The sequence below is a fragment of the Anopheles nili genome, chromosome 2, assembly GCF_943737925.1.
Source record: "Anopheles nili chromosome 2, idAnoNiliSN_F5_01, whole genome shotgun sequence".
Classification (NCBI taxonomy): domain Eukaryota; kingdom Metazoa; phylum Arthropoda; class Insecta; order Diptera; family Culicidae; genus Anopheles; species Anopheles nili.
Window position 1 is genome coordinate 76,601,280 of NC_071291.1, and position 143,106 is coordinate 76,744,385.

At 43.8% G+C, this 143,106-nt stretch overlaps 12 protein-coding genes across 13 annotated transcripts in view; 7 read left to right on the forward strand and 5 right to left on the reverse strand.

Annotated features, from left to right (window-relative positions):
• LOC128720426 (plasma membrane calcium-transporting ATPase 1) overlaps positions 1 to 3,983 on the forward strand; it is a 13,980-nt gene extending 9,997 nt beyond the window's left edge. For both annotated transcript variants that reach the window (XM_053814095.1, XM_053814096.1), the window contains exon 2: positions 2,891 to 3,983. In XM_053814095.1, the coding sequence (XP_053670070.1) occupies positions 2,891 to 2,928 (38 nt within the window). In that variant the 3' untranslated portion in view covers positions 2,929 to 3,983. The remainder of the gene's footprint in view (positions 1 to 2,890) is intronic.
• Positions 3,984 to 11,440: 7,457 nt separating this feature from the next.
• On the reverse strand, positions 11,441 to 22,926 carry LOC128730193 (uncharacterized). The gene is given in 7 exon segments (XM_053823225.1): positions 11,441 to 13,772; positions 15,584 to 16,005; positions 16,067 to 16,219; positions 16,284 to 16,625; positions 16,698 to 16,901; positions 18,259 to 18,349; positions 22,742 to 22,926. Coding segments are annotated over 7 exon segments (3,108 nt in total). The 5' UTR covers positions 22,776 to 22,926; the 3' UTR covers positions 11,441 to 11,910.
• Positions 22,927 to 28,836: 5,910 nt separating this feature from the next.
• LOC128721408 (transient-receptor-potential-like protein) lies at positions 28,837 to 33,562 on the forward strand. The gene is made up of 6 exons (XM_053815160.1): positions 28,837 to 29,518; positions 29,591 to 30,198; positions 30,282 to 30,948; positions 31,040 to 31,403; positions 31,464 to 31,686; positions 31,754 to 33,562. Exons 1-6 carry the CDS (start codon positions 28,884 to 28,886, stop codon positions 33,319 to 33,321), a joined length of 4,065 nt encoding a protein of 1,354 aa, XP_053671135.1. The 5' UTR covers positions 28,837 to 28,883; the 3' UTR covers positions 33,322 to 33,562.
• Positions 33,563 to 36,495: 2,933 nt separating this feature from the next.
• LOC128730194 (cyclin-dependent kinase inhibitor 1-like) lies at positions 36,496 to 43,364 on the reverse strand. The gene is made up of 3 exons (XM_053823226.1): positions 43,219 to 43,364; positions 42,864 to 43,138; positions 36,496 to 36,545 (listed from the first exon to the last, which is right to left on the reverse strand). The coding sequence occupies exons 1-3, from the start codon at positions 43,362 to 43,364 to the stop codon at positions 36,496 to 36,498; spliced, it is 471 nt and encodes a 156-aa protein (XP_053679201.1).
• Positions 43,365 to 64,357: 20,993 nt separating this feature from the next.
• Positions 64,358 to 68,762, forward strand: LOC128731937 (PAN2-PAN3 deadenylation complex catalytic subunit PAN2). Its single transcript, XM_053825095.1, has 4 exons — positions 64,358 to 64,586; positions 64,651 to 67,147; positions 67,237 to 67,469; positions 67,536 to 68,762. Exons 1-4 carry the CDS (start codon positions 64,517 to 64,519, stop codon positions 68,672 to 68,674), a joined length of 3,939 nt encoding a protein of 1,312 aa, XP_053681070.1. The 5' UTR covers positions 64,358 to 64,516; the 3' UTR covers positions 68,675 to 68,762.
• A 33-nt stretch (positions 68,763 to 68,795) lies between these two features.
• Positions 68,796 to 71,275, reverse strand: LOC128730195 (uncharacterized). Its single transcript, XM_053823227.1, has 3 exons — positions 71,264 to 71,275; positions 71,053 to 71,121; positions 68,796 to 70,965 (listed from the first exon to the last, which is right to left on the reverse strand). Exons 1-3 carry the CDS (start codon positions 71,273 to 71,275, stop codon positions 69,985 to 69,987), a joined length of 1,062 nt encoding a protein of 353 aa, XP_053679202.1. The 3' UTR covers positions 68,796 to 69,984.
• Positions 71,276 to 71,933: 658 nt separating this feature from the next.
• LOC128730196 (uncharacterized) lies at positions 71,934 to 73,641 on the forward strand. The gene is made up of 3 exons (XM_053823228.1): positions 71,934 to 72,243; positions 72,647 to 72,911; positions 72,997 to 73,641. The coding sequence occupies exons 1-3, from the start codon at positions 71,934 to 71,936 to the stop codon at positions 73,103 to 73,105; spliced, it is 684 nt and encodes a 227-aa protein (XP_053679203.1). The 3' UTR covers positions 73,106 to 73,641.
• Positions 73,595 to 74,598, reverse strand: LOC128730198 (spermatogenesis-associated protein 22-like). The gene is made up of 2 exons (XM_053823229.1): positions 74,583 to 74,598; positions 73,595 to 74,526 (listed from the first exon to the last, which is right to left on the reverse strand). The coding sequence occupies exons 1-2, from the start codon at positions 74,596 to 74,598 to the stop codon at positions 73,595 to 73,597; spliced, it is 948 nt and encodes a 315-aa protein (XP_053679204.1).
• A 376-nt stretch (positions 74,599 to 74,974) lies between these two features.
• On the forward strand, positions 74,975 to 76,662 carry LOC128730994 (GTP-binding protein 128up). The gene is made up of 4 exons (XM_053824088.1): positions 74,975 to 75,081; positions 75,185 to 76,020; positions 76,096 to 76,218; positions 76,277 to 76,662. Exons 1-4 carry the CDS (start codon positions 75,040 to 75,042, stop codon positions 76,377 to 76,379), a joined length of 1,104 nt encoding a protein of 367 aa, XP_053680063.1. The 5' UTR covers positions 74,975 to 75,039; the 3' UTR covers positions 76,380 to 76,662.
• Positions 76,663 to 77,915: 1,253 nt separating this feature from the next.
• LOC128721835 (uncharacterized) lies at positions 77,916 to 80,394 on the reverse strand. The gene is given in 3 exon segments (XM_053815631.1): positions 77,916 to 79,229; positions 79,232 to 79,643; positions 79,720 to 80,394. Coding segments are annotated over 3 exon segments (1,518 nt in total). The 5' UTR covers positions 79,965 to 80,394; the 3' UTR covers positions 77,916 to 78,368.
• Positions 80,395 to 80,955: 561 nt separating this feature from the next.
• On the forward strand, positions 80,956 to 82,345 carry LOC128731664 (GTPase Era, mitochondrial). Its single transcript, XM_053824796.1, has 2 exons — positions 80,956 to 81,237; positions 81,316 to 82,345. Exons 1-2 carry the CDS (start codon positions 81,013 to 81,015, stop codon positions 82,240 to 82,242), a joined length of 1,152 nt encoding a protein of 383 aa, XP_053680771.1. The 5' UTR covers positions 80,956 to 81,012; the 3' UTR covers positions 82,243 to 82,345.
• A 10,844-nt stretch (positions 82,346 to 93,189) lies between these two features.
• LOC128720705 (sodium-dependent serotonin transporter) lies at positions 93,190 to 103,025 on the forward strand. Its single transcript, XM_053814397.1, has 7 exons — positions 93,190 to 93,730; positions 99,109 to 99,583; positions 99,822 to 100,095; positions 100,165 to 100,638; positions 102,406 to 102,606; positions 102,679 to 102,846; positions 102,945 to 103,025. The coding sequence occupies exons 1-7, from the start codon at positions 93,190 to 93,192 to the stop codon at positions 103,023 to 103,025; spliced, it is 2,214 nt and encodes a 737-aa protein (XP_053670372.1).
• The last annotated feature ends 40,081 nt before the right edge of the window (positions 103,026 to 143,106 follow it).

The window sequence follows — 143,106 nt, forward strand, 5'->3', positions numbered from 1 at the left end:
GAAAAGAAATCAAATTCAAAAGTTGCGTAGAACTCCATTTCCAACGTGCCATGCAAAGAGAGTGATGACTTTGTTGCGATGAGGTTTTTCTGACTTTGAATGACGATCGAGTTGGCTACATGATTCAAATATTCCCTACATTTGGCAACGTTTGTGCCGGAAAGGTTCCAGAAAAAATTCCATATTTAAAATTTGTGATATACTTTGGGAAGTCTTTGGACGAACCCCATGTCCGTAATTTAGAAAATTTATGTATCAAGTACTTTGTGCCTGGTATCTGGTATGATAATCAGATCATTGGAAATATTGTAAAACCTAAGAAAGAAGCGTAACTCGAATACAGTAAATTTTTTTACAAAACGAACATTGGGCGATAAAAATATCTCTATAGTCAATACGTTTGGCTAAGATTTTTCTGTTGTTCTGATTGTTTTCTCTCTGTCTCCTGCCAACTGAACATACACACAGACAGACACACATACACAGACGAACACGTTACCCTCACATAAGTGTTTTTACAAAACAACATTTCAATGTACGTTAATCAGTTTCTATCCTCTGTAAATGTGTCTCTCTCTCTTCTAAGTGTCACTCTATAATCTGGTATCTTTATTCTTGTCATCGGTTCACTTCTTTTCCAATTATTCTTTTTTTTCTTCTAAATTTTATTGCGTTCTCAGTACTGCTATTTGTTATACCATATGTTTTTACATTGATTGCCAATTGGTTTTACTTTATAGTATGTCGCTTGTTTAATTCAAAATGACACTTATGATTTTTATTCTATCTTTTCCTGTACGTGACATTCTGTAAAAGTTATTGCAACGTTCTACGTTGTTTTATCTTCCTACTATTCCTACATTGATTTCCTCTAACTTTGCTATCGGGACGATCCTTACTATCGGATCTTCCATCTCTCTGTTCTCGTTAAATGGGCTGTATAGTCTGTCACTCTATTCTCTGTCGAATAATTGGTTTCTCCTTTTTTGACTCAACAAAACACTGATTATTTACTTATTTTGAATCAAGATTTCAAGTAAACACTTCCTTTTATACTACTACTTGATAGATTTTGATTTTCAAACTACCACTTGAATGCACAACAGAATTGGTTGTTTTGTTTAGAGAATTCCGAATTTGAAATATACATAGCGTTTCAAACAACGACATTGTGGCAAGGTGTACTCCGGTACCCCATTCCGATCTCTTCTGTTGATCTTTAGCCATACCAGATGATCACCGGAACCGTTGTTCGATGGCATGTTTGTGATTGAAACCGGCACTAAAGAGTCACCAGCCGAGTCGGAACACGTGTACCAAAAGCACGCGGAACGTTAGAAGAAAGTCGAGCCGAAAACTCAACTTGCTCGTCCGCTGTGAAGAAACATTTTCACCACAAATCGTAACGCTAGAAAATAAATCTGTTTCTACTTTATTTTGTTAAACCTGTTATTTCGCTGTCTTATTTTCTCTCCCTTACCATCCTTCCTAAGGTCCTGTGCCTAATGCTTCCACCTTGATCTATATTTTGTCCCCGTTAATCTCTCTACTGCTTTATTATCTCTTTGTACCTCTTAAACGCTTGGCCATTTTCATGAAATTTTAAACGAAAATAAGCACTCTATTCTTTGGCTTGGTGTAATCTTCGCTTGGAACAAAATTCTATCGATCGTTGATAACGCATAAAATAATGGGCAGCATAGGGGATGTGAGCAGGAGTAACTTGAATGAATGAGTCGTTGATCTTGGAACCGCATTGTGAATGCTTTGTACGTTGTGTGCGTAATGGTAAAAATGAGAGAAATATGCAGTTTGAGGGTTGACTAGTTAAAAGGATAGAAAACCCGCTTTTTGACAAGAATGAAATCATCCCATTTCTCTATTAAGAAAAGTATCACATGCTTTACTTTCTTTCTATTGTTTACCTTCGGATCTGGGTAGAGTACAATTTAAAGGAATGACGTTGCCTAATTGAGAATATTCCTCGATATGCTGTTCAGTATTACTTCGTGCCCACTAGTCGGTAGTCTCTGAATCCTTTGTAGAATCCTTTCAATTGCGCTAGGAGCATTGTTGTATCAAAGACTGGCTGTCCAATGAAACGAGATGCATTGTGCATAGAAGCAATTTGAATTCATATTATCTAAATGGACCTACACTGATCATCCCGTGTACAGCACACAGTATCAACCGTTGCATTTTGAAAATGTTAAATATGCACCAAATGGGCTGCACCTACCACGGTGTTCTGTTTTCGTTTGTTTTCCTATCGTTAAGCGGATCCGCTTTGGCCGCTTTTTCTTTTTGTAAACATTTTGAGCCAGTGTTTTTCACGTTCCAAACGAGATTGCAAAATATGTTACTTTCCTCTTTGACTTTCCCTACCTTTATCGATGCAATTACTGCCTTTTCTTTTCCTGTTCCTTACGTTGCCACTTTGGTGACGGGTATTCTTTCCCATCATTTTGCATTTTCTGCGCCGTTTCGGTTCGTTTTTCCAACTCTGTTTTTCTTCTTTCTTCTCATCTTCTACTCTATTCTGCTGGCTCTATTTCTGCGCACGCTGGAAGGAGAAGGAAAGGGGCATGCTCATTCGACCGTTGCCACTCGTTCTCCTTCTGTTCTGATTTCCTATATAAATACACATAAATAATACCCTCTGTCTTGCTATCAACTACCAAAACTATCCAACCCTATCTCTTCTGCATATACAACTGTTCTGAATAACAGTTTCCTTCGTTTTCCCTTGTTTTCCTTGCCCTGTCCTCCACCTAACAGCAAACCTAACCCATACCACCTCTCTCAAAACCTTATGACAAAAAAAGCAAATCGACAGCCAATTTATACTGAAATCTCTCTCTCAACTTTCCTTTCTTTTAATTTCTTACAGAGAAATTCGCGGTTTGGACAAAATCGACAACAGTCTAAAATGAGATTCCTTCCTTTGCTCTTGAATGTAACAGATGAGGAAATGCAACATACTGAATGCGTTAAATGAGAGGCAGTTTATGTACCCGTGCCGTGCGAGTTATGCGAGGAATGAGAAATCGTACCAATTTTTCGAACAGTGTGACCGATCTTAGCGTGAGAAAACCAGTATAACAAGCAGGCTTCAGCAGTAGAAACGCGCGCATAGTAATAGACAACCGGAGGGGTATAGAAGCTCTACTATATAGAAGAGGAAGATGAAAAAACCAAGCAACTAAAATTTAGTCGAGAAGGGTGACAACCGTAGCAGGCAAAGGAACATACCCAACAGCAGCAGTAGGACGATGATTTCAATAAGACAAAATTAGCGCCATCAAAATCGATTTCAAGCGTCCACCTTTCGATAGGCTACGGCGGTACAGGTGTAGCTGGCAGAAGCGAGCTGTCTATAGAACCGCCACCGGTGCGCTTGCGCATTGATCGGGTGCCCGTTTATTTGTTGGCCGTTGAGTCGTTTTCCACTTCCAATGGATTTATTGTTATTTAACCCGACCGTTCGTATGACGGACTGGCAAAAGCGGCATGCAGCCCAGTGCGCCTGCCCGGGGCCGATATTTCCCGTGGTAGCAAACGCACGTCTGGCAGCACTTAGACGGCGCCGTATAGAGCAGAAATATTTTCCAATGGACGGGATCATGGGACGCAATTGATTACGACTCCCTTACTCCCGCCGGGAATGAAGAAGGTAATAAAACTGCCCGGCGGGAACTGTCGGTGGCAGTTAATGTGAGCAATAGAAAAAAATATCTTGTTCAAATCGTACTTTCGTAGACGCGCAACAAAGAAGAGAGAAAATTAAGAAAAACAAAAACACTCATGAGGCCAGGCAGATAAAGCGATACTTCGTCGCCTAGCTGCGATAGATCGTGTGATCGACAAACAAACCGAACAAAGAAACAGCATAACCTAGTATGAAAATCAACAAAAAAAAAAGAACGGAAGAAAAACAGTCGTTTATTGAGAGTATTATTGTACCATTTGGTGTTTTTGACACGTGTAGGCTAAAGGGAAATTAATTTAAACTTATCTAAACCTATCACACGCCACAGAATGCAGGACGAACCGCTAGTATTTCGTAACCGCGATCAAAGGAGCAGGGAATGTACGCGGATACACACATTCACACGTACACACACTCGTACACATAATCAGTCACACACACAACAGGATGCACACATATAGTGCAGTGAAGGGCACAGGTTAATCAAAATCGAATCGATTGTTAGTTAAGGCTACACTACCTACCTAGAGATAACGCGAGAAGTACTAAGTCCCAGCAGTTGGCAGCTGGACAAGGCGGTCGAAAACCATGGGAAACAAAAGAAGCAATCAAAGTATAGACAATTGTTTTTGAGACACGAGTTGTGCGAACACCATCGTTCGCCACCCGCAGCCCGCTAATAACGGACGGGGAAAACTGCCGTCAAAGTGGTCACAAGTCCTCCTTCGTCGGAAAAGAGGTCTAAGTACGATCGCAACCCACCACAGACGGTGTGTGCGTGTGCTAGAAGGCTGGAATTCGCCTCCAGCCGTCACATACGGGTGAGACATTATTTCGTTCGGTGTTTCGTTTCGTTGTTGAAAGTTACTCCAGAAGCCAGCTGGTAGAGTCAGTGTTTCAGTTCCGATGCTTACCAGCACTGTAGAGTAAAGCCTACAAAAACGAGCGGCGTTTCAAAGAGACGACTAGTGCTGCAGGCCCATGATAGGGAACCGCAGGTATTCGAGAAGTCGCGCGCGCGAGAAAGCTAAGTAGGATGTTGTACACCAAGAGCAACGGTAGGAGGACGGCTCCCCGTGGATCGGGCAGAGGTTGTCGAAGGAGTGCAAATTGCAAACAATTGGAACAACGTCCCGGTCCCGGTACCAAGCGAAATCCGGCGAGAGATAAGGTTGGATAGCGCGTTGGAATGGTAGCAAGATCTGTGATAGTTCGGCGTGGTCACCGGTCGTAGCGGAACGCCCGTCCGATGCCGAGGTGCGCCTTGCAGTGCTGGTCGTCCCTTTCGAAAGGGCCTTTCGCTCATCCCCGATGCCTTTGATGATGGCGACGCAATCTCGTCCACTTCGCGTGTATTGATCTGTTCGTTCAAATCCTTTTCGATCATCTCCCCTGATCGTATCCTTCATGCATCATGAGTGCATGTATGAATGAATGTGTGTGAGTGTGCGTGTGTATGTGTGAAAGAGAGAGAGAGAGAGAGAGAGAGAGAAAAGAAATAATACGCGCAAGCGTCCAGGTCGCTCGGACGTCCGGAATTACTCTTGGCCATCGTTCGTTTCTTTTCGTAAGGATACGGGAGCGTTAGGGTTATTTTTCTGTTTCGTTACTAAGCATAAGATACAGTAGCATGTAAGAAGAAAATGAGGGGAGGAGAGAGAGAGAGCGCGCGTATGCACTGCACCCCCTTGGGAAAGGAGGAACGCCAGAAGCAACACTACCAGTTACACTTGAAGTGACAAATTTCTATTTATGTAAGAGATATAGCACTTTACTTAGTAATAGATCTAATACACAACTTCTAGCAAATTACGAAATAACCTATCAACATAAACCGTATGTTAACGTTGGACATGGGCAGAAGTTTTGTTAAAATCAATCGCATTAGGAATACTGGTTTGATGGAATACAAGATTTGCGATCCACGAGTTGATACACCTGAATTCTAGTAAGTCCACAAATCATAAGCTGCTGGTTATCTTTTTTCATCTTAAAATTACGCATGGCGTTTTGCTGCAAGGAAGAGAGGAGTTGTAAAATAGAGACGTGATAGGCGTGGAAACTCACATAAACCAGGGGGAAGTACATGAAAACTCATACCACTCCCACAACAGGTACGATCTTAAAGGCATTCATACCAAGCATTCAGGTCCAGACAATGCCCGACATAAAAAGAAATTGTGGAATAATGGATTCAACACTTTTCTCACCTTTAAACCCCCTAACAGTGCTCCGTTGAATGAAGTCAATAGCAGTTTAAAGAAGCATTTTTAATGGAAAAAAATCTCGATTTGCTGACTCACACAAACGCCACGGCAACAATAGAGCCAGCATGAAGATACAAAATATATTTAAAAAAAACACTCTCTTACAAATGGAATCCTTTTCGGAAGTTGCAGAAGTAGTGAAGCGTAAATTAAATAGGCAAGGTATGCAGGTGACGATCGAGCAGCAGAAAAACACACTAGCAACTGTGTGAGCTAAAGATGAAGCGCACTTCCGCAAATGGATTGCAGCATTCAACTTATTATAATAGCACGACAATGTAGCAAAGGTAAAACAAAGCGAGACGTGTTCGAAAAAGCACGTACTTAAAATACTCTCTAAACGAGTATGAAGATAATGCTGTAAGTAAAGCGTAACACCAAAGTCGAAAAACTAAAGGAACATTAATCGATAGCCCTCTTTCCTTCGAATCTGGAAGCGTTGAGCACATAGTAAAGACAGGGCCGCTTTCTAGACAGCAGCGGAGAGCAGCTGCAATCAGTGCAGCTTCCGGCACGCATGTGGCTATCCTTTTTCGCATACGAAAGCGTGCTGCGGAACCGAGGGGACGAGAAAACAATTGACCTCATTTTGGCAGCGTTTTCTCCATCTTCTCGATGGCACGTGTTCTGTCATATGTTTTCTCCCTCATAATGGCGTAAGGATGCTTATAAAATATTTTACACAAACATCCACACATACCCGCCCAACCGTACACATACAACACATGGTTGGTGTGCATTGCGTGCCCACTGGTTGGACATCTCTGTGGGGGGCCTGAATATGGAGGTCGAGAGAGATGTAAAATAAAATATTCACACTCACGGTTAGGCAACGCAATGACAGCAAACGATGCAAGTAATTTTCTAGATCGAACAAAATAAAGACGAACGGGTCGGGGTAAAGCATTAGGAGCAAGATAATTATAGATAAACGAATTCAATCTCGATAATGAGCAACAGCTAAGTAAAAGTAAGGCGCCATAAGCCACCGCTAGAAAGTATTCAATCCGAGCAGGCGAAGGGTGTAGAGCTGTCATAATCGCTTGCGAAAGCAAATGACGAAAATAGTAGCGATTCTTATTCTCGAGATACTTATTCGACTGGATTGTTTGTGTCTGTATTCAAACTCGCTCCGCGTCCTAGCTGGATGTGTCACCCATCCAGAGAGTAGGAGAGTATTTAACTAGAACAGTTCGTTGTACGTTTATTCGTTACTGCGTTACCACACCGTTGGAACCGTTGGATAGATTTGTTTAGTACTATCGATTACCCGAATTCCGTTGGCGCCGATATCGCTCAATCATTTCGAAGAGAAAAACAGACCGCCATTTGGGTTACATTTCTGCTTGCAATCGTCCGCGAGAACGACTACGAGCGGAACAAATCACTGACCACTATTTGCGTGTCAGCGTTACTGTTACACATAACACTATATATTTGGAGCAATAGGTCCTCCGCGAGGTGCGGTTCGCGAACTAGGACAGCTAGATTATCGGGGATTAGTAACCCACAGCGCAAAGAAATATTGGTAGAGTTTTATCTAAAATGAATCAAAACGACACACCGTCGTTGTGTGCGGCGGAAAACCCGGAGGCAAAGCATCCATTAGTGCATTCTTACTAGATAGTTTGTCCAGCGCTGTGCTCGTCACTGTATCTGATATCGGTTAGTAGTGTTTCGAATATTCCCTTTTCCAAGTGAAATAAAAAACACACACACGCACCCGCTAGCAAACTTAAATGTAGCAAATATAGTCTCCTGCGTGTGGTGCAAAAATTACAGATGACACTTGTCATCGTTAGGTTACTAGGTTTACCTATTTGCATTTGATCTCCGGCTTCATCCGGGATTGTTGGATGTTGGTTGATCCTTTCCACGATTTGACTAAGCGGTAACAGTAGAAGCCTTTTTCCTGGCGCTTGCGCTTAGAGCCCGCCTATTCTCTTCAATTATCCTAACCCCAGAGACCACCACCCGTTGTCACGTGGTGAAGTCGGACGAGGATGGAGAGCGTAGCTTCTTTATCCATTTCATAGTATTTCAAGACCGCAATCCTATCCCAAGGTGCAGTTTGGATCGCTCAATCTACGAATCTTTAATTCCATTCTATTTCATCCATTACCTTGTACTGTCTGAAAACCCTAACCGTGCCTAGCTGTGTTGATTACCCTGCTCCAACTGTCTTCTAGTTGTGTTCTCTACATCTTTTCCACCCTTTGCTTTATCGCTTTCAGCAAGAAGTGCTTTCGTACACAACAAAAAGAATTCCAAATCGATCGGAAGTCCACCCGGGCTTCCCGGCTCTCTGTTGCCTTCTGGTTCTTCGATACACCCTTCCACCCTGGCTGCATGTCTGCTTCCCATCCTTTTAGAGATAATGTCGATATATAGTTAAAAGAAAAAGCTTTAAGAGAAGAGATCATGTATCCGGATTTTCCCTTGAACTCGAAACTGTAAATCTCGTGTACGTTAGTGTATTATCCTAGTCAACAGGCGCGTTCAGCAGGCGAAATAGGTTTCCCTTCCACCTGGTGAGCCTGGCTGTTACTTAAAAAGGAAAAGCCTTCGAAAGACTACCCGGCAAACTCATTCGCTGGAAAAGAGACTCTTTCGCTGGCGAATTAAAGTGCTAAACTACAGTCACGAATGTGCGCGCGCGGGGCGAAATATTCACGGTACTTTTTTAGTTTGTATGATAGGCAATTTACATTCGACGTCTGTATATCTTTAAACTGAGACGATGAAGATGAGAGCTGGCTTGAGGTCAAACAGCATCGGAAAATCACCATCGGGTTGCATACGAATGTGCATTTTCGCGCGTGTATCAGTTGATGTGTATGTACGCATTAGAGAGTTTACTTCTAAATCTGGTTCAGATCTGCACCATCTCCAAGTAAAAGCAAAGGAAGAGCGCAGGTTTCTACCATCCGTACTACCGTACAGCAAGATATATGTTCATTTTAAACACAATGACACACACGCACGTGCGGAAGCACCTAAATTCTTGATCTTCACGGACAAAATCTAAAAACATGAACGCCAAAGCGAAAGCCCTACCCAACCAAGTTAAATGTAAAGAACGAGTCTTATTAGGAAATAATCGCGATGGGAATCCCTAACGTAAGCATATACTAAGCATCCACAACATGCAGTACGTTGCAGCCCGGTCAGATGCATTCTACCTTAGCACATACACATACACACACATGCCCACACTTACGGAACATTACACAGCCTGTCACAGAATAGAAATATCCTCATTATCGTCCTCCTAGGCAAAGGATCTTATCATCGCGCACGATATATAAACCAAGGTAAAAAAAAACTATTACACACAAAGAACAAAGAGGAAAATAAATCACATGAATCCCAGGGAAGGAAACCCAAGAGACGAGGGCAAAACGGGCAAACCGAAAGCAGTACAGGAAGAATGTAAGAGATACCCACCCATATGTAACGTTTTAAAACACGTTTTGTTCCTAGAGAAAGTTGCAGCGAGAGACAGTAAAGCGGCAAGAGACAAGGAGCTAGAGAACAAAGCAAGGCAACCTGGCAAACCAGAATAGTAGACACATGACCACTGATAGTTTGGCAGTTCATTCGTTCATTCGCACGTTCGCTCGTTCGTTGCCAGCAGACAGCTGCCCACGAAGGAGCGCAAAAGAAAGAATAGTCGGAAAGCACCACTCCTTCTCCATCGCCACTAAACTATGTCCTTTTCTGCCTTAACCACCCTCTTTCCTATTCCTTACTCCCACATCCAGCGATGGTGTTTGCTAGTGGATGGGCCACTCGAATCTTCACCCAAAGAATCCTTTGGGGCCATGCTCTTGTCCTCGTGTGGTGGAAATGTGCTTTCCCCTTTTGGTGTGCGCGTATGCTACTGTGTTTTTTTTTCTGTCGGGATCCTTCCCTACATTGCGAGCAGTAGAAGGGAGGAAGCTTAGGAATTCCGTTTTTACAATTAATAACTTATGAGCACTTCACACGAAGGAACCAAGAAAACAAAAGATAAAAGAAAAACAAAAACAAATGAAATAAACAAAATGTAACCAAGCGATGAGTTGCAGCGAGCGGCAGCGAAAGTACGATGAGGGAAGTGAACCCGAGAGAAGACAAGCAGAAGAAATTAAACAAGCGAAGAGGAGGCTAGTGTTAATTTGAAATGCTAGAGTTAATGTTAAGGACCCGATAGCAAAATGCATCTGGCAAATGAGAACAAAGAAAAGAAAACATAAAACAGAAGCAAATAACAACTTAAAAGTTAATGAAACACAAGTAAAAGAAGGGAAAACCCCCGAACGATAGATTCGTGTTAATAAAGAGAGGAAAGTCTTTAAAAAATAACCAATCAAACCGATTTGCAACAGAACAACAAAACGGAATGCCCATGCAATCGTGAAGGTAGAAACTGGTGGGGTATCTGGGCGTTTGGGGTTTGCACACAGCTCCTTCGGTATAATAGAAGGGACGGCAGCGTCAAGATCCCATGCAGGATCACTACCCTTGTCACGGCACTACTCCTCGCGGTTGGGGTTGTTTGATTTGTCGGTTCATTCCTTCGTATTTACCTGCCACGAGTAGTAGTGCGATCCCGCCCCGATCGGCAAGGATCACGTGATCCCGAAAGAACCCTCGGAACGTTTCTGGGACCGATACACGACGATGGAAATCTCAAGATCGAAGAAAAACCCATGCTCGGTTCGACTACTCCGGAGTGTACTTCGTCTAAAAGGACGAAGGAGATCAAGTCGTGAGGATGCACCGAAAGAATGCTGTACTAAAGGAAATGTATACCAAACGATAAATCAAACTAGCTACCCAACCGTGAGTGGGCCCGGGGATAAAGTATGGAAAAGGAGAAAGAGCGAGAAAACCCACGTGAGGAAGAGTTACTGGTCTACGAAGAGACACGAGAGCAAGTAAATGAAACTTAACGTCGAACAACTCGAGATAAAATGATATGAAATTATTGATTTTACTGTACATTGTTATTAATTATTAATAATTAAAATCATAGATATATTACATTGAAAAAGAAAGGAACACAACCAAAAAATAAAAAGCATAAAAGTGGTTTAAAAATACATCCCAAAAAAATGGAGCACATGGTGTTGGTGCGTTTTTCTTTTCTGAGGTTCACCAAAAATTATCCTCTCCGCAAACAAAGTCCCTTTATGCTGCTATAACTCATGTCATTGCAAACATTAGAGACATTTTAGATGTGTGATGTTGAATAGTTTATCACGCCTTTTGATGGCTGGCTCAATCTACGTCCGCCATTTTGTCGTCAAAGTGTTATACCTACCCGCTGTTATACACAATGGAAGCTCAATTTGAGCTTATTTGTAGATGGCGCTACCGGAAAAAGTGAGTCAAACATACGTTTACCTAGCAAAAGAAATCGTGAATGAATCGAATTTCTCACATTATTTAATAAGCATCCACCTTTTCTACTTGTACGTATTTTCTTTATTTCGCTATAATTTTCCGTAATAAATAAGAGAACGTATTATACACTCGAAGAAACAAGACACCCCGTCCCGAGATGTTCTTTTTTGCTTCGCTTTAGGTTTTCCCCAAGCTTAAGGGGCCCTCTCGATTCCTTATCCTTTTGGGAAGGGTTACATGTAGAAGACCTTCCAGTGTCTATTCACGTAAACGCTAGAATACGACTGTGCGCCCGCGGTTCTAACATAAAACCACTCTTTCCATTCGTTCACCTGTCTCAGTACAGCTAGATCGCTAAATTCTACGTATAAATACACATGGCGTATAAAGAGTCGCGAATTGTATGTACAATCGTGTTCGCGAAGTGACCGATCGATCCGAGGGCGAGGATTAATAAGGAAAGATGCGCGAAGTACCTCAGTCAAAAGTGAGGTGCACTTTCCGCGCCAGTTCCGGGCAGTTATCCTAGAGCCTCATCCTACTCTACTTGTGCGTCGTAATGCTTGCCTCCAGCTGGGCCTGTATCTGTCGCACAGCGGAGCTCGCAACAGCATGACGCTTTAGGAAGGTGTTAATCGTCTTCATCGATCGGTTCTCGACCGCATCCATCGCGTCCCAGTCGGCGGAAACCGAGCTGCGAAGTCGTAGAGCACTGTTGCGCAGATTGTTCGCCGTCACCGTGTCGTCGAGGCTGGCCTGCACTCCGTTGACCATCTGTGGTAGCCTCGCACTAGGCGCAGTAGTCGACAGATCGTCCTGAACACCGCTCCGTTCGAGGTATCGTCGGGCTACTGAGTTGATGGCCACCGGCACGTCTCGACTGCTCATCTGGTTGACTCGGAATTTCGTGCGCTTGACCGAAGCAGAACGAGCCAACGTCGCGTCAGTCGTACCATCGAGACTCTTCGTCGGTGCGATCACACGTCGGTTGTCAGAGGACGCGGTGTTGCTAGCTGGGGAGACTCCATCGTCCAACACCACCTTCTGCTGTTTGACAATCGTTTTGCGAACTGTTGTCGTGGACGCGATACGACCCGAGGCCGTGCTGGCGAAGGTGGTGGTGGTAGTCGTAGTTGATGTTGTCGACGTCCCTTCCGTGTCCTTTTTCTTCTTCGTTCCGGAAGACGTGGAAGATTTCTTGCGAACAACCGTCACTGCGGTGGATTCTACCTTCTCCGGGACTGTTTCTTGGCGGGTAGTCGCGTTCCGGTCGCAGAACTTTGTGTAGTTCTCCTTGAACACCGAGTCCTCGTTGCACAGGCTGATCGATTTCGGCAGGAATCGGAACGTGGGTAGTTTGAACGTATCGTTGGCCAAGAAATCGGGCCGTTGCGCCAGTTCGTTTAGCTTGTTTTGGGCACGAGATGTGCGGATCGTGTTCACCTTCGATTTCAGGCTCTCCAGCTCGCTGTCCAGCTCGAGCGGTCCGGGAGACGTGGGCATGGTAACAGCCTCCGATCCGTCCTCCAAGCCCGCTGCTCCATCTACCGCCTTCACGTTCGTGAGGGAAAGCTTTAGTAAGTCGGATAGTTTACGCAAATCGTCACGTACCTTGTCCCGGTGCGTCGAACCACCCGGACTCGACACCTGCGACTGGTCGGGCTGACTGACCAGATCCGTGCCAACACTCGCCGTAGTGTCAGACGACGCGACGGAGTCGCTATCTGCGGAAAGGCAGAGCAAATCGGGCGTTTCGGACGTACGGTGTACAGGTACGTCAGATGCGCTCGAATCAGTGTGCGTGTCAGAGACCGGAAGTTCAGGGAATGGATTGCAAGTGCGCTCGATGATGACGACGATGGCCGTCGATGCCGGTTCGAAACCACCGTCGAGATTGCAAGCTGCCAGTCGGTTAGTGGCAAGGACAGGCTCCTGCTTCGCTACGCTACTATAGCTACTAATACTGCCATTACTATCACTACTGCTAATACTATTGCTGCCAAACCCATTCAAGCACACGATTGCCTCGTTGTTAGCACAATCAGCCTCTGGCAAGGCACAATCAGCGCATCCCAAGGTGTTAAGCGTTAGGTGCTCCCTGTCACTATCGCATGTAGTAGTTACTGCTGCAGACGCCGAGGTGTTCAAAACGTTGCGCATGTTCTGAAAGGAACATCCGGAAATATCAGGTTCCCTCAATTCAGCCTCCTTCTGTTGTTTAAGCTCGAGCACTATTGGTTGGACGTCGTTGTCATTGCTAGTATGCTCGTTGCCATAGCGATACAGGTGTTGCTTTTGTTCGTCCTTCATTGTTATATTGATTTGGAGCAGTTTGTGTGTTGGATCGCCGCCGTTTGGTGCCTCATTCTCGACGTTGTCCTCCTCGTTTTCGGTCGGGTCAGTTTCTACGCTGACGTGAAGTTAGCGAAGCATTGGCCAAACCAGGCGGCAGGCCCGCGTGTAGGTCGAAAAGCGAAACGATGCGAACGGTTAAGATTAGTAGGCGAAAATTTGGCTTATATTTACAGGAGCGATTTTCTACGACATGCATGCAACATCGGGCATCTATTGCTCGAAACAGTTTGAAACCACACAGAAATAGAGCTCGCACCGTTTTCTTTACGCTGGAATACACGTGCCCGCTGTTAAGCGGGGCACTAACTCTCGTTCAACATCACCGGCGACGCCGCCTGGAGATCCGTGCGTTTGCGACATGCTGAATCAAGATTCGCATGAGCCATCATCCGTCCATCACCATTATCATCATCGTCATTGGTTACGGGGAATGGAGTCCGCAGCCAGAACGAAAGCAAAAGCGCATCCACACGCGGAAGCCGGTTTAAGTGAAGGGCGAAGCAAAATCGGATCATTTCGAAGGAAGAAAGCAAGAACGCATAAAGACAATCGGATCGATCAGATAATCAGTGAGCTGAGCCGATGATTTTGATGTGGGGTGAGATGGAAGGAGAGCTTTGTTCCGCATCTTTGCACTCCTGCAGCCTAATCACGCTCGACTTTTGCCACAACCATTTCCAACAGTGAGATGGGATGGGAATTTAGAAATGTCGCGCTAATCGCGATTTCATAAGGATGACTAGATTATTCAAACTTCTGGTCGATCATACGATCAGTTAGTGCCACAACCAAAACACGGCAAACTTCTGTTACCGGCAGTAAGGGAAAGGAAGGCAAACCCGGCAGGCACGCAATGGGTGGAAGGGGTAAAATATTTCTATCTTTACATTGTGTTCCTTCCAGGCTGTCCAGGTCTTCGTCGAGGCTGTCATGCGTGGAGTGCGTCGTCCTACGTCGTACTGCGTTGCGATTGAAAGCTTGCGTCTCGGCTGGTGTCGGTAAGAGCTTTTAGGGAACTTTTGTTTTTTTTTCTATTTACACAATTCGAATCCGAAACATACACTACACTAATCAACTGGTCCGAAGTAAACCATCTTAGCTAGAATTTGGCTTATTAACTATAGAACCTAAAGACAATTCTACAGAGGGAACAATATACTCAGTTTACTATCGCGATCTGCGAAGGCAGTTAGAGCCAGCAAATAATATACAACAACCAATCAAAACCAACCAGAAAACATATATTACAACCAACCGACACCATTGGACGAAACCAAGAGCGAAAGAGAAGGGAAAGAAAGATGGTAGACACGTTAGACCTCCAAGGGTGGCACTAAACAAAGGAAAAGCAAGCAAAATTCTACCTAATGAAATCCGGCGTAGGTCATGAATTCGACATGAGTTTCTCGAATAAAATAGTGGAATGATTCCCAAATTGTCATATCTCATAATCTCGCCTTTAGCTGAAAGACTCTCTGTCATTGCAAATGCTCATGCTTTGCGTTCGATGGAGTGTCTCACAAAATGCTCGAACCTGAAGCTAATGACCAGGATGATGGGGATGATGGCGAGCGAAATGAAAGACGAGGAATTGAAAAATGCAGCGTACGATACCAAAGGGCATGATACATCGAATAAAACGCTTTAAAGAACAGAACTAACCGGCACCATTTCACCAACGAAGTGTTAAAAGCGAAATCTTACAAATATGTACAATGTTTTGCAGCTTTTTTGCATGCTGTTTGTTTTAGCTAACTCCGAATCAACACAAACTTCACACCGCATGGACTTCAGGTGCCGGCTAGCCAAAATGCTAACGTAAAATGAGCAAGATCGAACAAGACGTTGTTCATTGACTTACCCCGAGCGATGCTACCTCTTCGACTACCGGACGTATTGCTTCCATTTGGCAGGCCGGCCAACTCCGGAAGCGTGGGTCTCCGAAGTTGCACCGTTTCTCCGGAGGGCGCAATAATGTTCTCTGTGTCCTGTTCAAACGCGTACCGGTTGTTGGGCGTTTCGTCCCACTTGTTGACTAGTTCCTTCAAGTTATCTTTAGCAATTTCGGGACTCTACAACGAAAATGAAGCAGTTCCTGTGAGAAAAGGGCAAGCCGTCTTGGCTCGCGTTTTCAAGCCTACCGTTACATTGCTGTTGTTGTTGTTGCTTTCAAGCAAGATCGGCTTGAAGCTGGTGAGCGAGGGTCGCCGATTCGTTGGATGGTACTGTGGTTTTCGTTTGATCCACTTGTGTTTGAGTGCATCCTCGGCAGTGAGACGTTCCCTACAATTATACGGTAGACATAAGCGCTAACAAAATGGAAATTCTCCATGCCAATACATACTTTTGCTCCTTAACCAGACACCGGTTGATGAAGTCGATCGCCTCTTCGGACACGTTGTCAAACGCTTCATCAAGAAAGTCGTACCGCCCAATCGTAATGTTGCCCATCGTTTGGATGTCATCCTCACCGGCAAATGGAGACAGTCCGGAAACGCTAGAATAACCAAAAACAAGCACTTGGAGGATACGAACATAGGACAGAAAGGATAGCAGCTTACAGCACATAGGCGATCACACCAACGCTCCACATGTCGGTCGCAAACGAAATTGCTTCGAAGTTGACCACCTCTGGAGCGACGAACTCGGGTGTACCGAACAGGACCTGAAGCTTGTTGTCCGGATCGTACTCACGCGCCAGCCCAAAATCGATGATTTTGATCCGATTACCGCTCTCCGTGAGGCAGAGGATGTTCTCCGGCTTCATATCGAGGTGGATGATGTTGTTCCCGTGGATGTACGCGACAGCGTCACAGATCTGACGCATGAAGATCGCGCATGCCTTCTCCGTGAGGACGAACTTTTCGTCCAGCACCCGGTCAAACAGTTCACCGCCTTCCACGCTGCAAAGCAATTAAAGGCAATTAGCGCTGGTTCACAAATCCAAACACACCACGCCCGGGGCTTGCACTCACAGCTCCATCATGACGCAAAAGGTACGATCAAACTCGTACGCCGCATATAGCTGAGCGATCTTCGAGTGGTGTAGGACGTTCATCATGTGCACCTCGCGTTCGATGTTGCGCCGGTCACCCTTTTTCACGATCTGAATGAATTTGGCCGCCAGTCGGACGCCGGTCGACTTTTCCTTGCATTTGTACACGACACCAAACTTTCCCCTGTGGTACGTCCGAAACAGAAAATAGCAAAGCAAAAATATAGGTGTATTGGACAGTCATGTAACCTTTCGCTCAAGCTTTTGAACCGGTATTTTTCATGATGTGCAGAAATATAAATAACAACCTTAAATTACATCTTTATTAATTCGCTCCAGTTAAACACCCCAAGAGCTGTCTGGACAGAAATAACGCTCTGTCGAATGAAGTGGTCCTTTTTGCGTCTCCTTCTTCAATGCCTCGACAAGTATCTATGCCAGTTTTAGGGGACATTTGTCGAGCTGTCATATCGATTCGCTCGAATACCAAAATTCGTCTAAAAATGCTACCGCAGCGAAGATACAAGGTGGATTCCATTCATTGAACATAGAAACATATGTAACTTTAATCGAATCATGGTAGTTTCTTCTATAAAAACCAATATATGATCTGCTATTGCCATTTATAGCATCAGACTATATCATCGAACCTAAACTGCATCACGTCTGGAATGCCAACGGCCAGACTACCAAGACTGCGATTGATTTGCCACGAACCAACAGACTGCCCTATCTTAACATGCTGCTGCTGGTCTGTGCCGAAATGCACGAAGCCAGCTCAATTCCGATACACGTGCGACATTCCGAAGGTTAACAGAAATGGCAGTGAAGCAGGAAAAGACCATGTCACTTTGTTCCGGTCGTCTTTGGGCGGTGGCGTTCTGTCGATCGATAAAAGTGACTTGACATGTCGGCATAGGGCTCGAAGTGGTGGTGTGGCCTGTTCGAACGCTGAATACATCGCCCTACCACGTGAGAGCAGCACTGTTGGTAGCACATCCCTCCACATACATGACCCACGAGTTAGCACGCCACAAATGGCGACTCACGACAAAACCATTCGAGGGGGGATTAAGTGGCTACAAATACCGGACCAGTCTGCGAGACTAACAGGTGCTTCGCCATCGACTGACATCGACTTTAACTCCCGTGCACGCATTCCCCTCAGCACCCAACAACCGTCACAGTCGGTTTCGAATGGAAAAACATTTTCCTTTCCTCGTTGGTTGATTCTCAAGCGTTTTCCGCCAGTCCACCTCGTGCTCCCGGCAATGGAATCTGGCTGACCTGGGGAGGGCACACGGCTCGGCGAACACCGGGTCCCGAAAGGGTGGGAAAAGCGCAAGGCGAACCGTGTCAACGGATGATGAAAGATGGACAATCGCCGTTGGGCCACACCGACCCGTCGAAAAACGACGGGCAAATAGGTAAAACGACGACGACCAGGACGACAGCGATAGTTCTGATGCGTTCTAATTTTAGGAGCCAACGACCACCGTCGAGCATCTCTCTGTGGACGGTTTTTGGGTGTAGTTACTGACCTGCCGAGCTCCGAGCTGAGTTCGTATATCTGTTTTGGATCGACGCCGCGCTTAATTTCCACCTCTCTGTACGGGAACGCTGGCGGCACATCTGCAAGAAAGGATGGAACAGAAAATTTAATAAACGGTAACAGACGAGTCCCTCCAAGCGGATCTGAGAGGAATAGAAGCACGATGATGTGTTTAACTCGCAGGAAAACACTGTAACGAGCGAAAAACACAAACCATTAGCAATGTGTGGTAGGCGTTAAGACATTCCCCAATGTGTGTTAAAATGGCTGCAAAAAACTCCTGACAGAATCTCAAACCATGCGCGATCGAGATCGATCTCCATCGCCTTAACCCGAGACACTCCAATTAACTTGCGACAGTGACCGTTTGTCGACCGTCAAAACTATGCCAGTTAACGTACCGAATGTCACTCGAAAATCGATGCACATGGATGTTCAACGCGATGCCTTTTGCACCGCGTTCTTGGCACTAGCTGGTGAGATATCAGTCAACATTACGAGCGGATGTGTTTGATTTTGTCTAACAGCTCGAAGGTTCGGTTGCCCTAGCATCGCGCATTTAAAAGCGAACGGGATCGGTAACGATACTAGTGAATAGATCGGATGTTTACAAGGCTTCTCACATTTCTCTCCTGTCAGGTCCTGTAGCGGAGCCAGTTTGGTTCGTGCGAGTGTCAATTGAATTAGACCCTTCACCGTCTAGAGGACCAGATTAAACTAATTAATCCTGGCCAGCTAGGCTAAAAGAGTGAAATTTAATGAAACTCCGATCTCACGATTCCTCCCGCCAGTCGGTTAAAGCTGAAGCATCTAAGCGATAAAAGCTAGACAGGCTGGTACTCTGTTGCTCTAAATTAAATCCTATTAGTGCCCCAGCCACACTGGCAAAAGGGATAGTAAATTCAAAAGATTGAGCAAAAATGTTGGCAACGAATCGTGATCGTTATGCGACAGAAACGAAGAGAAAAGAGCTCGCATGTTGGGAGGTGGATCATTTAAACAGGAAGCAGTCTTTATGTCATATACTTAGGTTCCAATCAGTGACTCAGAAGTCCAATTGATCGTCGCAAATGTATTCTAAGATTAATGTTAGTTGCAGACACGACCCTAAAAGGATAAGCGTCCACCAATGCTTTCGCAATACTTTTGAGCTTTTGCCGTCGTTACGTGTACTACAGCGAACGGCTTAGAAATACAAGCAGAAAAAACGTTTGCAATGCTTCCCTGTTGCCAGGTAGCAATGCTACTCGCTACTATTTTAGTCCTAATTACACAACCATCCTTGCTCGGTGTCATCAAATCTGCATCGGTTATTGCTTCAATTGACCAAGTTATCCTCATGTGGGAGGACATCTTGTTTTTTTTTCTCTCCCATGTTCCACCCTCTTTCACCCGGGCATGTACATTTATATTATAATTATTATTAGCCACGGTCAAACTAGCGCCAATTCAACGCAAATGCACCCTAGCGTGACTTTGAGCCCCTGGCTATCTTTTCTCATCAGAACTAACCATTACCGGTAAACACCGCTGAACTCGTGTTGAGCTCGGTTTGATTAACCCACAGCGTTTCCTGTGTTCTTACTTGGTTATCCTACAATTCAAGAAGCAACGAGCAGAGAGGAAGAAATAGAGTAGGATGTTAATTTATCGTCTTCCGGGGCCAACAAACGTTCCCTCCCCCGGGACGACTTTATTTCGGGAAATTGCAATCATCGTCCGGCCAAATGTTCCGCAGCTTCGCTCAATGAACTTTTCCTCACCGGCCGTTGGCTTTCCTTCGGAGATATTTTTTATCGCTTCCTAACCTCACTAGCCAAACAAACACGCCACTCTCAGGTTCATCTGCTGCACCTTGACTTGGGCGAGGCCAATGCCATGTAGCCATGTTCCGATACCATTAGTTCTGCTCAATCCAACCCACCCCTCGATATATGCGTCTGCCACGTTGCGCCGGTTTGGTCGACCTTCATTCGCCGAAAGTAAAGCTTGTACGTTTGGCTTGTTTGATGCATTAATCGTGTTCCAATTCCTGAGTGTTGATTCCCATATTCGTCCCACCAACTCCTGGTTCTCGTTTGCGTACATCACTCATCGGGCTGTGTTTCCCTAGCACCTCGAGCGCATGAGGTTGTAAAAAATAGAAGCAGAACGGAGGCAGACATCGGAAAAATATAAATCGACCGATCATCTGCCTCGATCGATACACATTCATGTTGCTCCGGTCGTGGTGGTGGAAATAAGCAAACCTGTTGGACATGTTGACGTAACGCTCGGAATAGGCGTGCCACAAGGCACGCAAACAACACGCAAAATAAAGTGTACGTACGAAGATGCGACGCATGAAGAAAGAAAACGTGCGAAAATGAAAAGCACATAACGACAAAAACAGCCGCAAGGCGCCATGTTTTGCACTTTCACGTCACATTCTGTATGCGGCTAGGATATTTCAGTTATTTTTAGTTACTTTTACCGTTGCGTTTCACTTCCAACTGAAATGTAGCACCAACAATAGGAGGAGTAATTTGAGTTGACCTTGCACTTTATCAATATGATTGCAATAGTTTACTCCCTTATCGCGTTTGTACTTTTGTAAATTTGGGATATGATAGCTTGGGATGCTACTTCATACTTATGAGTGAAAATTACATTACAAAATTTGATTCTTCTACAAAGGCATCGAAAATTGTTCCAGTGTTCTATTTATTCTCGAGAAAAAGCTATTCACTCGCTTTGAGAAAAAAGAATCCTCCGCATTTTTGCGTAGGTTGAAAATATTTTCACCCCTACGCAACCGAAAAATTTCACTTTCAGCACAAGCTCAAGAGAAAGATCATCCTTCTTTTGGCGGTGGGAAAAAGAAGAACAAAAGAATGGTAGCATCTCTTTCGGTCGTACTCCAAACGCGCCGTGTTATGAATTGTCAGTGGTCAGTTTGTTGAAAGATTACAGTGCAAAATAGCAAGCAGCGTGTTGTTTCATTATTACCACGTAAATTCACATTGCGCTTGGAGATCGGGAGTAGTTGTCTCGAAATCGGTAGCATATGCTTAATTTTAACACCCGAGTAAATACAAGTGGAATGTTACAACAGGAGGCAGTTGTTTGCCTTGGCCTTTCAGCGCACAAATTCGACGATCCCAACATCCGGCCAGATGGACGTTGCAACACGATCGTATGTACGGCGTAAATTGTCGCAGATGATTCGTCTCTCGCCCACCATTTGAGATCACCAAGCTGAGAGATGATGCGAGAATTGGTTGTACCGTCTAAAAGAGACGCGCTAAACGATAACAATTAAAGGTGTTAATATACTGCTCCGCGTGGTTCAAGTTTAAGAGAATGGTATATTTTTAACAGCAAGCTACCTTCTTAGCTAGGATAATTAACGATTCGAATACGGTTTGAAAAACGAGAAAATACACGGTATAAAAACCGTTTGTTGTGGCTGAGTATTATTCAAATGAAGGTGACTGGAGATTAGATGATGGAGACGCCCGGTGTTTGGTACAATTTCGACACTCAAGAATAAATAAATGTAGCATACACCAGGAGAATGAAAGGTATATTTTTTAGCAACAAACCACCTTCCTAGCAAGAATAACTAACGATTCGAATACAGCTTGAATTAAACGATGGAGACGCCCGGTGTTTGCTACAAATTCGACAATTAAGAATAAATAAAAGTACCATACACCAGCAGAAACAAAGGTTTACTTTTTAGCAATAAACTACCTTCCTAGCAAGGATAACTAACGATTTGAATTCAGCTTGCAAAACCAATAAAAAACTAGGCATAAAACCGTTTGTAGAGGCTAAGTATAATTCAAATGAATAAATAACGTCTGGTGATAACATGATGGAGACGCCCGGTGTAAATAAATGTACCATAAAGCAGGCAAAAGAAAGGTATATTTTTTAAAAACTAACCACCAACCGTGGACAACTAATGAATCAAATACAGCTTGCAAAACGAGAAAAAAAACAAGGTTTAAAAACGGTAATTAGTAGCCGCGCTTAGTTCGAAATTACATGATTACATGATGGAGGCGCCTGGTGTTTGGTACACTTTCGGAACTCAGTATAAATAAGTGTACCATACACCAGGTACCATAGTCTGAACATTACAATTGTTATTCTCGCCTCAAAAATGAGGGAGTATACATTCATTCATAAATGGCTTAATATGAGGCTATATATATATATTCAACTAGTTTGGAATATGTAAAAATCGTTGTGCACCATAAATCTAAGCGTCCATTAGCTATGCCTCTTGAAGACAAACGTTATTGCAGCCTGTTCCACTAACGTCCCTACAACAAGTCGTGACTAAATTAGAAAACTCTGCTGCAACAACTTGCAGCGCTCGTTCACCCTAGATTTCCCGCGGCGGGAAACATAGCAGAGCACGCACACTAGCACGTTCAAGCACGTACACATACGTTATCAATTGATGGCGAGGTTTCACTTACCACCCAGAGGATCTGTTTCGTCCACGTGGATCATGATTGGTACTTCCGGTATTGTAAAAAGTTGTTACAGAATTGTTACAGAAAACCAATCCCTCAACGAGCCGAGTTATTAAGTCCTTGTTATGATATTTATATGCGCTTTTTGTTGATTCTCCTAGCTGCGATCGTGCAAAAAAAACCGTGTGGAACCTAGAATCGATAATAGATAAACATTGATTGAAACTTTTATCAAATAATTTGTCATAATGAAATCGTATAATAATGAAGGAGCTCAAATTATATATAATTTCTAATTCAAGCCATTGGCAAAACCTTATCAAATAATAAAACGTTTACATTATGATTATACAAATCTAGTTCTTTACAATCACAAACTAAGAAGTTGTCTGATTGCTAAAGAAAATCTAGTCTAAAAGCTGAAAGAAAATAAACACAGCCCTTTTTATCACATAAAAATCTTTTGTTCTTAATACATTGGGTACAGGGAAATGTTAATATATCGCTATACGTAATTGGTGTTTAATTGCTGCACTTGAAATTCAACCCGTTGTACTACTGCTTTATCTTGAAGCGCCACCCATCTTCTCCCCAATGCAACTCCACCTTCTCGCCCTACCAAAATGAAAAACAATACGCTGGTACCTTCTAGTTGTGGTGATCACAAGCTTCTGCCCTTCTTCGTGTGGGGTACGCCTTGTCGTCCTGAATGAACCGCACCCATCGATCGATAATACTTCAATGAGTTCACATTCTTCGCATCGCTCAATTAGCCTCCCCCAAGCCGCCCATTTTTCCTCGCCAATAATCCCTTTCGCTTTCGCCTTACTTTCGCCGCACATGTTCATGCGAGCAAATCCGATCCGATCCGATCTCTACCGGTTTCAGAAGTGGCGTGCCAACTTTTACAACCATGGCTCTGGTTATACCCCCGCGGAAAACTGCCCACTTCTTTCGGTGCTTGTGGGTTAATTTCCACCTCTACCCCCAAGCAAAGGACACGCATTGCAGGGTGGACGATGCGAGGTTGGGGTCAAGCTAAACAGGGTTAGTACTCGCTTCCCACTTCCGGCTGTTGGCAATGTGGCATTGCTGCACGTTTTATTTACCATTCATTCACCTTTGGCCGCGTGACTATGTGTGTTTCGTTGTTCGGTTACCGAATATCCCGTTGGGAACGACATGCGGAAGTCAATTTTCTGGTCCTATGTCAATGACTTGCTCGTAATGGCGGGGATTTGAAAAACAAGCGATAGATTTTCCGTATATGGTCCATCGTGCGTGTGGGGACGCGACGAACACACCGGAAGGAAACGATTCCATGATGTAAACACGCAAAACCACGTGAATCATAGGGAGGAAATCGCTATCCAAAACAGTTCGCATACCAAGCGTCAATCGCACCGCCAGCATCTGCGTATTTGTTCGTGACGAACGGCAAATGATAGCGCGTATAAATGTGTAGGTGCGCCGTTGTGGGAATGTTGTTTTTTTTTTGCGATGTATTTTCTGAGCACCACGCTTAAAATCGACAAAATGGATGGTCGTACCGCTGTGGGTTGAATCCTCTCACGGTCGTCGCTGGAGTGGGAAAACGATATCTTCTCTTCTCATCTGACCGAACATACCCACCGACGCTTCTTCGTCCTCCCCCAACCTGCCTGCAATGGCGTCCGTGGGCCCGCTCCGGTTAGCGCTGGTTGTGCTCGGCAGATGGGTGATGATTATTTTTGGAAATTGCCGTCGACGATGGGTTCGACGCATACTTTTGCTCGAACCACTCGCGTTGCCAATCACGCTATCTGACGGTCCGACCGACGGCAAAACCCTACGAGCATCGGCCCAGGGCGCGTGCAATACCTAATACTACCAAATCGAACACTACATAATGGCGAGGATGATGATGACGGCGAAGACGACACTGACTCCCAGAATCAGACCACCATCTCTGTTTGTCGCTTCTCCACCTGGATGCCGTCGTCCCTACAGAACAGACACCCCTAGAAATAGACATCTTACCAAGCCCTTCTCAAGGTTAGATCGCTTCATTTCGCTTTCCTCGCAAGCGCGCTCGCTCGCTCTTTCGAGGATGATCGGTTTTCCATTCGCCAAGCGCCCCACCAAGGGTTTCTCTGCTTTTACCATCAGCAGACGGCATCCGCCACCCGACATCCGACATCCGGACGGACGTAATGAGGTTTTTGCGCATTCCAAGCCGGCCACTCAGGCATCGTGTGCGCGTCGGGCGTATATTTACCAACACAATCGTGATCCCCGTTTCTTCGCCCCACCGATCTAGCACGGACCTTGGTCCCTTTTGCGTTCCACCCTCTTTCTCTAGCTCAGTTTCCCACCTTTCTCGTGTCGGATCCCTCATGGACACCTACGGAAACGCACCTCCGACCGCGGGAGAGCGTCGGGAATCAACGAAAAGTGCATTCCTTTCGCCTCGCCGCCGTTATGTCGCCAGCGAAAGGGGATCCTGCTTATTTTGTTCTGTTTGACTGTCGCCGCAAGAGCCTCTCTTACACGTTTTTCCCGGCAGAGCTTTTCTGCTTGTTTCCTCTTTTACTGAGATTAATTTCCAATTCAAACGGGCGGGATCTATCTATCTTACCGAGGGACGATTGAGTACGTGAGAATGTTTACCCTACAATGTCCCCATTCACCACGATTCACAGTTTGACGGGGGGTTTGCTTGCAGAAGAAAAATGTTAAAAAATGCTTTGTCTCTTTTGAAACAATCGCCCCACCATATATTTGGGTATAATCCCCTAGAGAGGGTGTATTTTTTTATTTTCAACATGTGAATCCGTCCCCACTACTATGACCTGAAAACAGCAACCTTTGTTTATATACTATTGGATTAGCTGATCCGTAGCATCTACACGATATTATTGTACAGCAAAATGTCTTTCTATATCATGAGCACGAATAACCTACCATTTTCTCTCGAATGGGTGTACATTTTTTTGCCCATTACGATATTTCTTTTATTACCTTTAGTAATTCAAAATCCTGCCTTTACACCAGCCAGCAGCGGCTAATGAACAAGTCGTCGATCGATGATTCTCCCGAATTCCAATACACCTTCACTCGTACACGCTAGTTCAGCATAATCACATTCGAAACGGGCAAACACCGAACCACAGTAAGCACTGTACAATTTTCCTTCTTCGCTATGTTTGGTGCTTCTGAGTTTTCTTTCTTTTTTTTTTGCTTCTTCGAGAACACAGCAGACAAATTTTTGCTCCCGGATTATTTTGTTCCTCTCTTTGCTCACCGTCTCGTACAGCGCAGTACTAAAACGCACTTGACGTGTTTCTGAACGTCGGGCTGGTGGGAATCGTTCAACTTTCTAGTGGTTGCGTGAGCACGAAAACATAAACAACGAGCAGACAATTCACTAACGAACGCAACAAGCAATAGCGGGCCTTTCCTGATATCAAAATCAAGCAGAACCACTCGATTTCTTCTTCAACGGTGCGTCACGTCACTAAGTTTCCATACACGTTTGCTTTGACACGGCTGTGACTGGCGCCCGCAGGGTTTATTTTGTTGCTCCTCTCCGTTAGGGATTTTCCTCCTTTGCGCATTCGTCAGAATGCCCCCGGGAATGGAAATGGAATTCTTTGGGTGACGAATTTTCCACCAGACAATCGCACCAACCGATAGGGAGCTGGGAAATTTGCTTCGTTTCTCGACCAGGCGCGCGCCACTAGCCTTCGCTCGCACGTCGTATCGCACCGAGAGCAGCACTGAGAATCACTCACTAATCCACGCCCGGTCCCGAAAAATGCGTTCTCTTGATGCAAAATCCGCTATCGGTCGCAGCTGGCGTGAATGCGAGTTGCGCAGACCGACTTGCGCCCTCGGCTCAGCTTCCTACAGCTGCCTGGCGTATCGTGAGTGACCAAGAAAACTCTAACGTTAGAGGGAGACAGAGAGAAAAACAGAATCTTCGGAAATTTTCCTGCGCGTGTGAGTTAGCATCCCAAGCATCCGACACCCCGCTCCAAGGTGCACTATGGCGCGATGTCTCGATCGATTTTCCACTCACCCAGACACATTTACACTCCTTCTATGTGAAGCTCTCGGTGAGAATCACGCCGGATAGTGAATTAGTTGAAGGACACGCGGACATAAGGCGCAACGAACGGAACAAAACGGCAAGAAACGCCGCAGGAATGTTGCGTCCGCTGCCATCGCTAGCTATCGATCTTGAACCTTGTTTTTATTTCTGGCACCAAGCTGGTGCTTCCCCTGCCGCATAGAGGAAGTTTCCTGTCGGTCCTTGGGCAACCTGTTCGAGCGATTAGCATGGCTTGCTAGGTAAGCTTTGTTGCTGTAACAATTCGTCATAGCGAACGGACCACTCGATTGCGATCGTTTCCCTGCGAATGTTAGCACAAGGAGGCGCCCGATGCTTCACTGACGACACTGTAACAGCAAAGGCTCTTACGCTAGTGCACATCTACCACCATTTTTCTTTTGTAATCGCTTCTCAAACGGTTGTCTAAGAGCCGCAGGTTGCACGGCAACATGTGGCAGAACGGAGAATAATATTTGCGCTAAATGCAAATTTCACCTGCACAGAAAGGAAATCAAAAACATGCAAAACAACACACGAAGAAATGAGCTCCCGGCCGTGTGTGTTGGCCAATGTTGCTGACCTATCGGCACTAATAGCGCTAACAGGATTAGAGCTGAGGAAGACCGCTCCAGCCCATGCCCTCGAACGTACGGTGTAGATTCTAGTGTGGACCCAAGTCTATAAAACCACGGACAACAGTGACCGACGTTTTTGATGGCTTCGGTCTGTCACACCGCGAGCACAGAGTAGTTTGGCAGGAACGTCTCTAGTGAGGAGAGTGCCCTTCCTCTCTTTCACACGTATCGGTCCGTTTGTTTCCCTGGCATCCAAATTTCTGGTGCAACTCGGTTGTGGCAGCACCAACAGGAGTTAACGAAGTGATCATCCCACGACCTGCGGTTGGATAGATATCGAGCAAGTGCCAAAGACGGACACGATCACGTGAAGTTTCTCAGTGGAAAAGGTGATTCATAGTGATTCCGGCTCATGTTGACTGGAGCGAAAGCCTAATCAGTGATTTGCAATCATCTCGTTTACGCAAACGACTGTTCTTGGGCTATTGCACATTGCACTACTCATTTAATAAATAGAACTTTGGGAATACATCAAAACATTCTTTTTTAAGATTCGTTGCCCATTTCTCCTCTCTCTCTCTCTAAGGCAGAATAATGTGCCATAATTTCATACACTTTTTTAAATTAAATTAAAGTGATTTGAAAAACGTTAAATTTAACAAACCGTATGCTAGTGCGCATTTGTTAGTGAAATGGCGCTCAGCCAATTCAACAAACCTTGATACATGTTTCAGTGCAGTGCCTTTTTTGTTGTTTCTCGTTTGCTCGACATTTCATTTCACGAGTGTCAATATTGTGTTGTATATTTCTCATAAATTACATTCAAATCATTGTACAATTCCATACGGTTGGTTCCAAACCTAAACAAAACCGCCATTTGAAAAGCAGAGTGAAAATGCATGAAGGTATAATTGTTAAAAGGAACCGTATGATATCATCTCTAAGTTTTTCATTGTTATAATCTCAATAAGAATTTATAAATTGTTTTATGAGATGTAACCCCCTTAATATTTGATGGGTTATTTTTTTAAACTACAAAATTGAATCATGTTCACACAAAATGTGCCACATACGTTTATTTGAAACAGCCGCATACAAATATAACAAAAAATACCCCTGACAAGGAAACTCACTGTTTGACTATCACTCTGTCATGTTACGCCGGCGTATTTTTACATTATGTCTAACGATGTTTTGTTGAATTTTAATTATATAGTATTAATTATATAGTTATTCGCTCATATCACTCACTAGATCGCCAGTTAAACTCCTACGACTCACACATTTGTGACATTTGAAGCACTACCATCGAAGGAAAGGTAAAATGCCTCTTCATCTTGTAGTTTTCTGCAGCTCACAATAAATAGTCTATTCATGGAAAAAATATTACTCTCTTTCTCCATAGCGAGATTTCACAAATGTGTATTTGAGTTGGTGGATACTTACTACCGCCTGCCATAGTACACGTTAACTGAAGATGGGAAACGAAAAGAAGGACCCCGGCGGGGTCGGAGTACAGATCGAGTCACCGTCCCCGGTGCCATCCAACACCTCGGCCGCATTTAATATGATCACCAACATCAATCTACCCGTGCCATTGTCACTCGAGGAGAAAAAGTATCTCCTGGCAGTGGAACGGGGTGACCTGGCAAGCGTCAAGCGAATCCTCCAGCGGGCCCACCGGCGACGCAACGTGAACGTCAATTGTGTAGATTCGTTGGGGAGAGGAGCGCTGACGCTGGCCATCGAGAATGAAAATCTCGAAATGGTCGAATTGCTGGTGGTCATGAACGTCGAGACGAAGGATGCGCTGCTATTGGCCATCAATGCGGAGTTTGTTGAAGCCGTCGAGCTTCTGCTGGAGCATGAAGAGCTCATCCACAAGGAGGGCGAACCCTACGTAAGTCGTACGAAGTTAGCATGTTCGACCAAAATGCGGTTGTCTCTCACTTTTGAAAATCTTTCACAGAGCTGGCAACGAGTGGATATCAACACGGCCATGTTTACACCTGATGTAACGCCGCTCATGCTGGCTGCTCATAAGAACAACTACGAAATCTTGAAGATTCTCCTTGACCGTGGTGCAACCCTACCAATGCCTCACGACGTCAAGTAACCATAAGACTTGCGCTCAATCACACGTTCCTCTTTTAACGATACCGCAAACATTTTCCTTTTCTCTAGATGCGGTTGCGATGATTGTATTCGTCGTTCTTCGGAGGACTCTCTGCGGCATTCGTTGGCTCGTGTCAATGAATACCGAGCCCTAGCAAGTCCGTCGCTGATCGCGCTTAGCTCGCAAGATCCTTTACTGACGGCGTTTCAGCTTTCCTGGGAGCTTCGCAATCTTGCCTTTGCAGAGCAGGAATGCAAATCGCAGTACCTCGAGTTACGCCATCAATGTCAAAATTTTGCCGTCGAGCTGCTGGACCAATCACGTAGCTCTCAAGAGCTGGCTATCATCCTAAACTACGATCCCGATTCGCCACCCTACATGGACGGCGATCACATGAAGCTTACTCGGCTCGAGCTCGCGATTGACTACAAGCAGAAGAAGTTTGTGGCTCATCCAAACATCCAACAGTTACTGGCGGCTATGTGGTACGAAGGCGTTCCTGGTTTCCGGCGGAAGTCTGCCTCAGAGAAAATTTTTATCATTGTTCGCACGGCTGTACTTTTCCCGATCTATTGCATGATGTATATGGTTGCTCCGTCCTGTGAAACGTCTAAGTTTATGCGAAAACCATTCATGAAGTTTTTGATCCATGCGTCATCATATCTCTTCTTTCTGTGTAAGTTCTTCCTCTCACATATCCTTGTCTGTTTCTATGGCTAACGATTACTAAAATTCATTCTTATTTATTCATACATTTAGTTCTTCTAATTTTGGTGTCACAACGGGCAGAAGTACAAGTCGTGCTTCTGTTTGGTACCGAGAGTATGAAGAGAGCACTACAAGAAGAGTTGGCCCGTCAACGAGGCAACGGTCCAACGTATCTTGAGTGCCTCGTCGTCATTTACGTCATGGGCTTCATATGGGAAGAAACCCAAGAAATCTTCATCGAGGGTATTCGCAGCTACCTCCGGAACATGTGGAATTTCATCGATTTTTCACGGAACTTCCTCTACTGTTGCGTGGCGCTACTACGTGTAATCGCTTACATTCAACAAACCTCCCAGATCGCGAATGATCCCAGCACAGCGTATATCGCCCGTGAACACTGGGATGACTTTGATCCACAGCTAATCGCAGAAGGTCTGTTTGCGGCAGCCAACATATTTTCTGCCCTCAAGCTGGTGCATCTGTTTTCGATCAATCCGCATCTCGGACCACTGCAGATCTCGTTGGGACGAATGGTGATCGATATCGTGAAATTTTTCTTCATTTATTCACTCGTGCTCTTTGCCTTCGCTTGCGGTTTGAATCAGCTGTTATGGTACTTTGCCGATCTGGAAAAATCAAAGTGCTATAGTCTGAAGGGAGGATTGCCGGACTGGGACAACCAAGGCGATGCTTGCATGAAGTGGAGACGATTTGGAAAGTACGTATCAGATAAGCTGACGTAGCCTTTTCCTTCGGTAACATATTCCCAAAGAAGCTGATACTAATGTTCTTTTCCTCGCACTTTACAGTCTGTTCGAATCCTCACAATCTCTCTTTTGGGCCAGTTTCGGTATGGTAGGACTGGAAAATTTCGAGCTTCAGGGAATCAAATCGTACACGCGTTTCTGGGGCCTGCTTATGTTTGGTTCGTACAGTGTGATCAACGTGATCGTGCTTTTGAACCTGCTTATCGCTATGATGTCCAACTCGTATGCCATGATCGACGAACACTCGGATACTGAATGGAAATTCGCAAGGACGCGTCTCTGGATGAGCTACTTCGAGGAAAGTTCCACTTTGCCACCGCCATTCAACATCTTCCCGAATATGAAACACCTGATGCGTCTCTTCGGCAAAAAGAAGAAGCGCGATCTAAAGCGTGAATCTACAATTGTACGTTTTGCCGTTTATTACTGATATTACAACGTCTAATGTCCACTAACTTATTCACAGCGTCGTAAGGAGGATAAAGAAAGGGCCGAACGCTATACCAACGTGATGCGAGCCCTCGTCTGGCGGTACGTTTCAGCTATGCATCGACGTATGGAACAGGATGCCGTAACCGAGGATGACATCAACGAGGTCAAGACAGAGATCTCCGCCATGCGATACGAGCTCTTAGACATTTTCGAGAAGAACGGCATGGATGTATCTGCTGTTGACCGCAAGGAGAAGGGTAAGCAGCGGTTTCTTGTCATTGTTTCTCTGTCATTTGTGCTTTTTAACACTTATATTTTACTCAGCTGTCTTGGCTAAGCGAATGAAGATCTGGGAACGGCGTCTCATGAAGGACTTCCACGTTGCACCGGTGGAGATCGCCGAACAGGAAGAAGAAGAGGAAGAGGAAGATGCCAATCCGCTGGCACGCTTCCGACGCGTCGCCAAGAAGGTTGCCAATAATACGACCTCCGCCAAATGGGGACAGGTAATGACAGGGGTTGGTGTAGAAATCAACACACAAATCGGTCGTTGCCGCAACCGGGACAGCTTCCGGCAGCAACAGCAACTCCAGAAGGCCATGGCGGAAGCTCGTCGTCTGGTGGAACGCAGCCCGCTTCCGCACTCGAGAAGCGCATCCCCATCAATCGATGGCTATACCGACGAGACAACGAACACACTGCTGCATCTGCTAAGCCAGTTGGCCGAGGATGGTGATGCATCACCCGGAAACACACTGAACATGCATGATGCGAAGAGTGGAGCGACAACTCCACTCAACATGCTCACGGCACAGCTTCAGGCTGCACTAAGCAAAACACCTTCTCCACGCATGATGAAATCGTCTAAATCGTGCTCTGACGGTGGGTTGAAGTCTCCCGCAGGTACGCTCGGCTCCGTCGGACGGTCTCGATCTCCAGGAGGCGGTTCTCGGCTCGAAGGATCCGCCTTAGCGAAATCGCCGCTAGCTTCCATCGCTGGCAGCAAATCACCTTCTCCGGACGGAACTCCGGCCCCGGAGAAGAAGGGTAGTCTCACGGTAAAATCACCACCACCTCCTTCCATCAAATCTCCACCTCCCTGCAAGTCTCTTCCCACATCCACGGTGCTGTCGCCTCCACCACCAACAGTTCAGTCACCTCCACCTACGATCCACATCACTCGCACTGAGTCACAGCTGGTTAAGAAATCGGATCTCAAGGACAGTTGCGAGGAAGCGGAAGAGTCCAAAGCTGCTCCACCACTTCCAACCTCTCCGCCGCCGACCGAATCTTTGAAACAGTCGGTGGTTCACAGTGATGATCCTGAGCCACTAGTTTCCGGTGTTAATTCACCCCCGAAGGTCGTCAAACGCAAAGCTCCAGCTCCCATGCCTGCGTCGACCGGTGAGGATATTTCAGTAGCACGTCCCGTCGCTGTAAAACCGCAGCCTGGTCAAGGCATGCTTCCTCCACCACCATCGAAAGAGGATCTCGCAGCCGGTCCACAACCCTCACCAGCGGTTCCGGCAATCATTCCTACATTTAGTACTACTCCAGCCACTCCTCTTCCTACTCAGAAGGTCTTAGCCACCCAGCCAACACCTTCGCCGGTTGTTGCAAAATCGAGGGTTACATCGCCACCACCAACCGTAGCCAGCCCGCCGTTGGTTCCATTAATAAAAACCGAGCTAATGGAAGACCTCGAACCATCAGCAACTTCAACTTCCAAGGGTTCATCGTCAAACGGTGCCAAGGAGAGCTTGATTGTTGGCAGCGGAGATGCCTCTGCAGACGCAGCCCGAGCAGCCTCTTCGCCACCTTGTTTGCGTCCGTACCGCAAGGTCGATGACGTAACCACCATCAAACGGCAGCCCAAGAGTGGTTGGTTGTAAACGGTCATCGTCATCGGATTCGGAGCTATGAACGGTAATATAATGTTCTATCAGTTATTGACCCAATGTGATGGTGAAGCCAATCTAAAACAGATTCATGCAAAAAATGCATAAGTCATTGAAGGAAAACAATTCGTTTGCATTTCTGTCACGTTTTCAAGCTTACCTTATCTTTGTTGTATTTGATATTAACAAAATGAATAAAAACACATCTATTGGACCCCTGCTCCAAGGGCCAACCAAAGGGTTCTGTCTTTTGTTTGCTAAATATTAACAATTAAATATAAACAATGTCATTCATCGGAACAATCCGAAAAAATAATCAAAGCCGTTCTTTTCGTACATGTTTAATGTTTATTTTTTCTGCAATATATATCTACAATCTACTAGACTACATAGAATTGTGTGTATTTACCCCATTCAATATCTTTGAAAGGACCACCAACTGAACCAAGATTACAATAAGTTCGGTCGGCGAAGAAACATCTTTATTCGCTGAGCCATCATATTGCACATAGCTTGGTTGCGGATCGTGGTTCGATCGGTTTGCCCGGTTAACTAAATTTTTATTGCGTGTGTCCATTGTTACTTCTGTTGTTCTGTACCTCAATTTATACCCAGTGATAATTGTTCTATTATTCGTTCAAATATTGCTTTATATTGATTGTATTTTCTTAAAAAAAACTATTTCTATTGTTTGTGGGAATCGCTTTGTCGCACGTGTTGATATGTGTTTACATTTACTTGTTCTTCTGTGGCTGCTTCTCTATCCCGACCGCATTTATATCTCACAGTCCGACTCTATCTCCTGGGGTTAGATACTATCAATTGAACTACCTAGAGCCCTAACAGTACTAAGCACATATCTAACGAGAGATCCAACGATTGCGATTTCATACATAAAAACATTACACGAGCACTTCATGTATCGGCATTTTAATACTACGGACGAAACTTAGAACTTATTCTTAAATATTCAAGGGTGGGTGCTTTTAACCAATCAGGATAATGGCAATAAGATTTGCGCATGAATATTTTGCCGAACTATGACTTAATAGCTACGTTTAACCCTTCATATATCGTTAGTTTTATGTTCAATTGCTGTTTCAATGTTTCCCGTGATCGCTGGATTCATTAATAAAAGTTAATTTCTTTAAGAAAAAATTTGTAGTATAAATTATTTTATGCGTATGATCACATAAGTGATAGAGAAATACGAGATAATGCAAAATATAGGCTATAAATTTATTTATATACACATGGGAAAGGGAAAACTTGAGGAAAGGCTCAACACTTTCTGACTTTCTGACACTAACCTTTAAATCCGAAATAAACCTTTTCGCTATAATTTCTTTACACTGTTTCCAAAGTATGCCTTTGGACTTCTCTTTTTTTTTCAAATATTATGATGAAATACACTTTTGTCATATACCTTCTTTGTTTTTCATTGCTCGACATTACACCTATTGCTATTTATCTATGGTAACAATATAATATGTTCATAGTTAAAAATAATTATGCTTTAAAAGAATGATCTGTTGGAAATTGCAGAAACACTAGCAAGAGAGCTCATAGTTCTAAGGACTGAGTGACCTCATTGCTTTTAATGATTCTTTTGTTGGACAAATTTCTCCATTTTGATACATATTTTTTTAGTATCTAATTTTTTTTCAATTTGGCACCAAAACACAATTGCGTCATTTATTGAGCTATATATCGTGTTCAAACAATCCTCGATAGGCATACTTCCATTACAATCTCATACGAGCCTTCCTAGAAAAAGCATGTTACCAAAACTGGAATATTTGAGCACCGCACATACAAAAGAACATTTAAATACTGTAAAAATAACAGATTAAAATGAATAGTAATGAAGAGGTCGTATTTATTTTAGAAGTCTTCATAATTTTGGCCTAAGGGTGGCATTGTTGACAAAACATATTGCCTCAAAGGGCCGTATCACACACAAATCCCTTTAGATAAAATACCGATGAACGTTAAAAATTTATCGTTTGATAAACAAATAACAAACCGTAGGTTGGAGTCCCTTTTTCAATCAAAGTTAGACATATGGATTCAAAAAAATACAAGCGATGGAACTATATAAATACTATCCATCATCAAACCGAAAAGAAATTGGTCAAGCCATTAGACAATTTCTGACATTAAAACATTCAGTTTTCGAAATCCAAATCGTTTCGTTCAAACCAAATATTAAGAGCATGATGTACTAATATGATTTGCAATCGAAACGGTTTGCCAAAAACTCGAGAAGGTTTTAGTTTGCTACAACTTAAATATTAACAGCAACTTAACATAACACAGATTTGCTTTTCTACGTTTTCGACAAAAGAGCTTTCAATGAAATAGAATTTATTATTTTTTTTTTCTTGAAAAGGTATACGATATAAATGTTACGCAGCTTTTCACAAGCGATAAGTCCAAAACAAAGAATTACAAACGCTTCAGTGAAACGTTTGATTTTTGATTTTTTTATCGGTTATTAAAAGCTGCTACTTATTTTTAACTTAAGATTTGACGTGTAACAATTCATGTTTTTTCGTCCTATTTCGTAAGCATGGTTAAATGTGTTTATGATAACGCCACAGAACAGTGATGCTCTTTATCGAACGAAACGTTATACAAAGTACATCACTAGTATATACAATATCATATGTACATAAATATATATGTAGAAAATCATTCATTAAAAAAATATACTTTAGAACAAAAGATCAAAAAATATGATAATATAAAATACATAAAAGCAGCCGTTCATGTCAATGTGAAGCCTAACCTCCTGAATATATCACCAAGTGCGATGCAATGAAAAAAATTAACATTGTGTAGTAAAAACTATAGAAAAAAATCTATACATCTTTTACATAACAAATGTAATTTTAGAACGATTGCCATCAATTGATGCATTCTTAACTTTCATCAAACTGAACTTCTTGTAATATGTAAACATCGCATCTTCTTTGACGGTGAAGGACATTTACATACAAACTCGGCTACCTTCGGAGGAATCGAAATAGTTTTTACGATTACCGAAGTGCGTCGTGAAATGAAGTTCTATGAAGGGAGCTGATATTGTAAAGAAGTTAATTTGTTGGCCTACAATCGGAATAAAATGGCACGACGACTTGAAACGTTTGCTGATCGGTTGGATTTTTACTGCTCTTTAAGCCGTCCATGAGTACGCTTGCGTGGTTTCATGTAGTCTGAAAAAAAAAACAAAAACAAAACGAATGTTAAAATAGATCTAAATAGCGACACTACAAAGAATGAACAATTTATGTTTGTTTTACCCAGTGAATTGCCAAACAGAAAAGCATAACATAACGATTCATTGAAATAGGTCAAATACGGTTCCTAGCAACGATTGTAATAGCTTAATGTTGGAGTTATACCACACATAAATGCGGCATTCAGAACAGAACAAAGGAAAAATAAACCGCCACTCGCCTATAAAGTACGAAGCAGCGCGGTAGTAGCTTTCAGGTCAGTAGCAAAGAGCTAACCAAAGATAATTCACATTCGATCACAGAGAACGGTAAAGATCGCAGCTGAGAGATCGATGTATTCAGGCTATATACGATTCGCATCGGTCAACGCTAAAATGTATTGCATTTGTGTCTACTCATTTGCTCGTATCTCTCCAATTAAATATACAGCCGAAACGAGAAATTCTACCATGCAACAAACGTATAACTTACTCCTCCGGCTACCTTTTCCGACAAATTATTTACGCTTTTCAAATTTCTTTGTATGTAAACCGAATCTTGATCACCTTCGCTTTGTACACCTCACAGCAGCTTTCCCAAATCCAACTGAAACACCGTTGATCCTATGGTGCTCTGTTCGTTACAGGTAACGTAATAGATCGCCTTGTCCTTAACCTATTGTTTTTTCGAGGACTTTGTAATCCTAACTTCAACTCCAACTGATCATTTTCAAAAGATGAATTAAAACAGACAATACCAATATGAATAAAAGTGACCGTTACTTTTTCCATGTCAACCAACAGAAAACAGATGGTCTCAATATTTAACAATCGATTAGTTTCCAAAAAGGAAATATTTGTTTCGGGATTTTCATCACATCTGCAACGGTCTCTTGTCCAACAATCATCGAACGGTCAATGTCTCGTCCCGTCGACCCATAGAGTGCACACAACAACCACTCAAACAAACCGCACAGCACATTAGCAGATCTCGTTTAGCTTCGATGCATTTTCTCATCTTTTATTCATTTTTTACCCATTCTATTCGCGTACTAGGTAGGACAGAATTTTCGTTTTCACAAATAAAAAACGCGTTAACCACATGATCGACGGGAGCGATAAAACACACGTGGTCGTTCTGCTCCAGTCATATGGCACCATACGACAACGGTTAAGCGCGTCCTTGTGATCCGCCAATCGGTTGTAGGAGCACGAGCTCGATTCAACGAAGCAAAACAGGATTTAAACCATATAGCGCCTCAGCAATATGCACATATCCTACCTTATGGCTCACTCCACTTGCAAATGTATTCAAATTTATGCACTGCTCTTTAAACCCCGAACTAATTCAGACCTATACACACACTTTAAAAAAGGAGTCTCGCGTATTTTCTTTCCTATAAAATACCCTCCATCTGTCAGTTTAGATACATTTATGTCTTGTGTTGTTATTTTTTTCAGGGAGCATTACAAAAATCAACGAAACGCGTGCCATTTCAATGTGCTCTGTAGCCCTCAAAAAGCCATCTGGGCTGCATATAACAACATAGCCAGGATAAAAATCGGCACGAGCGTTGTTCATATGCCTGTACGATTTTATACGGATCCCAAAAAAATGCCTCGGACCTTTCCTTAAATACTTGCCGTAGCAAAAACATCTGCTCTCTGCTATATCATTTTTCGCATTGAGCGACCACGGCCTTTGTTTACACCCGTTGTTGATCTTTGCCACGAAGAATACCTGTTTATTGTAGATACCTCGTGCCACTTGGTGAAAGCCTTATAAAGTCAGCTTAGAGAAGAGGGAAGTAATGAAATCGACACTCTGACATTACAACACTCTGACTTCCGTATTCTTTTACATTTTGAAGGCGGAAACAAAGCAATTATTTCGCATAGGAACATAATGTTTAATGAAATCTTTCTTTAATACATTTAAATTGCCAAAAAAAACATGATAGAGCAGGTATATGATTCAGAAAACGAATTTCTATGCCGTAGACACAAACGGAGGGTGTCGTCAGACTTAGATCGCAAAGCAACGAGAATATCGTGAGAATTCTTCGTTAGCTATGTATAGGAGTCATTTTTTTTTTAATCAAATTTACAAAGGTCGACAAGAAAAGATAAGAAGTACGCGGCGTATTCGTTCTAAATCAAATAGCAAGCAAATAGCGTGTGCGTGACATTGAATAATAATTTAAAGGGCTCGTAGCATTCGACAGTAGGTAAGCAAATGTTACATTCGATGTGTTAGATATAAGTGATATTTAATTGCCAAGCGATCGATCTCAACGTCGCGCCGCTAGGTTATTATAGATACGTCATAAGCTAGGTTCTAACTCGTCGCTATTAGTTTGGAGTATGGAAAAATGTTAAGTTTGCAGAAACTTTACTCTCAATCAATTTTTTGGTAAATGTAGAAACAAATAGCTGTTCTACTTCATATATTTAAAATGTATATATGAGTTAAAAAAACGGCTAATGCAAACCACATTGTGGCGCATAAACTCGCATACACGCGACTTCCACGGTCTGAATCAAATCATCTTTTTTGTTTTCGTCTCTCTGGTCGAGTTGAAACTTGTTTGAGCATGCTCCATAGGTAACTGTTTGTATGGTAACAGTATGACGAATATGCTGAACAAAGATGAAACGAAAAGAAGCGATTCATTCGGAAAGAGCCTGACTACTCACTGGAAAGCAAAACAACTCCGCCAACCTCGAAGACAAACAGGTATTAAAATCCTCACGAATGTTCGAGGAGCTCTTTACGCATGCTGTTATGCTGTTTCCATGCTATCGCCATCACTCTTGCCGCAGATGATGAAATCGACGAAAATCCACCTGGTCAGCCAGTCGATCCTTGCAATTCGATCATAGATTAATACTTTTCGTTTGCTTTCTCTTACTTCTTTCATTGCACCTACTTCGCATATCCTCGTTTGCAGGAAAGCTGTTAATATAGTCCATGTAAACAACGGCAAAAATTTCAGAAAAAACGAACATCCGATCGTAAGCGTATCGAAACGAGAAACGGGTCACTGCAATACGGTAGCAACCTCAACATAAAAATACGACGTAAAACCTGAACGTGCTGGTATTGCTGCGACCAAAACACCGAAAACATACAGCGTACGGGACCCAACCTCTTTTCGTCAAAGAAGCAACAGCCCTTCTCTTTATATTTTTTTGTCTTTTTTCACATCACACTTATTATTGCACTTTCCCGGGAGAATATAATGCTGAAAGTGCAGCGTAACAGAATCGAACGAGCAAAAGACTGAGTGAGCGGTACGAACAGAGAACGAATAACCCAAAATCAACGAACTCAAAATAAAACAAAAAACACATTACATGATGTACGAAAAGTGGCTGCTGTTGCAACGACGAAAACAACTGAAAGACGACAGAAAGTTCATTTTTCGCTTCGAACTTTCGCAAAACCAAACATCTACCGGCTATTGGCTCCGGATGCACCGAAACCCGTTCATTGTCGGTGATCGATGGAAGAAGGAACGATAAAAACAGTAAAACAGAGACCGAGAACGACGAAAACCAGCTTTACCATCCCTCTGAGTTGATACTGTAAAATACTATGGCTTTTGCAAAAAAAATCCAGAACCTGCGACACATCTATACTCTGTTGAGAAGCGTAATCATGGCGAAATTCGGTAGTTCGTTACATGAGTGCCGGTGATCTCAAACATAAAAACTGCAACCTGCAGATAGGATTCTACAGCAAGAGGTGGCAGCAGTAAAAACAACATTATTAAACTAACACCAACTAAAGAGAGATAAACAACGAATGTATAAATGGCTTTGACGTCGATTTAAGAAAACTAAAATATTTTGTTTTGCATATATTTTTAGAATATAAAATAGAGTTTTTTACACTCTGCCATTGAAACAAAGTGAACAAGTCATATTGAAATGCAAATGAAAACAAAGAATTGCGAGCTACCAATTGTGAAAAAACTATAGCACATGTTTGGGATCAACATGGGGTTAACGTTGAACGAACCTTCAATTATTTTAACAAATTGAATAGCAGTTCTTTCAACTGGATAATTACAGTGTCTCACTGTATGACTTGGGAATTTAAGCTTCTATAATATTATTTTACCCAACAATAGAGCGGTAAAACAGTTGAACCAGTGTTTAATGATTAGGGCGTATGTTTTAAAATTCCCGTGATGTTTGATTTTACAATATGTACGACATAGCACAACTTCCGGAAACGTACAATATCCTGCAATGAGCAGAACCCCCGTTGACCAAAAAATAACCGCACCCAACGTTGCGGTTGCTTTTCCAGTTCAATTTTGATCCGGCTTCCGGTGAGATTTTTGCCTTAAACGGTCCTAATGTTTGTGCCAATAAAAGAGACCTAGTGAGTCCCCGCTGCGTAATTTGAAACCCAGAAACAGCCGGATCATGTAGGCAACAATTAACTCTGATTCGTTCCCTCACTCCTCGTTTTCCAATCGAATGAAGTGTTTTTTAAAAGAAACCACCAACTAACCGATCCTTTTCAGCACCGAAACCTACAAGTGACAATTATGCACCCTCCAGCAATATTTCATTACTCATGTTTTCTACGTCTAAAAGTCAAGGAGAGAAAATCACCCTTGACTCACTCATTCCTCGGTGCTTGTAGGCATTCTTAAGATAATTCAAGAGAATGGAGAGAAAACAAATTGCGAACTATCGGCCCGGCGTTGACCCCTGAACGAAAAATCTTAAATAGGGAACATTCTTAGGCGAAGGAAGATGTCATAGATCAATTACAAAAAAATCCTAACCCCAAGGGTGCAGGGCAAAAATGGGTCGCACGTCGTGAGTCAGCCGTAAAAAAAAAGATCACAGAAACGTTATCCATGCATTTTGAACTAAAACAAAAAACTACTTATCGAAACTGGAACATGACAAAACGATGTGGCTAGCAAAAATAATAGAATTCGTTTATTATGGCATGTCGTATTCACCATTCTCAAATCCAACATGCACCAGAATAGCAACCGATCAATGATCGTAACGAGAGAAAAGAATGATTACAAAAATACTCCAACATCCGAATCAGATCGAACAATCAATATTTTCTTGTTATCTTCAATTCAACAACAAAGGGCCAATAGGACAGAATTGACCGATCATAAACATTCATTATAATTGAGGTTTTGTCCGATTGCAATGAACATAATTGTTTCACGTTCATAGCCATGGAACAAAGCCATGATTACTGGACAGGAGAAAAGTGCAGCTTCGAATAAAAACCGCGACTTGATTCTTGTATGGGCCAATTAAATAATTACACAGAAACGGCCGTACACAGACCGGAAATTAACTCAACTTGCCATGTTTTGTTTACAGCTGGCGGAACACGAAATATGCACTATAGCATTGAACAAAACATTTACTATGGAAAGCATCAAATGGGAAGCAAGTAAATCTTCGAAAAAACAATATGAGGTAGAAACATCCACAGCATAACTATAAATCATTTGCGTGCGTTAAGTCTCCACCGCGGTCTGCGTATTTTGCAAGAACCACTCATGATAACAAAATTTGTACGCTGCTTCAACAGCGAATCCCCTTGCTTTCGATCAGATGTTCTTTCCCCAGCTTTGGATAAGACAACAGAAACACGCTAAACATGTGCAGAATGTATACACACAGAAACCGGGCCATGCCAGTTCGAATACAAGCGCGAGGGGCGCTCGACAAAAAACCGTTGAAAACGCAGCGAACCATAAAACACCACGCCACGGGTCCACGTTCGACGAAAATTTTCGTAGGAAGGAGAACGATCGTGCAACGATGGAAAGTACATCGCCTTGTGCGCAGGAGGAATGCAGCGCCTCTTCGGGAGACATGAGTTATGGGGTATTTTCTACGCACCCACTCAGCCTGTAGTAGAAAAGGAATATTTCACGCTCTGCAACGGCTGCACCTAGGGAAGGTATCTTAGCCTTTAGAGACCGCCGAAGCAAAGAGCGAGACTAACCGTCTACATCATACCATACGCAACCGACAACCCTCGCACCCTCACAGAAAAAGGGCCGAACGGATCCAGAAAAGGGCTGACATTTTTCTGGTTTTTAATTATGAACGGTTACGATTATTTTTCCTTTCCGGAAAGAAGTGCGTTCTTCCTCCTTTTTAATATGACCCACGAACTCGACCCGTTTCTTATTGTGTTCCCTCTTGATCAGTAGGTGTCAGTAACCTATACTGATTAATTCAGATCTTTCGCTGTCTGTCGAGCATTTTTATACCCAACACAATTCAGGGCTAATTCATAGAAAGCACTCACCTGTTATGAGCAGTTGTTTCATTGCTGAATTTGTGACATTAATTCTCGTGCCTTTATTAGCAAGCTCAGCTCGCTCGTCCATGAGTACTTCCATGGGAATCACTTCATCTATTCTGTTGGCTCGACGACTCTCCTGTAGTCGAAGGCCCTCAACATTCGGTGGAGCCAAATGTTCCCATTTGAAACGTCCGTTCATAGGTTCGTCTTTCGCGAAATTGAAGTTCCATGTTTTACTTTTTTGTTCAACATGTTCGTCCATTACTTTGTTGAAAATCCTGAGAAATTTAACATTATGATTAGCACAAACTTCTGTAACTGTCTACTCTAGAAACACAGCTGGAAAATAGATACTTACTCTTTTACTGATTCGGCTTTGACTGAGCCAAATAGATTTCGTTTGATGCGACGAGCCCCGACAACTTTTCGCGAAGCTTGTGATACTTGCGGGACGGGCGAGAAACGCAACCGCTCAATCCTTTGATTGTAAACTTGGGCACCCATCCTAAGAAATGTTGATATCGAGTACAAACCGTTGCCTCACAGAATAAGGCAAAGGATACCACTTTTTCGCAAATGTTTATCTTGCTCTCGACTGTTTGTATACACTGCTTGATTCACTTGTCAATTTGACACAATATCCATGTTGTGCACACAGCTCAGCACTGTAAATCTCTCGGTCGGATAAAGTTGGTCTTTTACATAAGCTGACGATGCACTTTTAGCTCGACGATCGATATTCAATGAGAGTAAGACGATTCATTGACGATTACCTAGCATGCACAATCTTCACTGGATAGTTAGCATAGTGAAATTTACAGCAAACCAACACCCAAACGCCCCGTTTGATGACGATCTCAAAATTACACAAACACCACTGCACGGCGCGAGCATCCAATTATTTCTCTTCACTCCACGCAAGAGAGCGTTTGCCAGAATAGGATGGAACACTCTCTCAACGATAGTTTACGTGTGCGTTAAATCGCAGCGTCCAAGCGACGAGATGATTTTATGATTTTTTTTTCCAAATTTTCGAATCATAAATTGAGGTTATGTTAACTATCTTTATGACGGACGTGTATGAAAACACTAACGATTGCGTATGTTGTTTTTTAACAAATTCACGCACTTGCAAACAGCTCTTTTTTCTCAAAGCATCACACGCAATATTTTCTCACACGTACGCCGTTCCGAAAAGGATGCGATGCATTTATTCGGACTGAAACTCTTTCAAATACTCTTTCAAACCACACGCTCATCGGTTAATCCTGGCAAGAACGCTTGACGGTACACGCCAAGCAACTAGACTATCCACTAGTTTCTCGCAAATGCATCACTCCGATCACTCCGACCAACATCCGCAACACTGCATTTACACAAGAAACACTTTACCAATGGTTTACAGGGCACTACGATAAGCCCAACTTTGTTTTCTCGCTACAATCTTCAACCGCTTTTTCTCCTCCACCGATCTGCACTGCAACATGGGAGTTCGAACGCTCCGAACTCCACAAAATTATAATTTGAAATGCGTGCGTCGTTCAATGCTTCCATGCGTAGAAGGCTTGAACATAAAACGAACGCCATGCGCTTTCACGTACACCACCACAAACCAGCCAACAATTATCTCTCTCTCTCTCTCTCTCTCTCGCTCTCTCTGACTATGCACTATGGGCGCATTCTTGCACGTGCGCGGGAATATGCTTTTAAATGTTACCAATTAAGTTTTTGATTAGATACTCATTCTATAATACAATTATCGTGATTATCGTGCTTTATTTTAGCATCATCTTTTATGCATGTGAACTGCATCGGTACGATTTATGCAAATACCAGCATGACACCAACATATACCTAAGAGTTATGTTTAATATTCATTACATAAGAGGTGCATTTTATACATCATAATGTAATACACAAACATAAACCTTTGTTTTTGTGTTGAATTGTTATTTTCTTGCGCAAAAATTATGTCATGTTAGAAGCATGAACACATAGTTGTTGCGTAACGCATAGCTTGCGATGACGGCGCAATGACGCACACAGTCAAAGACTATGCTTATGCTTCTTGCAGCATATTATTTTAATGTTGTTCTTCTTCTGTCGTAGCTTGGGACATTTAAAAGAAACCCAAACCACGCTGCGAGGGTTTTAAATCGCCTCCTATCTTCCTGGTCCATTGGCTGCGATCGCAACAAATAAAGGAAGCCCGGAGGATCGTTGGAGATTTAAAAATGATGCTTCTTTTTCCATCCAATCATTACGCGTTCGTTGATTGTCGCTTATCAACAGCATGAGGAGAACGATCAAGACCTTTTTTTCTATCATGTGGTACAATTTTCAAATAAACCCTTCCAAATAACGCTTCTCGTTTAGTGCGTCGATTCGTTCGCGTTTTGCTCTCTGATTTCAAGCCTTCTTTCTTCGCTGGAAAGAGCTGAGCGCGTGGACTGGATTTTAAATCGTCGCCGTTGAAATCTCGCCATGTGCGATTTCTTCTCACTCCTATTTCCCTACCTCGACGCCTACTTCACAACATATCCGAAAGCCTACTCGGCCTACGTTTAGGTATGGTTTGTACTCTGACGCATGCACGCAAGCACGATGCTTGTATAGTCAGGAATCGAGACAGCAGGTTCTCACGTAACTCCATGCGCAAACACGTTTGAGCATGTTGAAAATCATCGGGAATACACGGTTGAGGAGTTAATTTAATTTCATTTTCTAAACTACATACTAGTGAATAGTGCACGTAACGATTTTATTAACGCTAGCAATGCATTGCTAGTATCACACTAGATCTTAATTCAAAAACATGCCCTATTCTAGCGCCGTCAAACAACTGACTGTTGTAAGAGACCACCGGGAATATTGAAGAAGCCTTCGAAATGTAACCTATTTGCCAACTGCCCGCATGCTACATGAGATGCACCTGACGGTTGGCCACCATGGATCCTTTGTCACCCAAATCCATACTGTGCTCGAAGATGATCGGGAACGGTATAAAGATTCGTTGGTCGCTTATTCCCGGGGGAACAGAAAACTGATACTTATTCCCTTGTCAAAAAGGTTCTTTGAACGATGTTGAAGAGCTGTTGGGTTGCTTCGCAGCAACATGGGCACCATGAACGAGATGGTAAAAAAACCAACGCTTTGCACAAATGGCCAGCCCATTAGTTAACTGTGCAACCGTTGCGAGTTGTAAGCGATTGTGATAAACGATGTGTTGTCTTTCAGCATAGTCTTTTTCAAATAAAACGCCCTTAGTTCGCTGTGCAACGGTATTAATCATAGCTATGCGCTATAACTCTGTTGATGGAAGTTAAGTATCAGTGGGCACCTACTGCTCAACTTCCCTATTTTAACTGCCTCCGGGAATATTCTCAGAAAAAGGCACGACATAGGTTGCTCAACGTAAAATGCAACTTTAGCACCATCATGAAAAAGATCGGCCGAAAAAGAAACTGTGTTGATAAATTTTCGCTAATCGTTTTGCGACAATTGATATAATTAATGTTACATCGGTGCCCCACAGATATGAACAAAATGTTGAGAAGTAAACAAGTAACGCAAGACCGGAAAAAACAGAAGGGTTTCACAAATTGGCTGGACTGGGCCATTGATCTCGATACCATCCGCGTGGAAAAAGGATGTGGCCGTGTGTGGAAACGGGTATCGAATTCGGTTGCAAGAAGAAGACACGAATTCCGCCGTACCCCGAACAGATATCATTGGATAGGAAAAGTTTTACGGATCAAGAAGCGCCCAGTAGCGGGTTGAAGGGTCTGTGTTGAAGACAAATATGCTGTCATTTGTATAATTATCTTCTTACGATGAAAGAGTCGGTTGCCGGGAATGTTTTCCCAACCCGGATGACCAACGCCACAGTGCTTGTTCGGTAGTAATTGGCTAAAATTTCATAAGAAACCATTCTCGCCATCTCTTTTCGATCCTGGGAAGATCGTCAATTCCCTTGTCTGGAACGGTCTGAATAGGATGGTAACGAATAAACGACACAGGAAGATAATTAATCTTATTGGATGGACTCGGAACAGGCACATCGATTACGATTATCGAGAACGACCAAGACAACACAGAGACCGACCCCGTGGCTTTAAGTAGGGGTCAAAATGATGTGATAATTTGCAAGAAAACTGTTTGTTGTTTTGTCTCAAGTAGACTATTTGAAATAACATGATCTATTAGTTTCAAGTTCGTGATTAATGTTATTTTAATAAGCATTACTCAGAGCTTCTTGCATTCGTAAAACAACGAATGCATTGGCTTATGTTTAAATGTGGAAGCGTGAGTTCAAATAACAGTGCTGATTGGCAAGGTTTCTTTTCTAATTTATAATATTGTAATGCCATATAAAAGATCAGTACATTATTGGAAGGTAACATAACAGATCAGATCGCTTTTCACACGTTCCTCAATTTGAATGCTGAAATTCATGGAAGAACCGTGTCTTCAATTATATTTCTAATACATATCGAAAAGCATAGCATAAGAAATATATTCTACCTGGGCTGCCAGAGCTGTTGCTAATAAACAGATACCTGTAGTGGTAATTCACAGCTTAAATTATCCCACTTTCCCATAGGACATTGGTTTGCTGTCGGCTAAATACAACGTACTGTTGGATCCACATACTAACCACAGAATGCAGAAAAATGAAGCTTATTGTGAAGTCAAATTTATGAACCGAGCTTTCACCAGCGCAACCAATTAGGAATGAAAAAGAAATTACGTTTCGTCGATCGGCATAGAGCGCTGAAGTGGAATTGATATTTTTCCTCCCAGGAACGATGCGCTCATCGATTTATCGTTCGAATAAATTTCATCCAGTACAATCAATCGGTTGACAGCATCCCAATCGCGTAAGGCGCTCAGGAAACGGACTCGGGGCTATCATAAATTGAGTCGCGCCTCTTCGGACACAAATTCGTGGCGCCCTTAGATGAAAAAAAAGCCGGTAAGCGCCGCACGGCCTGATAGGCACCGAACGAGTACAATCAACGGGCTCAGGAAAGGATACGTCTCCGTAAGGATGATAATGGACGTTTGTCACAGTGCGTAAAATGTGTTCTCATCGTTTCACGAGTGACAGACCGAGAATGAGAAAGAGAGAGATAGAGGGAAAAAGAAAGAGAGAGAAGGGAAAAAGGACGACGGAAAGATCAATCAGCACAAGCGAACACCGCGGTCGTTGAATGACAGTCTAAAGCAAGCTCCTACCTCCATGGGACCGTGTTTGGCTGGTTTCTCGCGCGACGAGGGGACACCATCGAGTAGCATAGCACATTTTATGTACCATGGCGAAAGTGACGAACGAGAAAAGCTACAATTCGCCCCAACTGAAAACCGAATCGCGGCCTCTTCATACCAAAGCAGTGCGTTTTCCGATGTTTGATTGGAGCGTTGCAGTTGCATCGCGGTTTATTTCTTCATAGAACAGAAGGCTGTGAAATAGACAAACGATCTGAGCTGTTTCATGCCATCCGGTAGGATGCCACCAGCCAGAAATCAATAAACTATCCTGTTATTACTCTTCGTGTTTCAGATTCACCGCCTAAGGGGATGACTCCAAGCCGATTTCGGCAGGAGAACAAGAAACATATGCAGATGCGAAACATACGTAATCATATTTTATGCTTTTTCGTTCGCATTTCCACTGTGCGTTAAAGCATTAGCATCTCGCGTTCGCATGGTTTCGTAACCGAAGGGCGCCATTATGAACCTCATGCACATTGAAGCTATATTAATCCCCGTGCGTAATGCCATTAGATGCACCTAATGAGATTTACTTCGGGATTGTCCAATGTAAAAGCCACTGCCTAATGCAAACACCGTGTAACATATCGTTTTCCTTTCCGTTCAATCCTTTTGGTACTCTTTTCAAAGAACACACGAAACGACAAAATATTTAATCCTTCCAAAAATGTGCATTCTGCAAAGAGAGCTGGCATTGGTTTTTTGATAGAAACACGTTACAGCTTTAACATTGTTCATGGTTCATGCGTTCTTTAGCATAACAGCGTCTAACTGAGCAAACAATATATATTGACCATTGTTAAACAAGTCACTAACAGTATTCAAGAAGAGGTCAAAATCAGCAACCAGCAACCGTGACCCTCGCCACGAGACTCCCTCACATGAAAGGGTTCTCTACAATGTGGGAATATGTGGAAACAATATGGGGTAAAAACGTGGGAATTGGATACAAATCAAATAATGTTTTAAGGACCACTGCGCATGAACCGTGTTTCCGGTCGTACTCCATTCAGCTCGCTTCATTGCCTGTGAAATATTGAAAAACGCTAAAAAATATCATGCACTTCGAGAAACCGTTGGCAAGACCAAGTGAAGCGAAATCATTTGCAGTGGTAAGTGGAAACCCCCAACGGTTTTTTTCTTGTTTTGGTAAGCAACCATAACAGTTGGTTCGTTAAACTGCAAAAATATTGAATAAATGTACTTTTGTTTAATCTTCTTTTCGGATGCCAGCACTATGGAGAGCACTTGAGATCTTTTAAATTTTTGCAAAAGTCATTACTAACAAATAAGAACAAGAAGAAGTGCAAGCCGGTGAGGAGTTTATTTTACATGAGCATCTTACGATAACTTAAAATATCGATAAAATTGTTGAAGTCGTTGAGGACGTACCTCTGAATCCTTGCTATCATTACGGCATTTTATTACACGTCACCCGAGCAAAACCGAGAATAAAAACCGTTGTGCATGTCGTATTTACTGCAGTGCTTCGCGATTTAATTAGCATATGCCAGAAATTGGGTCACGGTAATATGTGCGTACGTCAATTCGAGTAGCTCCTTCAGTAGCAGTCCGTTGAGAGCTACTGTGTGCAACCTTCGCGTTGAAGGTGAGCTGTTTCGGTGGAAGTTTCTCAAAAGAGATAACGATACCTATCATAACTCCACCTCATGTCCCGCATGCAACTCTTTTTTTTTCCTAGCTTTTGTAAAGGGCTCGAAAGCGTGCTGGAAGGCGCCAACATTATGGGAACCATCGTCCTTTCGGCGAAGCGTGAAGCGCATTCTCAGCCGCTGGTTCACTCGTATGCGGTTTTCTCTCAGTGTCACTGTCTAAAAACCAGCATCAACGGTCAATAACAAATTGTACATGCTTCGTTCATAGTGGTGGGCGGAAGTTGTTGATAGGTGTCTCTTGATAGTTTGCTTCTTCAAGGTTACGTAGTCGGTACTCGCGACAAGTCGTGGGAAGCCGCTTCCTGTTCAAATATTCCAGAACAGTGTAACGAACTTTTCCTAAGGTCCAACCGGTACGATTTCAGACCGTTGACATTCATAACGAGAACATCCGGGAGGAGGAGCGGATCTTCCGTGATCCCTAACGGACGTGCCGAAAAATAAGACGTTGCTCGTCGAGAACTCCGCCCGAGTGATGGTCAACAGACCGAAGCCGCGGAAATCAAGATCTTATCTGAGATCGCATTGTCTCACAGCTAGTAGGACTGAAGACCTGCATCGTCATGGGAGTCGAGCGAAAGTATTCAACCGAGTGGTTTTGGTTCGGTGAGTCCTCCAACCTTGGATCACCTCTTCGAGGTGCAGAAAAATCTGCCATTATGCTGGTTTACGATGGGAACTCCGAGGTGCAAGTGCCTGCGACGTTCCCAGTCTGCTTCACCTGCTCGCCCGTTTCTTCCCGAGCGCTGAAACCACCACAGCCCGTTCGTTCGGATAGCTGGGAAAACCGGCAAACGTTACGGCTTCGAAGCGGAAGTGGTCACGCTCAGCTGAGCGTTGTGAGAATGAATCCCTGAGCAGGTCACTAAACGTCACCCGGTCGGTCCACAGAGTAAGATTTACCACTGGTGGAACTGGAGGGTTTTCTGGCTTTTCTGAGGGATTTGATTACACCTCAATGTACGGAGTTTTTGGGGAAGACTCGCCTCCAAATGGTGGAAGGCATTAGGGAGCGATTAAAGCGATCTCCTTTTTCCTCCACCGATCGTCTGCTTCGAGCGATGATCGTGCACGGTTTTGCGACCTTCTGGGCCAATGGCAAAGCAACGTAGCAAAATGGTATGTAAATAATCTGCACGTCCGTTGTTCTCGTGGTTTTCCATGGCTTGGCTTCATGAGCTACACCAATTTGCTCGAGGAAACTTCCTTTCCTAGATAGCTTTTGTTTCAGTTTTCGCAGCAAAAGCAACGAAAAGATTTCTGTTGCCGGTATCTTCGAAGCCGGCCGCAGTCGCTCGACTTGCTAATATCGTTTTACACGCTCAGGTACACGCAAGGTACGATATTAAACGTTGCAGGATCAGTCTAACATCATCATAGCCGCACTCGCAGGAGGAAAAGCACCGGAAATTAACCATTTCGAGCCCAGCAGTCGTCTCCTTTGTTTCTCTTTCCAACAGGCAGGGAAAAACACGTCGCCAAATTAGGCTTGCTGCGGTGTCCGGTGAAGGAAGGGATAAAAGAAAGAAAGTGATGCGACGGGAGTGAAAGATGACCGGAAAGACTGTCTGGGTGCGTACGTTTAAAGGGTAAGCTCAAATTATTATCATGTTTCTTCCGTTAAAAACCCCTGCCTGTTTACTCACACGAACGCGTACCCAGCAATCGTACCCTTCTGCTTTTTGAAGGAACACTTTTCCCACCAACGGCAATTTCCGGCGGCCGAAGACGATCGGCAAGGGTAGGTGTTCGCCGTGAAGGACAGTTTTAATGAGCTTCTCCAGCCTTCGATCGCCCTTCGCTTACTATACTGAGGTGTAGGCTTAAATAAGGGTTCATAACAAGAGGGGACCGACTCAAGACAGGGACTTTGCCCGGATCCGGTGGACTCGTGATTCAGGTAAACGGAAACGAACGGTGGAAGTTGACCGATTAGCGGTTAGGTCTTGCGCAATCCGTGGGTGTGAAGATCGATTGGAAATTACTATTATTATGGTTAGCGACACGGGCGCGAGACAGTTACAAAGAAAAGAACAGGAATTAGCGCGTTTGAAGTGTCATGGTGCGAAAATGCGAAAGCATTGCCCCATTGGTGTGAAAAAGTGGAAAAAGCCTTTATTATATGGAAACAACAATCAACTTTCCGATGCAACGCCGAAAGGTTTATAAGTGGTCACCATCTAAGCTGATTAATATTGACAGATTTAACGCAGGCCGGTTTCATTGCGCTCGCGTAGATGCCATCTGCCAGATGCCTTTGCCCATTTAGATTATTTTTATGCGTGGGAACTGTCTGCCTTTGTTGGCACTCGCAATGGATGCAGTTCAATTAAAATGCACTTTTCCACTTGAAAGCAGTAAATGTTGACATCAATGCGTGATAAGAGACACAAAGTGGTACTCAAAAGCAATAGCTCTCAGGGTGAGGTAAGGTTTTCTGTGTGGTTGATTTAGCTTCTATATTTGGGGTTTAAATCAAGCAACATACCATTAGGTCGAAATGCGTGTACTTCTGATTTATAAGATCTTCATATTTCTCTAAAACTGCAATGAGCCCGTTTATGAACAAAACTAGAAACACATAAATATAACTGTTACAATTTCATCTTGGGATATCTGAATGAAATGGATGTCCGGTTCCAGCGCTTTGTTAAGCAAAATTGATAAATCATCGTCCACCGCAGAAAGGTAAAACGAAAATAAATTAATGAACGAAACCATGCGCACCACTTTTGAAGTGACCTACTGAAACGAAAGTGTCCACTCAGGGGAAATGATAAATTATGCGAGACTCGATCGATTATCCTCGGTTCCGGCGGAACGGGAAAGGCCATTCCGAATGTGCTTTCGTAGCCGCTGTACATTTCAAAAGCCAGTTTTGACTGCATGTAAGCCGAACTAAATCCAAACTGTGCCACGTTGCGAAACCAATGAAACAGGATCGGATGCAACCCCTGGGCAAGCTTCGGTTCGTTTTCCCAAGGAAAGGCTTTTAGAATCCGCGGGACAGCCTTTTCGTTTCATCGCATTCAAATGGTGAAATTGATGGTTACTTTCTTCGTCCGTATGGCAAGGGTTGTTGCCATCCGTAACCCTTTCGCTGTTCGACCGGATGCAACCCGAATTAGAATCCGATGTTCGGAACATGTACAAAATTCGACACGCTTCTCAAGCTGACGACGATCTCGGTCACATTGGTAACGGCGTTGCACATATCACATGCTTTCACATTCTTTCTATATCACTTCGCTTCGATTCTTCTGTAGGACGACGCCTTGCACTTGATGGACAACCGTGACGATATCAGCGATGCAGTTGCATAATCGTATCATTAATAACACATAAAACGGCGCTGCATGTCGCTGGCGGTAGTTGTGTTTGGATCATTGGTATGCTACCAACCGATACCATGCTTTTACCGATAAAACATCGTGCAAAGACGTGCATAAATGAAGCACACTGGCAGAGGGAATCGAAATACGATCCGCTTGACAGTTATCCTTCATAAACATCGGCTAAGCGCCAGTTTTGATGATGGTTCGAGGACTCAACGGTTTACAGATATACGGCACACTGGATATCCTATCACAGGGAAAGCAAAATGCATCGTTTCGACGGTGTGAAATGAATCCATCATCTCACGAGACATCACTAGTCAAATTTTTGAAAGGCATGCGCATCTGAACACATTGTTTCGTGTGTGGAGAATAGGTAGATCACAATAAGAAAAAATAAAGCTCTTAAATGAGACAGGAAGCGGCAGAAAAAGAATAAAAGCGTTGGAAAAAAGTCGACGGCAAAATAGGGCACTGCGATATCCTGCTCGATTTTGGACAAAATCTTGGGTTACGTTCGGGTTTCGTAAAATGATGTGCAGTGCGATAAGCCGCGGTTGGTGAAAGTCCTCGCAGGAGTTTTCTAACAGGAGAAAGGCGGCGCCAACCCAAAACATGATTGAAGATCGTGTGCTGATAACTGCTTGCCACAGTAACGGTCGTTTACCGCAACTTTTTTGGGGCGATGTTTCGTTCACGTATTATCCATGCCATGCCCAACTTTTAAACTGGACTGAACGGATAGAGCGTGTGTTAAAAATCCTGCTTTGGATCTCAACGTGTTGCGCATGACGGATGAGCTGGCCTTATGTTGCACAAGCATGGGTTTATCCGATGCATTTGAGGGTGCGTTGCACAATCAATCATTAAATCGCAATCGATCAACCAACCTTAGAAAGGACGTGAGCTCGCGATTCCAAACATCTGGTTGGAGGGGATTGAATGGCTCCGGTCCTTCTGACTGAGGACGTTTCGTTCCCCGCTCGAGAGATGGTGGGGAAGGATTTTTGTTGTCCCGATTCAAGATTTATTTAGATGATTGGTGCATCTGCAGAGGGGTTAGTTTGGTGTGACAATGGATACAAACAGCGAGAAGAAAATGAAACGACGCCTTACGGGATAATAAACATTGGGCGGAAATAAAAATGGAACAAGCACAAGGTTTGACTTTATTTACGCTAATGATAATCATCTCTACAATCTATTAGTGGCCCATGAAGGTATTTGAGATATTTATTACTGAAACTTGTAAAGGACATTTATTACAGAAACCGAAGTAATACTAAGGTATTTATAACTGAAACTAATAGAGGACAGGGCGAAATGTGTGCCATTCGATGCATATTTTGACATAAAACCCGGGCTAAGTGTTTCGTCGGCATGTTTTTTTTTAATTTTTTTCCCAATGACTCAAGGATAAAATGCAATGCTTTTAGTGAGACTATTCATGAAAAATGTGGCTAAAAAACACGGAACAATCTAGTGAACAAACTTCGGGAGGTACTTCAAAGTGAAGCATTTCGGTAGATAATATGTTTTGTACGATTTCAATGAGTGCATTGCTTCCGCTTGAAAAAACCTCTTCGTAAAAAAAAACAGATCCTAGGTGAAAACATTGAAAAAGAGCATCCAACAGAACCCAAGCAACGGCAGGGAGAGATTTATGGCATTATTATGAAAATTGAACGGATTTCCTTTCGTCGCTTTCTTCCTATAGAATGTCCTTTGGGAGAAATTAGGGATACTCTGAATCCCCGTTACATTGTCCCGCTTCGAGTACATGCTATTCGCCGGAAAAGGGCTCAGAAAGGCTTGAAAAATATGTCAACTGGCAGTCAAACAAAAGCCCAAAACAAAACGAACAGATTCGTTTTCCTTCCCAGCAAATAGATCGCTCAGCGGGGGTCTCGCATTACATGGCGCTCATCTCATAGCGCGTTTGATCCAATGTTTCCTCTTTTTTGCCTGCCACAATCGAAAGGATTACACTGTAAACACTATCGCATGCGCCAGAATGGTCTGTTAGGGGATGAGCAGTGACTTTAACGTTGTGCATTTTCGAAGCAAACACGCAAATAGAGATTCTGGCAACGATTGCATCTACTGCATACAAATACCTACCAAAATACACTGGCCTTTAGTGTCCCTTTCCAGGATTTTGACTATGAAAATGTTTTGCTATCTTCCTGCTTTCTTTCTGAAAAGGTTAATGATCGTTAGTCTTGATCGTGAATGTTCTAGCATCGGGAACGCATGTGTATGTTAACGCTAATTCTTCGAACAAATAGAAATTTATTTATTAATTCGATAGCACATAGAAATTTAATACCCAAAATCATGCTCTGAAACAACAAGGAATTCACAAGGGGTCGTAGCACATATACCAGGAATGTATGCAAAGTTGGACCAGTGCGTATTAAAAATGCGAAAGTGCATGGATAAGGTGGCATTCACAGGCGCGAAGTAATGAATCTAGGAATAGGGTAAATGTGTCATTCGATAAATTGAAATATTATCTCCCATCGGGACCACCGCTGGGATCGCGAACGACGAGGCGGGATTATTTGTCGAAAGCGAATTAACGAATTTCTAATACAACAAGGTGCAACAGCCAAGAACGATCGCATGCAAATACGTGACCCTGGTACAGGTACGCGCAGGTAGGAAGCTATTAGTGATTGTCGCCATTGGTCGTTGTTTCGCGTTGTGTGTTTGCAAACTCGGTTTCGTTTATCGCGGGACTTTTCGTATCACGGCATTAGTATGCAAATGGCACACGTATGACGCTTACACCCCTTTTTAGGACCCTCGATCGGATCTATGTTTATATGATTCCCATCGACGAACAAATAACCGTTAGAGCAGACTAGGAAGGATAAAGGGACGGAAATGAATGGTTTAGTCTTGGTATCAGAGCTAATACTTCTATGTTGAACATATTGCAGGATTAGTCATTATTCTGCTATAGAAAATGTTTAACTTTTTGAAAAAACCGAATGTAAAATTTTTGTCTTAAAACATCTGATTTGTAAAACAAATCTCCTAAATGCATGAAAGGCCTGGCATCATGGAAATCTACAAAGAGTTTGTATATCATCTATGCATGTGCATTTCAGCACATAAAACAGCACATTTAACTGACTTTCATATCGAAATGTGAATCATTCTGACTGCTTCATTTCCCGTATAATCGTTCTGGGAGAAGCACATGTTGCCACGGTTGATGCGAGAGTTGATTGGTTAAAAAGTCATTAAATACAACCTCCGGCAGGGGAGCAGTATTTCTTCCGATTTCTGTTTTTTACATCTTCTCAACAAACGTAGAAGAAGTCAATCAGTCAGATCAGTCATCCCTCGTTGCCTCGAATGAATCTTTTCCATCTACCGAATTCGAGGCACCTCATAAAACCCTCGGCATCTTAACGACGCAAATTGTCCGGAAAGAGATCGGTCGGAAAGTTAAGTACATTATTTTTTACATTTTCCGATCACGCTTTGCGTAGTTTATTGTCATAGATGAACTCGAAATAAAGAATGCCTAGGTATGGAGCAAATGAGCACCGGTGATAGCACCAGAAATGTCCCACAAAACGATCAACCCATCGGGAACATTAGATGACCGGTGGTATCTTATCGTTCGGATCGGGATAGTAATAAGAACGAAGTACAAATTGCCACCATCAGATTGAACAAAAAAAACACATTAATAACGTCGGCAGCACATTAAGCAACACCGATGAGTGACCATTTGCGGACGTTAAATAGACGAGAACAGAAGGATCATGTCACACGGATAAACATCTCGCAACTCTCCCCATACCATCCTTGTCCTGCGATGTATTTTGACAGCTGTGTTTTTGGCAATACCATCCTTCGTTGGTGGCGCCTTTTATAGACTTCCTTGTGTGAACCAGCCGAGGAATAGGGAGTCGCAGTGGACAATGCACAGACAACGGCGGTGGAAAACAAAATCTCCATATCTAATCATAAATAAACTCTAATAATGATGGAGGAATCGTTCTCTATGCGAAACCACTCCACGTTTCGGAAGGACACGAAGGATGTCGCGGAAGCGATAGGCGCCGTTTTCGGGGACTAACAAGCGAAGGACGAGCCCAAGGATGCATCGAAGAAAAAGTGCATTCAGAGCCAAAACGAACCACCGTGACTAAAGCCCATTGTTTGCACGGGTAGCAGCGAAACCCTCTGGACGCAGTGGCACACGGAATCGAGCAAATCCCTTGCAAACGCACGAAAAAGCTGTGAATCTAATAAAAATCATAATAAATTGCAATCGATCTCATCCCCCTGAGCGGCCTGTATCGACGACGAGCCCAAAAGATGCCGATATCAATCAAATGCCTTTTTGCCCCGGCGAACGCAGATAAATCGAACGTGGAATGAGTGACGTGAATAAAAAAAAGCAACGCACCACGAAAGGGGGAATCAGAACTGCAGGACTCAACGGTACGGAGAAAAAGATCACGGATCAACTTTACGGACCGAAACGTCAAACGCATCGGTCATTGGATGGATGCACGAACACGACGACCCTCGAGCGTTGTGCAGTCGCTGCTGCAGTTGCAGCCGCAGATGGAGATCGCGCTGGAGGTGGACGGCTGGAAGGATCAATCGCGTAAGCGTAGTCGTAATCGGAACGGAACGAGGACAGAAACGGGACCGATTTAACGATGCAATAAAACTATCGAATTTCAGAGCAAAAAATATAATAGAATAGCGCGTGTGCGCGTCGAAATCGAGTCCGTTACGTCGGGGTTTTGGAGAGGGATTTCGTCGGTAAATAAATTTACAGCTTTCCGAATATATTCTGCTTTATAGGATATCACAAAAAAGAAGTTTGATTCGAAAGTTCCATTCCCGGCATCCATTGAATTACAACCATACGGATTTTGATCCTGTGAGTTAGTAGGCTCAGTTTTCTTTTCTGTTTCGCTCGTGTGGCTTGACATACGAAGGACATATGGTTTTAGTGTGGTTTCAAAACCACAACTTAGCAACGAATAACGAAAGCTGCATCGATATAAGTGTGGTGACAGATGCGTTAGGATCACAGTGAATTAGTCAGATTAACAGGAATTATGACGAAAGGCAAACAATTGTTACATCTAGCAAATGGAAGGCTTTCCATCTCTGATCATTTGAAAAAAATAGTTTCTTTCATTTTATTGGTGTATGATGAGTAAATCTTTCCTAAGCTAATGAAATCATATAGAAAGCTACACCGTATATAAAATTTACCAATCAAAAATCCATTAATAAAACTCCCGATGACTTAGCAAAAACCGTATATAGCAATATCAAAATACACAACACACGCTTCAGAGCATGCCATTCTTGTAATCTGTTCCAGTGGATGATTATCTTGATTGACCACGGAATCGCGCAGCCATCCGAATCTATACATTGGAAGCCCATCAACCATAAATCACAAGAAAATGGCATACGCTTTTTATATTCAGCCTTTATCTTTTCGAACACGGGATAAAACATCTGCAACACCATGTCAAAAGAAAACCGCATCGTGGGTTGATCACTCCCTGCCGATATGAGAACCTTTTATGACTAATTAGGGAAAAATGCCATCCTTCCACATTTTATTTCTCGAAAACACTACCTGAACAAAGCAGCAACGAACCAAAAGGCCCAAAAAGGTCACGTGGTGAAGCTCGCCGTTTGGAGCACCATTTTTTCGGCTTTTTCGGGCCATGTGGGTTGAGCCATGGCGCGATCGGTAAGCTCGGTGCGTTATCACCCACAACGACCCAGGTAGGGTAGATCCTGCGCAGATGACGCATGGTTCGACCACAAACGTGCTTGCGCGTGCCCAAACGTCCCGAAATGCGATGCGCCTTGGAAAGATACCCATCACGCACGAGCCACGCGGGGCAACCCTCGGCGTGCAAGAAGACGGAGTACCGAAGCGAGTAATTTAATTTGCCCATTTTTCTATCGTGCCCAAGCGCGTTCCTTCGGTACCGCACGGTTTCATGTTGCACCCTTGTTTACGCCTTGCGCGATGCGTTGGTGTAGATTTTTCGACGATAAAAATAACCCCGATCCCCCGCTGGAACGACCCTTGCAATGCAACTGCGGCTACAACTGTTTGCTGCAGCTACCGCACAAACAGGGTAGGTGACCCGTTTTTCCAGATGGCAACGAACCGGGTCCCGTACGGCTGGCAGCCGTCGTCATGTCAGAACTGCCTACATTTCGGGGGCATCCCTCGCAACAGCAGGCCACGATCGGGAGATAGCAGCAAAACGACAGTGCTGTTCAAAAACGGCCACCACAAATACGCTGAATGCTTTATTCGCATTATGTATGCTCTGGCAGATTCATTAATGTAGCTAAATGTAAGAAGGGTTGAGAACTATTTTTAAACGACAATATCCAGCACATGCATTGGGTGCAAACACAGCGTTGGCATAAAAGAATTCTGTTTTCCATGCTGGCGATTATATGTGCACTACTGTAGACTCCTGCAAACACAGAATTATGATTCACCCCGTTGCAATATGCAGGGGATGTTTCATTTGTGTATTATGCTGGTACGTCCCTGCCGATTCCTCGCATCATCCCTCCGTTTGAAGTGACGCGTTCGTGTAGGCATCAGTGGCAGATGAGCAACCAGGAGGAGCCATCTAAACCTGATAGTACCGACCCTCAGGACAAACTGAAAGCAAACCAACAAAATGATTTACCCGTAAAAGTTTCCAAAATGTGCCCATCCATGTGGGTCCTCGGCAGACAGTATCCCGTTAAACAGCAGGAAGAGAAAGGTGGCAAACAAACACAGGCTGTACCGGCCCTTCCACACACCATTGTAAGTGTCCTTATTGGGACGAGCGGAAACGAAAACTGATTTTCTAACCCGCCTGCCTTCCTCTCCGACGCATTCGGAGGAAATGGTGAGCTACTATTTGCGCAGGGACGTCATTACAGAAGCCTCGAAAAGCACAGGCAATTATGTTCTCCACTCAGGCACCCAGGGTGCCAGGAACGGTGTCGTCCTGGGCACGTGCCGCCTAGACCGGTCCCGCCCCGGATCGGCTTACTGCAGTTTCTTTGGCACCGTTTGGTACAACAGCTGACCGCCTTCTACTGAAACCTTCCACAAAGGGATCTTCCACACAATAATGAATACAGCAAGTACACGACGAGCAATTACACCGATACGATGACTCGTCCGAAACATGTGTTTTGCAAGGACGTTCGTTTGTTTTGTGGCCTTAGCGCAAAGTAAGAGATCAACACCTACTTTCACAGCTGATCGCAGGCAAGGGCGAATTGTGATCAGGTAACCGTAAAACTGTGTGAAAAGTGAATGCATAATGATTATCAACAATAGCTTGTAGGTGTAGGTTTGAAAATTCAGCTTAAATATAAGAAGGTAACTGACACCTAAACAAATCGGGGGGTTTCCCTTTTTCTTCACATTCGAGCTCTCGCAACAAAGATCTATCGTTGGGCGATAAAATTAACTAATTTATGAGCCCCGCAGCAATTGCAAACAACAACATAAAAATCAATCGCCCAAAAAGCTATACGCTGCATCGGGCCGCCGCTTTTCACCATTGCCGTGGGTTCCCATGATCCCGTCGAAATGCTAACGGATTAAAGCCCGTTGGCAATACCTCGAGATCTACAAACAAACGATATCGTCATAAACGTAGATAGAGGTAGCGGCAACCGAACAAAAAATCGAGCCACTTCAAAAAGCCGCGATGAAAAAATCCTACACAAGAATGAAATAAAATATAAACACGCTCAAGTACCGCGAGCTCGCTGGAAAGACGTACCCCGATCATGTAGCAGTGCACAATTCTATCGCGCTCTAGCGCGATCCTGAAAGTCATAAAATTTATGACACAATTGCCGTAAGTGTTAATGTAATCTTTTTCCGAGCAGCTCGCTCCTTTCGGCTCTCGCTGAGCGTAGAAGTGATCCCAGGCGGTAGGGACTTTCTTCCTTTCCCTTACAGCGAGCAAGTTGTTGACCCGACGGGCAAGGGTGCGTTCGAAGGGACGCTGTGAGTACCCGGGGAGGAGCGGCAAGCAGTGGCGAAGTAGCGAGGATATCAGGAAATGCTTCCGAAAGTGAGCAAAATCGACCCGATTGCATCCGAAAAGCTATCCCGGTGGGGTCTAGACGCATCCTGGTCGACAATCAAAATAAATAATCAACAGAAGGCAAAAAAATACCCTACGCGTAAGGACGAATGCCATAATTTTGTCTTTTTATGACGACTGCGATGACACGAGGACATTGAGGACAGATCGAGGATATCGAGAATGCAGTACGCGAACGAAATCATTTCGATGTCGGTGTCTAGGCTTAGACACTTCAAGGGCCAAGGAAAAGGAAAGCACGGTTGTGCATAAAAAAAGGGAATGACAGGTAAAGGGGCATGAGGAAAGAACGAAGTATCAATCAGAGACGGGGCGATGCAAACACAACTTACAAAAAAAAGTTTACCATTAAATCAATCCAGCAACCCAAGGAAAAGGGGGAAAGTATAGTCCTTATCGAAGCGAATCCTTGTGCGGCTTGTGGGCTTCTGCGCATTCTCTAAATTCACGGGCATTCCTGTTCTATTCGGTGTTGTTTCCCTACCACCATATGCTGCAAGGCTCCGCATTTGGGTTACCATTCCCTTTCCACTACGGGTGCCAATGTTTATGTTTGTTTTATTTTATGACTTTCGTCAACTCAGGCTACTTCTATTCAACCATGATGGCACAACTCGCTCTAACCCATCCAGGGAGGCATTGTACTTGAAAGGATACCTTAACCAAAAAAACTAGCACGACTGGTGAGCCTGGCCGGATACGCAGTTGCAATCCTTGCGGGACTGCCAGATAGCCTACTAGGCTACATTAGAAAACGAAGGACATCATCAGGCCGAAAGCATACTTCGTGAAGCGGGAGAAAGGCGTAATGCATTTAAAACAAATAAATTACACGCGGGCCGTTGCATTCCAGTATGGCCAATAGCAAAGCGCAGCAAAGGACGCCCGGTCATCCTTGGCCGGCTCGTCGCAGTGTGCGTCCGGGGTATGCAATATGATCGCTTAACCCATTCGTAGCTGCAACAGGGACAGAGCTCTCGAAGGACCCTTCGACGGGTTCTGACCGTTCGATATGAAGCCAAGAGGCGTCACTCAAAAACACTGTAACAGGAGAGGGAAATCCGGAACGGTTATGCAACTTTTGACCTGAGTCTAGACCGATGCTTTTTCGGCCATCGTCCTGCGCGTGATATTCGGGGGTAAGCAGACTGGAAGCAAAACCTACGACTAAATGATAAAACCCAGAGTACAGTTCCCATACGCATGAACCCTTTGCTTAGTCCGTCGGTTACATGACTGCACTTCGAGAGCCTGCAACTGCAATTGAAACATTTTCCAAACAATTAATCACTCTGCCGTAGATGACTTTTGGCTTAGGATCTTTTGTCTTGTGTGATGTCCGCAAGAAAAGGGGCGTAAGGCAAAAAAACAGAACACAACTGAAACCCAAGGTGACCGTTGGTGATTCCTGCCAGTGTTGAACATGAGACAGTAGTGATCTGCGGTAAATACGTTGGTAATCTAATTAATGATTCTATTGAAGCCCGTCGCATAATTTACGTATGCTGCAATGAATAGCTTCGAAGAGTAAGTAGAGGAAATACCCTTTCCCAGCCATAGTTTTTCGGTCACTTGCTACACACGTTAGACGATGGATTACAACCCGAATGACTAGTGTTTGCGATTGGGATTAAATCATGATTTGTCATATAATATTCGGGAGACAATACAGGGTTATTTTCATGAAAAATATAAGATTTTTTTTGTTTCATACGCGTTAGGAAAACTTAATCGTGACAAATAGTGGTCAATCTGTCCGGCCCGTTTTCGCAGGACAGACGTTGTTGGATTCAAAATGAACGGCTGGTGATTAATGATATGTATGACTGGCGCATCGTCGAAAAACCTGCACGGCTTGATGAATACCAACATAAAACACCGGTTCATTAGCATCAGGATACGTAGCATCAAATGAATGAAGCTAAATCTATGAGGAAAACTGTAATGATGCAGTATCTAGACGTTCCGTAACTCAGATGCTAGGTAATCCGACAGAATAAGGATAACTGTAGATATCGGCAGACTGTAATTAACAAAAACGTTTAGCCAATCTCCAATGTGTTTTATATTTTATTTTAAGCGTTAGTTTTAAACAACCGTTCAGTTATTAGAAGTATATGATGAAATACGCTTATAAACCCATATAATACAGATAACTCCTCAAAATAATGCAGATTAAATGATACTGGTTGAGTACATAATACATTGCGAAAGAGATGAGTAAAAAAATCTCTTCAATTGAAACTTGGTGAATAGTCTTTTGTGTTATGTATCCAGCAGTTTTGACTAGCCCTTTAAGCATTTGCATTTTTTCTAGGTTACATGTCCTTGCAACACGCGCTAAACCAAAACGAATTCAAATTGTGGAGGTCCTTTACAACCGTAGGGCTCATTCTGCTGTCAAAATATGTCGACTACGCTGAAGTGATGGGCTTGCACAGTCGACACAATTTTCTTTTGAATAAAACACAATTTCGTAGGTGCGTAACTCAATATTTAGCTACCAGAAAGCAAAATAAATTGTTTATTAAATATTTTGATTGCAATAAAATGAAAATTCATTAGCATTTTATAGAAAATTAACGCTCACCAGAATTATGCAACGGGTTTTTAAATCATTAAATGTCATATTGACGTTTGAATATCTGTAAGCGTGAATGAGTGCATGAGCGAGCGAATGTTTTGGTCGCATATTGTTGATATCAAAGATTATCGAATTTTTTTAAACTAACGTTGAGTTCTTACACATTTTTATCATTCTTAATCTGCCTATTTCATAATTAGGTTATATCTTCAAATGTATCTATGAGTGCACTGCCGGGTTGATTATCATAGAAGGCTATGTTGCATTTCATGTTTTGGGGCAAAGAAGAAGAAACTGTGCAAAACAATCGTTAGTGGTAGCACAACGGGTGAACAGCGAGTGAAGAAGGCAGCGAAAAGGACCAGTACCGTTAATCCGCGCACCGCGAGCGTCTTTGTTCTGAACTGCGTCAGGCTGGTCGTCACCAGAACGAGGCCATTTCTCAATTGCTTGGCCTTAATAACAGCAACAACAAAAAAACGCGCAACAGAGACTGTAGCAAGAGCAACAGTTGGTGGTGGTGTTTCATACGTCGTCATCCGTTTTGCAGAAGAAAGTGGGTTGCTAGATGCCGATGTTTTTACACGTACCAGGCTAGCGCTGAACCGGACCAAGAAAGTGGGCTACGGGTTGAAAAATGGACTACGTCTACATGGCCGGTGGCGATCCTGGAAATCCGCGCGCCGAGGACATCATCACCTTGACAAGTGAGTAGCGTGGTGTTAGCAAGCACTTCACATTCCCTCGTTTCACATCTGCCCTACTTTTTAGTGTACGACAACGATCCAACTGGCGCGGTTCAGGAGTATCCCGATCCGACCGATTATGGCGCATTCATCATCGGATCTTCGGAACCAGAGTTCATAGAACATGGCATGATCCTGGCTGACGGAGGAGATCGGTTCGGCGTGTCAACAGTTTGCTTCGACACGCAGGAAGAACTTATTTGGATGGGAAACCAGGGCGGACACGTAACATCGTACTACGGTGGCACGATGCAGAAATACACCTCGTTTCAAGTGCACGCAAACGAAGTGGTGCGACAGATAACGACTATCGATGCAGGAATCCTTGCACTCACACCGACCACCCTGCGGCATCAGATTCGCCGAGGTCTTCCGAAGTTTACGTTCCGCTCGGACAGGATGGTCGACATGGTTTGCATGATAGAACACGCACCAGCCCGTCTACTGATGGGAGGACATCAAAGTGACCTGATCGAGGTAGATCTTTCGACGGTCAGTGAGCTCACCAGCGTTGTTGCCGGCCTCAATGGATGTGCAATTTTGCGCCGCCATTCAAGGTATCTTTGCGCTGGGGATGCCTACGGAAAGATCTCGCTTCTCGATCCTAACAATCTCACGATTGAGCATGAACTGCCAACGCACTCTGGCAGTCTATCAGACTTTGATGTACAGGGTAACTACCTGATTTCGTGCGGATTGAGTGGTCGCCAAGGCAATCTCACCATTGACCGCTTCCTCATGGTGTACGATATGCGGATGCTACGTTTAGTATCACCGATCCAAGTACTAGTGGAACCGCAGTTGCTGCGCTTTTTGCCCTCACACTGCTCGCGACTGGCGGTGGTGTCACCGCACGGACAGCTGCAGCTCGTGGACACTGTCGAACTGAGCGAACCACGTGTGTGCATGTTCCAGATCAATACAACCGGTTCGCAGTGTTTATCATTCGACATCAGCTCCTCCAGCCAGGCGATGGCATTCGGCGACCAATCAGGCCACATAAACCTTATCTCAGCGGCAAAGATCAACACTCCGACATTGCAATTCAATCCCTACTCCCGCGACACGGAATTTGCTGATACAATTGAGCCGGCTACATTTGTGCCCATCACAGATACGAATTTTCCGCTGTCATCCGTGCTTCTGCCTCATCTGACGACCGGTGAGCGCTGGTTGAGCGATTGGCCTCCATGGATGAACACATACGAGCACTGGCGAACGAAACAGATTGATCCGATCGTGATCTCTACGATGAAAATGCAAGGACCAATCGGATATGCTCCGAATCCACGAACCTGCCTGCGAAATCAGATGCCCTACCTTCTGGAAGGATCCAACGGCGTCTTGAACAACGGATCGGTTCCTTCCACGGCTCATGGATCGTCTTCTACGAAGGGCGGAACCGGTCCCGAGCAACAGGGTTTGAAACTCGTACCTCGACGCTACCGAAAAGTCGATGTCAAATACAGCAAGCTCGGAACGCAGGATTTTGATTTTGAGCAATACAATCAGACCGGATTCGTTGGACTCGAAGCAAACCTACCCAATGCCTACTGCAACGCGATGCTTCAAGTGTTGTACTTTATCATTCCGCTACGCAAAGCGATTCTGGCACACTGTTGCTCCAAGGAGTTTTGTCTGTCTTGTGAGCTGGGGTTCCTTTTTCATATGCTGGATGTCGGCAGCTCTAGCGCACCCTGTCAGGCAAGCAACTTTTTGCGATCCTTTCGCACGGTACCGGAGGCGGCAGCACTAGGTCTGATACTTTCCTCGACCAGCGCGAACGTCAACTTGATTAGCCTTATACAGAACTGGAATAGGTTCGTGCTTCATCAGATCCACTACGAGTTACTGGAAGCGTTAAAAAAGAACGAAACAATGCACTTTTACGAACACACCCAACATCAGTCACAACACGTTGAACAAGACAGTGTGCAAAAGTTCCAGATCCTGAATCTGGGTAACGGAAAATCAGCTATTGCACAACCGCAAGCACCGTCCGGCGGCGGATCGACTCAGGAAGAATCAGAAATAGGACGTCTGTTCGGAACACAACAGCAAACCACGCATCGATGCAACAAATGCAACACAATCCGAGTAAAAGATAACGTCCTGCTTGTATGCAGCTTGCTCTATCCGACCACCACCACCAACAACGTGGAAGGCACGTTCGGCACAATTTTAAAGCACTCACTCGGGGTCGAGAAAACGACTCCAGCTTGGTGTGAAACGTGCAATAAATTCACACCAACTAATCAAAAATCGCGCGTCTCTGGTCTCCCGGGAATATTGTCAATCAATTGTGGTCTGGATAATGAGAAGGAACTAGAATATCTGAAACGACAGATGTGCCGAACAACCAGCCCTCAGATGTCGTCAGGTCACCAAGGGTCTAGTGTGACAAGTTCTGGGGTGTTGAATGATCAGACAACGGTTGTGTTCAACGGTTCTGGCACAAATGCAAAAATGTGCCGTTATGGAACTAATTGCTCGAGAGTTGATTGCCATTTTGCTCATCCACGGTATGCTTAGTATATTTTGAACAAAATCCACTAATCTGCATTATTGCACCGATGCACTAACACCGATTTGCGTTACTCCTTTATTGCAGTAAATCATCACCGTGCGTTATTTCGACAGCTTCATCTTCATCTGTGGCTACAACTGGCCACATAATGCAAAAGTCCTGGTTTCCGCTCAGCTTCCAGATGTCGCTTGATGAACAGCAGAATCTTGATATTAGTTCATTGCGAACCGCTTCCAATGGAGAATCGGTTTTATCTGCCGGGCTGGAATCAATTTCTCAACCAGCCAAGGAAGGCAAAGAAGAAAGCAGTACAAATGGTTGGATTTAATGGTTTAAACTCGTCAATGAAATAAGAATTTAATATTTTAACACTTTGCTTCCAGATGAGTCATTGCATGCACAGAAAATCACCAAGACTTATAACTTATCGGCTGTGGTATGTTACATCAACGACGGATCACAGCGCAATTTGGTCTCATTGATACATGTCCCGACAAGCTATCAGGAGCTCAAGCAACCGGGTGACAGTAATTCCACCGGAGGGTGGTACATTTTTAACGATTTTAGCATTTCGCCAGTTCCAGTTCAGGAAGCCGTTTGGTTCACGCTTGATTGGAAGGTACCATGTGTTCTGTTCTACACAAGTAGCGCGTTAACCGAGGAGCAACATCACGGAGGATTCGGTATAAATAACGAGCACATGACGCAGTACGTCAATCCGTTCACAACGGATCTCTTCGAGGAAGAAAACACGGAAGACAGCTCTGGCCAATCGCCGGCGAACAGTAGTGATACAGTCTCAGCTAAATTTGATGGTGATAGAAAGAACAGCGGCGGACCAATTGATGCTGTAGTTCTTTTCAAGTCCCTCGATAGAAAGGAGATATTTCGTGCTGGTGATCTGGTTGCAATGGATGCGGAATTTGTGACCCTCAACCCGGAGGAAAGCGAAATTCGATCGGATGGCAAGATGTCGACGGTGAAGCCAAGTCACATGAGCGTGGCGAGAATCACATGTATTCGCGGACAAGGTGAACATGAAGGAGTTCCGTTCATGGACGATTACATTTCCACCCAAGAACAAGTCGTGGACTATCTGACAAAGTTCTCGGGGATCATGCCAGGCGATTTAGATGCGAACTTCAGTAATAAACGACTGACCACACTGAAGAACTCGTACCAGAAGCTACGCTATCTCGTTGATAGTGGGGTGATCTTTGTGGGCCATGGTTTGAAGAACGATTTCCGGGTGATCAACATCATAGTCCCGCCAGAGCAAGTCGTTGACACCGTGCACTTGTTTCACCTACCGCATCATCGAATGGTGTCACTGCGTTTTCTGGCCTGGCAGTTTCTCGGAATCAAAATACAATCGGAAACGCACGACTCGATCGAAGACGCACGAACTGCGCTGCAGCTGTATAAGCACTATCTGCGGTTGCAGGAAAAGGACGAGTTTTCACAGGCTCTATCTTCGCTTTACGAAAAAGGCAAAAAGCTCCAATGGAAAGTTCCGGATTAGAAGGTTACCACGGGCGGTTAGCTTCTATACATAATGCGATTGTTAGGATAATGCAAAATACCTTAATTGTATCTATGATGTAAATAATAACGTGTAAACAATATAATATTTTTCATGAACTATTATTTATTTCTTGGTTTCATTCTACCATTCATAAGTTCGATGTGTTTCTGGTCGGAAACTATTAGTGTTTTAGCGAAATCAGTGCTCTATTCTGTCGATGCTATGTCGTCTATGAAAATTGCGGCAATTTATAAGGAAAATACTTTATTTCACGATGATAATTACTATGTTTAACTTACTGTGCATTTCATTTGATATCGAAATTTGATTAAATCATAATCATAAGAACATCATACCGTTTAACAAACAGCCAATTTTGATACCATATTCTGTATGTTCCTAATTATTCAATATTAAAGGTCAGGATAGATTTTACCACCTGACCAGTTCCCACGATGTACTACATGTTGGAATAGACAATTTTTCAACATCAATGGCTGATACGAAGAAACATCCGGTAGCAATTATATCTGAATTACATTGAATTATTAATAAGTGGTAATTATCATACCGCTTTACGTACTAAATTAAACTTAACGTAAATTACTGATAGGACTTTTTCTTACTTCAAACAACAAAAGCAGCATGGCAGAATCGGTCTTCTTTAAATAAAAACTAGGATGATTTTCTAACATATCAGAGGAAATTAAAAATTATGAAAATAATCCGAATAATGTCCTTGCTTATTGCACATACAATTGATCAATTTATCTTTATATGTAGGTAGTTTGGGCTGCCGTATTAGTCCTATTACACCTAGTGAGCGAGTGAATGTTTATTAAATATTTTCCACTATATAAGAATATTGCACTACGCATTTATGATCGTTTAAATCTTATGCAATGCAACAGCGTGTTACCATCTGTCGGATCATAGATTGAAGAATAAATTCTAACAAGTTTGTTTAAAGTACATCCAAATTTTCTTCTCTAATCAATTGTTTGTTAAAATGTAAATAGACGTATTTGTCGTATGAAGTAGGGATAAAAATAGAATGTTTCTTTTTCGAATTTTTTTCGATTGTACAAGTTTTCATTCACATAGTTTCACATTCAAGTCATAGTTCACGTTCACAAGTCCATATAAGTTACATCCATATACAAATATTACTATATAAGAGATCACATCGAATAGTTCACATTATTCGTACACTTTTGTAACTCTCGGTGCGAGATCATTACTGATGTTTTAAGATTAAGATAATTGATCAATCTGTTTATGACATGGGCTAAAAATGCATTATCATCCTAGTGCCGGTGCAACATACGCACGCGTCTCCGTACTTCAGGCGGAGATCCGTTCCCAGGAGGTGGCACACCTTTGGCCGTAAGATCCGTTTCCCAGAATGAATCCACCGATGTTCGACGTCCAAATGGCGCGACAACAGACGCTGTAGAGAAGGCGCTTCCCACTGAAGCCGGCTGAGTACGCATTAACGTCGGTACAGATTGTCTTCTCAGCAATGGAGCGGGAACTTCTTTGGTCGGCTGTTGTATTCCTGTAATGCCCACAAATGATGATTCTTCCTTCCGCGCGAATCCGCTATATGGTACGACAGATTCGTCGATTGAGCGTTGAATGCTCATCGATGGTTGTGAGTAATGCTGTTTCATCATTCGGAACTGTTTCTGCTTTTCCCGTATCAGTGCTTGATAGTTTTGCAACGACAGGCGTCGCTGGGTGTCTTCCTTTGAATTACACTTAGCAGCGGTGAGGTGCTTGGCGATATCGAAACCGGCAGCAAAAACCAAAATCAGCAGCACCGAGAGGAACACGTAAATCGAAGAGTTGGGAACACTCTCATCGGTCTGTCCTGTATCCTTTTTCTTGGTATTTTCTACTAAGACGGTGCTTCTGTAATGCAATCCTTCTGGCCCATACGCTCTATGCTGCCCTAGTGACCTAGACAAGGTTTGAACGAAAAAAACTTCTACATCCAGGCATCGTCCTGGGTATTGCTTCGAACGATCCCAAAGCCATGCACTCGTTCTCCCTTTGTTCAGATAGCCATATTCCACAAACAAATCGTCCAGAGTTCCTTCTAGAGGCAGAGGTCTGTTGAGGGCCCCAGCGCGCTTCAGCTTCGTAGCTGCACGAACAGAAGCTTCGCGCTCGCGGTTAACATGGATGCGGTTTTTATAAAAATTTATCACAAGTATAAAAATCAAAAACGTGACACACGAGTAGAGATGCTTGTACGCTGTCGACATTCTTCCTTTTCCATCGAGCTGCAATTGGTCACGGGGAGACTGAGCCCTACAGTATCACTGATACACCTGCTGTAACCGATTCGCGTTTGCACTAAAAATCGATACCAGCTCGTGCTGATAAGAACGGTCCACTGCCGCTGAAGGTCGATGTTGTCGTTGCGTCGTCTCTCGGAGCTTTGAATAGGAGAACGACAACGAAGACAGAGCACTTACAGGTGGTTGCACCACTATTATTGGCCAACTCGGGAAGGGGTTTGTTTGCGAACGAGTGCAGCATGTTTCCCCTGCCCGGAGCTGTGTAAGGATAATAGCCTACGCGAGAGCACATGGTCGCGGCGAGTATGCGCACAACATGTGCTTGCATTCGTTGAATAACGGTTTCTTTTTAAAAAAAACTCTCCCATTTTGTGTCCCTTTAGTACACAGAAAATTAGGCTGGACTTAAATTGATCCGTATTGGTTCTTTTTACAATTTTAAGATGACAATGGAGCTAATTTTCGTTGCTTTCGTTGGAGCATGTAAACAAGGCTTTACAAGTAGCCCTTTACGTCCTTTACAGTTACAACGAAGGCCCCTACGAATGTCAAAAATGCGTTGCTCAAGGTCACGAAGGCTATGTTGAATTCGTATGACGTTTTTCTTCTAACGGCGTCTCCAACCCCTATCGTCGAAGAAACGCATCAAGCGCATTGATGTGTGGGCGTAGTGATACACTGGATCGACAAAATTTGAAAAGGAAACGTTTTAGCACCTGGCAAATGTGCACAGTCAAGCGGTCGGCAGCGTGTACGTGCATTCGTAGCCAATGCACCACACCATAAACACGCTGCACCCACGCAAGCGCAACAGTGATCACGTTCGTAGAGCATTGTGTTGTGTGTCACGAATTCAATCGTCGATTGCATCCGAGTGACCCATTTAGTCAATTTTTTGGTGGTTCGCGAAGCGCATATTGAAGCAGTTACAGCGCCAAACTTCATCAGTCATGGCATCGTCATTCCACGATAACTACCCAAATGGCATCCGTATCGCGGGGAAACCTTCACTTGCTGATACTAGGCCTCAAGCCGGGACCGGATTGTACACAAATGGGACGAAAGGTGTTGAACAGCAGCTCCCGCGAAGGCTCTCGTTCAATGGGTCCGATATGGAACTATCTGACCTTAAAGGCGACAGTGTTAGAAGCGCTTCCGAGGAGAAGAACTCCATCGACACAAAACAGACGTTGATTATGCTGGCCGCTGCAACTACGCTTGCAGTTGCCATTAAGTATCTGGTTTCGTCGTTCGATTCAGGTGAGCCTACCCGTACCTGAGGAAGGGAAAGCCTTTAGGGACAGTGTGTGTGTGTGTGGTTTAAACATTATTTACATACGGACCATTGCCGTCATTCGGCCACCTCTTTCGTTGGGCCATGAGATTTGTTTGTTTGCTTCGAATGAATTGCGTGGCGTGCGTTCCGTTGATGCTCAAGGGGGCATGATGAAATCATCAACCTCCACTCCCCAATAGTAGCATGTAGTCTCCTAAACTCGGTTTTATAAATAACCGTAGTAAATGCTTTTCGTCGACGCTTAGCTTTGGTGAATGAATCGATTGAATCACCCGTACGACCGATTTCCGCTTCAGGAAATTAAATTTCAAGTAGGAATTAAATTCGCACTAATTACTCTCGACTGTCTCTAACCACATCCCACAGAATCAATACGAACGAATGCATCCCGTGCCACTACAATGGCTGGTAACATGTGGCAAAATATGTTGGAACGCTTTTTACGACTAAAGCCACAGGAGTTGTTCTGGAGGACGGAGGATCTAGTCCCGAAAGCTGAAATGGTTGCCCGTTTGATGTATGCCTTAGTTTTCGGACTGTTGCTTTCGTCGTTTACCTGGTACATTATCTACCTTGATAGTAACATTCCGGGAGTGAATCCTCCGACGCCATTTTCCGCTTCCAAAAAACGGCAAGTACTACTGCTATGTTCAACCCTTTTTGATAGCGTGATAAGATTCGAAGTATTATCAAACTTTCTTTCTTGTGATATACAGATATCGAGGAGGACCTAGCACCCGGGAACGTCGATTTCATTTACCGTACGTAACAGCCCTACTAAGCGGGGTGATAGGATTCCTAATCTTTCTGCTGGCTAGTGAATAATTGAACTCGTTCGAATAGAAAGCGTGATGAAATACACTTCCAAAAGTGCCTCCATGGTCTAAGAAATGCTGCAACGGTGGAATATTTCGCTTTAACGGCTGCATTCCATACTGTATCTATCGCATTATGTTCATCGTATTTATTTCAGTCTTATTTACAGAATAATGTCAATTAACTATTAAGAACTATAGCAAAACTAACGTATCGTACAATTGAGCGGCATCGGGTCTCTTTTAGCTTCATGTTGTAAATAATTATTATTTAGACTTTTAGCATTTAAGACGAACTTAATATGTGAGGCATTTTAATGTTTATTAGAGAGAATTAATTGCCAGCTAACATTTCATGAATCCTTCTACTGCAAACATTTGTTTGTATTTGAATTCTATCACGACAAAATTCAATCTGTTCGGTAACAAAATTACGCATTATGTTATATTCGGAAATATACTAAATTAACAGCTTCGTCGTTTGAATCCACGTGTTTCGCTAGCGTCGTACCTTTGAGCTGAATGCACTGACTGTTTGTAGGCGAAGCATTGCTCCAACATATCGCTCAGGTGTGCGGGCGATTTTCAGTATCTGGAACCGGTTTCCCACGGGTTGAATCCGTCCGACGCATCGCACCACATCACCTGGGCTCAGAATAGGTAATTGAATATCGATTTCATAGAAAACGCCTTGCAATACCGGTCCCTGATTACGATGGCGCAGTAGAATAAGTTTTTCTGACGGTTTCTTAGCAGATTTCACATTCACTACAGTTGCCACGGTTTCTAGTAGAAGCGGTATCGTAGATTGTTCCCGTATCAGCTTCTGAATATGTTCAATTGTTCCAGAAACGATTCGTAGTGTCGATTTTGGATCATTCTTATTAGCTGATTCTCCTACAGATAATGTTGAGTTTGAAAGTCCTGATGGCCTTGTTGTAGATAAGATACTTTTAGTGAAACGGACGGCGTTACAACCGTTGTCAAACGGTTTCTGTTCTCGATGAAAGCTTTTAGATAGCTGATTATCCAAATTGTTGCTGGCGTAACTGTTATTACATGACGGTGCTAATGGACTTTTACGATTCACTGAAGAATTGCCCAAAAAGCTTGAAGAAAAATACTCGTCCAGAATGGAGTTATTAAATTCATTTGAATGAATCGAAGTCTGTTTGCAAGAACTTTTGCCGAGTTGCTGTATCGATGTGTTTCCGTTACATGGCATACTATCATTTGGAAGATTTTCCATAATGAATTGTTTAGCTGGTGGGCCTGTAGAAGTGGATGTAACATTTCCGAGTACTGCTGATGTTTTAAGAAACGAGTCCATAATGGATGGTGTTTCCAAAAAAGCTGCTGACATAGGAAAACGGGAGCCATTGATCCGTGGAGTAGGAGTCTTTGGACAAAACGGTTGGTTAAACGATGAACCTGTAATCGTGTGAATTGTAGTAAGAATTTGCTTAAAATTTATCTTTTATACTCACTTTTATTGAAAGACATTGTTTTGTCCTTAATTTTATCACAAAGCTGCTTCGATGAGAGGGCAACTTGCTGGAAAGTATTGTTAGAATAACGAACAGCTGATGCGAAGATTTGAACGAAGCACACCGTGTTCTAAAACGTGGTAAGTAATTGACAATATGTGTACTAAACTTTTATACATCTTTCATGTTTATACTGTAGCTTTTGAATTGTAATACCAATTCACTGATGATTGCCTTTGAATTTCGTGCGTTTAAAAAGCTCAGCAATGTCAAACCTCTGTTCTTAAACGTTCAACTTGAGCTTTTAAACGGGCGCACATTTCAATGTTACACGACGACCGCACGGAACAAAATTTCGCCGGATATTTAGAACAGGATTCTGGTGTTGAGAGCTGTTTTCCTATGATTTACCTCTTTTTATCTACAGTTGAAGTAAATTAAGCGATCGTGAGACAAAATGAGCACGATATTAGAGAAAATCGCTCAAATTGAGTCTGAAGTGAGTGGAGAGGCGTTATTGAATAGCTAAATGAATGAATGTTTAGAGAATAAGGATGAGGTTATGACGATTTGTTGTGTATTATTATTTTTTTTAATTGTAGATGGCTCGAACGCAACGAAATAAGGCTACAGCAGGCCATCTAGGACTACTGAAGGCTCGGTTAGCCAAGCTACGGAGGGAGCTCATCACACCGAAGGGAGGTGGCGGAGCCTCGGAGCAGGGATTCGAGGTTTCGAAAACTGGTGACGCACGAGTTGGTTTCGTAGGATTTCCCTCGGTCGGTAAGTCGACTCTGTTGTCGAATTTGGCCGGCGTGTACTCCGAGGTAGCCGCTTACGAGTTCACAACGTTGACCACAGTACCGGGATGCATCAAGTACAAGGGCGCTAAAATACAATTGCTTGATTTGCCCGGTATCATCGAAGGCGCAAAGGATGGCAAAGGTCGCGGTCGACAGGTGATCGCAGTTGCTCGCACATGTAATTTAATTTTTATGGTCCTAGATGTGCTGAAGCCATTGACGCATAAGAAACTTCTCGAGCATGAGTTAGAAGGGTTCGGGTTGCGTTTGAACAAGCAACCTCCGAATATTTCCTTTCGCAAGAAGGACAAAGGCGGGGTTAATTTAAACGCTACCGTTGCTCAATCAGAACTTGACCTAGATACTGTGAAAAGCATTCTGGGCGAATATAAGATCCACAACGCGGATATTACGCTTAAATATGATGCCACTGCTGATGATCTTATCGATGTTATCGAAGGAAATCGGATTTACATACCGTGCATTTATCTGTTAAACAAAATCGATCAAATCTCTATTGAAGAGCTTGATGTGATTTACAAAATCCCCCATTGCGTACCGATATCAGCTCATCACCATTGGAACTTTGACGATTTACTTGATATGATGTGGAGCTATCTTAAACTAGTGCGAATGTAAGCATTTCCATCCGGTCAACCTTCAATTTTCGGTAGTTAAACAGATGATAAATCAATATATCCTAATTTCAGCTACACCAAACCGAAGGGACAGCTTCCGGACTACAGTTCTCCAATCGTGCTGCATCATGAGCATACCTCTGTGGAAAGTTTTTGTAATAAGCTTCATCGAACCATCGCAAAGGAATTTAAATAGTAAGCATTTCTTCGTTTTATTTATTGGTGTGATTATTAATGGAACTATTTTTTACAGCGCTCTTGTATGGGGATCCTCAGTTAAACATCAGCCTCAAAAGGTTGGCATCGAACACGTGCTTAACGATGAGGATGTGGTGCAAATTGTGAAGAAAGTATAAAGCTCCCCAATGGAAAACGGCATACAACCACCACCTCACACTCGTTGAATTCTTGTTCAACTGCGTAGCAAGATTCGAGAAGGCAAAGCGGAACGCTCCCTTACTCGTGCCAGTGGCCGTCGATCGTTGAGAAAAGCGCGCAAATAATAATGAAACATGAATGCTTTATTTTAAGTGCTTTTTCTATTTTGTTGATGTTCAACTCTTCACAAGCTGAAAGGAACACCTTGTACGTTTCAGATTTGCTCTTTATGGAGTGGAACAAAACGTAAAGCAAATAGATTTTCAAATGTATGTTGATTTGCGTTTCTCTTCTCGGCGGCTGATATTAAGTCTGGTGGTTTGAATGTCTTCTAACTCTCCGGTCCTGACGTCGTGCTTCGGAATCGTCCTAGGTAACGGTTACGCAGTTCTGGATTAAAAAGACCGCGACGATTAAGCAACGTTCGTGAATTTGTAGTGTATTTTCGCGGCGGTTCGGCTTTAGTTGGCCGGGACGATCGCATTCTCCCGCCAAAACGAACCATACGACCGTGTGTTCGTGGAGACATTGGTGGTACAGTTGTAGTAACTGGCAATGTTGAGAGATTGTCTTCTTGTTGTAGGGTAGATTTCAATTCCTCCATGTTTGGTCGGTTTGTCGCAAACACTGTTGTTAACTGTTCGTTTGAGCAGCACTGTCGGCAATTGGACTGTTTATTATCTTCCTGTTTGCTGAAGTTAATACCGGATGTATGGTCGCAATTTCCACTGGTGCAAATGCAATTCCGATCAAAATCCACATTCTGTTCGGGTGCTACGGTAGACAATTCGTCGTTTGAATTCGTGACCGGAACTACAGTTTCACTTTCTTTGTTTGCTAGCGTATCTTCGCCCTGGCACGCTGCAACGACACCCAACACTATCAGCACAAGCAACCGATGGGACCGATTCATTTCGTTTGGCGTGGACACTGAATGGCGCTCTTTTCCCATCTCGCCATCCATTAAATATGGCAATTTAGCCAGCGAATCTTGCAATGTATCACCGGTGGCTTCTAGCAGACGGAAACAGGTTATCACGGGAAAGAGGAGTGTAGTGGGATTCTTGTTTTCTTGCGCCTCGAGGCCAGCAGGAAAAACGGGGCTAGGTTCAAGGCTGACGAAGAAGATATGCAGCACTTTGCACATTGCACCGTGACCGTTTTCGCATGAACACGTTTTTTCCCAACCTACGGGCTGCAACACAGCTAGAAGGAAGTATAAATTTTTATGATTTCAGCCGGCGGTAGGTGGAAACGATATAATTGCGATTGGAGATATGAGTGATGGAAGATTTACATTTGTCTTCCTAGTCATTGCAACATACATTGCCGGTTGTATTATTTTTGCAATACTCATGAAGTGAACTTCAGCTTCATAGTGCTTTGAATTTTACTAGACCATATTTTTAATAACTTATTCCTGACATTAACAGTATCGATTGAATAACCACTAGGTATGCTTAATTCTTCTTTCATTAACTTGAATATAAAACAAAAAGAGTATTTTGGTTGTGTGAAAACCTACGTTTTTATTACTTTCTGCAACGGCGAACTCTTTCGCATAACTCTACAATTTAGCGATGCAATTCATAAATCGGTAATAAATATACCCTCCCTAGATATTTTATTCTTGGGCTGATTCTATCCTACTTATTGCAGATTTACAAATTTTGCTCACAATTTGAATTCCCATTTTGTGTGTAGCTTACAAGTAGGATGTTAAATGTACAGAACCTAGCATATATTTTAAAGAGAGATCCTTAAGCTAATAACGATACAACCTACGACTCTTCTTCAGATGCTATAATGTAACATTTACAATTTTATCGAATAACCAGTGGTGACGCGTGTATGAACAGGCATAACGTACGGACAACTTTAAATGTATTTTGTACAGTGAATAACCGCCATGATCGAATCAATCGCTTAGGAGACCATGTTGAAATTTTAATTGTTTCTAGAATGTATTATTCTAGAATGGGGAAAAATGGATCTAGATTCCAAAATTCATCAAAATCATAATTGAAAGCAACGTCGAGGGACATTGCGAGCGGCTCTTTTGGGGTGCCAATGACAGACTTTGTAATTTCACTGCCTATTGAGGACGAAACAGGCGATCCAAGTGATTCATACCCCGCGTCAGAGAAACTGGAGAATCCGCCTGGACTTTTGAGGGCCTGTGTCGGAATCGGTGATAGCAGATCGTGTAGAGGTGAAGGGGGCCGGATCATAACGGGAGCTAGTGCAGATAATGGCTCAGATGGTTGTTTGATCTCCGTTTCTGTCGGTTCTTCTATTTTCTCTATTTGATCATGCAGTAGAAGCTCTTCGCACGATTCATTCGTGCCAGTGATGTCTAGAGTAGCATCTGTAGTTTCATCAATCCCGTCACTATCTGCAAGTACGATCGTTATGCAGTTTGTTTCGTTGTCGTAAGTGCCGTAGAATGTATCGCTACTAGGTAGGTCTGTTTTTTGGTTCTCTACAATGACCACAGGAACTGGGTTACCATATTCTTGCGATGGATTCTCTTGTGGCGCATCAGAAATTTCGTAGAATGGCGACTTGGAGTAGTTGTGCGTGGTCAGAATCAGGCGACTTCCCGTAGGGGTCTCCGGTCTACTGGGTTCCAAGAATTTTGATGTGGACCCCACCACTGATCCAGGCAGGCACTGGCTGGAGCTGTTGCCCTCGGCAACAACCGGGCCGCCTTCTCGATCAATATCTTCCAGTCCTGCTCCGACATTTGCGAGCAAGCTTTCGGCAAGCTCCTCGAGCTGGGACATGTCGAAATCTTCGAGCATGTCCTGTAGAGTAGGCAAAGGACAATGATCTTCAGGGCTGCCAGCCGCGGATCTTTCGCTGGGGGCAGTGTCGTCTGCGTTTCCGCCGGACCGCACTTGTACAGTCCCTGCTGCTGAGGGCATCGAGGGGATGCTGCTGATCCCGTTTGGCGCCCGGCAGTAACGCAACCCACACTGCCACCAACTTCGTCTTCCTGCGGCTCTTCTTTCACTTTCTTCTGTTCTTGTGCCAACAGGCGCTGCTGTAGATCTTCGAATCGTCGCTCCAGATCTAGATATTTTTCATAGATTACTGCCTTCTCAGAGTCCAACGCTCTGCATTTGTTCTGCAGATCGTCAATTTGATCCGATTGATTTTGGATCGTCTGTTCCATGTCTTCCATTTTGGCTTTCTTGCGATCACGTGATGTTTGAGCTGCTACACGATTTTTTAATTTTCTAAGAATAGAAGACTTGATGATTAGCATTCTGGGTAATCAAACCACTTTAAAATTTATGTGAAACGATGACATACTTTCTTAGAATCTTTTCTTCCCACGTGAGATGGTCCAGACGGCGTTTTTTGCCGCGTACGATGAACTCGTCCATCGAGGACGATTCCTCATCGGAGACCATGGACGAAGGAGCCACAGAAGTGGGTCGCTTGGCCAATGGCTTCATCTCGGACACACCTTTCAACGCCGACGGTTTCGTCACAACCGGGGCAACGTTAATGGGGATATACTTGGTCGGTACGGTTATGAAGATCGGGGTGGTCATGATGTTCTCGAAGTTTCTCTCGTGCGAGTCTCACAAGATCAAAACAAAACGTGCCACGCTGGCAAACTTTGCCTCAGCGTGTACAAAAGCGAAAGATGAATATGATGAATTTGCGGAAAGCGGGTAACTTTGAACCGCAAAAAATGCACTTTTTAAGCGAACATTTTTAAAAAGATGTTTATCTCTGCTTCTAGATACGTTTTTTGCCAAACACTGTTTTTTTGGGTACTTTCGATTGTTGTGTAAACTTCTGAGCGTTAAATCACTTGGCGTTGAAATCCTTCACACTTCTATCCAGTTTGCGCTTTTGAATGGATATGCCAGAAACCGAGCACCATGCTGATGGTTTTCTTTTAAAACCCGCGAAGGGCGTCGCAATACGGAATTTCTGACGAAACAACCATGCAAGATTGTACTTTGTGAATGGACCACTGGGAAAACCACCACCCACTGAATGCGCAGTACATGTGGTTATTTCTGATTGGTCGGTCGCTTTCGTTGCCAAACTACCAGAATTGTGCACTACGTCCATAACGATTTGTTGTTTTTTATTGTTAAAAGGTATTTTTACGGGGTGATAATCAAATTATGCCCACAAAAAAATTGGGAAAATTATTTGAAAACTTTATTTTTATATTTAATGTACTATGGTGTCTCCATAATGTAAAATATTGGAGTTAGCAGTATAAGAGTTTATTCTGTCTGGTAGCACTGGTTTACCCTTAATGTTTCCACCCTTATTTACAAAAATGTTCTGTTTTGCATAAGGGGTTGCTAAATATAGAAAATATTTCATTAGTCAGTTTAGTATACAATTTGAACAATTTAAAATATTTAAATGAAGATACATACACCATTACATAAGTAATAATATATTCAAAATTAAATTTATGTGACAATGGTAGTTATTTCTATGCCACTGGCATCGCTGATATTGCAGTCTGACAGGATGCAAGTGACAGAACCTCAAAATAACAAAACGCAAGACGAAACTGATGTCCTTGTTTCCTCGCCGGTGGTTCGTTCTGTTTAGATTTTGGACACCGGAATGGCCTTAAGTCTGTTGCGGCGCTCCGTTTTGACACCGATTTTTGGTCCTCAAACCTGCCAAAGGTGCTTTAGTGCGCGTCTGTCTGAAAATGTTAGTAGCGAAGGTGGCACGGGAGCATCGACTATAACGAATGTCGATTCTGAAAGACTTATCAAAGTGGCTATCGTAGGAATGCCGAATGCTGGAAAAAGTACTCTCATTAACCGTTTAATTGATCAAAGAGTATGTTGAAAATTAAGCTCAGTAAAAGGGAAATTGTCCGATATTTGAAATAATTTTTCTTATAATTCTCAACATTAGGTTTGCCCAGTTTCGACGAAGGTGCACACCACACGAAAGGCTGCCAAAGCGATCCACAGTAAATTAAACTCACAGGCGATCCTGTTTGACACCCCGGGACTAGTGGGCAATCGGGAAATTAAAAAGCACCAGCTCGATTCACAGTTTGTTTCAGCGTGTCGTCATGCAATCCAGCACTCGAGTTTGATCGGAGTAGTGCATGATGTTTCTAGCTCATGGACACGTAATATTCTTAATCCGGTTCTGCTACGTATACTGGAGGAGTATGCTCATATACCAAGCTTTTTGATACTGAACAAAATCGATACCTTGAAATCGAAACGTATCCTGTTGGATATTGTAAGGAATCTAACGTGCAACCGACTCGAAAATATTCAAAATTACAGCCTTCAAGTAAATCAGCGAAAAGGGAAAAATACGGAACTAGCAGCTAAACAAAAACTCGTGAAGTCTTCCGGAGAGAGCGCGAAACTTGAGGCGCCGCAAACTGTCGTAGAAGGCTGGCCGCATTTCACGGAAATATTCATGGTTTCTGCAATGACCGGAGATGGGTTGCGCGAGGTGATGAACTTTATTCATTCAAATTCGAAGCAACAACCATGGGAACATATGTCGGATGAATACACGGATCAACCTCCAGAACAGCTGATTGTGCAGAGTGTTCGTGCACGGCTACTCGATTTCATGCCGCAGGAAATTCCGTACCTACTGCAAACAGAGCTTGAATATTATGAAGTTGTTGGTGGACGCATTCTAACCAGTGCGGTTGTTACCTGTCCTAACGAACGGATAGCCCGTTTGGTCTGCGGAGAGTCCAACGGCAAGCTGAGGCAGATTAACGAACAGGTTACGTCAGACCTGATTGAAACATTTGGCCAGCCCGTTCTTCTGACAATTACAACTCGCGTCCGTAGCAAAGAGTCGTAAATACATGTTTTATGTTCCACATGGGCACTTCGTTTGCGGTTAGTTGAAAATGTATAAAATAAATGGACTAATAAAACTATATAATAGTGGGTTTGAGAGCCATTACAACAAAAAACTTTAGTTACTTATTTTTGTTCAATAAAATATCTGCAATATAAATAGTATATAATTTATACAAAACATGAAATCAAAATCGTGAATTTTTTTATTTTTCTTTATTCTGTACTGTAATGTATACCAATTTACTAACGATGATCGAAAAAAATCAGCCAATTTTCACGAAATGGTTTAAATTTTGTTGTTTTATCCTGATAAAATTGAATATTTATTGAGATGAAAATGAAAATAACAAATCAAATACAAAAATGATAAAATATATATGTGATATAAGAATAACAAAGCATATTTTTAGAGTAAAGATAAAAGGATCCGACTGACCCTGCACTTGTGCACGTATCGTTGGATATATACTTCTAACGAGCGTAAACTGTTTTCCCGCTATAGGCGGCTCATCGATTCCCGTTCTATGTTAACTCGCTCCATTCGAGTTCTTCAAAGTATACTTCGCCGGAGCCACCCCAAAAAAGGCAAACACTCGAGTGTGAAAATTGCGCAAACAGGACCATACTTCATCGCTCCCGCTGGCAGGACAGATAGTGGAAATATTGGACCGTGTATCGAGGGTCGGGCTGAAGAGCTTATCCATCGTTTAGGGTAGTTTTCCATTCGTCAACCAGCCAATTTGAAAGCGGAAAAGATCCACTTTACGCAGCTGAGCTGAGCCGGGATATTTAATCCCTCCTGGCGCCAGCTGAAACGGACATCATTTTGAAACTGCAGAGCGGCTCGTGCGAGCGGTCAGTAAACGCATGGGAGGATGTTCAACGCTTGCAACAAATGAAAAAAAAGCGTCAGCATATCGTCATTCGAACGGTGGCTGGAAGGTGTGTCCAACGAATCAGAGTTCAAATAAAGAAACATTTGCTTTAACATTTTGTCATCCAACCCCTGTGGAGCATCACTGCGGGGCCATTGTTTTTTTTATCACCAATAATTCCAACGGCGGGCTGGAGCTTATGCTGCACGGTGTTAAAGCCCATTGAAGTTGAAACAACCCCAAACGGTCTCGCTGTTAGCGTTCTGCGTCTGAAGATCCGGATGACCCTTTTTTGTCGCACACTTTTCGTCGAACCCTTCACTTCCATCGGCCATATGTTCAGCCATCGACCGACATGTCCTTTCAAGAGAACGGACCAATCACCTGAATCCTGTCCGTACGGGGTTACATGTCCACTAGACTAGCGGGTAAACTTCAAAAAGCTTTCGTCGAAATATCAAAATCCGTCGAATCAGACGGTTGTGCGGTCTGTTCCCGCCATCACTGCAAGCGCAACAGGCGTGTGAGTTCGCGCTCCTGCACGCATCGAGACGAGCACGCGCCACTCGGACATCAGGAGTTGCAAAAAAAGAAGTACAAAACACCGAGCGTGAAACGACGAAGTCCGCGAAAACGATGACGATGGCGACGGTGCTTACGAATCGGTGGCGGTGATGATGGTGAGGACGATGATGATGATGAAGATAGGACTGCTGCTGATGTTGCCTGCCCCTATCGCGATGGCGGCCCGATGGGTGGCTCTGCTTTTAAGTGCCCGTTCGGCGGCAATGTTGCCTCAGTCGGTTCGCAACGCTTCGAGCAGTAGCAACGCAATCAGCAGCAACATCAGTAGCTTTAGCGGGTGGCCCGTGCTGCCTCCGACTGGGGCGTCTATTGGCCAGTTCACAGTTCTGTTCCATCGTTCTGGCGTGCAGGTTGTGGCTACCGATCGTCTTACCGTGAACGAGGGCCGTCTAGTGTCTATGATTAGTGATTAAGCCCGTGGTGAGCAGTATGTGGTGGTTGGACAATATTAGTGACACGATATCGTACGCCTTGCGAAATTTAACGGATTGTTTTCGCTTATATCCGCTTATCATGAAAGGAGCGTCGAAGAAATGTTACTGAAAGACACGACAAATGAGTTGCTGAAGATTTTTTTTACGAATGAGATAGATACTTCTATTGCACTCGTTACACGTTTATGAAACCTGTTGATCATAATTTCAATAATGCATTCACTGTTGGATTGCTACTTCACATTAGATGCTTACATTTTTTGAGAAATTGAAATGTACTTTAACCCAAGAACACTTTTAGCTACCTCTCGCGGGGTTAGTTGTAGTGGAATTGTCGAACTAGAGCAATAGGAGTTTTCGTGATCATGTCATCTTGGAGATTTTGTTTTACCAATCGAAATAGATTTGTTAAAACATAATTCCCTCAATTATTTCATAGCGACACTTTGCTTGCTGTTTACTAAATATAGTTTTACGACGTCTAACACAGTTCCATCTTTTATAACTGGTGGAGTGTCGCGAGATAAAGAAAAACGTGTTATCTCTGGAGTGCGGAACCTGGCAGGATTGCTTTCTCCCATTATGGGAACCAAATTTAGAATTCCTCCGTGAGCACGTTTGCCTGCATTAAGTGTGTCCGCCAAACGATTGGCAAACAGTAAATCCTCAGGCATACGGCTCCACACGGCCGGTAAAGCCAGAGTTGTCCGCTAGGGTGAACGCGGCATCGATTTTCGTTTGTTCCGGTTACGGTTCGCTTAGATGTTGTTATTATTTTGTGTTTGCATCAACCTTTTTAAGCATTATGGACAAAGAGGTGCACAAATGAGCGGTTGCAGCGTGGTGTCGGTGAGTCGTGGGGCGACAACATTAGAAGGATGCGGCCAGTGACGATGGGTTTGGCGTTTTTGGCCCGTCGGCGTTGGGTGGCGTAAGAGTTGGTACAAATAGAGTGATTAAGTGGCGATTAATTTGTTGACGCAAGTTGCAAATACCGCCGCCATCGTAGTCCCAAAAGGCCGCCTCAACGAACTGCTGAACCACACAAGTTCCGGAAAAAGTCAGCCAGGGTTTGTCTCATGCAGAGAGCGATTATGCGTGGTTCTTACTTCTACCGATTGATCGCGGCCAGGCTTTAGTAATTCTTCGGATTGCCACGCACATAAGCGTTTCTTTGACGATCTTTAGAATGACGGAATTTGGAAGCATCTTGAGAACAGCAACAGCGATTCCTCAGCTTCAACTGGAGGGTAAGTGTATTTGCTTATAATCAAAATTAGAACTCTCTTCACTAGTAGACACATAGAACGTTCGTTTGCATGTCTCACCATTTGCATCAATTGACAAACATTAACATTTGTTTAGCCATCTCATCAGTAAGAACCTGCAAAGTAATATCGCAGCAGTACTAAAAGATACATTATATCGTTGGAAGGGGTTTGGAAAACACTTGATTAATACTATTTACTTCGCAATTATTGTCACTTAAAAAGGATTAATTTTGGCTTAATTAGTTTGCCGACGAACGATGTTCTGTTTGGAATTGCTATTCTTAATTAATGCATTGCTGGGCTGTTAGCGTCATCTCTTTTCTAAGTTTGGTTCGTCAATCGTTCGTAAATTGGTCACGTTATTTGGGGAACCAAATGAGGAGTAAAATTCATGTAGCAAAAGGTTGTTCTTTTTAATTTTTTATTAGTTTTATACTAAAAAGGCTCAGTCTTATCCGATCATTTCATCTGAAATTTTGGATAATAAATTCGATGCGCTACATTTAACAAAAACCTTTTTATAAGCTAAGTCATTCAATCGATCAACATCATATAGAAATATATCGATCGATCATATAGATCTATAATACATCGATCATATAGAAATATATATTAAATCGGCCTGTTCCAAATATAATACTACCGCAACATGCCTCTGATGCTTATTGTTGGCACATGTTGGGTGTGATTTAGTCGAATATCAAATGTCGATGGAAGTGTAAAGTGAAAGCAAATGGAGAAAATGTATATTACCAGTAAAAGAAAAAAAATAGCAAATTTTTAATACATCCGGTGTTGCAGGAGCAGTACTGTTCAATGAATACAAGGTCGATCCCTACACGCAATTTGATCATATCGTTGTAGTACTTGAAAATTGTATTCGGTTGTTAATCACCTTCAAACTTCTATTCCGGCCTAGATTCGATTGGCAACCAACTCCTTCCGCTAGCAAAAGCAGCAAGGGAAACCTTCCGGATAAAACCGCTACTACGTTTAGCCGGCAGAAGGCTGTGGTTTATCTTTCTGGCCCCATGAGAGCAGGGAAAAGTGTTCCTAGACCTCTCGGTAGATTTACTTCCAATCAAGCAAACTTACCTGCTTCTTCGTGTTCGTTCAAAACCGGAAAGAAAATTTGTGCACTCACATAGACCACACAATTGCAACAGGCTTATCAAGGACCAATTCCAAGGTTAGGTCTATCTGTCTTACCCTACGAGTTGTCTGCCGATCCCGGATGTTTCGCAACACAACGAATCGACGCCTCACTGATGCTCGATTTTCTCTCAATGGTATAGTGTATCGATTAGGAGTAATTCATTTTCCAACCATTGCCTTTGCCGTAACCCAATTAGGCAGGCCACCTCAAAGCGGCTGGTCTCTTCGCACCTGCAATTGACTGAAATTACCGACGCTAAAGCGACTCTGAACGTTTTTACTATTGCTGCAAGTCCAGTTGGAGTACAATAAGTTGTCTCCATTTATACGCTGGAAGGATATGCTTTCCCGTGGAAAGAGAAACTGATGTTCCTGTAGCAAAGGAAAGCTGGGACGGAGACTGGCTTGGACAGGCGCCCATAAACCATTACTAGTTCCGGTTCGACAAACGTAACGCAATGGCAACGCTAGAGAACGATTCCTATTCTGAAGCAACAATACGGACTCGGTGGATTCTTTCGTTTTCAAAACGGATGTTGAAGCACTTCTAGAGCAGCTTAATGATGGTGGTAATGCCCCGAAGTAATTTATATATTTCGAGCCCGTTGCTATAATGGGTTCATGTAATGTGGAGTATTTAAAACTCCCGACACCCATGAAGAATGCTTGAATTGATTTATAGTGCTGATCATTTATTTCAATTTAAAGTTGTTTAAATGACCCTCGCTGTATATTACTTCTATCTGATTGTGCAGCTTATGAGCTCGTTGGTTTCATTTTCATCGTTCAGGAGCAAACAAGAGATCAAGTGAAGAGTTTTATTTCAAAAGGATGTAATAAGCCTGCTTCTAAGTTACGGTTTAATTTGAAATTTCAATTTCCCAGCTCCTGTTCCTATTGCTACAGAGAGAACCATGCACCAGGGCGCGAACGAGTTATGCTCCGGACGTACGATAGCTGTTAGGAGATTGTCTGTGGAATGGATGGAATAGAGATATTGAACAATTTATTCGACAAACGTTAGAAAGTAATTGCCTCTGAAAGGGCTATATTACAGATTTGAAATAAATTGAAATCAAATAATGGCATTGAATTATTTTAAATCATACATTAATTAAAAAAGTGGGAGAATATTATTATTACACATCATTGCATTGATTAGCATTGATTCCACTAGCAATTCTTTCACTATTATTAGATTAAATTCTTTTTTTCTAAACCACCAACAACAGATTGATTTCACCAGAAATATGCAACATTACATGGAAACATCATTGAAGATAGAGGAAGTTAATACATTTAATTATAACGGCTCTAGTCGCGTAATTGATAACGTTTGCCTGGTCGGATTTGGTTGAAACCGGCTTTTAACCAAATTGAACCTATGTTTGCTTTTCGTACATTTGTTTTCCCATTATGGTTTAGAAGATTTTTCGTTTGACCCCAAATATTTGATAGATTTGTTTAGACATTGTGCCTAACGTAGTAGAACAAAAGGTGCCGAAAAGAAAGGCGCGGGTTGAAAAAGCAATTCTCAATTTCGCTCAACTTTGAACGAATAACGCGCCATTGGGTAAAGGTTTTTGACCTGGTGCAATGAACAGTTACGTTTCCTTTTAAATAGAGTGGACACATTTGTATAAAAATAGGGAAAATGTAATGCGAAGTCAACAAATAAAGCCTTGCAAGAGAAACACGAAACATACTTAATCAAACGGATAATATTATAAAAGAGGAAAGCAGCACAGTTTCTCCAAAGCTCATCATGGCAAAACAAAACACAGACATCTTCGTCATCGTTTGTAGATGGAGCAGAAAATCGGATTAGGTAGTCAAAGCCTGCTCTGGTTAAAAAAGCTGATGCGTTTTGGGGGTTGACGGCTCGAGTGAATGGTATAAGTGAGCTAAAAAAAAGGCGTATGAAATATAAGTGGTTAAGGGTTGAAGTATTAAAATAATGATTTTTCTCCCCTTTTTCAAACGATAAAAGGCTGTCTGTGGTTGATCAAACGAATTGTTGTCAAAAAGAATATATGGAAAGCCCTCAAAAAATATATACTTTTATCTGTAGAGTATATTATAGGAATGAATAAAAAAAATCGATTTTTTATTCTTTCCTGCAGCACACCTATTGACGTTTATGTTGTTAAACAGACTTAAGTGACGGTTAACGAGCAATGATGAATTTAATCTATTTTCACAAGAGAAATGTTTGTCCATCGTAAGCATACCTAAGCTCGATGGTAATTAACATTTTCGGAGCACGTTTCGTATTTAGAAGTGGGTAAAAAAAGAACCTAATAAAAGATTCTTGTTTTAAAAACCCATTGAATGCATAGATGACGATGTGCTGAAACGAAACGAACAAATTGTTATATACATATATATGTATATATATATATATATATATATATATATATATATATATATATATATATATATATATATATATATATATATATATATATATATATATATATATATATTCAGGAAAAGGACTGAGAATCCGCGTAGTTGTAAACTCGAACTCAATTTAATTAACTTCTAAAGAGCGAATGTGAGCCTCGCGAATTGGCTTCATTCCTACGTTCAGCAGGCTTAGGTAGAACCACTTCATCCCTTTCTGTTAGTACTCTACAAGGTATATTGTCCAGGCACGGTACGGCACCAGTTGTTTAGTAAACAAAAAAGAACCGATAATCAAAGCCACACCAAAAGGGAAGCATACGGGTTTAATCGGTCGACCGAATTCGTCGAGAGTGCGAATCGAAGTTAATTACTCGTTTTGAGGTTTACATTTGATTGTTTAGATCTGCTGGCCGGTGGCCATCATGCCTTTCTAGGTGTAGTGATATGAATCACCGTCAGATTGTGACTGAACACGCATACTGGAAACTGATATGATACGATGTAAAGATAATTGAGTCGAAGGTTTAGTAAATTTAAGCTAGTGATAATAAAGCGCTTAAGATTGCTGGAAAGAGAGAAATTGGGTGTTATTTCACTAAGCACAAACGACAAAAAACCTCAAGCGATATCTGATGGCCACGCAACCTGAGGTATTAGTTAATTATAATATACTTATAAGTTCTTTATTTTTGCTTTTTTGCAGTAAAAACAGATCTTAAAGTTCGAAGAGTATGTATGGTTATGTATAATATATCTAAGATTTCTTCTAAAGATTATCAAATTCCCTATTTTGAAAAACCTCTCATCTACTAAGTCTCACATTTCATGCTGCAATAGCTGAGAACTTTTAGAGAATGATTCAACGAATACTCTAGCAAAAAGCAACCCACGATTTCAATCTGCACTTGCATTGAAACTCGTGATGTGAGTCACTCATATCTTTCCCAGTTATACAGCTATATTTGAACATGGACGTATCCAGCATCGCTATCGTCATTCATGGGATCAAAGTTGAAAAATTAAGTCGGAAGTTATGCAAATGAACGAGATGACCAAAGCACATGCCATCTCTTGAAGCTATCTACATAGACTGATGTACAACTCAGGTGTGAAAGACACTGTTTGTTCCATACTCATACACTGTGATAAGTATTTATCGTTGATGATTCAAACGAAAGTAATCGCTTCAACCGTACGCATGGTACATTAGTCATCATCAGTCGCCAATATTGCACCTGTTGCGGAAGAGCGTTTTTTTTGTTCCTGAGAATGTTTCTATAGCTTTATGCATAATCATTTTGTATGTGAACCGTCATGACTAACGCATTATCAATACGCGTTATGTTTTTTGGCTGACTATATTCGTTTACATTCCAAGTGTTGATTTTGTTATCTCATTAAGTCATTTGTCAGTAAAGTAATTTGAGTCAGCCTATGAATATTTAGGTATGAAAGAAATCTGTATATACTCAAAGCAAATAAATTCATTGGCTATCATTAGTTTAAAGCAGAAAGCAGCAGCTTCCATCGAATCGGGTATTAATAGATTAGGTTAGTTGAATGTCACAGGAAATAATCATTCAAAAGGAAATGGAATTCTGCACAGCAGAGATTCAACATTGTCTATGATCATACCGATATGATTTAACTTCCGCTAAATAGTTGCAAAATATAATTATTTGCTATCACAAAATCTGGTCCTTGTTTGGGGAAACATATGTATTGTCGTTAGGATTTTATTGAAAAAATTGTTAGAAATATTGTGGCATTTTCAAAACCATTCCAAACGGTTAGCTTAAAGCTACTTCGGCTTCGGTAGAATAGAAAATAGGAAGGGCTTCACACTTAACAACTTCCAAAACGATTGTGAAATATCATATTGGTAGAGAAAAAACATTGAAGGGTCGCTGAAAAGTAAAGCATAAAAAAATACAAGAAAAGGGTTCTGAAATATCAAAGCAGGAATCCATCTTATTTTGTTTACAGACTAGGTAATAACTAAACCCATGCTAGATAAACGTGATAAACTGAAGATACGAAGCTGGAGGAATAATTATTTTCCTTTACACTTGCAAATGGTAAACAGTAGTACGGTAAACGATATTTTTGACTCTTTCACCTTAATATTTACTGCCGTTTTGCATATACCATTCGATTCTGTTGGATGACAGAGATTTTTTCTGTGGAATTATTTGACTTTTTTTCATACATCTCTCCTCATATTGCACCATCCTTCTCGTGTTTTTCTGTACCTCCAGTAGAATAAAGCGGATTTTTCTGCGTGTGGTAGAGTTTTCTTTTGGCCGAACTTTGGCTTTGAAGCTTCCGGTGTCCATATTTGTGTTTGTGCGTTACGCAAACTGAGTTTGTTTTCGTCCTACCGTATCGGTCCGAGAGTTTTTCACCTGTGGAAAAGCGAGGGCTGTTTTTCAACGTTTTGTTGATTATGGTTGATTTGGTTCGGTGCTTGCTCACAGCCGCTTGTGCCGGTGATAATGATCTCGGTGGTTCGCAGGGTTGAAAACGAGCCGAATGAAACCAATTGGTTGAAAAGCCTATAATGGGTCGTGCTATTTGACTTGTATGGGAGGTGGTTGGGGAAATTATTACCACGAATCACTTAATGCTTCCATTACACAGAACGATTCTTATCGATGCGAACTTTTGCGGAAGGCTCGATTTTTGTTGATTTTCATTTCGTGTCGAGGAGAATGAGTTTTATGGTTTTTTATTCAGGTGGGAAATGATGTTGACCAGAAGTCTCCATGAAGAAAATACCAGGCGTTTCCATCAAGAAAACACCATGCCCCTCCATGAAGAAAATACTAGGCGCCTCCATCAAGAAAACACCAGGCGCCTCCATGGAGAAAGTACTAGGCGCCTCCATGAGGGAATGAATGGTTAGAGTTTTTTTTATGTCCAACAATGGTCACGTTTAAAATTGAAACAAAATTCAAAAAATAATTACGAAATGAAACCAATCAATTGAGTGAGAGAGGAAGGAGAGAGAGAAAGAAAAAGAAAGAGGGAGAGAATGAAAAAAAGGTAAATGTAGAGAAATATGAACAAACAACTGAATGTGAGTTTAGACGAAAATTTGATCAAAGGTTGATAATTATTTTAATGAGTTGCTAAATAAAAGAATATCGGATTTTAAACTGAATTACCGTCTGGTCTTTGGCAGCATTTTGTTAATAATGTCTACCACTCAAAATATAGTCAAATGAATAAGCTATATGCTGAAGATACAGTTGTTTTAAAACGTTGGTGGATTTTCCGACCAAATTTAGTTTTATTTTAATAAAAATAGCTCACAGTACTTCAGAACAGCTGCACAGAACGATTTGATAATGGTAAGATGTTACAAAGCTATTATCCACTTGAGTGGGCTGTTTCAGTGTGATTTTACTTTGCACCCTCCGTGCTCATTATTACCTCCACCACATCATCCGCAGCTGCTCAAAAGCCCGCAGTTGAGGACTTTTTGTAACCGGAAATGTTTCGTTTTGCATTCTGAGATGCCAGTTTTGTATCAGATAGGCTTTAAATGACCTCAGTCAGCACCCAAGTCAGGTGCACAAGTCCAGGCGGTTGCGGTTGATAAAAGTAGGCTTTGAAATTCGTAAACTCAGCGGTCAGGACGTAAACCATCTCATAACAATCGTAAGAATTGCCTGCATACTTTCAACCCCACTCCGCGGAAAATTTGCGGTTGTATTTTTGCAGATTGTTTTACCCTTACGTTTTGCGGCTGCAAGGTTTTTTTCAATTTCCATCTTTCTTTTCGTTCTGGTTTCAGCAAGCGTCGCAGCATAATGTCCAGCGGTGTAGCTTATAATTAGCGGTGGAAGCTTCCTCTGATAGGCTTTCCCATTACTTTTGTTCTTCGTGAGCATAAAAAATATATAAAAATTATAAAACGACCTACTCGAAAGCCCAACCAGAAACCGGCCTTGTCAGAGTAAAGATGGCAGGTCGGCGGTTTGTCCGTTCGAAGGTGGCAGCGACTTTGGTTCTATTGGCGGCCGTGTTCTAGCATCCTCTCGAAGAGGTTTCAACAGGATTTGCGTTCCATAGAGGTAGTCCGTGAAATTAACGACCATCGTTGGGAAACAATTTGGTTTGACAAGGCAACAATTGCATCCTCAATCGCTACGGTACTTTACAGAATATATAGAGAAAAGTAGAACGGAGGCTCGTTTCGTCGAACATTACCATGGGTATCGAACCGGGTGTAACGAATTCGTCCGGTTCTGGCAGCTCTGGCACTAAAGCGGTGAAAAAACGTGACTCTTGGCATGCTACGCCCGGTCCAAACGGCACGTCTGGAGACGCAGGTCGCGATGAACCTCCCGACCCGGATACGGCAACGCTAGCGGCGAGCTCGAAGGAATCGGCGTCTAACGGCAGCTCGGCCGCCACCAAAGCAAACTCCGGCACCATGGAAACGGCTCAGATCCTACAAAGTGGCAAAGAGCGCAACCTGGTCGTGGCGCTGACCGGCGAGCGAAGACGTGAAACGTGGAGCCAAAAGGCAGAATTTCTGCTGGCCGTAATCGGGTTTGCCGTGGACTTAGGCAATGTCTGGCGCTTTCCATACATCTGCTACCAGAATGGTGGTGGTGCGTTTCTGATTCCGTACTGCATTATGTTGTTGTTCGGAGGACTGCCACTGTTCTATATGGAGCTCGCCCTAGGCCAATTTCATCGGTGTGGATGCCTCTCGATATGGAAGCGCATCTGTCCGGCTCTCAAAGGTAAGTTTGATTCGATTTCGTGCATATTGAACTTTTTTTATAGTGAATTGCTGTGGTCTGTAAATGATTCGTTTTCGAATAAACTTATTCGTCATCCAGCATAAGCAAAGCAAACAGCTTCATATGAAAAATATTTTAATGATCAGACCGACAAACTAGATTTGTTTCGAAATTTTAGGGATTTTACTTCGGGTCACACCTTGCTTTTGATCAAAATGGTTGCATTGTCCGTCAAGCAGACATTATGACCGAACGGCACACCTCGAACTTCGCGAAAACGTACGTGACATTTCCATGTTCTGCAGGATCGATTGCTTGACGGGATCTATGGGTGTTTTTTCTACCTTCCGAATGTAAAGCAGGTGAAAAGGGAAACAGGAAGAACGCCATCGGATATGATGCGAGCAATCAAGCATCGTAGACAAATCGGGAAGCTGGGTTGATTTGTAGCGGGAAACGGGAAACGTTCCCGTTCCGACTCACGGGGTTGCGTCGAACATTAGCAAACGCATGCCGCTAGACACAAATGCACGTGCCTACGATATAATGGTTACAATTGCTCTTCCTTTGAGCGAGAAATCGAGCTACAGGGATGGGGTAAAATCATGAAATTTTCGCTTCATACCGAGCTATGTGAGATGTACGGTATCGAGAAGTAAATGGAAAGTGGGTCTCTATCCATTGGAAAAAAGCGAGCGATTCACTCATCATTTAGATGATTTCCCTCGCTCTGCCCGATCAGGAAACGCTGTGGGGATCTTTATTCCCCGGGCTCTGCTTTTATCCTTCGTTTTGACTATTCCCATCGTCGCTTGCAGAGTTTCGTTGCAGAGGCACGTTACTGCCTTCCTTGGCAAGATGCTGGGGGATTTTTATTTTTCCATTTCGATCACCGTCCGTGCCACAGTAAATCAACAAATCAATCGTTCCAGCATTATCGAGGTGGCGGACTTTTTTTTATGTTCCTGTCGCCAGAACCCCATTCACACCGAGTTGAGCCTTCTTAGGAAATGCAAATATGAGTAGCGTGCCTGTGTAGTTCGTGGAGACTAACGCGCCTGTGAATGAAGCCGGTGTTTTGGGGCGTATGATCCATCGCAATGTGGGAAAGTTTTCTGATGATGATACCGGATCATGTGAGCTTTTCGCAGCTTCGATGGGACTGAACACAACCTCTTGATCCCATAGAAAACGAGCACTGTAAGCTAAAACGAGGGTGGAGCATTTGATCTGAGAAAGAAGTTTCATTTAAGCTTTGGAGTTATCTACAGTTATGGAGATACCTGTCCAATATGAGCGTATGAGGCCAAAGGAAAATAGGTATGATACAAAATTGCACCACTAACGAAACCCTCTCGAAGAATTTGCGTTCAAAGCGAAGTTTGCTTACCTAGAAAGTTCCTGGTGAGCATCTTTTTCCGTTAAAACCATTGTCCTCGTTAGTATGGGACATTACATAGGATAAAAATGCGATCCAATGGTGAAGAGTTTCCTACTCCACGCATTCGATGCCAGTGCACTCATACATTTTTTGCTTAATCTGACGATTGGAAATGCACCGTTTCCACACTGCCTGTGTGTGTGGTAAGTCTGTCCGATTACAGGATTTGAGCGAGAACGCTGCCGACGATAAGGACGATGGGAACCAAGAAACGAAAAACCATGTACGCCACCTGGCTCGAGAAGGAAATGCTGCACTGATGCTTACTAGCAATAGCAACAACACGAATGAGGCAATAAAACACGTCCATAAACATTCACAAGATGTAATTTTAAAAAAGGAACGCGCAAAGCCGGAGAACGATAGCACACGAACGGAAGATTGGCATCGTGCAACAACTTGACAAGTGCTAACGATTATTGGTTGAAGTTTTTCCTTTTTCCGCACCAGTTTGGTCTGTGATTCGCGAGAAAAGCTGTCGTGCCAGTGATTGTTTTGTATTTTTTCGTCTTTCTGCTACGATATCTCGCTCGTTGTGTTTCATCGGCTACCCGTTGGAGGGAAAACGGATACCACGCTGGGCGATATGGATTGCGAGGTTAGAAAACCGCTTCATGATACTGCGGTACTACGGATTACGTTTTATTTTAAGAGGCCAGTCTGTACAATTCGAGTACTTCTCAGGTGGTTGAGATTAGTATGTCCAATGGGAAGTATCGAGCGAACATATAAAACGCGTGACGTGCTTAAATTAGGTCATAAAGACGACAGGTATTGTTCATACAAGGGCATGGTGAAAGTAGTAGTTCAAGGTGGATCAAATGGCATTGACAACTGGCTCAGCACAACTTTCGTGACTACTGCCATCATCCCAGAATCTGCAAAGCTGTGTATTGAGATGAAAATCTTTCGTTCCTTCGACAACTGTGGCCTTTTGCAAACTACGCCATCGCTAGGGTGTGGGATTGGGTGTTAGGTCGGCTTTAAAAATGGATAATAATTTGAAATTGTTTTTGAATAGACAATTTAGCATCCATTTATCTCGAGTCTCTGGTCTCAGGAAGCCGGCGTCAGTCTTGTCATCATGCCGTACGCCTGCAGCACTCTGCCGTCTTAGAACGAGCTCATCCCTTCCGTTACGCCGCACGGTGGACAACTCCCCTTGCGGAAGGTATTGATTGCAAGGATTGAGTTGAGTTGGCAGGAATTAGATTAAATTTTCCCACTCTTTCATGCGTTTCGTCTCGGATCTGAATGAGAACCGGATATGTGAAATTTAGACATCCTCCGGCGCTCGTTCCAGCGTTTGGGATGTTCTGAAGATCGCCAGCCTATACACGTAACAAGCGCTTCCACGCGAGTGAGCCATCTCCCTGACACGATGGGGCTTAAAAAGTTATCCGTCACGCCACTCTGCGCCAGGGCTTGGGTAGCGAAGGAAAAATTAATTCCAAACATCTTTAAGATAGCCGGTGACGGTAACATAAGTAAGGACAGAAAAGAAAATGCCAGATCAACGGTGTCAATCCAAAGATCGGCTTTGAGAGAGGAAGGTACTGAGACAACAAGTATCATTTGTTTCCTTTGAAACGGTTTCCGGAAGGATACGCTTCTTCTCCGAGGCCCCTATTTCGTAAGGGAAAAAATCATCATCGAAGCCGGGCAACGTTGCGATAACGTCACCAACAATGCCTAATTCATCGGTTTCGAAAGCAGTTAAGGCGTGCTTTCCTCATCCGGACGAACTATGGAGACGATGATGGTTGAGGTTTTGCTTTAGTAAAGTTCTCAAGCGAAATCAGACTTCCATAAATTATGAACCCACCAAACGGCAAGCATACCGGTGGAAGAGCGACGAGATTTTGAAGTACGCGTTTGAGCTCATGCGGGTTGCGAGTGTGCAAATTAATTTCCAACATGCTTCAACGTGCTTTTCCGGCCACGACATCCGACCGGACAAACGAACGGGGGTTTTGTCGATAATTCCCTTCGAGTGGGCGCGCATTCGTGGGTTTTGAGGCATCAGCGACAGCGCGTTTTTTGTCGAGATTTTCCTTCGTCATTCGGCTTCCGGAAGGGGATGGGATGTCCTTTTCTTTTGCTGGTTGTTACGAGCAATTAATTTGCCCATCAGGCTCCCGGTTACTTTCAGCTTTTGACCTAGAAAGTTCATGCATAAAACCCCGAGTCCTGCTCGACTCTGATTAATTGTTATGGACTGGCATTTATCGAGCAGTGCCGAGCGAGTCATCGTTATGGTTCAGGCTATTTGGATAGGTGCCGTTCATTGGTCTCTCGAGTGGTAAATCGATCGAAAAAAGAGAAGTCAGAACATTTTGCGATTAGCATAAAATACATAAACAATAACAGACGCTTTTCATTTCGCTCCATTAGCAGCGAGTCGTTCAGGAAGCCATGTGGAGATTGTCCGTAGGGCACATTGACGCCTTCAAAACTCCAACACAAAGTTGGACGATGACTTGTGCACAATGCTGAGAACTCGTGCCTCTCGAACTACCGATTCATGATCGAGCTGAAGGCTCGCCTCACAAAACCGATGGCAAAGCTATGCTCAGGTCCATGACCGGGAAATCTTTGCTACCGTTTTTGCTGTAGCTAGTCAAGCATTGGTGAGAAAAATGGTGAATGTCGAAGCAGCAACAAGTGCGAGCCCTAGGATGGTGGTAAAGCTGGGATAGAAATCTCTATTCGATTGCTAGAATGGAAAGCAAATCCCACTTGGGTTTGAAGCAGACTTCCTCTTGCGGCAAAGCCACTGGTTCGGAAGGGTTGTGATGTTTGAAATACAAAAAAGAAAAGGTTACAGCCAGGTTTACTTTGCTCCAGGAAAGACGGCATCCTCGAAAAGTCGTAAGTGTTTACCATTGGCTGAGAACACTGCAAGAACTAGAACATGCACGACCGCAAACTAATGGCCGCGCAAAAGGGATATGGAACGGACGAGAAAGAGGTTACGCGTGCGATGCTGAGAGAATTAAATCCATTGTGCAAACTCGTGAAGGCGGTGGCCAAACCCCGGACAAGCCTCCGGTTTGTGGGTACGAAACCAACAGGGAATTTACGGATTGAATTCAGTAAATTCGCAGCTGTCGTTTGGTGAATGGAATAGTTTCAGGATGTGGTCACGGATGGTTGGCGGTAGATAATGTTTGTAAAAAATAGAAATGGTGCACATGTGTAGTTTTACATACTAAGCTACAGAATATTTGAAAAGACTTTACTGTTTGAATGTAGACAAATCTATTATCATATATTCTTCAATTTCAAGCATGCTGGCATTTTGGCATGCTCGTAACAAACCCCATTTTGATAATGCTGTTACGTTTTATTATCCTGTAAACGAATGTCGGATAGATATAATTGTGCACCCGCTTAAGCAGCAGCCACAATTCGCCGGCTTACACTCAGCATTAAATTTGGGTTACCTTCACAATCGATCTGTCTTATGGGTGAATAATTCGTCCCCCGAAATGACTCCTTCGGGAGCGCATGATGGTGACTCCCATTCGATAACCGTTGCATTATTGCGAACAATCCGCCCGCGGGATAACCCATTCTGGAGCGAGACTTGTGGGTAACCGATTTTAATGGCACCGGAACACGTTTTCATCGATTTCGATTTACGAATTTTATGTGTATGGCGGGGTTTGTGCGTGCCGCGCATGAGATTGGGGAGGGCTGGGATCAGTGAAAATGACAATAAATTGATGAAGCTGGACCGCCGTAAATCACATGCACCGGTGCCAGGGTACTATCAGATTGTACGCGTGGCTAGCCAATAACTCAATCGGACGCAGTAATATATTTTAAAATCCTTCGGCCATGGCAAGAAGAGGGTGTCAAGTTTACGATTTTCCGCTCCAATGGATACCTAGCATCAGCTCTCTCACTCTCTTCTTTTCATCCCCTCGAACAGGTGTAGGTTATGCCATTTGCCTGATCGATATCTACATGGGCATGTACTACAACACCATCATCGGCTGGGCCGTATACTACCTGTTTGCCTCGTTTAGCTCCGAGCTGCCGTGGACCAAATGCGGCAACCCATGGAACACGGACGCCTGTTCACCGGTCACTGGGCGGCTCAACGAAACGCTCACCTCCACGGTTGGTCCTTCGCTGGCAACGGCTGCGACGACACTCGTTTCATCGGCGACCACGAACGCAGCCAACACCGGTGCATCACTGGTTGCGTCTGTCCTGGGCAACACTACCCTAGCCGGCACGTTCGCCAGCACAACACCCCACCATCTCTACCGGCAGGAGCAACACCTGCTTTCCAGTACGCTCCCAACGATGCTGTCGAATCTGACAACCAGCACTGTGGCGGCTGTGGCTGGGACGGCCGGTGGAGGTCCAGCGTTGTCCAGCCCGGCGAGGGAATTTTTCGAGTAAGTACTCACCGCAATGGCCAAACGGTCGGAGACGCCATAAAGTACATGTTGGACACGTTGTTCATGTTTACGGGTCGTAAAGCGAGCTCCTTCCCATAACGGGAAGCCCGGATTTGTCGGGATAAGATGACGTCTTATTGTCACCGCCCTGGCGGGATCGTTATGTTGTGGACATATATAAATATAAAAAGTTTACAGTGCCGTCTACCATTTTGATTCCCATTCTGCTTCACAGGCGGCAGGTACTCGAGCAGTACAAATCGAACGGCCTGGACTTTATGGGACCGGTGAAACCGTCGCTCGCGCTATGCGTCTTTGGCGTGTTTGTGCTGGTGTACTTTTCCCTCTGGAAGGGAGTCCGTAGCGCTGGAAAAGTGGTCTGGGTGACGGCTCTTGCTCCTTACGTGGTACTGCTCATTCTGCTGGCCCGCGGTGTCACTCTGCCTGGCGCCGCAGAAGGCATTCGGTACTATCTGACCCCGCAGTGGAACAAGCTCAACAATTCCCGGGTAAGTGTCCGACGAACAGGAACCAATCTCGAATTTTAGCCGTAATCTGGAAGGCTTCGCTATCGACAGGTATGGATTGATGCAGCCTCCCAGATCTTCTTCTCGCTCGGTCCCGGCTTCGGTACCCTGTTGGCGCTGTCCAGCTACAACAAGTTCAACAACAACTGCTACCGGGACGCTCTACTTACCAGCAGCATCAACTGTCTCACCAGCTTCCTGGCCGGTTTCGTGATATTCTCCGTGCTTGGGTACATGGCCAACGTGCAGAACAAATCGATCGAAGAGGTTGGCCTCGAGGGGCCAGGTCTGGTGTTCATCGTTTATCCCGAGGCGATCGCCATGATGAAGGGCTCGGTGTTCTGGTCCATCATCTTCTTCCTAATGCTCATCACCTTGGGGCTGGATTCGACTTTCGGTGGACTCGAGGCGATGATCACAGCACTCTGCGATGAGTACCCACGCACAATCGGACGTCGTAGGGAGCTGTTTGTGCTGATTTTGCTTGGGCTTATCTATATATGTGCCCTACCAACGATGACATACGTAAGTGACTACGATGGCTCAAATATGAACAAATTATATGAACTTGCTTACACTTTTACGATTCACTTCGATATTTTAACAACAGTAGCTTGAGTACTGGATAAAAGGTTATGACAAGAATACTTTTTTTAAAGAATAATTTAGCATAAATATTGTTACTGACTTTACCTAGCATTTAAGTCTCCTTCTGCAGTTTACTCCGTCTTTGCAATTTCTTTTGCATCAATTCGTTGTTTACGGGATTCACATTAACGATAAATTTAACGTTGATGTTTCCAGTTCTTCAATACCACAACTCGAATTTCCACCATTGTTTCTCTTCCCGTATTACGAGGCTCCGGTAGCCCATAGGTCAATATTAGTTTCCATCGAGTAGAACAAATTACTGACCTTCGAATTGGCTTTCCAGTGCAAGCAGTCTTATGAAGCACGTCGATTGACTGATTCAGAAATACCGACAAAGCGAGTACCCATTAGAAATCGGCTTTTCCGCAAACGATTTTTAGCGGAAAAATCAACATCAATCACTGCACTACGGTTGGTGGGCTCGTCATCGTCTTTGCGGTCAACATCAAAAGTCGATAGGCGCTTGGGTTAGAAATAACAAGGTGATGAACGGTCACACAATGGCAGCATGAAGAATGAAAGCTTCCAATCGATCCGAGAAGAGCAGAACCCTGGCCGGTCGGTTGAGCGTGGAAGAGCAAAAAGGAACCGACAGCATAGAAAAAAAGGACTATCCACTTGGGGTTCACTTGAGCAAGGATCTTGCACTACCAGGAAAGGTTTCGAAGGACCACGCGAAACGAAGATGCCACCAATGCCGTGGTTTAAGTTGATGAGTTGGCATTGATGGAAGTTCTACTTCTAGAAGGTTGTCGGACCGATAATGGCTTCGTGGATGGGAACAGAAAAAAGTCCATTTAATACCGTACCGCACTCGTCCTGTGCTCTATCTGCAGAGGTACTGATTCGCTCAGCTTGGGTGTTGAAAGAAGTACCATTCTATCGAGCCAGCCAGCGCACTCTGCAGAAGGTGTTGACCGGCGTTCTCACAACATTTGAATTGATAAGTAAAACTTCCACCTCAGCGCGCGCGTTTCACCCAACCATTAAGCCTGTGGTAGGCAAGTGATAAATAATGTTCCGGAGTTAATTCAATCACTTACGATACGCGCTTACATTGGCGTTTGGGGCGAAGAGAGATGGAAGTAGAAGCAACAGCCGCTAGAGTTGGTCATGTTTTTATGCATGAGCTAATGGATAGCCGTTTAAAACGCCTTGTTGAATCACATGGTATAACTAGGACAGAGAGTGGAGCTAGCGTAGATAGGAACGATTTATATCGAACACCTTCCCTGCTGTCCCTTGGTGTATATGTCGGCATAGAAATGTACTATCAGGAGGCATTAGTGCAATAACGAGAGAGAGAAAGAGGAAGAGAGAAAGAGAGCGGAAGACTTAGGGTGAAAGGATATCGTTTCCGTGTCATTGCGCCGGATATGTACCGGCCACTGTTTATTCGGTTTGGCTCGTTTAATCTGACAATCGGCCGGCGGTGTTGGAGCTTATAGCGGCACGGTGAATTAAGGACGCGATTTATTGCCTTCCGAATGCTGTGCGTTTCTGTGAGAAGGAGATCAATTCAGTACATCGCCTTTCGTATGCGTTTAATGTTACGGATTGGTGACAATTGCGATTTGCTTAATACAAAGAGGGGAAAAGGTTAATTCTGCATATTAATCGATTACGTTCTGTCGTTTACAGGGAGGTGTATATTTGGTAAACTTTCTCAACGTTTACGGACCCGGGCTGGCGATTCTGTTTGTCGTCTTCGTCGAGGCTGCCGGCGTGTTTTGGTTCTACGGCGTGGAAAACTTCTCCAGCGACATTGAGCAAATGTTGGGCAAAAAACCGTCACTCTTCTGGCGTATTTGTTGGAAGTACATTAGTCCCACGTTTTTATTCGTATGTACAAACGCACGTGTGCAAAAAAGGTATAATTTTAAATAAATCGTCTGTTTGCTCGATTGGTTTCAGTGCATATTGATATTTTCCCTGCTGGGTTACGAAGAGATGCTAGGAGAGGAATACGAATACCCGGAATGGAGCGTAGCTGCCGGTTGGGTGTTAACACTGTCATCGGTGCTTTGCATTCCGACGTATATGATATATAAATTTCTCAAAAATCCTGGTAACTGTAAAGAGGTACGTATTTTTGGCTAATTTTCAACCTTGAAAATAATGGAAAACTTCAACCTTTTGATCCATTGATATGCTTTTTGGCTACCTTCTCGGCACTGCAGCGTTTGAGACGCACTTTTAAACCGGAACCGCTGATACCGACAGCCATCCCTGGCCAGCTGTACACCGGCACCGCCGTCTGACATGATTGCGCGGAAGAAAACTGCATGCGGCGTGGCATCTTCGTCCGCCTCGATTCACCAACGAACTCCTGCTGTTCCCCAAACGTCACCATTACCGTCGCTAATCATGCTCGTCGTTGTCGTAGTAGAAGTAGCATTCACCGTTGTAGTCACGATCGTAGAAGCTGTAGAAAAAGTACTAATAGCTGCTACAGCAGCAGTAGTGGTAGACGAACCAGCAGCAGTAGCAGTAGCAACAATGTTGGTAGCAATAGATGTACTTTGGGTAGGAAGGGCGAATGTGCATGTAACGCCGTTGGTCAATATGATAGCAGATCCCAGCATGATCACCGTTGTCGTCGATATGAAGGTTGTTACGATCCTGGGACCGATGTAAGTCCCGGTTGTGGCACACTTCAGCAAGCTTCGGCCGTGTTGCTTTTAGAGGAGACGTCTCATCCTCCCACTTCCGGTTGCTATCCTTTTGGGTTGAAGCTATCCCAGGCAATTCCGTGTTATGCCACGGTGACTGCGCGCGACATGTACACATTGCGAGGAAAGCTTACTTTTCCGTTAGTCACCGAATGGTTGGTGTAGATCTTGGTTGATAAAGGGCAAGAACATGGGTAACCCGTTTTCTGAAGAAAAGATGCAATCGTCCGTAGTTTCAGCCATCTATAGACGCATTGTGCTGCTCTTCTTGACAATTTCTCAATGAGTGTTCTACAACCAATGCTTGAAGATCTGCATTTATCTATTCGTCGTGTGTTCCATGCTTGCAAGATGGAAGAGTGGTACTGCAACTATTAGAGAAAAAACTGAGCTTGCTATGTTAGATGTATCATGTCAGTATAGTCAGTATTTTACAGAACTAGAAAGGAATACGTGTTTTGTTAATCAATGTTTTGGTTAATTTGAACGCTGATTTTGGATAGAAGACGATGTGTGTGTTGGAACAATATTGGAAGGAAAAGGCTCGAAGCATAAGAGGGTGTGTTGTTGAATTGTTTGAATAGTTGAATGAAATGTAAACGATAAGGATACTATGAACTCGTATAACAGCAAAAAAGCCGAACCATGGACGGAGGCTGGTCATTGCGCACGTTGTTAGATGCTTTTATAAATTTTTACATATTCCTAGCGGTCGATGCATTTAATAGGCTAATTGAAAGGATGTATTAAAATGGATATTTATATCTCCAGATAATATAATTTATATACATAACTAGTGTTAAATATATACCATGTGAAGAGTATAACTGCTAAATGTTGCATAGTAGAACTATTTTTATGAAATCTACCCGTAGCGATAGGTATCTTAGATTGATTCATAAGAGAACAGTAGGTAAAAAACAACCCAGACGAACACAACAACCTGTACAACGCATCTCAAGATACGGTATTGAGTTTTAAAACTAGCGATGATGATCATCGACCATAGCTTATTCGTTACATGCACCCTCTTTTGACTTAGTACTTCTCAACGTTTTGTTATATTTGTGTTATCTTTATCCTCAGGAAGCAGATGGTTGTTACAGGACTAGAGAAATCGGACAGCAATACAGCCATTTGCTGTTCGAATTTTCGGATGATTTTAGACACTGGACTACCAACGCAATGTTTGCTAATTTAAGTGGAGCGCACGGGATGGCTAGGGAGAATTTTGTTATGCCCACAAAACAAATCTGTTATGCAATACTATATTTTAAAACAAGAAAATGGTAGCAACACGGACAATAAAGTTATTTGATGTTTAATTTGCTTTAATAAGTTTAACGAATGGTTGTTTCAAGATAGATGATAGAAATGTGGTAGAACATGAGAAAATGTGTTTTTATATTTCAAACTTATTAAATTAAATTAATGAATTATTTGACTACATTTGATCATTAGATGCTGATTCCACTGTGCATGAACTTTAGTATGAGTTCATTTGAGCCCATATGATTTGGTTTAAAATTGAGCGGTTTTCTCGCTCTTTCATGCGTATAAGTATGTTGCGAGTATGCAACTGTGGCGTCATCGTTTAACGGTAAAAGTTTTTTGACACAGGGTGTCAATAATTGACGTTTCTGAACCATTTTTACATAGAAATTACCCAGCAAATGAATCAGATGAACTTCGTGAACTAGTTCATTAATCAGAAGGGGAAAAAGAAAATGAATTCACGTAAATTTTCCTAGCTCACGGTTACACGGTTTTATTTCTCTAAAAAAATGCTCCAAAGATCAAAAGTCGTGGTAGGTATTTGTATAATGTATAAATTTGCAGTATTTTTTGATTCTTTTTACTTTCATCAAAACTCGTCAAGAAATTTTCCTCATATAATCATTTGAAGGAATAATCATATGAAGTGAAATAAACGTAGATTTCATACAGCAGCTTAATTCGACTCGGGTAAACTTCGCTGCAGCAAGCCTACAGAGCATGGTTCATCCAGCACCGATTGGAAGCAGCCATCGTAGAGCAGCAGTTTTGTACGCAAAGGGCTTCACAGCACGAAGTCACTTTTTGTTCAACCTTTGGATCGCGCGGACGCGTCGGGAGATTGAGAGCCGCTAGCCAAGTGTTATTGCACAAATAGGATTGTATGTGTGTTGAAAATCAGCATCCTTTTTGGATTTTTCAGCCATTCGGGTGACAATAGAAACGGTAATACTTCGCTAATGTGTTTTGTGAAAAATCAACGTGCGTAGGCTTTGCGTTGCAACCCCAAAACCGAGTGTGTGAGTGCGAGAGTGATAAATAGGATAATGAATGGTGTGTTTTGTTCCTAACAATTTCGTTTCCGTTTCCGTTTCGATGTTTTGTGTGTGAGGCGCTACCAGCAGGACTCGCTCAGATTGCACTCAGCTGCGTTCTCTAAATTTTACTCGCCGCAAGCGATTTTTAAGCCTTTGTTGACATCCCGTTGCGAAAGGCAAAGGATCCTTTGACTGAAAACCAACCCAAGATCCATCTCATTCTCGCTACCGGTTTCAGATCCTTGGCGTTTGTTTTGTGCGGATGGGTCGTAGTTGTAGTTGTGAACCGGTTGTGATTTTGTGCGTGCGTACCTTCTCCGGTAGGGCGAAGGGACCGCGAGAGCGATGAACGCGAGAGAATGAGCGAGAACAACATGCGTCAGGTGTAAACAGAAGGATGTGTGCGTGCGAGTGATTGCAGGTGAATGAGCGCGTTTCCCCCATCGCAAGGAGCAAAGCTCCGTAAGGCGAAATCTCCGCGACCGCTTGATTGGCCAGCGAGACCGAAACCTTGCTTTCCAAAATTCCTGCTAGTTATTTCATCCGTTTGGAAAGCGTTGCAGTGGGCAAGGAGCCAGCTTCTGGGCAGCCGACGGAAGTAGGCTACGAGAGAACATGGATACGCTTTGAACGTGAAATGGTACTACGTTTGGAGATGAATCAAACGACCCCAACCCGTTAGGGTCGTTTTATTTGCAAAGTTTTTCCTGCCTCGATTGATCCCTTAGCGAGTGGGATTCGCCGTCAAAGCAGGTTATGCCAAACTTGCCTACGGAATCCGTTATCCATTCCCAATTCATTGCTTTCCAACTTACACGGCGAGTAATTCTGCTACTCCCCGAAAGCTCGCGGTTTTGGAACACTATCGTGTTGTTTCGTTGCCTATATTACTGCCTTTGAAAAAAAATAAAGCCCAAAAGGAAAATCATACGTAAAAAGCTAACTGCTCCCGCTAGCGAAAAAGAAGCAATCGATAATTTTTGGAAGGTTTAAGGCTTTGCGATGTTGGGTGGTTAGCGAGGTGGCGGGTAGATTCGCACCATATTATCGACGTTGTTTGCGTATGACCTTCTTTCCACAACGTTGCCGTCACTCTTCAAACCAGCCCCAAAATCTCGTCATGGATCACGGGAGTGAAAGAGATATGCGGGCAAAATGAGCAAGAGTAGCTGTAAACTGCTCCTGAAATCACAATCCTGTTGTATGACGAATTGGCGTGTTTTGTGTAAGATGCGAAAGGTGCAAAGCGTATATCGCTTTTGCATGTATCGTATTCAACGACGATAGCATGGTTACGTTATTGGATATGCAGGAGCATGATGAGTCCTTGTTTACATTTTTCAAAGCGCTCATATGCGACACGTCGTTGTAACGAACTTTTGGCAGAAAAAACCTTGTGTCTTTGGTTGATCTGCGTGCATGTTGCGTGCGAAAATATTCGTCAGAGGAACCAAAGCCCACACATTAAACTTGACTACGAAACGAATTGCAAGAAATTCGCGCTCTTAAGTAGAAAATCAGGCAAAGGAAAAGGTCAATCTTTTATTTTGATGTTAAAGGACAACCGGCACTGCACCGAGTCGTGTTGTTTGAAGACCACATCGATCCCTTCCGGTTGTGCGGGACTTCTTTGAAAGTTTTCCCTCAACCGTTGCGATTGTTTGTAGTAAGTAAATAGACTAGCATTGAATCGTAGTCACGGTGTGTTGAAACTAAGAAAATGTTTGATGAAAATGACGTCCTGTAGCAACCAATGATGTGGTTTTGAGTTGAAGAAACAACTGAATAATGTTTATTGGAATATCATGTTCAATTTCTCTGGTTACTGGTATCGTATATGGTATGTTGATTGTTGTAAAGAGTAAAGCTTACCGATTTTTTTATATGTATCAATACATTGAAAACTTTAAATTTTGTTATGGATAAAATTTGGTTTATCGTTGCTTTAATTGTGAAAATGTATTTGACGATTCCGTAACGTATTTTATGTGTATCTGTTGGCTTTTTTCGAAAATATATAGCCCTAAAGTGTTAGAATCGTCAGTTTTCCATCATCATTCGGCTTCGATTCCGTATGGTTATGACAGTAAATGTCAGAAGGTTGCAACTGCTAGCCTCGACGATCCGTGCACAAAGTGTAAAGTGAAAGAGAAACCGGTTGTTGCCGGCTAAAATCCAACGCATGATTGCAAGCGAGAAGCTGCAGCCCAGCGCAAGAGGCGAGATAGCTTGACATAACCCTAGGAGAGGCCGCTGTTGAGTGTTGTAGGAAACGAAGATCTATGAAGAAGCGTCGCTGTAGGGTTGTTGGTGGAAAGGAAAACGAAAAGTATTGTATATATTAACCCCAACGGCATCGAGTGCAACAGGAAGCAGCGCAAAAGGATTGTGGCGTCGGTTGATTTGTGCCGAGTCCCATGTTCCGGGTACGATTGGGCGCAGTTTGCTGATCGGTAAGTTGCTTATTATCACGTATTGAATAGAAGCTTAAGAAAAGTCTGCGCTTAAAAATAAACATTATATAAGCATTAACAATGCTGCACTATTGCTACAGTTGCTACAGTCAGGTGAAGTAAGGTAATCGATAAGTGAAAGGTTCTCAGAGCTGCCAATCTGGACTGTTGCATATAGGACGTAATTTTTAGAAAGTGCGCCAGAATGTCTCGATAGCCGGAAAGTACCGTTGTGAAAGGTGATGGCGTGTTTTTTGTAAGAATTCGGGTAGTTCAAGGGGGCTTACATTTGTCGATTGTTTTCCGATGTTCACGCCCATATGGATCCTATAGAAAGGTTGCTGTTGACGTGCAATATCGTAAAATTGGCCTTCAGCAGCTTTGTTTAACAATTTAATTCCTTAGCATGTCTCGAAAAACTTGAGCTTACGATGATAAGACGCCCACAGTAGCTTTGCAACTGGTGAACAATTGAAACGATAGCAAACATGATTGCTCACGTTAGCTCTGCTTTTCTAGAATTTACTTTCGTCAATGCCTCCCGGGGTCTTGACATATTCCCGGTTTGATTTCTCACCCCCATGGTCGTACATATTTGGCCGTTAACTAAGTACGGTTTCTTCGTGGAGAAGCCAAAGCAGCACGTTTCGTGGGTGCTAGTAAAGCGACAAATTCCCGTGTCTGTTATTTCTTTTTTGTTTATTTTTTTTATTGCTACCCCACGACCATAACGCTCGTCACGCGCGAAATTCGCGCCTTTCTGTAGCGCATAGTTTGGGTATGAAATTTATTTTCCTTTCTCCAAGGGCTAGAACGCGAAGGAATCACATTTTCCGCCACTGGAGCTGTGGAGCAGGCGTGGCGTGGATATCGGTGTTACCCTTGATGGTTTCTTGCAAAATATATCGACTATGAGAGAAACGTGTGCTTGTAACAGCGAGGTATTAATAGTTCCGCTGTATACTTATGCACGTTAGACATTCAAATAGATGTTTTCCACAATAGTCTCGTTCCGTTGTTGCCTTATCGAGCGTTACGTGGATGGAGTTGGTTTGATTCAGGTTTCGACGTGACTTATCGTGCCTTGATCGAGAACCTGACCTGTAAGGTAAGCCTAAACATCAAAGTTTCTGTTGGATTTAGCGATCCACTTTTGAGGGCCTCCAGGCGTAGCCACTTCCGATTCGAGCTGAGTAACGTTATGGCACGTAAATGTACTTCAGCTATCTCAAATTGTCATTTTTATGCAGATGTTTATCAAGCAGACGTATTTTTCTACCCTATATTTTCGTTCACCTGCGATTGATTATCTATTTGCCAAAAATGTATCTTTTTGATGTCTAAAATGCGCCACTACAATTTCATCTGATATCACCTTCAGTTGTTAGGGACAACCATGTAAAACACAGAGCATGATTTATAATTGCCCGACCACCGCCAGCTGACCACGACCTACTAGTATTCATCAATTTCCTCTTGAAAAGGTTTCCCAGGTGGCCCCGTCGTCGGTAAACGGATACGGGCAAGCGCTCGGTTAGGTACAGGCCCGAGAGTAGGAAAAGTTTTCGCTACCTTCTCAAGGGGGAAGTCAAGTGGTGGAATCTGCTTCGGTCATCGATTTTTCGAGAAGCATACGGTGAAGATTCGCTGATCTTAAGTAGCGCTTGGCTGCTGGAAGAGAAACCTCCCGAGGAGAATCTCTTAAGAAAGCTTACAGGTTAGCTTGCCTTTGGCTTTTGTATGGTTCACCGAGGAATAGTCCAAAACCGGCTTCACAATCCTGAAAAACGGAGCATAAGGTCGCTCTTTCCAGCTTCGGGAGGTTTCTCATGACTTTGCAATCGAGGCTTCGTGCTGGAAATGGTTTTGTCATACTTAAACTCCACCAATGTGCGAGGAGCGCTCATATAGGAAGAATGAAAGCGATGAATTATTAAGCAGTGTGGAAAGTTCTTCTTGGGTGTAAAACTTTACTCCACTGGAGCATTGCTAGTGGCTGTCCGGCTTGGGGCAAAGCATGAAGAGCAAGGGTCTTAAAAGCACTACGGTGAGCGGTACTTTGCGCCGTGGAACAGAGTTATTGTAGACGCAAAAACCTGCACTTTCTACCTAAAGTGGCCTGGCCTTCCAGCTGTTAGATTGCGACCTACCGGGCGTGTAATTTCTCCAAGAAACTCTTCTACCAAAACCTACGGTTTGATGAGATGCGAGCATATTTTCTAACGATCTCCCTGTGGTCGATATGCTTGGTTGGGACAAACCAAGAACGTGATCGAATTTGCGTCCAGCCTAAACTGGTAGGGAGTAGGGTTCAGATGAATGTGGGTTAAATTTTGACAAAAATGTGCTTTTACTTTTACGGAGGCGCGGCAATTTCGAGGTGGAAATTTAAGCGTACCGGAATGGAATAAGCGAACAAGGGTGGAAATAAAATGTAAGCGAATATAAAATTCAACGAAACTTCTCGCTTTGCAAATGTGAAATTTCGACTCCTCCCATTCGCATGCGAATCGCGAGCGTACGTGATTTGTTTACCGAGCATGTCGCTCCAGCAACGACATTACCATCGCCCCAAGGCCCGAGCTGCGTCCTGCTGCCTCTGGGGCATCGCGAGCAGTGGATGGCTGCTGTCAAGTTTTATTGCGACTTCATTTGGGCAAGATGTCTCGCTTGCAGGTGAAACGAATGTTCACCCAAAGGGAGCCTGAAATTGTGAGAAAAAAGAAAACGAAACCATTACGACCGCCACCTTGTGTCCTTTTCCGCGGATCGGTTGGAGTCGGTGGCCGCTTGGTATGCCGGTAGCGCTGGTAGTGGGTGTTTTCCCATCGGAAACAGGCACGCACGGACCTCCTCAGTCCCATGTAACACCCACCCGTGGTTCGTGTAAAGAGATTTTCCCATTTCACGTACATGCAGGCAGCCGCAGGAGCTGCCCTAAATAGGAACCGGATGGAAAGTGCCAACCATGTGCGGGTCGGGGTATCTCCGTATTTTTTGTTATTTTTCTCAACCCTTGGCACAACGTTCGATGAATTCGCGTCTATCGGTCACTTGTGAAGGTCGATGTGTGAATGCTGAAGTGATGGAAAATGTAAATGCAGGAAAGGTATATCGAATATACAAGGGGTCGATGTATTCGCTCCGGGTCACTGGCATCGTTTCTAAGCGAATTCAATCGGTCCGAACAGATTTCTGAAGTGTTGCTTATGCCGTTTCTTTCTCTCGACTGTTGTGTATGCTATGTATGATAAATTTTTGTTAGAAATCTGTCTGTTTTAGCATGGTTTGCTTCAAATTTTTAAAAGGACCCAACACATTGATTTGAGAAGAGTGTAGTTCAGAAAGCTGGAGACTGAGCGAGTCCTCGTCTTTTGCTAAAAAGGTAACATGGCATGAAAATGACGTTCCCATTCCATTCTTGTCCTGCACCTCCTCAAGGATGGTAGGACTCCGATCGATCGGTTTGGGGTATGGGAATATCTCTTGGAATTGGTTTTTTAAAGGTTGCCTAGAGCGAAGGTTAAAACGATTTTCTGAGCATGAGCACAAGGGAGGGGTAACATTAATTTGACGTGTGATCCAACCGGTCTCCGTCGGGTCGTCCGCTGCGCTATTCAGCTTCTGGCTTTCCGGGAGCTTTTTTCATATTGTGGCCGTCGATATTTTTTGAGGCGTCGCGTCGAAGCGTCGTGCCAATTGAAATTTATTTCCCATTTTCAGGCCCTTTTTTGGTGTGTTCCTACGCTTTTTGGTTTGAGCGGTATCTGGAGGGAATTTTCGCACTCTCTTTTTTCTTTGGCTTGCAGCGGTACACAGTTTAACCGAAAAGTTTTTCAATATAATCTGTTCATCTTGCGCGCCACAAGATTGCACGCCTCCGGGATGGTTCGGAATGTTGACGTAATTTATTTATCGCCGGTCGTGTTTCGAGATCCCTTCAAGGAACAACAGAATTTTGCTCATGATGAAGCGAAAATAATATTTCACAAAATAATCGGAGAGATTGTGCAAAGTTTAGGGAGGTTTTTTCAGGGGTTTTTGGATGAGATTTCTCAGAATTAGAAAATATAAGAAAAATTGAGTGTTAGTGATTATCTAACGCCCCAAGTCCGATTGGCGCTAGAAACGGATGTTCATAGGTGTAGGGGGCCTTAGTGGGGCGAAAAAGCGACAATCTTCCTGAATTTGCTCGATTGCCCATCTCTCATATCCGATTAACCGATTCCTCATCTCACGCACGATGAGAAGATGTTCGATATATTTAATCCTCCGCAACGATTTGTTCGGGACTTATGAAACAGGAATATGAAGGAAATATTCCTGGCAGCTTACAACGTTGCCCAATGTTAGGTGGGACGGTGTTCACATCGCTAGCACCCGTGGGATTTGGGGGAAATCGGATATGCTTCTCATGTGTTTCGTGAATCGATTCATGCCAATTCGTAAGCTGGATTTCACTCAAGAGATTCAAAATTGAATAGCAACTTTCGTCATACTGTCTTTCTAAGCTTGATGTTAACGTGGATATGTTTTGGGTTACGATTCATTGCGATACATATTCTTTGCTTGCTATCTACCAACGGCAAGATACGAGTATAATGGAGACAGATGCATTGTAAAAATGAGACATTATCTTATCAATATCTTCTCGCCGCTGGGTCGCATGTTTTATTACGGTCAATATTGACACTATCATCTTCCATAATGAAAACCCAGCGAATTGATGGGCAGTGCCTGCAGGGTGGAGCTGGTGATACATTTTCACGCCCAATTTAACGGATAATGGCGAACTCAAAGTCTATCATTTTCCGATCTCAATCGAGCCCCCCGTCCGTGTTGGAGTGGGCTAACTTATTGGCAAACCACACGGCAATCTGTGTCGTTCGTGTGATGAAGCTCCAAGCGTAAATAGTAATAAAAAAAGGCCCAAACAAAGGCTTCCTTGACGGCTTGGCTCCCTGGTTGTGGGACATAATTTCGTTAAATTGTTTGCATAATTTTCCAATCGCCACGCGATTTATGAAGGGTAATCAGAAGCGTAGATCGCAGGACCGAAAGCCCGCGTGAGAATAGGGAGAGAGATAGAAAACGGATGGTTTGCGCAGCGGAAGACGTTAAATGCTTTATCATCCGTTGTGCAGTAGAAAGGAACCAAAGGGCCACCCAGCATCCCAGCATCCGAGCGTGGAAGGTGAAAGCGGCAATCGTTGATAATTTCGTCAATCACGACGCCAAAACCGTGATCTGCCTTCCGCGAGCTCATCCTAAAAGGGACGGTTGGTTTTGATTTGATTTCCCACGTCAAGGAGTGGGCGAATGAAAATCGTCGTATCTTAATAGGGTCTTCCATTAGAGTGAACCTCCAGAAATTGTATTCCTGTTCTTTTGCTTTCTCGCATAACTTTGCGAGAACTCACGTCCTCGGGTGTTGTTCCTGGCTGAAGGAAAAGAAGCAAAGAAGGCTGCATAATCAAAGGTTGTGACATCTATAATTTTTATCCTGGCTTTTGCCCACCAGCAGCTGACAAAGGCTTCTTTCAGGGAAGTGCTGCTATACTGGATCGGATATAGCTTATTACCAATCGTTCGCTTACCCGCCGTAAATGTGATTCAGTGTCTAGCATCCGATAGGCAGTGCATTATCGTTCCTAGAAGAATTAGGTTATTGCTGGTATCAAAGCACTTGTTCGGAGCTTAATGCAAAGCTCCGGTTAAGTTTTGTGCTTAGTAAGGGCAGAGCTATGACACATCGGTGTTTATTGAGTGTTTTTAATGGCTCCGCTATGTTTGAGCTGGAAGAACAATCACTCTGCGTATCAATCACGCGAAGACATAATCTCTGAGGACGTTCCCCAAAAAATTCCTCAACGAGCGATACGCACAAAGTATCTAGTTCGCGATCAGCGCTTCTAGCAAACAGCATGTTGTGCGTGATAAGAGGTGATTGTTCTTAGACTGGTTCCAGTTCGTGCATTTATGAAGAAATTCCAGCACGATGACCGAACAACTAACTCCGTGGTGTTTTATGATGTTTCAAACGCAACACGACAACTCGCTATGGCCGGATAGGTAGTCCAAGCATCCACAGGGATATAAAAGGTCGTTCCTTACCTCCGTTCCCCAAACTCTACTGAAATTCCTCGAGCTTTGCTCGGTAACATGAAATGGTAAATGAGCTCTCGGGGTAGAACAGTAAAAACACATTTGTTCCACTGACAGCTTCAAGCATTCAGCGTGTTATCGTTATCAGTACCAGACTGGTGTGTAGCTAGTGCTATGTGGAGGGGTTGGTGTCAGTGCAACAGTGGTTCGCATGTAGCTATGGGGTGGTAGTCGGCGTCTCTACGCAACGTGGACAGCTTCTGGCCAATACGTGGGACTTTTCCGTCGTAAATAAAATGAGAGTCGATGCGGGTGTGAAAGAGAAAAAACCCCATCGTTAGCGTGTTCTAAGATAACTTGGACGCATAGACAAAAAGGCTTTGCATGGTTTCGTGGATGTGTATGCGTGGACGAATGGATACTTTTTTCACTCTTCAGTCAGCAACGGTGATAACGAAAATAACAGAGGCCAACCGATACACAACTTGGCCAACAGCACTTGTGAACGATACTAGTATTAATGGCGATGGAACTAGTATTAATTAGTACATTTATCTACCCTGGTAAATATGGGCATCATTCCAAAATGGATGAAAAAATATCGACATTGTTTTCCATGCAGCAAAGGCTACCGGTGTGATAGGGAAACAGACGATACGGGGTATGATGAATTTGGGGTGCTCTGCAAGTTTTTTATGAACAATCGTTCGCCCCACTCATGTCGATCTAAACCGCAATTAGGCAAACGATTTCCCCAAGGATTGATAGGTTGTTAATTATTTCGGTTGACGTGAAAGCTTCGCACCAAAGTTGATTCGATGGTAGTATAGTGGGTAAATGAATATAACGCTTGTGTCTCATGCTTCCACGTGTAACGATGGTCAGGTTTGTTATTCTATACTAGTGACTCCGTCACGTTTTAACATACAAAAGGCAGTCTTTGTTTATAGTATCCTGTAGAGTATTATGACGCAACACGCTGTTAATGCGATTGAAACTTTGAACAGTTGTTTTATCGGCCTCAAGGATTTTCATGGGATGGGATGGGAGCGAATAAATTCGCATACCAGCTGTGGAATTCTATTTAAGAAATTTATACCAATTGTGAGTAATTTTTAAATTGTTGGCTGTGTGTCATGTCAGTGTAATGCTCACTTATTACATTGCTATTTCCGTAATAACACTGGAATTATTATATTCGAGTAATTTCTGTTTGTAAGGAATTTTTAAATGCTCCGTCGCGTGTTAGTGTTACACACGCTTTTGGAATCCATGATTTGAAATCTCATGGTGAATCGAATTGTTTGAGTAATATTTTGGAACATTTTAGGATCGCTTATCTCTGGCGTCGATTGTCCCAAACGAAGTGTGTTGTATCGAAGTACGTGATAAGGTGACAGATGATATCTGCTTCAATCATGCCTTTTTTAGTGGGCATGTGGCCATGAATCAGTTATCTCTCAAGCAAACAGGATCGGCCAATGCAATAATGTTTCTCAACTGAATCACGATCGTGTTGTCGCAGTAATGGCACATAATTGGGCAAGGTGTTCGACTGGTACCGTTACTGATAAAACCGAAGCTACAGATAAATATTTGAAGACAACAATATTTAGGTTGAATGGTAAGAATGGTTGAATGGAAGAAGACTGGCATTAACCTACCATCTAACATTAGCACGAAAGTTTTTCGAGAATGTTTAGAGCTTTGTTTGGTGGAGGAATCGTCTGATGACATGTTCTGCATTTATCAGCTAAGTTTTAGTAAGTTTCTCGTCGTTGGACTCACGACGAACATGAGTTGAAAAAACGACATGCAGTGGTTGAATTTTATCGTGTGATTTGTGTTTCAAGAAGGTGCGAATAATATGCGAACGCAAACCGGTACACTGCCGGATGCAGGAGCGATGCTTGTTGAATGAAAGTTATCCATCGTTGAATGATGGGACATGAGATGAAGTGAAAGACAAACTTGACACGAACCACACTTGTCATCGATGTCATCTAAATTGGTGCCAGTGGCTAATTGTGCTTGGAATTTTGACGCCCTATATCGAAAAAAGCTCTTGTGAAGCGCTGGGTACTGTAAACAACACGAAAAGAGGAACAAAACGTCAAAAAAGCCCACTACATGGATCTCATGTATTGATCGGTTGGAGCTGAGATACAAAATGAGATTATCGAATGTAAATTGTTGATCCTGGGCCTATGATCTTATCATCGTGCTTCAGCCGTCGTCAAATTGTACTCTCATTTGCATTCGCAAGAAAGCGATGAAGCAGAGAGTTGAACGGTTGGGTGGGAATGCTTTTCTCTTCTAACAAGCTGTGAGCAAAAAAGTTTGATTCAACAGAGGGTGCAGCCATTGATAGGCTTTCGATAGCGCGCGAAAGCAAACAAACGGTAATCGCTCGAGGTAGGCTCTATGCTTTGTGTGTTTAGTGCGGTTGCGGTTCGCTCGCGGCCCTCAAGAATTCGTGCCCAGTAGGCGCTCCCGCACTATCCAATCTAAACCGGCTCAAAGGGGCATTTGCGTTTTTCCGCCTCAGTTAGTACGATTTCCACGACATCACGCGTCCGTCCGGACGTAGGGTTGAGCATTCAGCTGTGGAAGAAGAGGGAAAAGGAGCCATGCCGGTCGCTGGCCGACCGGAAACGTGAAAACGCTCACTTTCTAAACTGCACAAAACGCAGCCGCAACCGACGGCGGCAAATAAACAGGTAAAATTGCTTGATTTTCGCTTGATCGTCTGACGAAGAAGCCTTTGCTGACTGGTAGACATTCCTGGGTCTGTTTGTACGCGATGTTTAACAGCATTCCACTGGGTAGTTGCCTCCTTGATTAGCCTGGTGTTCGAAAAGTTGTAATAGTTTTTTACTTCTCCCAATTATCGCTATGATAAACCTATTCGACGGATGTGGGGATGTTTCATTAAGTTTTTTTTTTAGACGGATTTGCTTTTCTCCATGAGAGTTTTCACTTAGTAACAGGTTCAATATTCAAGCAAAATTTATTTGCTTATTTGCTTGCATGATTTAAAATAGATCTGCCTAAATCCTGTCACATTAGCATAATCATTCACCGACCAGCACTCTGTTCCTTACCGACGAAAAAATCAGAACTGAAAAAGTCACTTCTGCCAAAAAGCTATCTGAAGGTATCACAGTCTTCGCTTATAGAGAGCCTCTGTTACTTATCGTCAATTATCGCTGTTACTTGATCATTATGTGTTTTGTATTAAAACAGTCTCATTTTTGCAAGTGGTCGAAGGATATGGTATTCTAGGGTGTCATTGAAGAGCCAAACGAGAGCGAAACTTTTGGAACATTTTAAGAGCTAATGTACTGGAGAACTCCCCGGAGGTTTTACCATCAAAGGCAAAGGAAGTCGTTTCTAGTGTGGTAACGAATTTATGATTCTCGCATGTGCCATTCGGTGGGACCAGCATTGGAAGCATGCCGGATCCCATTTTATGTAATGATATTGCATTTAGTCTACTCTCATGTTCGCCCACGGCTAAGGGTGCTCTCAGGAAAGGTTCGAGAACGGAAAATCTGGCTTCTAATGATGATATTACCTTCAAAATCTACCCTACGTAGGCGTCGGTTCCAGAACATATGGTGCCCGCGCTGAAATGGTAATATATTGGGTCGTCCTCCTAGAAGTTGAAGTTTCAGAAGCAGTTAATTAGTGTACACAGTGGCAATCGGAAGAGGAATGGGAATGATTTTAATTAGTAACACTCTCCCGCGTGGCTTGGGCCATTGATTGGTGTACATCACGCTGAAAGTTTTGGTTTGCCATTTGATTCAAACTTCAATAGTCTATAGATTCGGTTAGGATTTTCAATTCATCAACAGTTTAGATGGTCTGTATTTATTGGTTTGCAACATGTGAGTTCAATCTCGATAGGGTTTTAGATTTGGGTGCACAAATGGTGTTAGAACGAAAACTGGCTATAAGATGTTAAAGGTTTGTTACAACACTCCATTCACTACCTTCAGCCAGCTTCTTGAATAATTCAATCAATCACGATTCAAACTTGAGCCATCTTCACAGCAAACTTTCAATGGTGCTTGAAACACGCATAAAGTGGTAGGACTGACGAATGACTTCCTTCTAGCGATGATTGCAAAATGCTATAGCCGTGATGGGTTCCAAAAGCGCTCTAGATTTACATACGATGAAATCGTGGAGCACCAATTAATGTTCCATTCATTAGGTTTTTTAGAAAACAAGCCACCCAGTCTAGCAACAACCTTCGTTCGATCACGGCATTAAACAGCCATAGTAGATCATTTGGCTCATCCTCATTGCGTTCGTTCCTTTCACTTTCATTGATTACGCGATTGTGCAAATTTCCCTCAGTCTAATCCAAGGAAGATACGCTAAGAAATGAGCCGTGTTCGGTATGCAAAAGATTAGGCTTCGATCACGGATCATCTTGGTCATGGCGACAGAGCGGTTAAGTGAATCGAATACACTGCGCTCGGGGCCTTCGACGGCAACCGGAAGCCATCGACCGCACTACCAGCTGTTCGACGTCCTCCATGGTACTGGCAAAATAATCCCGAACGAACAATCGGTATCGGTTTCGAAAGGGTTTTCCCGGCCGCCCGCTTCGCCGCGAGCGATTCAATTGTGTTAATAGCTAAGAGGTGCTGGCAAAGAATCAATCTATGTCGCAACCGAGCCAGTTGCTCCATGCCAGTGCTCGATGGTGGTCTGGATGCGGTGGGTGTCGAGAAAGAATAAGACTATGAGAAAAACATTCCGTTCAAGATGCAAGTAGGGCGCGATGGCAGACGAGTTGTGCGAAACGTGGTAGCTCTCGGCTCGAGGAGAAATGATCACTTGGTTAAACAATTCCGAAAAAAACTGCTATAATGAAGAGGCGCACGTTGTCAAGTGACGGAGGAAATGCCCGAGATGATGGTTTGGATGTCACGTAATCAACAGCTTAAACAACATCACCGTTTCAGGCTGTTAACAAGACGTGTAGCTTCGGGCCTAAAGGGCTTTTGTCAGGCGCTACGTTTGGTCCGTGCTTGTGGTTTGGGTTCCATGAACGCGATTCGTGCCCTTACCTTGGAAGAAACTGCTACCGCTTTTCGAAGTTGGAAGGGTAAAACATGTGCGTTAGGCATACGATATGAAATTTAAAACAATTTATGAATGATCTCTGTATTCAGCAAAAGGAGCAGATGATGAGCTTGATTGGTACATAATTTGGAGGAATGTTCAACATGCTTTTGAGAGAGCAAATAGAACTGAAAGGTAAAATAGGATAAAAAGATAATAGTGCTGCTGCTAGCGCATATTCAGCTTTCGATTCTGCGTCAGTCACGAGCTTTCGTGTCAAGGCTTTGCGATGAGCCCTGGCTCCCGAGCGCTGATCACACCATCTGAACAAACGAAAATGGCTGGCACACTGGGCAGAGCTTTGCGCCCACGTCATCGAGCGCTCACACCTTACTATTGAAATATAAACCAAATACGCGCCAGAAGACAACAACTCCATATTTCGCAACTCCGGCTGCAGCATTTCGAATGCCAGCACCTCAGCGGAAGCAGCCAAGAAGAAATCGACCGAGTTAAATGCCAACTGTGCAAAGCAAGAACGAGAAGATGCGGCGACGATTGCGCCACGGTTCGAATGATCGTTCGCGATTGTTCGAGGATGGAATACGTTGATAAGTTCATGGAAATGAATTTCAACGTGTCGAAAAGGAGGTGCAGCTACCAGATTCTGTTCGTAGGGAGATAATATGAGCGTGCCGTTTGAGTTTACATTTGAACGTTGTGTCCTTCTGCAGCTCGAGTCCGTCTGCAAAATTAAATGAATGTTGCCCTTCGTACCGCTACATAGCGGGGAAATAACTCGTCGTTTTGCCGAAACGATAAATATTCGAAATAGACTTTGACATGTAATAGAATTTACTGAAGCAACAACGGCAAGCAGTCCAAGATTTACGTTTACTTTTGCTCGTAGGTTTTTGACGATGAGTTCGGCGTTTTGTATTCTTTAAGGTATACTTTCGTATTGAATATAAAACCTTAGTATCAGTTTTCAGTCGGTTGTCACCTTAAATATTAGAAGTTATCATAATTTCAGTTAGTAAAAGTATAAGAATACATTTTTCAACTGATACGAAATGCTCATTTCGAGAGGAATGAACTGAATATCATGTGCGAATCATCTTTTTTTCTCATTTTTCTCGGGTGCCATAATTTTCTTCTATATTGAAGCTCCCTAATTAGGCGTTTCAAAGTAGTTTTCGGCTCTCAGGGTTGAACTGCAGTCGATGCCATCTCTCCAGCTGGAACCACCCCCTGTCTATCGTCTCAGGAACAGGAATCGCGGAGGAGTGAGCGGAAGCATAAAAATAATCCAAGAAGGGTATCAATTACATTGTCCGCCCTAGTTCGGATCTCCCCAAGCGCCCGTGACTGATCTCCGCTTCCCTCAGATGGTGTGACCAACCTTCCGGGGGAAAGGAAAAGTAATATTTAAACTGTGCGAACTTTGGCTGCGGGAGAAAATATTTAAATTGCTCCGAAGTGCAGCAAGACAGTGGGTTGTTCGACCGCCGGCAAACGAAAAGAAAAACTGCTCCACGATGAAACCGACCAGCGGCAGATACGGGAAAAAGAAAACAAATTAATGGCCGCAATAACCTTTGCACTTTCCGCTGTCGTATTTTGCGCAATCTTATTTTGCCCATTTTTGGGATTTTCTTCTGCGTGCAAATGGAACGGTTTAGTTTTTCTGTGCACTGCTGCCTCGACGTTCTCTGCCTCGGAAGGTAGTAAGCATCACTGGCATCGCTCAAGGAATGTTTTTTTTTTCTCTGCAAGACTTAGTTCCTACGCCATCCTCTTGCAGGTGGTTCTTTTCATCGCCTTCGTGGGGGTTGTGGCGTAAACAGAAATCCCATAATGTAACAGTTTTCTGTCGTTTTGTCGTTTTCCTCGTTATCGCGCGCGGATGTCGATTCCTTGCCGTCGCCCACAAGTCAGCCTGTCTTCCCGTGCGAATTTCACTCTCATTTAATTAATTTCATTTCACCCGCGCAGACACGTGGGCAGATGCGCTAGGAAGAGGCAAGAGACGGTGGTGGCGCCAGGACCCACCGATTGCGCCTTCATTTTGATAATTCAATTGCCCGACCAGATCTCCAGGGTCAGGCTAAGCGCGTTGGTAACCCTCGAATGGAAAATGCTGTAAACAAAAATAACTTGAGCCAGGCGGTATGCCAGCGTCTTCGGTGCGTATGGAAAATCACTTAGTTTGGAAAGCCCGGGAAACCGTGCTAGGCTCACGCACTCTCATCCAGTGCGCCGTGTTACGCCGTCAGGATGGTGGAGTAATTTCATTTTTTCCCTACATTCGATTACGTGTTCGCGGGAACGCCACCAGTGGGGGCAGGTGAGCCAAGGATGGGAAAATGGCGTGCCGGAAAAGACGGTGCTGTGGGATGGTTTCGGTTTCGTGAGCAACGGTGGTAATTTTCGTTTCCATCGCATCGACACCGGACGGCCAGAACCCGCTGGGGGAGTATGAGATTCCGTGCGCCGCCCGTCGGTGGAGAGCATTAAAGAGATTGCGCGTGCACCACCACCAGGGTGTTAATTATGATGTTTGTTTTCGTTACGTTTTCGTTAAGCATAAATTGCGAAATTAAAACACCTTCTAGTGCTGCCCAGCTTTCATTCAATTTTTTCTGTTTGTTGGAGTTTTTTTTCGACAACTTTTAGTTCTTCTAGCCATTCTTTGCTTTGTCGCTCTCCGCGTATTCTTCAAGATTCCTGTCGTTTTGATCGCTCACGATCTATAGGGTGATAAGCGTGACAAATCGCTGCCAAGCCTCGAGCACAAGCATTAGTAACAGAAACAGGGAGTCATAAAAGAACGAAAGTATGCAGGAGGAATGAAAATGGAATTTGAAGCGACGGCCTTTTCCTTCATCATCTAAAGATGGTTTCGAGGGATTGCGCCAACATCGGTTCCTGGCCAGCAGTGTGTTGGGTAAAGAATGTAAGGTTCACGAATGTAAATTTGGCGCGAGCTCGAAATTCGTTTGACACGACCAAAATCGTCGTTTCAGCTGTAGTTTGAACATTTGTTTCATGGCAGTTTTTGATCAAGAGAGGATTAAAAAAGTGTTGCTCACATAAGTTGTGCATCGCAGTTAAAAATTGGATCGTTAAAATTTCCCGCTTGAGGGCTGCATCAAGTGTTGATTTTGTTTTCCTGTTGGAAAAGTCATGCTAATGGCACCCAGAATGGCTTGACTTATTTAGAACGCATTTTTTCTGCAACCCATCCAGGGATAAAAAGATGTGTATGTGTTAGTTTGCAGAAATTCTCTACTATGGAATGAGGCATGCTCTTCAACTGCGCTCTTATCATCAAGGACGTCATCGTTTTCCTTGCGCAAGAAGGGTTATGGTGCTGCTTGGCATTTGCACACATACGACGCACATGTTCGGCGCTCTTGACGTGGGACTCATTCCTAATCATTTCCGCTATACGTCCGGTTGGAAAGATGTGTGTTCCTGTCCCACTTCTCTCTTAAAGGGAAGCGAGAAAAGGTCGTCCTTGGGAAAAACGAAAATGCATCGTGTCTCCTTGCGAAATCGGTAGTAGCTCTAGCGCTAACTTTCAAAATGAACCCACATTCGACAACATGTTCTTCTGAAGGGCAAATGTGTGTGCGTGCTTCATATTTTCTCTGGCATCATAATCGAGGAAACCCCGAAAGGCTTCAAGCCATTTCGCCGGCAACAGCTTTTCCGACCGTCATTCAACTTCGTTTTGCCCTGAAAAGAAATCTTTCTCTGGTGTGGTGTGATTTTCACGTTCTATTCGCCGTGCAGAGAAAATATATCGCTAAAGAAAGCATATTTCGATTAAAAAAAGAACCATGGAAATGGAAAAAAGGACATCTTAAGGATGGCAAATGGAATGTGAAAATTGTAGGAAAAGCTGAGGTAATGTATTCTTTCGCAGCAACCTAAAGTGAATAAGGACGGGGAAAATGCACCCGCTGGGCGATGAGGCACACAAGAAGAGGAAACTTTTGATGCTGAGAGTTTCCATCTTACTTCCCCTTTTTTCACACAGCCGCTTCAAGCACCTTCTTGCTACGATGTCGCTTTCAGTTCCTGTACCTCTACGCTCTCTGCGCTTCCGAGTCTTGGATCCGAGGGCTTTTCAGGGAAACTTTTCACTTTTCCTGCGTATACCGTCCGAACTTTCCTTCTCGCCCTTTGGGTGTGAATGGAGAGGTTTTTTTCTGCTTTTTCCTCTATGTGATGTTGTTGAGAAATACCAAGCGCTACTCCTGTCGGAAGGCTTTCTTCTTTTCCTAGCGCGACCGATCGATGGAAAGTAATTTTTCTTGCATCTTGTCACCGCTGCCAGTCGAGCTGTGAATGTAGGGGCGAATGCTGCTGTACATCATAGCCGGCGAGCAGAGGGCGTCATTTCCTGTTTCGTTGGGGACGAACGGGATTAGGACTTTGTGCGAAAAGGACAAGTCCCTTTCAAATGGCGGATGGTTTTCAATTTGGTAAGTTTTCCTGCTTTTTATTGCTGCTGCTGCTTCTAATGTTTATAATGGTGGCTCGAGAAGTGGTACAGTGGGCGTTGATTTTAGGGCCAGCATAATGTGTTTGTGTGGTGTGATCACGGATGTATAATGTTCGGAACTCCCTCAGGCAATGGTGTTTTTAGAGTTAGTAAGTGCTCCAAGAAAACGACAGTTTCCCTGTTCGTGGCTTTTTCTAAGTAGGTTTATTCTTTAAGCTGACAGGCGTTCTAATTCAAAACTCTTCCGCATACGACACTGGGATGATGCAATCAAAATCGGAAGCCGTTGGACCAGCTGTTGCCAATGAATGCAGAACAATAACGACCAAAGCCTTTCAAAACAAGTTTCTCAAAGCTGGCGAACCCAATCCGAACGTGTGGTGTCTAATAGCAGCTCTTTTTTGGCAAGCATTCGATCACTTCGTGGTCGACGGTTTGCGCCACGCTGTTGAACTTAATGCGAATGAAATTGTCGGGAAGATAACGCAGTTGATTACAGGCGGAAGGAATTCATAGAATCCTTCGTTTGGACGAATAAAATGGAAATGATTGCCCTTCAGTTAGTTTCATTATTTCAGTCACCCCTGGGGTGGAATATGCTAAGCAAGGAAGCTTTTTGTTGTGTGGAGCAAACGGGCGATTCTACTACTATAGAATATTTTCAAATTAGAACTGATTTACAAAAATAGTAAATTGCACCAAAAATGATTCACGAGCTGCTCGAACTGAAACTCCATCTGTCGCCTCTCGACTTGTGCGAAAAGGGCCAAGGAGCGAACAAACTCACTGTGTCCCTTGCGATTCTGCCAGCAAATGGTAAGTGTCATCGTGGTACAAGGCGTAACTCCCTTGAGAATTCGGCAAGCGCGAATCCGCGGTCAAGCACGCAAAGTCGAAGCTTCCTCACGAGGGAAAATAAATAAATGACTATCCCCCAAAGCATGTGGCCGGTCGGGAAAACACTTCACAGCTGTCCGGTCTGTGGTAGAGAGCTTACGGGAAGGTGTCATAGTTCCGTTAGCAGCTGAAGAGGCCGGAAAACCCGGTGCCAGCTGCTGTGGATGAGTTCGGAAAGGAGTCACAATAAGCGGGAACCGAATCGGGCCAACGATAAAATGGCACATTTTGCGGTAGATGCTCTGGCAGTGCCTGGGGGTTCGGGTCAGCGACTCGGTAGGCAACGGAACTGGGGTGGGTCTGTTAGTTTGGGGAAAGTTCGGTATTATAAATTCCGGAAGCGAGCATGAAGGGATGATATATAGCAAGAGCCCCCTACACCGCTTGGTCTAAAGCTGCTTCAAAGGAAAAGCGGAAAACAGGGGTGTCATATGTGAATGGTTAGGTTTCCTTCCCACTCGCGTACTCCCAAAAATTCAAAAAAAAATTTTCTCGACCACAGAAATTGGAGCCAGCGGTTTTGGCGAATTTCGCACCAAAAGTAAATCACATATCGAAAACAGCACGAAAGCAGAAGAGGCAGCAGCAGCCCAAAAAACTCCCACCCCAACCGAGGGCGCAAGCAGGAAAATCGAAGCAGAAGTAGCCACTGCCGCTGGCCAACCTCGGAGGTAATGGTGCCGAGCTGAAAATCTGTGCCATCGGCGAGCAATTAGAACGTGAAGCCGAGAGCTCGCGTTTTCCATGCGTGCTTGTGGTGTGTGTGTGTGTGTTTTTTTTTCGTTATTCCCTGGTTTTCCCCGCCCGACGCCAAGCGGGACAATGAGCATAACGTGCGCATAGTACGCATTAGTGAAAAGGTAGCGGACACAGAAAAGTGTCGAAACAAAGCTCGCTACCTGACCCTAACGGCATCTGCTTGCGTGTCCCACACGGCCCTCGGCCCTCGGTCCCGTGGAGGGGCAGAAATCGAAATTAATTGACCGCGCGATGGCCCCTCGAGTCGCCCACCATACGCCAGCTGGTGGAAATGGTTGGGCAACGGCATGCCAGTGAGTACACCGGGAACGCATACAATCGGAACAGTTAATCGGCCCGTTCTGGCGCAGTTCTCGCGCGCAAGTGCCCTCTGCCGCCCACGGCAAAAGGGAGAAACGAGGGCCAAAGTTGGCCATCCGTTCGTCACGCTTTTCCATTCTAACCTCCCATTAAGCTTCGTGGTCATTTCGCTACCGAACCACCCCACGCAACCGGCCGCGTGTATCTCATTGAGCGGTTGTTGCGCTTCTGCGTTCGTTCCGTCGATTTGTTCATTCGTTGCTGCTATCGGTTGGTCTAATTTTTCGTTCTACTATCACGGTCCGAAATCGGTGTTAGTTTTCCGGTGGGGTTTTTTTTCGTTCTTTTTCACGCCTTTTTTACATCTATTTTCATTCTGTTCCACCGCTACCTTGCGGGCCTTGGCGAGTATGTCCGTTTTTCCAGCGCTGATAATGAACTCGATTGTTTGTTGTGAGCTGTTGTGAAGATTACTGTAAATTTCTGTTGGTTTCTTTTCTTTTGTTCGATTGCGTTGTTATTTGCGAAGTTTTTTCCCTCTCCAACATGCTCGGTTCTTTCATTGCGGGTTAAACGGCGCAAAGAATCCAATGTAAAAAAATCGTATCTCTGGAAGCTCTGGCCGTGAGGAGGAAGAAAACATTATTAACAAAGTGCTTCCGTTACGAGGCCAAATTAAAGGGGTTGTACGTTCGATAAAAATAATCAACCCGCTCGCAGGCGCATCAAGCCATGGGATGGCAGCTGGTGGTTAGTGGTTTCGCAAATGGGCAGGAAAAAAAGACGAACGGGACGTTCAGGTGAAAAGGTAAGCCGAATTCGGTCCGTCGGTTGCCGTATGCGGATAATCAGAACACATGCGCCACCGAATTACCGCGTGGAACCGAACCGGTGAAGGCGTGTGCAGCGCTAGTGATAGAACAGTTTTGATTAATACCACCGTTCGCTAGAAACAATCTCACCCCCGGTAGGGATAATCAACGGCAACAGATGAGCAAACCAAACGAGATCTGGTCGGGCGCGAAAAGGGTAGCAGATTGAAGTTTAATCCGATAACAGCTGTGAAATGATGAAAAAGTTCTGACTTTGGCGCATTCCAGTGCGTTCGTGTGATTACTTACGCTGCGTGGCTTAGGTAGCATTCGGTGATTGCAGGATTTTGTCAGGATCAGGAAACAGATAAGAACAAGAAGCGACGTGTCTATGTGAGGAGTTCCAATCGATTATACAAGACTTTGGAAAGCTTTTAAAGCTTCCGCTTCTAGGGTGATTGTAAGGTGTTGAAACTTTTTCCGTTTGTGCTGGCAACTTGCAATACTTTTCCGCCCACGCACAGGGTATTCCAAATGGAAGCATAAAAGCGTCCAAGTCGTTTTGCTTACCCGGTGTGCTTGCAGACGGAATACTTGAATATGCGATGCACGGGAGAATGTTTTATAAGCTTCTCCGCCGCTGTCCCTTTGTTCCTATGGAGACCAGAGAAAAGGAGACACGCGGACAGGAGATTATTTGCTTAAAAAAGTCACGTTTTTTACGGCTCTCGATTAGCCGGGGGGAGTTATGGTAAACCGAAGGGAATCGGCTCAGAAGGCGCGATTGCGGAGCCATGTTCGACGAAGGTTTGGACTCGGGCGACTGAACTGCAGCAGCCACGGCACAGCTGTACCATCGCCCCGATCAGACCGGAGTTGTCGAGCAACTCGACGATTAATCATACATCGTCATCGCTAAACAATGCCACCTTCGAGGTGCGCTAGGGGGGCGTTCCGGTGTTCGCTGGGTGGTCGAAAGTTGTGCATTAATGTTGCTATGCGCTAGCAGTCCATGTCCGTAAGAGATGTAAAATTAGCGCGTGGCGACGTCGCTGTCATTGGTGTTTCCTTCCATCCGCCATCGGCCAGCATCGAGAGCGTCGAGAGTCGTTTGCTGGCGTCGACCAAAGGTACCCGGGAAGGGTTCGGTCAAGTCCACGCGCGATGCATCGCAGTGTTTTTCTATTTGTCGTTTCTCTCCGACGTCTAGTGCATTCTACAGTGCCCTCGAGCTCGTTTCATGTCCCTGCTAGAAGCACAATTTCGACCCGGTGAGAGTTGACCCATCGATTGGACGCTGCTCTTGAGCATCGGCCGAATTGGGGTCTCGCTTGCCGGAAAGCAGCTATATGCGAATTGAGTTTACTTTTGGAGGTATAGCCCATAGCCGCAAATTCCAAAGTGGTTGCCGTATCTTGGAGCGACTTGGGAACTCATCACGAGGAAGTAGGAAAATTCCGGTCCGGGAGCAGGAACGCTTCCTCGACGATGCAGAGAAACAAAATATAGTGTGGCGCGGAAGGGAATTGAAATAGGAGTCATTAGCTGGACAACCCATGAGGCTAATGGGGATGGCTTCGCGGACGACGGCCACATTCTTCGGTGCGCACGAACGCGACCAAGAGGAAGGAACTGGTTTGGAGCTAGCTCAAGCCGGACGATACGCCGTGTGGAGTCAAAAACACCGTTGGACGTTGGTGTAGATATTGGAACCATCGTATTGGGAGGGTTTTTTTTTTTACATTTATTCCAGTCCGTCGACGGGATGGTTGAGCGCGATGGTTGATATGCAACGATCGAGCTTCGCTAGCGATCGGTGCTCGATCCGGTTTTCCAATGTGGAAGGATTGGCTTAAAACAATGGCGTACTCATTGGCTTCTATCTGCGCCTAGTATCTAGAGGAACACTCCTGGCAAAGTTCGTGCAGTTGCAATTGAAAACAACAGAAGATATACGTGCAGGATAGTGCGCCTAACGAGACGAGCAACCGTTTATACGATGCATTACAGGATTGTGAAGATCCTGACTTTCATATTTAGCGATTTATAGCAAAAGTCCTCGAATAGCTTTAGCGAATAACGGTATTAGATGGAGTTGCAATAAAAAGGTTGTCTAAAAGTATTGCAGCGATTAGATTAGACAGTTTAGGGCACAGCTAAAAGTGATCATTGAGACCACCGCAGACGAAATTGGGTTGGGAGAAATTCGAGATCTATCCCTATCCATCATGTAGGTGCGAAGATGTCGGCTGCACGTTTGGCATTTCGAGCCTAATTAACATCATTGTCCGCATGTCCATCTATCGCCAGGCGCGTCCCAGTTGGGCTGGAGGAAACCATGGAATAGCCCCGCTCAAACACGGCGCCGTTAAGGGTCGCAATGCTGAAGGTTACCGTCGCTAATGAGGACAAACGCCAATGCGCGATGGGTTTCCAATTCTCTCCTGGCCGGTGAGCATAAAGAAAGAACTGGCACGGCATCACGATGCGTGAAACCGTCCATCTCGTGCCGATGGCCGGCTGCGGGCTATTAGCGTAAACGGTGCTCTCTGCCGCATTTGGGACGGAGGGCCATCTCGGCCATATAGAACCGGTTTACTGGACTGGCTGCAGGGGATGCTGAACAACGCGCGACCTAGCACAAAGCACTGTGTTCGGCAGGGGCTTTAATGTGGCGGGCAGATCGACGGAGGGGTTTTTTGGAATTGAAAATAATCAATCGATAAGTAAGCCAGCGATTAAACTAACCAACACCACATCCAATCTGGCACTGAATCTGACCTTTCTGAAGGCTTTTTGATTGCTGACAGGCGATACGAAGCTGCGCTCTGACAAGCAGGGCTGGTATGGTTTCGAGCATTAGGATGAAAATCCTAAGATCCATCAGTCAGAGCAGATCTTTTAAGGCTTGCTCGCGAGCCTCGGGAATTCACTCGTTCGCGGTTCCACGAGGGAAAATGAGCACGAAAAAGCATTTAGTGCTTAATTTGCATGTGGTTGTCTCGCGCTGTTCCGTGGCCGAAGTTTGGCGATGAATTTGTTTATTTATTTTCTGCTGCAAAAATGCACACTAGCCTTGAAGGCGAAACTCGCAGAGGAGGAAGCCGGCAGCGAGTAAAAACAAGAATTGGCAGAGTCTGCGATAAAAAAATAACATCGTCAGTCGAGTAGCGGAGGCCGAAAATTGCGATGTGTTTGAAAAAGGTTTTTACTGTTTCGCGTGAGCAGGATTTAGGGGTTTTAAAACTGTTTGGGTCACTAGGAATTTCTCGGCCAGGTTCGGTATGCTCTCCGTACTGTGCATTGTAGTACCCTTGAGGGTTTTTGGGTGTAAGAATGTTTTCGCGTTTTGACGCGAAAAAGTGCAAACGTAGCGTAATGCCAAGTGTGATTAAAGGGCATTCCTTGTGCATGCTCATGCGTTTCAAAGGGTTTCTAGGGCTTTTCGTGCAGTTATTTTTTAAATATCGACCGCACCGCACCGAACGATGTTCTTCAGAAGTGTTTGTGTAGGTTATTTATCTTTTGTTTTTCGTTAAACGGTGCTCCAACGGGGCCGTTTGTAACCGGGATTTGCTTGTTTTTCTACGTTGTGTCAAATTGAACGTTTGCGCTATCCTACGGATCAGACGGAAACAAGAAACTATTCTACATAGAATTGTTTCATTATGGTTGCGCAATGAAAATGCGCATTGCTATCTTACAGAATTTCAAATTCCATATCGGAATCAAATCCGAACTATGTTTTTGGTTTAATGGTTTAACTTATAAGACGTTTAGAGTTAGAACTAAAATAAACTACATTTCTTTTGTTGCCTTGTTGTTGGTCATGGTTTGAGCGTAACTGGCTCTGTAATAATGTCGGGTGTCTCGCTTCATTTCGTTAGTGATGAAAAAAAGTTCGTTGTTCATTTTTTCATGCTTGCTCATGACTTGAAGCGCTAGGCTCTTGGCTATTAGAGCAACTACTGTTCTACTTTTATGACTTCCTTTCGATAATGATAACGACTCATACTGATCCTTTGAGGTCGAATCCCTATCGTAGTCATTTCATCGTTTCGGAGGGTGAAACATAATCAGTAGTGTACGTGTGGACCAGTGAATAAAAATACTCAAGTTGTAGAGTAATTGTGATTATTGTTTGAACTTAGTTATGTTCATCACGTACCTTTGCGAAGCTATTCGAAAGCAGAAGCTATGCTGGAAATCTGGAAATATGTTTGTTTAAACAAGCAATAGAATATGGTTGAAGTAATTGAGCATAGAAGACATCGAAATAACGATAATGAAATGAAGTTCGATATCATGAAACTTGTTGATTTTTCAGCTTCGAATAGACAAAAAGGAAAAAAAGACGTCCTTTACATCATCATACTTTCTTTATGCTTAATGTTGTAAGTAAGAAGAAAATGAAGAAAACATGTGTTTTGTGTATAGTTCGAATTCAAGTTTTTTTATCAAGTTACGGGTACTCAAATTGTGTGGCCTCAATATCGGAAATCGAAATGAAAACGATGCTCGTTTATTCAAGGGAACCCAGAGATGGAGGGAAATAATTTGCCAGCTTTCTTTCCTCCTAAATACATTTTTTGTGTGATTCTTATGATGTTTTTTCTTTACTTTTCTGATATTTTTTGCAGACACAGCAGCTTTGATTGGAATCGCGTGAACGTGCTTCGAAGAAAAAACGCAAGAAAGGAAAAATGTATTAAAATGGTGCGAAGCTGGTAGCAAAGGAGAAAACCTCGCTCCTGGAGCACTTGGAATCAGCAGTTGCAAACGGGACGCAAAGATCAACAACACAGAGAGCCAATGGATGCATAAATAAAATTACACCGATTTAAACCCTCAATGGTATGTTAATAAGATGATGCCTCTTTGAACTATGATAAGGCTCAAAAAGGTGGCCTTTTCGTCCTTTCTTAGAATTTCAATTTGTATCATACAAGGATCAGTTTGCTGGTTGAACGTTTTTTGATTTATTTGTTCGGATGGATTTTGGCCATCATTCCTAGGGTTCCCAAGAGAGAGCAAAAAGTTGCATCTCGTAAGGAAAATTGCAATCCATCTGATTTGGGAAAAATAGTCCGGCACATTGCTGAAGGGATTGGATGCCCAGATCGCGCACAGTCCGATCGACATGGGAGGTGAAAATCACCGTTGGAAAAGTTGCGGAAAACCTGATGCAAACTGACAAGGGGTACCACCTGTTCGATTAGGCCAGAAGCTCGCATCTTGGCCTGTTCCATCTTTCCCCTTTCTCTTCCTCCTTGTGTTGCTCGGGGCGCTTCCGTTGGTGGATGATGTACTCGATCGGTGGTCCGGCCCGTCCGTATATGGAGCGGCCAGCTGGCGAAGCTATTCCGGGGGATTCGTTCCACTCTCTCGCTGCCACCAACGGCTGATTGACCGAGACCTAGACCGCGGTGCTGGGTTCGCTAGCGCGAAGGTCTCGCTTCCCGTGCACGAATGCGGAGACCCACTTTCGGAGTGCTGAAACCGCAAGACGCAATTCGTCCGTCACTCACCCCGGTGGCACACATTCGGCAGTGGTTATTTGGAGTCAGCTTCTGGCGGGGTGGATGTTGTTTTTTATGGCGTTAGTTTTGCAGCTTCCCTGTGCAATCGACCGACTGCAAGGCTCGCCAAGACCCGCTGTGAGGTGCGAATGGTGTTCTCGATCTGCAGTCCTATCTACGGAAGGCTGCGTTTCAATCAGGCAGTTGCTCAGTGGAATTTCCGTGCCGTGAATAAATTAACGTGAGGTAGTGTGAAGTCAAATGTAAGCAGATGCACGTTTCGAGCTTCCAATGTACATTAGCTCTACTTACAAGGATGAATGTTATAAAACTACGCACAATTAATTTCAATTTCCGTGTATGAATCGTCCGTATACGAGATCAAACTGGATCACAAAAATGCATGACGAAGCTGAATTAGAAGCGCCCGTATGGGAGGCAAAAATGTACCAGTGTGAGCTTTTTGCTCGCTTGCTTCTGCAGGTCTACTTTGGAAACCAACTCAATGAAGAACACAAACATGAATCGCATTCACGATCGATTGCGAACCAGTTGGACCGTTCACCTTGAACTTTGTCTAGCAAACCAATGGACGAAACGATCCATAAAACAGACTGGTGTATCACGGGTCGTCGGCCGCTTATTTAGTTTTTTCTTTATCGATATTCTGCACCAACTCTCTTCCCTGCTTAAACGCTTTGTTAAATTATAGTTTTGCGAGCATGGTTAGTTCTTTTGCAGCATTAAAGACGTTTCAAATCATCTGAATGAACTGCAAGTCAGGTTACTTCTATCAATTATGTATATTACATTTTGATAGAGATCGAACAGAGAGAAAAGAGGGAAAGAGAGAGAGAGAGAGAAGCTAGGGAGGGTGAGATGTATCGAGAATCGATCGCCCAGGAATAGATGGATTCCAGTTATATAGCTTGTAGATACCTAAACGGAAGATCTCTGTAAACTTTCGCTTCCCTTGGCGAGAACCGATCTGGTTTTCTTCGCTGCTTTTCTCGGCATCTAGCTCGCCAAACAGGTTCTTTCCTTCTATGATTTACTCGTAGTTCTCCGCTTGTTTAGAGTTGATACTTGATACTTGATCGACGGATCCATCGTTTCCGAGTGCGTTTTCAAAAGTTATAAGCTGAGAATTTCAAATTCAGCATATCCAGTGTCTGATTATTTTAGAGTTGCAGTTATTTTTTTAATTCCTGAGTTATAACGATGCACTGTCCCAGGGAGAGATGCTTGAGCGAGTTGAATCTTGGTGGGAATATCACGGCTCATCGGTTCGAACTTGCTCGACGATCAACCTGGCACCGATCTTTGTAGCCTGGGCAACTTTCGTTGATTTACCGGTTTCTGTGGGGTGCGAGTGTGCTTGGTGAGCTTGACTGTTGATCATGAAGCAAAGACCACTGCGATACGGGGTTGTCTCGCCGAGTGCCACTTCTCGAGAGAGCTGTAAATGAAGTGGAAGAAGATGTTACGATCAATATCCCGTTGCTCGATGGCGACCCGTGGCCCGATTTGTGTGTGTTTTTCTTTCGATTTTGCGCATTTATCCCTTTTCGAGCAGGGAGGATGGCTTGAGCATCAAGATGGTGTCATGATTTAGCTGCGGCAAGAATGTCTACAGCTAATCCTTTAGGGTTTACTTTCACGCGCAGCCAAACCGCCTTGCAATTCGTCAACCGATGATTGGGTAAGCTCAAGAAGTATTTTCAACATGGAATCCTGTCACTGGTACTGTGATAGTTTAATCTTTTAGAAAGCATTATAATGGAAGGGTTCATCCGTCGGACGAAGGTGTAATTTGTGATTAAACCAAAGACTTATCGATACGACAACGGTCTCAGTGAAGCGGCAGTCAATCCCGGTTCGAGATACACCCTGATAGTGTTGTAAAGTTTTAACGGCCGATTAATATGCCTCCTATATCGCGCCGAGATGTGATGTGATACCGATGGATGTGTGTTATACTGATCCAACGTGTACTAAGTCTGGCCTCGATTCCTATGTGGATCACTCTGCCTCGAAAGCACGAAGGGGAAGTGACGCGAAGGCCAGTGGAGCAGGAGAACAAAAACCTTCATAAAAGCAACATAGCACCAAGGCTAGGGGTGAGTAGCAAAGGCATTAAAAAACCGCAAGCATGTGGGATATCGGGTTCGGAGTTTTCTCTGCTGCCGAAAGTCGGTAAATTTGATTTTAAAATGAGACGACTTCGTCACGGTCGGTGTAATTTTTTCTCCGCTGTGTGGGAAGCGCTCGTAGAACGGATAGTGGACCGGTTTTTCAATGCCAATCGAAGAACACGAAGAAGCTAACAGGCCGTGACAGTCTAGGACAACTAAATGCTGGCGATAGCGGCCTGGGCTGAAGATGTTCGAAACTTGATGTGGCAGAAGAGGCGCTACAGCGACAAATGTACAGCACGTTTGATGTCGTCCGGTTGGATGAGTCTACGCTTTGGGTCAATCAAATTATTAAATCGAGCAGCATAAACGGATCCTGACGTTGGTGAGCCCCATCATGGCTAGTCGTTGTCCCGAACGAATCGATTCTCTCGCACTGGAATTTGTATGGATGCTGTAAAATGTTCGTCCAAAATTTAGCATGACGGTATACCGGGAATCAGGATGAGCAAACAAGCATCCCGGTTTCCGGTTAGTGTCCATTAAATGGTTTCGATAGCAAGGGTAACAAAAGCTGGTGGGTTCGGTATCCTTTGCAAGCGAGCAGAGGAAATGGTGAAGCCTTGAGTGATGGGTTTAACTGAAGGTAAAGGACGTCCTAAAAGGGATCAACTGTCTCGGAAAGAACAAAGGAGTGGTTTTATCGATAGATTCGGGCGATGTAAACTGATTTTTTCTTTCGTTCTCGTACATTCTACATCGTAAGAGCGAAACAATGTTACACAATGTTTGTATGTTTGTGCAGTTTTCGAAATTAGTTAACAGATGCAATCTTGCTGGCAATGATTGCTTGAACTGAGTGTTTGATTGTTTAAAAAATGTGATAATTGCTAAATTTTGTCCTAATGTGCAAAAGAGACTGTAACGCATTAGCAAGTTTGGAACGAAATTCCTCAGCCGTAACGAAACTAGATGAGACGTTGAATGAAAATTGTCAGTTTGTAATGAATTTTAATCACTCCTCAACGCAGTGAAGCCATAACAAGGAAAACTGAGATACTGTTTCCACCGGCATATGCTTTCATGGTCCGCGGCTTCGTTTTGTTCACAACCGGAGTGCGGGAAGTGAACGATTTGCTGCGTTTGAAAAATATCCATTCTAACTCGTGCGTAGTACGCAAAATTAATATATTCATCTCAGCCAAGAGCAAAGTTTGAGAAGGGTGAAAGAGAACCAGCGACCCGTAAAATATTCGTTTCCCGTTAAGAAAGTTAGCGCGCGGAGGCCCGGTCAAAGCAAGACCCCAGCCCGCGGGAGTTGCAACCGGGAAAGCTGAACTTCAAATGATGTTAAACTGCCAAATTACAGGCCGCACAATCACTGCGCCCAAAATTTACTAGCCAGCAGAGAAACCGCCCGAACCGGACGTGACGGAGCACCGGTGATGGATTTTTATTGTATGCTTTTCGTTTAATGAACACTTCTGGCGCAAATTATGATTTTTGCATATTTATAGCCCATTCTCGTGCCGGTGCCGGGGGAGAAAGTTCGGGGCGCGACTCTGTTCTGGCTCCAACGAGGAAGAGCCGCGTGGGTTCTCGTGCAGTATTCAAAGTGGATGGATGCAACTTATATTTTAAATTCCAGCACGAGCAGCGACCAGAGGGAGCGATAAAACATCTTTAAAACCGGTCACGGTCACGATTCGAGAGCCCTCAAACCCTGTCGACCGAGGTGCAGAGAGGCGCACGGGGTTCCCGGAGGCGAAAGGGTATTTATCTGCAGGGGAAGAAGCTCCGGAACCGTTCGGTGAACGGGTTTATGCTGATGATAATGGAGCCCTGGAAGCCCTCGAAGCCCTAAGCATATCCCGTTTCGTTGCTGCTCCCCTTACGCGGCATGCAATCGAGTCAATCCGAGGGAGCATTGACCTTTTCGATGCGCCGTGAATGCACTTTCCGAAAGCGGCGAGTCGGGGTTGGTAAATCGGGGACACTCGTCGGTGTTGGGCCGGTTTTGAACCGGTCGGTGGATGGGGCAAACCCGGGGGTGAGTGCACGTGGGTGCATCGTACACATAAACAAACAAGGCGCAACATGGAACCGGAGAATGGATCGAGCGAACAGAGAACAGTTAGAACGTGGCGCGAAAGCGCAAAGGGTGAAAGAAAGACCGTTGCCGGAGGCGACGGACGCATCGAAGACGACGATAAACATATCGCCCAGCTGAGCGACGCCCAGTGAGCCCATCGAAAGGTCGTTTCTTCAAACAGCCCCGGGAGCATGGGACCGGCAGCAACTGCAGACCCGATAAAGGGTGGGCCGGTTTGCGTGCACGCTCGCCACCAATTTGTTTCGAACTCCGGCTGGGGGAGGAAAACGTTTTCCATGCGCTGGTGGGAAAATAGATAGAGGCCGTGGCAAACAAGATTAACAGCGATTCCGGAACGTCATCGGCGTGTTGGCGGATCGGTCGCGCAAAATTGAGCAAAGAATGTTGCGGTGAAGCCGGCGAATGTGGCTTTAGATGTTCTGGCTTCCACGTGATGTAGCGTGGGTTATGTAAGTCCCGAACGGTTACTTTGGTGATCGAATGGTTGCTCTAAGCACGGTAATCATTGCCGGTTCCTTCAGCATCCCAGACTTCGCGCCATAGTGAAGAAACACCGACAGAAACACAGACAAATAATTGGCATAAGGCGCTTGTTAGCAATGCAAATGCGTTCAGTAGGCTGTGGTGCGTCAGACTGAAGCCTATTGCAGGAGCAGCCTGCGCGTGTATGCTCATTTGCATCCGACTGTGTTCGGAAGATTTGTCGCCGATGGCATTGAGAAGATAACTTTCTTCCCTCCAGCACTGGCTGCTGGGTACCGACATCGGTTCTTTTCCATCAGTTTTTCGCCGCTATTACGTTAGAACGCTACGCCATCTGTTGGCCGCAACCGGTGCATTGTTTCTAATTGGCCACCGATTATGTTGCTAGCTACTTGGCCCATTTGGTGTGCCTTGGCTTGTGCCGAGCCCGTGCGCTTGGCCTCTTCTGTGCCTTAACGTTGCGTTCGGATGTTCGAGGTGGAGATGCTGACCATGACATAGTGCTAGCCGCTTCCGACCTAATGGGCTTGACCCGGTGGAGCTTCTTGAGCCGTAGCTGGGGTTTGGCGGACGGGTGACAAATTGCCGTTTGCCACCGCTGCTGGTAATTTGAATTACCGACACGCGCAACAACAATTAGAAGTGTATGTGTCGTGTTGGGAAGCCTTCAGTTCATGGTCTCAGTCATTTGTTCTTTTGCGTGACTTCTCAAAATAGGCTGGTAACAATTCTCTCAGAAATTGGCTCTTCAGGGATGAGCTAGAGCACGGGGAATTCCTACGGGATCTCAATGCCTCTGACAGACGATCATCACTCTAGAAAGGGTAACATCAAACATAATGTCTTCCTCGTGGAACAATTCATTCCTCTAGATTATATTTTCAGCGCACGCTGTTGAAGGCAGTAAACCCAGCATGTAACGTCGAGGAACATTGCTATGAATCTATGCAGAAAATTGGAAACTGCTGATGCTGCTTCAGAAGCCTTTCAACCGTTTCGGTCTTAGTCCCTTTATTGTAATGTTCAGCTGTGCGCCGGGCGTTTCTGCGGAAATCGGGTTGATCATTACCCGGATTCACTCTAGAATGACATCGTTAGCCCTATTCGGATCCAAATTCCCCCCTCGAGCTGACCGCGATTTCCTTTGATAGGTTACCCACGATTAAGGTTAGCCGTGCTAGTCGCTGGTCGCATCATATTGATTTCCGTTTCGAATTAAATGTACATCAAACGAGTACCGTGGGTTTTTCGTGGGAGCGGCGAATATGGAGGTCACTCTTCAGGAGGGGAATTGCTAGGTACAGCTGCACGCTATCGGAGAGTCACTGCTGAAGAGCCTGATCGAGGGAGCGTTTATGCTAAGCAGCCTGAGACGAACCACCCGGTAAACACCGGTTGTCAGTAGGGGTGCTCTGCTTACTTGCCTGGTCATTAAAGATCAATCAGAGCGTTAACAGATTTGTGCGTGTGCTGCAACAATTGCTGTTCTCGACTCGGCTAGTTCCGAGAAGCCAGGCAGTTTAGTTTTATTCAGAAGAATATTTGTAATAACGTCTTTTCGTGGCATTAGCTGTGAAGACATTTTTCAGGGTAATGATTGCACCAAAGAATGATTACCGCTAGTATTTGTATCTGCTGCTTACCATTTCGGCTCGGATCTATCCGGTAGAAACTAGATCCTTGTTGCACTATGGGGTGTTTTGTAAATCTAGTATGAGCTTTGAAAGTAACAAACAATCAGCTGCCATCACCAAGTTCAAAGAGGCTTACAAAAATAGAAACATTCGAAGGATGTACAAGGTCTTCGGACTTAACCAGAGCCCTTGGTTTAAGCTTCAGTTCGGGTATGGTCAGTGACCAGTTCGCGCTCCAGTTAATTCGCGTCTACAGGAGTGCCGGTTCATTTGGAATCCAGTGGCACGGTCAGCTTATCAAAATGCATGATAACCGCACCCCTGACTTTCGCTTACACTCATGTTCAAATGTTTGTATATCGTGCGATATTTGAAATCACCTATCCGAGGGCTGGGAAGAGGACCATGTATGTACGTCTGAACATGAGTACACTTTGCTTTCAAATGGCATTGATCGATCGATCACCAGAGTGAGGTTTGCAGACGAACTGCATGTTTCGTCCGTGAGGTAATGTGAGTAGTACAGTTGTTAATGAAATCGACATTTGCTGTAAGAAGGAAGGGATAGAGAAGGGACAAGAAAGGGAAACCGAAGCAGTTGATATGGAAACATTTTTGGAAAGTCACCGGTAGGTCTAATAGTCAAGTATTGCACTTGCCACGTAGGTTCGTTTCAAAAAGTTTCCTTCAGACCAATACCATCCAGCCAGATCAAATTGAGCTCTCAAGTCTCTCCGTGACATCTAACAAGCAGTGCATGAACATTTAAATATTTGTTTACCATTCTAAGAATAAGTCTCAAAAGAGACTGGTTTTACTCCCTCCTTGCGGTGTGCGTGGGCAGACAATAATACATGTGGGACCAGTAGCTGCGTCATTCGTTTCGTTGGTCACATCCCACCATCATCGTGAGCACTATAATCGAAACGCAGAACATCAAATTAGTACCTCGGTGAGGCTAGACAAACAAACGCAAGCATAATGCGTGAGGTGTGCATATTATGCTCCCGCTTGACGGCTTCAGCTAATGATAAGGGCTGTATGCAGGTTATAATCATTTCATCACAGTAAGCTGGTTACATTCAGGAACGTTTGTTGTCAGAAGCTACAGAATCCTAGCTTTTGTTAGGTGAGCCAAATATTTTCAATAACCCCTGTTTGAAATTATAAGTTACGAAATAAATTAACATGCTTATGTGAGTAATCAGATTGATGCCTAGAAAAATTTTCACATCGTTCGTTCAGCGTTCAATGGTTTCTATCAAAATTAGACTTTTTTCCAGTGGGCCACAAAGCAGGTTTACCATAATTTTAACCGCACCTGCGAAATAAGAAATGCATGTGGGACACTTGAAACGTAAAGGCAAACAACCATTAATTAGTTCCTTTTCATGAGCTTCGCATCTCTTTCCCGGACGTGCAACTCGGCTGCCGTCGGTGGAAAATCCCCTACGAAGAGTCGCGTTGTTTGCTGCACTCAGACAAGCCAATTATCGCGTTTCAACAAACGCTGTGAATGTTTTCGGAGGCGCCATTTGCACAGGCACTCTCGCAGATACGCATGATGATTAAAGAGTTTGATCAAGCTCGGATGTTGCCATGCATCGTTGATGCCGCTGCGTCCCCACTAATGCCAGCACGCATGAAGGATGGATTTTTTTTTCTATTTTTTGTTGTTGATTCAAACGGAGTATGATGGCGAGAGTTTCACTTCCCGGCAGTGATCTGGTTGGTTTATTGCGATCGGTAGTTGGATAAATTTGAATGTGCCTATGAGAGGCATCATTTAACTCTACATCTGTTGAAGTGTATGTGTTTATGCTAAATATGCTAAAAAGCTCATTCAATTGATTGAATGTGGTTCGATGAAAAGTTTTATGCAATTTTTGAGAGTTGGAGATCAAGATTGAAAAGTTTTTAAAAGATCATTTTTTTATCCAAAAATAATTTATCGTGGATTTTTTTAAAGGAAACTATGCAGCGGAGAGTTAGACGAACAGATAGTTTGAGTAACATCGATTTGTATCTCGATATATTTAAATGGGCTTATAATTGAATTTTGAACTGTAAATTTTGCATAACGAGCTAACGTATGAAGTTATTACTTTTAATTCCGAGACCAGTAGGTAAACACCACGTGAGAGTTCATTTATCGCACAGTTTCATCGAATGTTTTGGCTTAACATGATCTTCCCATGCGCTTGTTTAGTCGCGGCTTTTACCACCTTGCGCTGAGCCCTTTAACGCGCCGTCAATTGGTTTCGTTTTAACGGTTCAATCCACTCGATTGCGTCCATGGTTTGTTTTTGCTTTTGTCTTTCCTCCGACCGGTGCATGTGATTGCCGATAGTGGAGCTTCAAACACTGCTTTCTCCGTTCCAAGGACGCCGACTAGCAAGGAGGGTTGTGAAGTGTTGGGACGAAAAGTAAAGGAAAACCCACCGGAGCATAGAAAAGCGCCGGCGTTTTACGTGCAACATTAGCTCGTATCATAGTGAATGGATGATATTTGTTGATGTTGTTGTGATAAGCCGATTCGAGCTGTCGAAAATGATTATAATGATGGATATGGCGTTTTGGGCAGTGAAGCGAGTTGAATGGAGTGTAGTTGGGAGAATTGAAGCTACTCTAGTTATTTCGTTTACTGAAACCTTTTCTCTCTCCTTGAGCTTCCCGTGAACTAGCCCTAGAACGTTCCGGGCCTATGTTTGTGTTATTCAATTCGCCACTAAAAACAGGTATACACAAACACTCATTCGGCCACGTGGTGCAGGAATTCGAGACCAAAGCGAATGAAACACGAACGAGCGTTTTGTTTTGATGCTCCTTTCATTTACGCCGGGATGTAACGGGCGTGATTATGAGCGATGGTCCATCTTAGTCGGTGTTGTCACGTCGCACATGCCCGAGGAATGGCTCAGTGGGGCGCAAAAGAAAGATCCTGACGCATGGACGGCTTGCGCTAACCGAAAGAAAACAACAAATTCTTTCCTCCCGGGGGCCACGTGTGGAGTGGTGTTTCGAAGCGACTCGCTGTTATGTTTAATATGTTTCCGTGTTAACAAGCTCGTACGTGATTATTTAAACTAGGAGTTTGTTTCGGCTGCTGTCAGTGCGTGGTGACGTACCGTTTTGCGTAATATTTTGATTGTGTGCGCTCGTTGGGTTATATATTTTTTGCGCACAGGTTTTTTTGCTCATCACAATTTGTGCTGTTGGCGATGATACGATCATTCCCTTGGAGAGCTTCTTCGAACTGGCTTATATAATGTTATCCCCATGCGAATTATTGTTTTACGATATTACGCAACCGAATCATCCCAAAAGCGACACGCAGTACAAGCGCAGGCCTCTCAAATACAGGAAGCTTAATCATTTTCACCTTAGTTTTTTACAATGCCTCTCCAGCGCGAGGACGGAATTCGGGCTGTAGAGCAATAAAGCGGCCCACCTTAAAGCGTAAGTTTTAATCCCACTTTTGTCACGAAAACATCCCGCTGATCATAGTTGCTTTATTACACCTGCAGTTGCTGCAGGTGAGTCTATCCGCGTGAAAGACACGCTAGAAGAGGGTAGAGAGCAAGAAGCTAAAAAAAATACACTCGGGAACGATAATTATGTAACGAATTTCACACCAGCATCACTTCCAGGGGCTGCTCGGGTGTGTTTGGGATGTGAAAAAATTTCACTTTCCACCGGGCACGCTATCGCGCGTCATCTCATGTTTCGGGTGGCATTTTATGGCCGCGCGACAGCACCCGCCCCCTCCAACTAATGACTAATCAACCAGCCACATCCGACGAGATGGAGTGTTGCGAGAAGCAAAAAAAATGAAGCATAAACCGCGCACGTGATCGAGTGCCAACTTAAGGGTGCTACCGAGCGATGAGGAGGGTGTTTTTATTTCGCCGGCGTGTTCCTACACTCAGCCGATGCACTGCGACGTATGCAGTTTTTTGCTACTCGAGACGATTACCGTAAGCTGTGTTAAATATCATCGTGCATTTACATAAAACTCGACGGACGTGTCGGTGTCGTTGCGGTTGCCACACGGCGCCATTTACCTTCAGCTGTGACCCGGAGGAATTGCCTTTGTTATAGGCCTGTTGCAACTGTTTGGCTGATGCCATCGGCTTATGCAGTTGTGGGAGAGTGTCGAATATAAGATCCCGAAGATGCAACACCCCACGCAGCCCTCCAATTTGCCAATCGTTTCTGCGTGAAAGTAAGCTAGAAAACTTCCATTGATTGGGATTATTTTTTTTCTTTCATCACCCAGCTCTTTGTTTTTTTGTCGGTCTGGGCTCCTATGATTATGCTTCCGCAATCCGCAGTGGTTCGGTGTGTCTCTAGCCTAGTTTGCATGTGTCTGCTTAACGAAGGCGCCTGTGATCGTTGCTTTTTCACGTCGTTGCCGCGCGATCGCACCGGTTCCGTTGAAGTGGCGTACGAAGAGGGTGAAAATGGCTTTCGCTTTCGTTCGACCGCAATAGGGAGTTTTGTGGTGCGGAATCGCCTGCCTTAGCTGGGAGGCTGTCGTTGCGTCCTCGACG

Bases quoted from the DNA above. Each gene is read 5' to 3' on its own strand.
- LOC128731937 (XM_053825095.1), top strand. From the start codon at position 64,517: ATGGACTACGTCTACATGGCCGGTGGCGATCCTGGAAATCCGCGCGCC. The intron at 67,148-67,236 runs GTATGCTTAGTA...CCTTTATTGCAG, and splicing joins TGCCATTTTGCTCATCCACG to TAAATCATCACCGTGCGTTA. The intron at 67,470-67,535 runs GTTGGATTTAAT...CTTTGCTTCCAG, and splicing joins AGAAGAAAGCAGTACAAATG to ATGAGTCATTGCATGCACAG.
- LOC128730994 (XM_053824088.1), top strand. From the start codon at position 75,040: ATGAGCACGATATTAGAGAAAATCGCTCAAATTGAGTCTGAA. The intron at 76,021-76,095 runs GTAAGCATTTCC...TCCTAATTTCAG, and splicing joins TATCTTAAACTAGTGCGAAT to CTACACCAAACCGAAGGGAC. The intron at 76,219-76,276 runs GTAAGCATTTCT...TATTTTTTACAG, and splicing joins ATCGCAAAGGAATTTAAATA to CGCTCTTGTATGGGGATCCT.
- LOC128730196 (XM_053823228.1), top strand. From the start codon at position 71,934: ATGGCATCGTCATTCCACGATAACTACCCAAATGGCATCCGTATCGCG. The intron at 72,244-72,646 runs GTGAGCCTACCC...CACATCCCACAG, and splicing joins GGTTTCGTCGTTCGATTCAG to AATCAATACGAACGAATGCA. The intron at 72,912-72,996 runs GCAAGTACTACT...TGTGATATACAG, and splicing joins TTTTCCGCTTCCAAAAAACG to ATATCGAGGAGGACCTAGCA.
- LOC128730194 (XM_053823226.1), bottom strand. From the start codon at position 43,364: ATGGGTGCCCAAGTTTACAATCAAAGGATTGAGCGGTTGCGTTTCTCG. The intron at 43,139-43,218 runs GTAAGTATCTAT...TAAATTTCTCAG, and splicing joins AAAGCCGAATCAGTAAAAGA to GATTTTCAACAAAGTAATGG. The intron at 36,546-42,863 runs GTGAGTGCTTTC...TTTTTTTTTCAG, and splicing joins GAAACAACTGCTCATAACAG to ACTACATGAAACCACGCAAG.
- LOC128720705 (XM_053814397.1), top strand. From the start codon at position 93,190: ATGGGTATCGAACCGGGTGTAACGAATTCGTCCGGTTCTGGCAGCTCT. The intron at 100,096-100,164 runs GTAAGTGTCCGA...CGCTATCGACAG, and splicing joins ACAAGCTCAACAATTCCCGG to GTATGGATTGATGCAGCCTC. The intron at 102,607-102,678 runs GTATGTACAAAC...GATTGGTTTCAG, and splicing joins TTAGTCCCACGTTTTTATTC to TGCATATTGATATTTTCCCT.
- LOC128730195 (XM_053823227.1), bottom strand. The intron at 70,966-71,052 runs GTATCGATTTTT...GACCAATTGCAG, and splicing joins GTTCTTATCAGCACGAGCTG to CTCGATGGAAAAGGAAGAAT.
- LOC128721408 (XM_053815160.1), top strand. From the start codon at position 28,884: ATGGGAAACGAAAAGAAGGACCCCGGCGGGGTCGGAGTACAGATCGAG. The intron at 30,199-30,281 runs GTAAGTTCTTCC...TCATACATTTAG, and splicing joins ATCATATCTCTTCTTTCTGT to TTCTTCTAATTTTGGTGTCA. The intron at 31,687-31,753 runs GTAAGCAGCGGT...TATTTTACTCAG, and splicing joins TGTTGACCGCAAGGAGAAGG to CTGTCTTGGCTAAGCGAATG.
- LOC128731664 (XM_053824796.1), top strand. From the start codon at position 81,013: ATGGCCTTAAGTCTGTTGCGGCGCTCCGTTTTGACACCGATTTTTGGT. The intron at 81,238-81,315 runs GTATGTTGAAAA...TCTCAACATTAG, and splicing joins ACCGTTTAATTGATCAAAGA to GTTTGCCCAGTTTCGACGAA.